Genomic DNA, 144,179 nt, shown 5'->3' on the forward strand with positions numbered 1-144,179 from the left:
TATCGTCAAAATATTTAACTTTTCACGAGTGTTTGGTTGCTCCAATTTTCATTTTGTGGAATAGTTATACTTTCCAGCAGCTGTTCCGTGATGTCATCGTAAACTAATCAAAATATGGGAAACTGGCTTTGGCACTTCAACAGATCATAATAGTATACTCCGGAAGAATGGAGGACAGATCCTATAGGATCTGTCCTCCATTTTTCCGGCGGATCCAAATTTTTTTGTCTATTTTCTATCTTTTTGTTGTCCTTTCTGCACATTTTTCCAAACTCTTGAAGGATGACTGTGGTATGCGACTGCGCGATTCAAAAGGAACATTTTTCGCTGATTTTGATAAATAAATGTTTTAGTATCACAGACGAAATTCATGTTAAAAAGCAAAGTTAACGTACCTACAGAGAAGGTGTAAAGTTCAAACGTAATACTTTTTAAGTCAACACTACTTCTAGTTATTTTAGCTGATCGTAGCGCCATTTTCACGTAATACCTAACTTACGTGATATGACTCCAACTACCGCATTCACTTGCTAATAACTGAATGAGTGATCCGCTGACGATTCTTAGTTTTATTTTTTAACGTTGCTCATAAGGCACAAGAACCATTGCGTCAGTTTTCGTCAAAATAGCATTTGTATAATTTGTCAGTAGGTACATGGCTTTTTTCCTATGCTCAGATACGTTCTGGCCCAAGACATTTTACACATATACGGATTATCAATACCCTAAAAAATAGCGCGGGAATTTTTTTATGACCCTCAGTTGATCAAAAGTACAGTCAAAATTTTTAAAATATTTTGAAACCTCCATAGGATCGAGGTTTTCGTTTTTTCACACTTTCCTCCTAGAAAGTAAAGCGAGAATGAAGAAAAGGTTACTTAAAGACTTTTGCCACGTTTGATCTTAATCCTTTTGCCTAATAGATTCATTCCCGTTTAAGGGTAATTCGGTTGTTGGAAGTTTCATTGTTGAACTGGTATCATCACTCTCTTCATTTTTTTCCCCTTTGAGCGCGCTCTTGATTTTTTTGATCAAAATATATTAAATTGGAGGCCACAGCTTTGAAAACTCGAAAAGATAATGAGTAAGATGTTTTCCCCGTTGGTAGGGTGGATGCTGAATTAGTCGTCCGTCTCTCTTTATTCGCCATTTTCTGTCCCGCACTTTTAATTCGTCGTTCAGCGCGTTCGCTCCTTTTGATCTCGTCCGAATGTTCAGGAGCGCCATGTGGTCCGACGCCGACGAGCAGAGCTCCACTCGCGCGTAGCGGCCGATTCAGGAAACAGTCCAGCCCTGCGGAACGCCCGCCGCTGCGCCTTTGTGCGCCCTCTCTCGTTTGCGTGTGTGTTTTGTCCTACCGTTTGACGACGAATCAATCTCTCGCCCACGTGCTCAGGCACAAACACTGTTCGGGCACGTCATGCTGGGCCCGTTTTTACTCTGTCCACGGTGGCGGCGCGGTGCGGCGGGAAGGTAAACTCGGATGCGTCCGTCCCTCTTTCACGTCAGTTGCGCCTCTAATTCTTGCTTTGGCTCCATGCTGCCCCCCTCCCCCCCGATCAGCATGTGTACGCGCGAGTCCAAAAGCATGAGCAAAAGAGCACTCAATTTGTGCGCACTTAATGTCCGACGATGGTTTCCACACCGACTTGTCATTATCGTTATATCGTGTATTTAAAATATGATTTAAACGGCTGGACCGATTCCTGTGAAATTTGGTGTGCATGTTCAATAGGACTGAGAATATGTTGTAAACTATTTTTAATTCTTCTCCAGGGCCTATGAGGCCCTGGAATGGGGCCCTAGTCATTTCCGTAAGAAATATATATAAAGTTCTTGTTTAATAACTGCAGATTTTTTTTCTTTTGCATTTTAAAATTTGTGATTATGGTCACATTAAGTTGAGACATTGGAAAGAGACCATTGGAAAGAGACCATTGGAAAGAGAAAGAAATGCACATTCTCATTATTGCAATCGATTTACGTTTTCCACTTGATTTACGGTGAATTTAGAAAAAAGCATCCAAAAAAGCTGATATTTCAGCGTTTTTGGCTTACTGTCCCCTTGACGACCGTCAGTATTGTTTGAAATCTCTTTCTATCACAATAAATTATGAATGGCAAATTCCAAAGAGATGATGTATTACTACCACGCATCCCTATTATTCCAACAGATGTACCATTTGACTTCAAACGGTTTCAGTTTCCTATTAGTTTGACATTAACAATGACAATAAATAAGCCTCAAGGCCGAACGATGTCTGTTTGTGGCTTAGATATGGACACACTGTGTTATTCAGTGTTTGTACACTCCATTGCACTTCGAGGCTAATAATTAATGTTCCTTTTTTTAATATATCAAAATAAGGGTCATTGTGTAAAGTCAGAGAGCGTGCGTTACCATTATCACCAGCTTTCTTCTCGGGCCAAGGAACCATTTTCATTTTCGTGACATACTCGGACTCCAATTATAGAAAACAATCTGAGCACCGACTCTGTAGCCCACTGCCGATCTACAATTGTTAAAGGCCTACTCTGTGTCAGAAAATAATTGTCCATCATTGAAACCCCTGAAATTTTGGGATTCCAACATTAGAACTTACTCAATTTTATCCTCGTAACTCTTGCTTATGTAAAGGGTGTTTTTTATTAATCAAAGACTTCCTATTTATTAAACATTACAAAGTGGAACAGGTCGGGAGTTAGGTGAGTTTAATTTGTTTTTGTTTCTTGTAAACTTAATGTTATATGGATTTCCTGTGATTAATTATAATTTCAGAGTACTTACCCCATTCCATTTTTCATCTTTATTGCCTCGAGTTCTCTATGTTTAGTACCATTATTATTTTTATTTTAGTTTTTGAGTTTACTATAATTTATTTTTGACCTATACTCCAAGAATTATTTTATCATTAAGTAATTAAATGAGGTCAAGATAAGAAGAAAAAATGTAATTATATTTAATACTTTCTCGCGGCAACGAATTCATATCATTGAATAGTAAATAATAATATTTATTAAAGTTGAGGATGAGTCATCTGTTGCTCGGACACCGGAACAATGTTCGTTTGTTTTTGAGCTCCCGTAGTCTATGGCATGCCAAGAATTCAACTTTTTGCAAACCTTTAATTAAAAATAAGCCTCTTCCGTGAATGCAGAAATTATCATGCTCAAATGCATTTACTCACACGCCACTGTAGGCTCACGAGATACCAGCGCGGTACCGGCCAACGGTGCTATTTCTTCCCTCTCATATTTACGGATATTTTCGCATGCTATGCCTTCGCTTTTCGAGACAGCTTTAGTCGTTTCGACGCAACTGCGTCGGCGTTCTTTTAGTTTAGACCAGGCGTCCCTTTCGTTACTTTGTTTTTCTTCTTTTTACTGTCTCCTCTAGTTCCTCTGCTAACGACGTTCATTCTGGCCTTAACGGAATATAGCGCACCTCATGTTTTGTATCGCCCCATTCGATTTTGGCCAATTTTCTCTCCATGCCCGCTTAACGACACGCTCTCTCTCGTTTTCCCGCCTTTTTTCCGTCTGCACGCACGTGGCGGTTCCGGCTATTCAGGGCAGCAGCGGCGGCGGCGATGAATTTTAAAGAGAAGCTCGCGTGATTTCCCCAAAGCGCGACCCGCGTTTTCCTCCTTTCGTATCCTCCACATTACCTTTTTTTTTCCTCCTTCACCCCATGAGCCTAATATTGTGTTTTTTTTTCTCTTTTGAACTTTTTTCAATGCTTCTTTAAAGGGACTACCACGCTGCTGCAAAAATGAAAAAAAATCGAGTTCCCTCGTTCGTAGAGCAAATGCCTAATCGAGAGATTAAAGGGAAATGTTAGCAGTGTTTCATTCCCTCTTTAAGTCCAAAAGGTTGATTCAAGAATTCGGTAATAGATCGAATTTTCATCGTCTTTGAGTCATCCTGGCTCCCACGAGTGTATTTAAATGTTTAAAAAAATTTCTTTTCAAATTATCTGACCCTATATTGACTTTATCGTTACTAATTATTATCCTTTTTCCTTCCATAAAGATGAGATTCGACGGATTTATGAGGCCACTTCAAAATATCGTGAAATTTAACTTGGCGTTCCTTTGTCAGATTATTTAGAAAAGTTCATCCCAAGAAATAGACATTCAATGGAGCAATATGCTTTAAGATTCCCGAAGGGGAAGAAAATGGCTGGTGGCCCTCCTGTCTGTAGTTAGGTATTCATTGCGACAACGTTAGATTGGGGATAAGTATGTGAGTATATATCTGCATCTGATGAAATTAGAGAAAATTGAGAGGCCATGACCGCTTAATAGGGAGTAGGAAATCTGTGAGATTAGGCCAAACTCTGAGTGACATATTGAAGCCCTGTGGACGGCCGTAATGGGCTAAATAATATATCTCTCCATCAAAAAATAATTAATAATTCGGAAGTTTTTTTAAGAATTTTATGAATAATTTATTCATTAAAATGGAAATTACTTTTGTACTTGTTTAAGCTGCATGGATTACATCCATATAATTATTAAATGGATTAAGTATTTTGAAAGTATGTTTTGACTTTGTGAAAATTTTTACTCCAAGTAATATGGGAACTTGACAGGTTTATTGTTTTTAATTATTTGAAAAACTCATATTCGCAAAATAAATACGCCCTATGTTATGTTATCCACCAAACATTTTCACCTTTTCATTTTTCGAAATGAAAGGTTATCGGGAAAATATGCCTTTACCGCGTAATTTACTTACCTGGATTTTATCTCCAGGTATGGTTCCTTTGCCTTGAAGGTGTGTATTTTATGAATACCAAACTCATGAGTTTGAGGGACGAATGTTTGAGCTGATTTCGAATGCTCGAACTTTGGTGGAAACCACAGACCTCGGATGGCAGACCAGTTGCTTTCTCCCACAACCGAAATGTTTGAAATACTTTCGTCATTGGCACATTCGAACGAGGTATAAAATTACACTTCTGCACAGCCGTGAAAATGTTGCGAGCTCTTTCCGCTAAAGTAAAAATGGAGATAAAAAAAAGTTGCTGTGATCTTGTCAAGTTGATGACGTAATTATAACATATTGTAATCTTTTTCTACCTTATAACGTAATTATGATTTATCTCATATCTTCTTCTCTCTTATATAATACCTTCTCGTACATTAATTAGTCATTACTTAGTGACTGCCCGATGCACTGCGTCCTTCTATCAATAATAATAATCATGATGGCATCAAAGAGTTTGTTTATGTCGTTAGGCATAGTAACCACTATAATAGCTCTATATCACGCTATAAAGGATAACTTTCGCACCAGCAAGGATACTCGATTAATTGCTTGGCTTGGTGTTTTGTGAATTGGCTTAAGAGGACGCATAACTCTCGCCAGAGAATTCTCGATCCTTCTCAGCTCTGAGCATATTAGGTTGGTAATTGAACGAAGCGTCGGAAGCTTTGGTGGATATTTTAACCCGGATTAAAACCCGCTGAGACTTTATGTGTGTCACCCGCTGGGTAAACCTGAAACACTGCGTCATATATCTACTTTATTTAGCCTGAAAATTACAAGTTGATGACGTGATTGGTATGCGAGTAATTAAGACACCAGAAAGACGACTAAATGCCCTATCCCTATGCCTTATCCATTGTCTGTCCCTATCACCACCTGTCCCTTCTTCCAGCGTTGTCTTCTGAATCGTCTCCTTTATTTCCTCTCCTCGGATGATCCTCAGTTGCGAAATCCTCTCCACCGCTCTTTCTTTCGTTCTTCCATTCACCTTTCACAATAATCATGAGGCTGCTGGGCGTGTGTATACCTCCCTGACGTATTCCCCACGCGATTAGGCTTTGGGACTGGCGCCATCTCTGATGAGGCACCGAAACACATCTAAAGGCATAAGCGGCGTCGCATTCAGAATCGGTGGAACTAAACCAACGAGCTCTGGTGGCGGGATTCGTAACGATGCTGGGGACCGCACACTCCATTACCGACTACAAGGAATATGTTAGTCTCCCCTACGGTTAATCCGCGGAGAGGCAGATAAAAAGAGCATGGACCCACCCTTTCATCAATGCTGCAGAGACCCGGCCAGACGAGTCTGCTAATGAACCCTTTCCTTTCCGTTTGAACATCTGCAACGAAAAACGTGGTTGTCTGTTAGCGTATTCACCAAAGCGCCTAACCTATGGAGGCTGTGATGTCACCCCCTTCTCCACCTGGCGGGACAAAGGAGTTGGCATTTGAACCTCGCGATTGCTTCTCTCGTAAAATTCGCGGTAACTTCTTCAGGCATTGTGGACTTGGCTAAATAGCCAACAAATTCAATCGCCGGGTAAAGCTTTCATCCGGCATATGTCTGGCTCAATTGTCGAGGCTGTGGTGTCCATGTCCATCATTCAAAAAATTAATTAAAATCTCTCCAATATTACTCATGACAGAATATGCTGTGTATTAGTGAACGTTGTTTATTCTCTTGCATAACTTTAATAGTATATGCAGCAAGTTTCAAAATCAGAGATTTCTCTCCACTTCTTCTAAAAATGTGGTAATGCATATGGTATATAATTCATCAGTCTCCAGTCCATTTTAATGAAATAATTTTAGAGATGCATTCAGTATGGCTCATCAAAGCGTCTCTACGTATTATTTGGAGAATGATTAAATTATAACAACATATATGTATAGTGTGAAGGGTAAAGAAGGATAATTCTGAGCAAGCGATCTCGCAGAGGAAGCATGTTAGCCTCACTGCCAGATGATAATGGCACAGGCTGTGGGTTTATTGGCTCCAATCTCGGGTGTAGCCTTTGGGCACCCAGAAAAAAGACAATTTCTCGAATCGCATTGCGCCCCAGGAATTCTACCTCGAAATAGTGATTATCAAGCACCTTTGGCTTAGTGTGGAGGAGCCCTATCCTCACCTATTCATGAAAACCTTCGGGTCGATTCACCTAATGAGAGAGGGTCTCTTACACACGAGTATACTTTTTTACTTTTTTCACTGAATAAATTTGAGAAAGACAAAGAAGTTATTCTATTGATGAAAAATTTCTCGGGATTCCCACCGGGTGTGGTATTGGGTTAATTCTCCCGACGTTTATATGGCTGAGTCTGCCATCGTCTTCAGGGGTTTACTCTTTATGGTACTTTTTTACGGTACTTATTTATTTAATTATTTATTCATATCCCTGGTTGCCGTTATTGTTGTGTGCGGAAAATAAATAAGTACTGTAAAAAAAGTACCATTAAGAGTAAACCCCTGAAGACGATGGCAGACTCAGCCATTGAAACGTTGGGAGAATTAACCCAATACCACACCCGGTGGGAATCCCGAGAAATTTTTCATCAATCTATACGCCGGGAAAACCTAAAATTTTACAAGTTATTCTATGTTTTTCGGAATTTAAGCGGGGCTTTTTTCGTATCATTCGGTGTGTGTTTGTGCATACTTCCCCCGCCTCCCGCGCGCATTTCTCAGATTCAAAGTGGCTTTCTGGTCCGTCCAGTTGGTCGTTGTAATTCGCTTCACACGGACTCCCACACTCGCCACAGGGATTTCCACCCACCCACCCTCCGACCCACCCTTTCCCAAACTTCCACGATCCTAAACCTTACGCCGACACCCTCCCTCGTCCGCAGCTTTGATTTTGTGTGTGCGGTGAGACGGGCCGCATCCTTGAACATCGCGCTGACTTCCACTCCCCACCCCCCATCCCCCCAGCCCATTCCCCAACCAACCAAAACTCTTCAACGTTTGGCAAACACGTGGCCAAAGGGTTGGGGGTAGGAGGTTCCCTTCTCTGGAGCTGCTGCCTGGCGACTACGTGTGTACGTTGTGTTGCTTGCGGGCGGCGAAATACTTCGGAGTTTCGAATTGGGCTCATTCCATCATGCTAATCCATTCGTCGAAGACCCCCCATGATAGTGGAGTTTAGCCGGTTGCGAATATCGGTAACACAAGCCTAAATCTTTGTTAATTTTATTTGGTATTATTTCACATCAGTTCCAACTCGCTATGGTGCTCGCGTAAAATAAATCTATCGAGCTTAAAAAATAGTTAATTTTTATATACAATACGGCAGCTCAGACTCATATCAAATGGCAAAAAACAAGCATACACCGCAATCAAACAAAATATAATTACATCTCTGAATGCATTTAACCGTGAGTAAATTTTTCAAAAATATAATCATTACAATTAAATTTCTCTTTCTTAATAATATTGCTATTGTAATGTGTTTGAAATCATTTGTACCCTAATCTCAATTAGAACAGTTATAAACATTTGAATAAGAAGTACAGTTTATATTCAATTCAAAGGCGTCGTGCCTTTAGAGAAGTGTATTAATGTAAACAAGGTCATTTTTAAAAACAGGAAACGTGATTATTCCCGCGTCACCAAAGATTTCACTGAGGCAGCAGAATAAGAGAATGATGTATACGAAAGAGAAAAACGTCATCTCATCTTCTTCACCTTTTTTCAAACCAGATTTTTACTATTGCTTGAGTCTCGCTTTATTTGAAAATGAATCTTATTTACTCGATTTTGTAGTAGAAAGCGAAGAGAGTGGAACATCAAAGTACTTAAGAGTGATATTTGGGGAAAGTGGAAGTATTAACCAGGAGACATTTATAGCAACAAAGTTGAGAAGGGATGAAATGTCATTGAAGCTCTAAGTTATATTCAATGGAATTAACATTTTAGTATAAAAATAAAATTATTTATTTAAAAAAATAGTTGAGAGTGTGATTACTTATGGAACGGAGGTATTGTGCACGAAGGAAAGTAAAATAAATGGTTTAATTACGACTGAGAAATATTTAATGGGAATGAGTTGCAGAAAAGGTAGATTGGACAAAGTTAGAAACGAAATAGTAATGAAGATGGTGGAATGGGAAAAGAAAATCGATTTACCCGACGAGGTAGATGGTTAAAATACAAATCTGGTTTGACCATGTTAATAGGATTGCTGGCGCCAGATAGCGTTGGGAGATATTGGACTTGATATCTCCGGAAAAACTGAAAGGAGGAAGAGTAAGAGGGAATCGGAGACATTGAACACGGAGGGCAGTGGGAAGATTGAGGGGAGATGAAGAGGATTGCCATGGAAACGGAGAGCAGTGGATCTGAGCGCGAGAAAACGACAACAGCCGTAATCAACCTGCAATATAAACATAAATATTTGAGTGGAGCTCTACATCAAACCAACAGTCTCATTGATTACTGCTTATATTGATCTTTGGTCATAAATGCTTGCTTTTTTAACGAACTTCTCACCGGAATATTAAAACACTCTGCACGGTGCTCATATTCGCCGTATTCGACCGCTCTCCGCTCGAAGTGGTCGAATTCCTTTTTTTTACCTTATTCTTCCGCTATCCTGCCTGTTAATCTGTGCAAGGTGCGTGTCCCATCGTCACCTTCGGCGTCCTTTCATTTCGGACCCCACCACTGCCCTATCTCTCCAAGGGGTCCCGACCCCCCCCTCCCAACACCCCCATCCCGCACCGTATCCCTTTTGTCGACCCACAATCCTTCCTCATCTCATTCCGTGGAATTGGTTTCGTTCTTTCCCATCGAGAGAGCCCGCACCTGCCTTTCATCAAACTCTCCCAATCCGCGCGGATGCAAATTCAGACGCAATCTCTTTCGAAGGTGGAAATTACGAGAATTAGCAGGCTAACCCCTTCAGTTTTTTTGTTTATTTATTTATTTATTCCTAACTCTGTGAATGCGGCGACTCGTTTGAAAGGAGTTCACGAGAGTGCACTCATCAACTACTTCACCTCGTGCACTCGTGGGAATTCTTTGATCCGCCCGTTGCCTCTCTCTAAAACCCCCTCTCCTTACACTCTTTGTGTGAAGTAAATATCTTGATCTCTATTTCACCGTATAATTTTATCGCTCGAACTTCTAGTATGGAGTCCGTCTAGGAATGAATTAAACCCATTCCTATCTGCATTCCTCTCATGGAGAGAGCATGGCGAAGGAAAAAAAATAAAAAAGGTATTTTGAGTACTTCCATTAACCATAGTGAACAAGATATTTATCAGCCCCAATTTTCTAAAATTTCTCTCGCTCCTGATAAACCTGATGGAGAAAAAAGCAGCCACGCAAACAAAGCAAGTACAACTCAATACAAGGCAAACATAATGATAATACTCCTATTTTCGTTCTGTGCTCTATATTCTGCTTCTTCTTCCAACTCTCCTTACAAGTTTAAATCTTTTTTACACAAAAATGTCACGTATAGTTGTTTATATTTTTTTTTTTGACATTTCACAAACAGTGTATATTGTATATTCTTGGTACTGTAAACGTTTGTCTAATATTTTATGATATGCTTGCATTGACGTTATCGAGGGGTTTGGTGGAAGAGGGGACTTTCCAGTCTCAACCTCGCCCGAATAAAGGCATTTTATTATTATTATTATTATTATTACAAGCAAGTCTATTCCATCTGGGAAGAGTTAGGATTGCTATAAATAATATGAATTTTAATTACGTCTTTAAGAAAAAGAGAGAGAACACGACTATTACCGCATTGACTGAAATTTTGGTTTACTATCATAATAACGCATTCGAGATGTGGGTATGGTGAAGAATGGAGAGGGTGAAATGGACGGAGAGGAAAAGGAACGACGAAGTGCTGGATGTGGTTGGCGAGGAGAGGCAGCTTTTGGGTGAGATGCGGAGGAGACAGAAGGTTTGGATGGAGTTAGTTCTTAGCGGGGAGGGGATGTTGAAAATGGTGTTAGAGGGTAGAATGTTAGGGAAACGAGGGAAGGGAGGGAAAAGAATAGGATTTTTAGATAGATTGAAAGGGAGTAGGCCTTACAGTGAATTGAAGAAGGCAGTGCTGGAAGGAAAGGGAGGCTTCCAGATCACTTCTTGAACACTCCATGGAAACCTACCTTAATCGGTAGAATACTATAATAATAATATTAATCATAATAACGCGTACAATGAATACGAAATGGAACAAATTAGCTCTATTTCTTAAGTTTTCGTCTGATCATATTTTAAATAATGCTTCTGTCTCAATTGAGTTACCAATAAATCTCTTTATTTAACTAAATTTCAGAGATAGAGTAGGTGAAGGGCGTAGCCTGTAGTGAAATCAGTATAGAAATTATAACCGTATGTATCATTCGAATTTGGTATTCGCCCTGGCAGCGTTGTCATTCCTACAGGTTCAGAGGCGTTCAATATTTTCCCCCCTGTTGTTCGAAACAACACGTAATAGAGACATATCTCCCTGGCGATTAAAAAATTACGATTGCAAAGCCATCAAAATTGGATCGTTTGCCGAATGTGTCGTCATCAATTTCCATTTCGTCAAATCAAGCGTCATTAATCTTCCTTTCGCGTCTCGTCAACCAATGCACTCTCCGGATGACATTTCCGTCGCTTTATCCGTCAGCCGCACATCACGAGCAATGTTTCACGGATATGCGGTTTCTTTTGGTCGTTTCACGTAATCACCTTCATATTCAGTATCTTGTTCCTTAAAAAAAAAGGAATCCAACAGTCTAATTTGTCACCAACAGTGAAACTCGTTTCGTTTATCATCGGAGGTGGTAGATTGCCACCAATTTAAGTACTATTGTTGAGAATGGTGCTTGTGATGTATCTTGAAATACATCATCTTCTTACGCTATTTTATTTTTTCATCTAATCAGTGGCAAATATGCAATAGTGACCCAGGGCAAAAAACAAATTTGAAGTATTATTGAAGTACTCTGCAAGTAAATTTATTTTACATGGAGTAATTTGCGAATCCTACTGCCTTCCAAAATTTTTTTCCATTTTCAATTCACAACAAGACTAATTCCGTATCATGCATTCGAAATAAATCCTGTTCTCTTCTACCCCCGATTGCCCAACATCCTTCACTCTAACCTGGATTTATAATCCCCTGCCTCGTCGATTTAAGCATCAATGCTCTCTCTCTTTAACTGCTGCTTTCAAATATTTTTATCCCGTCTGCTAGCTCTTCAAACTGCAAGAGGGGGAAAAAATACTGTTGAAAATAAAAGTCCCTCGTTTGAACAAAAAATTTGTTAGTTTTTAGGATATTTAAGATGCATTTTTAGCGATTTTGCGTTCATCGCCGCGATGCGGACATATTTGTAAGCCGGTCGAAATGGGCCCAAAGTGGCAACAGTAATTAATTAAGCTTGAGCGGGGCGGACTGATGACTCCTCTATGCACAACCTATGATCGTCTGCTTACTTTATTTTGCCATCAATCTATGAAAACTGTATTTTTAGGCCACTCGGTATCGTAACCCAGCAATTGATTCAATCTATTCTGAGAATAAAATTAATTTTTTTCCATTGCGTGCGATATAATTATCATGGAAAAAAGGAGTTAAACTGTCGTCAAATTTTGGCGCTCCTGGACTTGTAATCGGCTCAATAAATCACACTGCAGGATGATAAATGATCCCCTTTAGCAATGATGTCTATCTAAATCGTAGATGGAAAAAAATCCGGGAATCGGGGGAGTTTAGGGGTAGAAGGTACATTTCAGAGGGGGAGGTTAATTTGGAAAGGGAACTTTAAAGATGCTACATGCTGAGCATATTGGGAGAGGGTTTCAACCCCCCCAACTGTGTGCTCGCTACGGCCATGGTCTCTATACCATTTTATGCTCAAAATTGAGATCTAGACGTAAGTATGGGTTTTGGTTGAGGAGCATCCTCATAAAGTGGTGAAAGGGATTCCGAGCTATGCTCCCGAAAATGAAGGGAAAGGTCGGCGAATGAAGAAAGTTTTGTCACATCAAGAAGCATGGCGCGTCCCAGTCGCTCACTGTTTAACCTCGTTTTTTATGACGGAAGTGAACGTCATTACTCGTTGTTCCCGCTGACGGCCAATAAACAAGGAAGAATGCACCTCGGTTGAACAAGCGTGTTCGTGGAAAGCTTCACTTGCTTGGGACATCTTTTGAGTGCACAATAAAAGCTAAACGGGTGCGTAACGAACAAATATCGAAACTTTTCCCCTAACCGGGAGTAAATCGCTTCAAATCGTGCATAAAATCCCTTTCTCTTTCCTCGAAACTCAGCGCCAATCGTGTTTCTCCATCTTGTGCATTCCAAAGCATGACTTTTTATAGTGGATAGTAAACCGTTGTATTAGTTTAAAAGGATGTTTCTGGGAGTATAACGTCAGATAGTGAGATTGCACCAATTAGCTTAGGATAAAAGCATCAAGAGAGTCTTGTGGTGACTTGGTGTAGGTATGTGATTTCATGTGTACGTCCACCTCAGCTTAGATTCCAATTTCAACCCTCGCTGGCTTGGAAGATTTTGAAATATAATTTAAATAAAGAAAAACAGATTTTAAATTCACCTTTATTGTGTGTTCTTATGTGAACGTTTATGATGCTAACGATATCCCGCTCAGATAAACAATTTATTTTCTGAAAATAATTTCCTCTTTCAACTGAAATGAGGGTTTAAAAAGTCAGTAAAAGACGTAAGGGAAAACTGGTACAAATAAAAAATACCGACTTGTAAATGTAGTGGAATATGAAACGAATTTTGACGACATGGAGAAAAGTAAGTCGAAGGTAGAATTAAGAAAATGGCCATAGGGAACATACGCTTGAAAATGGATCAACTGATATTTATTACATTGCTTTTGCGTTTAAAAGCGATACTTGTCAAAATTGTCGTTTTTAATGGGACTATCATAAGGTCATTAGATATAGACTGGAAAGTATTTAAGCAAATTTTATTCACCGCAATATCGCAGATAAAGCTATAAATGTTTAATACATCGAAATTTTTAAAAACTGTTATACTAAAAGACCACTATCAAACAACTTGCTGAAATCCACATTACAAAGATTGAGGTAGTAGCCGCTGAAGTAACTACCGCAGAATTCGTAAATGAATAATGTACCTCCGAAGATGGTTCGAACCTAGGGCTATTCAAGGGTATGTGCATTTTTTAATTCAATTTCTATTTCTGATGAATTTTCCTGCATCTGAAAATTGAAGATTTCACCTCAGTATTTTATCATGTGTATTTTATAAATATTTGAGATGCAAGAAAATGTTTTTTTAAGTATATTCTTTGTACCAGGAGAATTGAAAAATAGATACCTGCGATTAAAATGAGCAATGCGTTGCCAAAAAAGGAGAGAGTAGATGAGGCGGAAAGGCATTGATCTCTGAATCCACTCGCCTAAAGTGCGACACCACGTCGTCAACCCGCCCCCTCTTCCCTCTTCCCAATCATCCTAATCATCCCTCCCCGCTATCACTTCGGAGAACAAGCAGTCAGCCATCTTCAAGTTAGCGAAACTCGGAGAACGTTCCCTTACCTTTAAAATCAGTGAAATTTTTCCAAGAAAGAATTAACCCTTTCTAACCCAGAGCTGCTTCCGGGAGAAATCAAATTTCAAGATTATTCATTCTGAAAACTTGAAAATTTTACATTCAATGATAATTATCCTGGCAGTTAAATATTTCGTCAATAAAATTTACCGGACGAAATAATATTTATTTCAGATATCTCCTAAATAGAGCTGAAAGTTTAAACATTTTTGATGTTGCTTAGAAGCAACATTGGGTTATAAAGGGTTAACAGTATAGGGCTCGACGATGTATTTTCAAATGCCTGAGAGACAGCCTATCATCGGTTAATTTATTTTTTCTATCCCTTAATCCCAAATTCCTATTCTCTTTACTTTTATTTATAAATTCAAATCTCTTCCTCGAAAATGCTTTTTTTAATACACGTAGCTAGCGTAACGTCCTGGTTGCATTCTAGGCTTCTCCCACTAGGGCCATCATGAACTCAACAGCATTACGGGTTGACAAATATATACTTTAGATGTCCTGAAAATTTCATGATGATAGCGAAAGTTCCAAATGAGTAATGCGTCACTTGTGAAAAGGCGATCACTTGCGAAGGGGGCGTGGCGGGTAAGCTCTGGACTTTCCTTCCGAAGTTCTCCTGTTGCCCCGTGGCAACCGTTGTGCACTGGTGACAAGAGAAATGGGATATTTCGGACTTGGGCCTGCCGCTGACGCTCTCACAACTCTCCGAGATTTTTTATTCATACAGCGCGCGAGGACAAACTTTTAAAGGATTCAAAAGCCTCCATTTTCTCCTCTCATTTCGATGAACTGACACCACTACTCCCACGATTTAATGGTCTTTTGGACATGTCAGCTTAGATGTCTTTGTGCCGAGAAAAAAGGGTTGAAATAAGTTTTTTTTGCCGTAAAAGGTACCATAAATAGGTAAACACCCGCGTAGAAAAGGTTTCGCATCTTTGTGTAGGCTGAGATTGTAGCTTCCCTGCTCTAGTCACAGTTATTTGTGTCTGGGTATATTTGCCATAAAACGACCCTGCGGGCGAAAGAGTTATATTATCGCAAACATTGATCTTCAGAGGAAGCTTACATTAGAGAAACATATCATGTGTGATTATAGTGCATGACCGTAAATGAATAGTTAGCTAATGGCTTGACGAGTGAGCCCACAGTGAAAATTGGACAGCGGCGGCGAGGCATGCGAGAGTAATTATTGTTGCGCTGACGACGCTGGTGGTCTCTCCGGCGTGAGTCGGTCCCTAGGTAACGATAAAAAATTGGGCACCAACAACAAATATGGGCAAAAAGACGTTTTAATTTAGAGTGTGCCTCTTAGTTCTGAGTATAGACTATCGTCTGAGAGATTCGCCGTATTCTCAGCAGGCTCGCCGGGCACAGAGGCGTGGATTATTTTTCGTAGTCGGCAACTACTGCTAATAGGTATTCGAAATACACTAGTGGAATGTAGTACCTGTTGAATTTCAACGGATAGTGAACGCAATATGGGCTTACCAATACTATCAAAGCAGTGTTTTTCTGTTGAGAGTATATTACGGTCAAATTAGTTTCGCTGTATTATGTGTTTTACACGCACGCAAGTTTACGCCCGACTTCTATGATTAATTTCTATTGCAGAATTGGAATAAAAGTGGATAGATTTGGATCAAAATGTACAATAATTAGGAGAGAACGAAGCTCATGGCAAATTTGAACTTCAGAATTAAATGAATTTTTTCTTTTTTCACAAAATATCTTGAGTGTAAGTAACTTAAAAAAGCAGGCCCAAGGGTGTAAACGAATTTCAATGCTTTTCCTTTGGAAGCTAAAAATTGAACATTAATTGGGTGAAAAATATCCCAAAAGTTATTTCTCGTAAATTTCCTTTCTTAATGAGGTTATGCATGATACTGTACTAAATATTCACCCTTGAGAAGAAGTTTGAGCTGTGAGTTAGTCAGTCAGGACATGCTGCTTTATTGTATAAGAGGTTTTTGATCGTAGGAGGCTCAACTGACATTTCCGAAGGTTTCGACCTGGATTTGAACCCGGACCAATTGATTCCACAACCCACATAGTACAAAATATCTTCTAGATGTCTACAAAATATCTAGAACGTCTTCAGCTAATGTCTGGAAAATATCTTGTAATATATTCTAGACATCCTCGAGATATTTTGTAGATATCTAGAAGATATTTTGTGCTATGTGGGAACCCACTAGACTATCTTGCTCCCTTTTAGGCAGCTAGTGACCCCTTGATCGAAAATACCTGCTGATGCATTGCGTCCAAAGACTACTGATTTCCCTCGCAAATATCTGAGTGTAATGGAAAAAATCGTCTCCCTCTTCAACCTTCATCTCTCCGTTTTCCGTGAGTATGGGGGAGCGAAATTCAGGGGCGAAGGACTTGAGTGACCCCTTCGAACCAACCTTTGGAAAACCTTGGGTCTCGTCGGGCACTCCAACGGAAGGAAGCGATTGGATTTTCTCATCATATTTATTCGATTCGAAGGGGTGAGTGAATATGAATGAAAGTGGTCGTGGTGTTTGTGAAGGAGAGTTTGCGAAGGCAAACATGTGACGCGGTTGGCGATTCATTTATTTATTTTCTTCAGCTCCTCTACGATACTGGTTACGAGTCCTATAAGTTTTCTTCCCCTTTAAATATATTTTCCCTCTCTTTGATACAAACGATTTAGAATGTAATGGAGCAGAATATCTTCGTTATCTGGAATCCACAAATCTTACGGAAAATTACGGACGTAAATAAATGCAGTTGCTGACCGCGTTTTCTTCTTCTTCAAACTTCACCGCGTTTCAAATCACTAGTAGTGAATATGTCAAAATGTGTCCATCTTCAATTTAGCCGACCGATTTTTGCTCATAAATGGGATTTCTTCATGCAGTATTGTGAATTCTCTTTCAATGCTTGAATATTTGCATGGACTAGAATAACGATTGATCTCTTTTTGTTATAACAATTTATATTACATCCAGAGATAAAACGTCGAATGGACAATAAAACTATGAGATGTGTAAAGTCGTAGTTTTTGTCTTTTTTTTTTTGTTGATATTATTTTCTATTGATCACATGGCTTCAAATAGAAAGTATATCTGAAAGTATATCATTCTCAAAGGAATTTTCGCCACTTATAATGAATAAAAAAGTGATATTCATGAATGGCAGTTGGCTCCATCTGAAAATACGCGCGTACGCACCCCACATTTCTTCCAGATTATTCGTGAATTTTGGGTGTTTATAAGGGTAAATTACTAGTGTTTTTACCCTTGCGTGTAACCACCGGTGTTTTTATCACCTTTTTTTCAAGTATCCATTGAGCAAAGCGTAATACTCATTTACAAATGCATTAACCCCAAAATATCTATTCTGAAATCGTCTTCGTGTCCACGGTGCAAAATCGCTTTAGAAATCCATATTTTTCAACAATTTTACTCCAAGATAACGATCGATAAAGTTCACTCATGGGAAGAATCTACTTTCAAAATCTTGTAAGTGGAAGGAAGTTTTCCTCCGCACGGAATCTTTCTTCCTTCTTCTCGGAGATAAAGGAAGGAATAAGAGAGTGGTACGAAATGATTTTCATCCGGTACACAGCCGCCTGTGAGGGACCCCTATCTAGTCAAACCTCGGAGTTTACTTCTTGAGGCTTCTGCTTTTATGGCTTGGAGGAGAGAGAGTCGGTGGATAGCGTGTTTATTCAGACAAGTGTATCCTCACTCCCTCCCTTTCAGCGCCATCTTGCTTGCTTGCACTTCGTGCGAATTCTTCCGATTCGTCGAGAGTTTTGGGGCGCGTGGGAAAAATTGGGAGAATAGTATTGAGGGAAAACTCCCAGGGTTATTTTTTGGATCATGATCTTGTCATAGTATTCATAATATCTGGAATTTCCGATTAAAATTATGTGTTCATTATTTTATAACTAACCGGTTTATGTCACTTTTTAATATATGCGGATATACTTTTTGTGAAAACGCGTAATAGGGAACGAAAATTCAGTTTTTACATTCCACTCTCTCTTTTTATCCCCGACGATGGCTTCGAAATTGCTAAATTAATACTGTACTGTCCTAACTATAAAATTAAATTTTGATGTGAAGTTTGCTAAGTTCATTTTCATATCTATTTGTTGTTGATTTTCCATTCCGAAAAAAAGGTTACGACTCAACATCCACCTTGTTATTTTTTATATCACCGGTATATTTCTGGTCGTATCCAGTAAAAGCATTTACACGATAATGGAGTGCTATGATAGGAAGCATGGTTTCTCTCTTTACCGACGTTTTACCATCTGCAATCGATATGAATATTATTCTACGAAGAACCTGGATGAATTTTTGTCGGCCTATTTTTATCTGAAGGTTATGCATTCGTAACAAATATTTTAGTAAATAGATTTGGTCCTAATCCTATCAGGTACGTTCAATTTTCCATTAAAACAAAGTCAACGTGGGTGTGTTTCATCTGTTCGTGATGCTGTTAAGACTCCACATTTCGATCAATTTTATTCAGTTACTTTACGAATCTTATTTTCTGAACTCATTTCCCGGCGTTACTAAAAGGTGAATGTTTTCTTACATTACTTCCGTTTTAAGATTTCACTTCCCATATTCCAAGCAAGAGTTTTCGCTCCTCAAAATGCAATGTCCCTGGTCAGGAGTTTTCATATTTTCCCATTCAAAATACATGGTAGTCGGTCGCTTTTGGATGTCCCGAACTGACTTATAAACCGCTCCCGTGCGCGCTGCATAGCGAACGATATTGCATTGTTTTGAGTGCATAGGAGCTCAATGATGTATTTATCGAATCTCGACGGCTAATATCTTCTATTGAACGTGATAGCTGAGTGTTAATCGTATGGCTTGTAATATTTGGAATTCTCCTAAGTCGATTGTAAATACCTTCCTTCTCCAAGAAAGGCTCCTCCCTCTCGTTCCCTGATATTCGTTTACTTCCGCCTCTTTTCCTCCTTTCTCTCTTTACCTCCGTCCCCTTACATCCGTTCACATTACCACAGCTCTTCATCTTCCCTTCCAATCCATCCCCATCAGCATCAGCAGTCAAATCGTCCTGGTAATTCCTCACGACAGCCGAAATCGCTCCCCTCCTTATTCTTTCTTCAGTTCCCCGAGGGCGTCCCGCAAGGTCCCAGCGTGGGCCCACCTCATTCACCACTTTCCCCTCCATCCCCTTCTTTATCTTTCGTTTTCTGTGTCCCTTTCTTTCCTTCCTCTCGTAACCATTCCATCCTGTATATTTTCTTTCTTTCTTAAAGAATTCTCGCCACTTTTTCGTATTTTTCCCTTTGTCCGCGGAAAAAAGTATTCGACAAATGTCACTGGTCTAATACCCTAATTTCCCAAAATTATAAAGACTTGCGGACTTCCGTGGTTGTTGCAATTTAAAAACTAGCCAAAACACGAGTCATTTGAAATCATTGAAAGGTACATCTCGTATTTCCTAGTTGATGCTGCCTTCTTACCTATTTACTTGAAAATAAATCTTATTCAGTCTTTTCCTGCGTATATTTACGGCATTCTGTCTCCCTTCTGTATTTATAGAGGGCATATAAGAGAATGATTCTTGTTTTAGGTTTCTCTTCAAGTCAAATCACTTTATACGAAAGGATACATTAAAAAAATGAAATACGTATTGTCGAAAACACATTTGAAACAAGACTCGTTTGACGATATTTAGTAATTTTAAAATAGCAGTTGAGTGTAAATTTTATTGATTTTGCGTATTTGTGAGATTTATGTAATAAACTCGCTTTGCTCGCTGGGGGGGCTCTGCCCCCCTAGGCACCCCCGAAAAAAGCCTACGGCCTGTTATGCTCACTGTGGGAGGTCTTACACTTTTTGTTTGCTACTTGTTACTTAAGGATCGTTTGCTTTTAAACTGGCTAGCTTAGGTATAAGCAATATTTCCACTTTCACATAAAACGAGCGCATGGTACGTAGGCTACAATATGAATGTAAATATTTATAAAGAGAAACGTTTTTCTGAGGGGCTAAAAAAAGTAAAATAAATGTCTACGAGTTTCTCTAACTTATTCAATTCAAATACAAAAAACGTTGAGACCACGTTCCACTGTAATACCCAATGCATACGTAATATCATAACATAACGACTTTGCGTATTACAATGAAAAACACGTTTATTAATTATTTTCCACAAAACTCAACCAAATTCTAAATATACGAATAAGATGTAACAGCTGTTCCACTTCGTAAGCGAATTACGTAGGGACTGAATATCAATATCTAGAACAAATGCGCCTTAGCATGAATTGGGGCTAGTATGACGAATTTTATCGAAATATAATTTATCCTGATCGCGAATGATTTCACTTCAGAAATACCTCTATTTAAAGTTTTAATGAATCGGGATACACAAATATCTCAGCTTTAATATCCAACGCAATGCGCAATAAATCTGGTGAGTGACGGATCACAGCCTTTGGTATACAAGACATTGTGAATGTCAAAATTTCGATAATTTTCACAGTTGAATAACTTAGTCACTCAAGGAAACGTGCTTTTCGCAAGACAACTAATTGAATTAGAAATACCTTTATTTGCACTTATCTTCCATATTGTATTATTCACTGCCTATTCACTCCTGCAGCTCACGGATAACATTGTACAATAAAAAGGACATTAACGGAAAAAAGAACGTAAAAAAATAAAAAGTTATCACCATCACAAAAAATGAAAATATAATCATTTTTACCTACCTATATTATGTAAGACTTGTTTAAAAGTCTTTCTTCTACAATCGTGTATCGCCAACAAGATACGAACTATAGTCAACAGCACGAATCATATTTCTAAAATGGCATTTAGTGCACTTGTTAACTTTGAAATTAATAACCACCACACTTTCGATGTAATATACCAAAAACAACAACTAATTTCCTACCTTATATTTCTCCGCTTTTCGTTTGAATGCGCTTTGATTGAAACAGACGTTTGTTCTTGCGGAAAGAAGACGCAAAGAAATAGACACTTAAAATATTATTTTCCTTATTTCCTTCCTTATATTTATCAGTTTTTCGTTTTAATTCCTTTATCTTCTTTCCCAATTTAGCTCCTCTTGTTTGCATAAACAAATATGTTGCTATGATTGTTCGTTTGTATGACTGCCGCGCCGCCACTGGAATTTGGTGGCCATTTTTTGAACTAATCCCCATGCTCAATTTCATATGATTAGACAGAGAAATAATCGGAAATTTATAGTTTTCATAATTTTTCCTGGGGTTTCAGACAATTTTAGAGGGGGTCTTCATAAGACTTTTTGTCGTATCTCGTCTCGTTCACCCCAAACATTTGTATGAGTGAGTGAATGAATGAATGAATGAGTGGTCGTTAGGGGACTTTATAGAGTATAGACTACTGTGTCCAAAGTAATTCCTTAATTGTAAATATTCAGAGCCATACATTTTCCCAGCCATTTTGCGCGCAGCTTTGTTATTTATCATTTTAACGCCCACAAACAGGGGAAATACCGCGATATTTTTCATAAGCAATATTATTGTTAAAAGATTTCCTCAAATAAATTGTATCTGTGTTTTCATTGTAAAATTTACAAGCTCAGAAATATATTTATGGTGTTGTGACGGTATATCATGTTGAAGATGGGAGTGAATGTTGTGAACCGTTGAATCTATGACTAATTGATGAATCCGCCGTCGTATCATTCAGCCTCGAAGTGATAAATCCTCTTCCTCCCATCGCAAATGGCTTGATCGACTTTTCCGGGGTAATTAATCATTCATTATTGTGACGTTTCCACCGATGCGGAAACGATGGATGCCTTCTCCGAAAATGCGAATGTGTTGGTTATTGACTTCTCGGAATATTCTGATTCTCCAAGGGGCACGGATGGGATTTGCGAACTAATCCATACTAGCTGAGAGAGCGTTCTCCATCGGATCTGTATTTGCTTTCCGTGAAAAGATTCCAGTCTTTCGGAAGAACATTAAACCTGGAGAGGCTGGAAGTAATGCTCGTACGAAAAGACTGGTGGCGTTCGGTACTATGTGGGCGTGAAGGAGAATCTGAAGGGGGAGAGGGGAGGTTAATGGATACGTAGGAGACAGAAGGTTAGGATGGAGCGAGTACTGAGCGGGGAGGGGATGTCAGAAGACGCTTTACAGGAAAGATTGTGAGGCAAATGGGGAAGGGGGAGAATGGGGAAGGAAGAAAATACGTTTTACCGATGGAATTGTGGAATGAATAAGACTTATTAGGAATAGGGTGGTTTTCTATTATTTTTTTATTGCCTAAATCGAAAGATTATTACTCCTGGAGTACGCATTTCAAGCTTTTAGATTTTTAAATGACGATATCAATTTATCGCGATTGAATGAAAAGTGAAAATTTTCAAGCGCGCGAAAACGCGACGGCTAAGTATGAATGCCGGGAAAAACCCCGTGTGACGTCGTTCTGGTTCCCGCTGCCGCCAATAAAGGTGACCTTGGAGCGAGGCTTTGAGCGCTGATACGACGCAGGACGCAGAGTACCCTGCTAGCAGGTAGCGCTTGGCTTAAATAAGGATTATTAATACCTTATCAAACGAAGGAAACTTTCCGACCTTAGGCAGTTTTAATAGGTGATTATTAAGACATGTTTCCCTGAGCTCTGTGCCTCATGCATGCATTGGTAATCTCAGACGATGTAAAACTCCTATCTACTCGTATAGAAACGAAGTCCCTGTGACGTCACGTGGAGTGGCATCGCATGGGCGCCAATCTGGCCTTTTTCAAATGAGGTTAAAATTGACCGTTAACATTCGTCTTAACTGTGATTTCTAAAACCAAATAATTTATATATCATGAATACACTAATGGTGGGTAACGAATCGCAATCAATACCTTTCGATTTCTTTGATGAAGGAGGAGATTCGACTTTCCTCTGCTATTGAAGAGGAAAGTCGAATTCAAGGGACAGTCGAGATTCGCAGATGAATACTGATGTAGTACATTCTTTCAAGAAGTCCCTTAGGTACGCTAATTCGGCTTGATGTTAACACTAAGCCCAATAATAGTGTAATGATGATAAACCCTCCCCTACTGAAGTCAAGAAAATGCGCTTCTTGCCATCTTGAAAATGACCTCTCGCATTGCGCTTCATTGCAATGCTTGGGAACTCATCCAACTGTGGATTTTCTTTACGGCTCACAAATCGGCTGAGACTGCGATTTGGGAGATGAATTTCCAGAATGCTAAGCGCCCGTTTTTGCCGTTCGATCCTCGCATTTGAATTTTGCGCAATTTCCCATTTGAAGTACACGGTGGTCGTTCATGTTCGGAAATCCTCGGCTGACTCAGCTTGCGCGGTGCGTAGCGATCATCCTTCTATCACTTAAGAGTTGAGTTGATATGATTAGGAATAAGTTGATGATTTATCTCGTAGGTGGCACCCTATGAAGACCTGGTTCGCTAGATTTTTTTTTGTTCTAACACACTCTAATTTCAAGTCGTTTATCCGATTCAGAAATGGTTTCCGCTTCGTAGAATGGGAAGTTGGCGAATGAAGGAAGGAGGGCGGTTGTTTTTTTCTTTAATCCACGGTCTTTTCACTTCCACCCGTGGCGCTAAGTGCATTGGAAATTTCCAGAAGTGGCTCTTCTCCCCTCCGCATCTCCAATTCCTAATTGAGATTGATTTCCGTCGATTGGGGCCGGTGTTCTTCGTAATGTGGGGAGGCCAGGGACCGATAGTTCCTGCTTCTAAAGGCTGCTGAAATTCCCCTAATCTACCTGAGAAATTTTTCCTCCTCTACTTCTTCTTCCGTTTGCGATGTGAGTTAATTAGAAAAATTTACCGAATACTAAATTTCCGTGCGGGAAATGTTTGATTTTTCCTCTCGATTACTTCGATCAGAATTCATATTCGGAGAACCGTCTGAATGGGTGCGCACGTTCATTTAATGGGAGAGGTTTTCAATTCAATTCAATTAATTTATTATCGTGGGCCTTTTGGCCCTTGAGATACTTTACAAGTGCACAACAATTAAGTAAAAATCATGTGACAAAGGTTCAAAGAAAAAAAACACTACAGCAAGACTCGGTAAATGCAAAAAATAGAAAAAAAAACTAGAAACAAAAACAAAATATAAATCTATTCAAGCATACTTATACGTACAATTGCATCCCGAATGCGGATACCCGGGATATCGCAATTAATAAAAATATTTTCATGTATTTTTCAGATGTCAATTCCCGGAAATTGAGAGAAATGCCGTCATTCTTTACGACTATTCAGTGCCTATATTTAGTGCTTATCCGGTCGGCGCGTTACTATTTTCGGACAAATAAACTTTTAAGCCACGGAATCACTGGCAGCTTCTCCAAAGATAAGAGATTTCTCCGCAAGCGTGATTCTTATCGATCTCAGTGTCAATAATTGTTGAAGAAGACAGCCTAAACTACACACAAGAAGACACCTAAACATACACTGCGATTCATCCCGCTTTTATTCTGTCATCATTTTCTGTGACCACGTTTCCATTTAATGCACTTCCCTTCATTTTAAAATGAAATTTGAAAAAGAAAAAACCGCCATGCTGTGTTGCTCTTTTTTTGACAAATTTTTAGAAGTTTTTAAACATAAATTAATCGTTAATGATTGCATTTTCCTGATTTATAATGCGAATGCTATAATCGATCATAATGACAATTATGATTGATTCTAGCATTACAATTAATGAAAAGTACTGGTGTACAAACTTTCCAAAATTTATGGAAAATTGCTGGTAAATTTTATTTTATAAATAGTATATCAGAATTCCACAGTTAAGTCTGAAAAATACGCTCCACGTCCTTTATGCTATCAATGTAGATCCGGTCAAACATTTTTAAGTATCAGAGGTAATTTAAGGGTAACTTCTTATTTACTGGCGTGGCCATACATTCAACATGGCTGTGATGGAAAGCGTTCATGGCCTCCCTGTAACATTTATACAACAACTTTCCGTCAAAATTGAACGAATGATGGAGTAGTTTTCTTCTTCTTCTCAATTGCAGAGCCAACGGCAGCCACGACGTGTCCCTCGGGTATGTTTCGCTGTCCAGAGGGCAAGTGCATCCCTTCGCTGTGGGTGTGCAACTACCTCAAAGACTGCGAGAAGGGAGAGGACGAGTTCCAAGCGTGCCGTAAGTACCTCGATGTCTCGACCTTTTCCATTATTATTTTGGGATTTTCGGACCTCGAAAGCATCTCATTAGCGGTCAACATTCCTTAGATTGTAGGATTTGCAGACAAGTTTCTCGGGTTTTCCACCGGTTGATATTTTCCACGTCTCCCGACGTTTCGAGCAGCGACTTGCTGCTCATCCTCAGGGGCAGTGGCGGAGCGAGGGGGGGGAGGGGGGTTTGCGGGGATAAACCCCCCACCCCAGAGCTCAGACATTTTTATAAGTTTAATCCATTTTACTTAATTGGATTAATATTACTTACAGAATTGTGTAAATATTAATATAATATCCCTCCGAAAGCCGTAAAACTCACCATTTTGAACCATTTATCTTGGCAATTTTCTGTAGGAGGACCCCCGCACCTCCCGCTTATCCTGGCGGGTATTCCACACCCCCAAACACCCCTAAGTATTAGTTGTGCCTAAACCCCTCCCCCCCCCCCCTTAGCCTTAATTCCTAGCTGCGCTCCTGCTCAGGGGATCTTCCGAATGCCGTTCTTTGACAAGTATAATAATATAATTTGTTTGATAAAATTACGTATTTCATTTTGATGTCTATATCATCTTTGTATTTATAACCATTTGCTCTTTTTTCTGATCGTTAGGCAAATAAAGATACTATCATTATTATATATACATCCCATCCAAGGTCAGGTGTAACCTGATTGGTTCACGCGTGTCGTGCTTTTCCCGCCATTTTTGTTGTATATCGTCACGGCATTTGAGAAGAAAAGCAAGACTGCATAGTAGTTTTGCCTTCTCCTTGTGTAGGTCCGAAAGTTTACGGACGCTACGATGTGTTTCCTTCCCGTAGAGGTGACTGATGTATGATCTTCGGTTTACATACTTGTCAAAGAACGGCAATCGGAAGATCCCCGTGAGGATGAACAGCAAGTCGCTGCTCGAAACGTCGGGAGACGTGGAAAACATCAACCGGTGGAAAACCCAATAAACTTTTCTGCAGCTGATACGCCGGGAAAACCTAATATCATACATTGTAAAATTTGTTTCTCTCCCAGCGAATGGTGGCTGTTTATGTCTCTCGGGCTTTACACCTGGTTGGGCCGTCGGGAATGGCGTGAACAACCAAATCTGGCTACTCCAATTAGATCTGGTCTCACCTGGCTCACCTTGTACGTAAGCCTTGTGACCTGAGCACTCGGCATCAAGCAACCCTGAGGACGATGAAAAAGTATTTCATCGAAACGTCGGCAGAAATGGAGAGCATAACCCGGTGGGAAGCCCGAGAGACATTCGCAGCCACCATTCGTCGGGAAAAAATCCAATCTTTCTTGGTTTTATCCAGTATTTGAAGTCGTTGCCCTTCGACTAATAGGCAAGTGCTCTACCAACTGGGCGACTTAATTTCATCGTCGTCATCATTATCACTGGTCCATAACAATCCTAAGATTGGTTTGAAGCAGCTCTTCACTCAATTCTCCCATCAGCTAATCATTACACACTTTTTGTATTTCTTTTCTTTCACATCCTTCTTTTTCCGTTCCATATCTTTCATTCGATGTCTTCCTTTTCAATGCTTGTCATTCACTTGTCCCTCGAGAATCGTCTTCATGAGGCTACTATGTCTCAAGATGTGGCCTTTAAACTTGTTCCGTCTTCTTCTTAAGGTTTTCATGAGGCTTCTCTTCTCTCCTACCTTCGTCACCATTTCGTCTTTATTTACTCGGTGGATCACTTTGATCCTTTATATTCTTCTGTCTTTTCAAGGGCGTACCCAGGATCAAAACGAGGGGGGGCAAGCCGTGGTTGTTCAAGTTGTAGGTAAGATTTAAGCATGGAAAATGTGAATGAAATCAACATTTTAAGGAAACTGTAACTTCTCTTTATTAGTTTTGAAAATTATGTGCTTGAAAAAATATTATTTTCCTTAAAGACATTTGCGATTTTTGCTTCCAGAGGGGGGGCAGCTGCCCCTTTCTTGCCCCTCGCTGGGTACGCCCTCGTGTTTCTCCACATTTCTAACACCTCCACCCTTGAATTCTCCGCTGCTGTCGACGTCGCAAAGGAACATGCTACACATACGTAGCATCTGATGAATTAATCATTTAATGACATCTGTGTTTAATGTTTCCGTTGTAAATGCATCTTTCTTTTTGTGGAATTCTCTTTCGTCAAAAGTTTCAGTTTTATAAACGTTGGGACATTACAGATATCGAATTACCTACATGTTCGGAGGGTTTTATTCGGAGTGCGTATAAAGTGGGAGAGTGCCGATTGAACCCCTTAAACGGCCATAGAAGAGATTATCCAACCTTGATAATCATTACGGATATCAAAACTCAGATCCGGCCGGAAGACAGAGCACGGTTTATGAAATTTTAAGAATGACGGAAGTTATGAAAACAGTTCAGTTACTCATCCCCCTGAATCTTTTTATGCAGAAAGCAGTATCTTGCATGCATTCATATGCATACATTCTGGAAACAGTCAACTTCATCCACAAAAACTCACATTCCATTGAAAACCATTCTCACTACCAAAGGTATATCATGAGAACAAATGATTCGATGAAATGCATCACATTCTGAACTGCCTCAAAACCTCAAAAAGACTCCAAAGTATCGCTCCCACTGCACATTTACACCATAATATTCCATTATCAATTAGATCCCTGAACGTAGGAAAAGGATCCAAGGTAAAAGATTTGCTTCCTGACAACTTGTTTTATAGCGCTAAAGAATTCATGGAGCGAATGTTGTGTATTAATCTTCGCCTACAGTGCTATGTTTCCAAGAAAGTTATGTGTTAAATGACTTGTACTGCATGTGCTGTATTCTATCTCGCAGTCGATATATCCCTCTTTTCCCGTTTTATGTTTTTCAATGTGGTTAATTTTTATTTATTTTTATGTGTTTTTAATGGCAGTTCAATATCAATGTATTTTCCAACGAACGATGAAGTTCGACACCTTACTCCTCGGTCAAGCACCAGTAGGTTTTCTTCGATCACTTTATGGCCATCCTCACGCAGTCATTGTAATGCTCCAAGAGGGATATGTTCTAATGACTCCTCCTACATTATTCTTGTGCGTTATCATTTCTTTGCGAGTCTTTTTCTTCTGTGGACTAAGTGTGTATTTTATTTCGCCAGCTCCGCCTGACTGTGAGCCGGGTCAGCTGTCCTGCGGTCAGTACGTGTGGAACAAGACGTACTGCATCCCCACGCATCACCGCTGCGACATGACGGTCGACTGCGTGGACGGAACGGACGAAGCAGACTGCAGTGAGTATTTGTAGAAGCAGGGGTCGCCTGGGGTGATTTGGGGCCCTCGGCTCTCGTTCATGATGTGGCCCCCCTCACCAGGGTATTCGGGGAAACATTTTAGGGAATTGCATGCCCGGATATGGATTTTGACGCTATTCTGGCTTTTCAAAAACTAGACAAAAGTGAATGATAAGCAGCAATTCCGTAAGAAACTATGAATAGTGATAATTTAACAGCTTATAAACTTTAGTAATGTTTTATGGTTCTATTGTCCATCTAGTGAATTTGTTCATTGTTACTGCTCTGAAATCTTCATGGCCTCTAAAGTAACATTTTTGAATGACCCTTTGAAAAAAGCATTAAGTTTTTCTTTATCTTTTGACACATTTACTGGATTTAATTTTACATAATCTTTCTACACTGCCTATGTTGTAAATAAAGTAACTATTGAAAACGTAGAAAAAACTTTGGTTCGAGTAATCTGTGTCATTTTTATTACACTTTTCATATTCTACGTACGTTTCACGATAGACAGGAGCGTTTTGAGATCCTCAACCAGCCGACCTGGGGCCGTATTCTGTAACTCCAAACCGATCGGTGCGGCACCGATTCGTCGGGTGCGACGTCACACCGACTCCCGGTAAGAAGTCGTGCGATTCTGTACGAACCCGGTCGGTGCGGCACCGACGAGAGGACGGGAGATCGTCGGTAGCCGTACCGACAGCAAAAAGGTGTCGGTACGGCCACCGACTAGTGGGTTTCATGAATCGTGGGTGCGCATTGTACGTTTTATTTTGTTTTTATCTCACCACCGAGTAAATAATGAGGTTTTCTGCAATGTTATCTTTTTCTGCCCCTTCGAATACGCCTCTATAATTCACTGTGTCATCATCTATATTAATTACCTTGACAGAAATATAAGATAATGGTTAATAAAAATGAGGTTTGCTAACATATAATGACTTTCTCTCATTTATGTTACCACTTTCACTCGCTTGTAATAGGCTTTATCTCTCTCTATCATCATTTATTTGCTCCTTTGACATAAAAAAGATATTTTTGATTAAATATGAGTTTTGCCGCAATGTTATCACTTTATATCACTCTGAATAGGCGACTGTTATTTCACTCAATCATCAATTTGGCGTTTCTCTCGGCATAGAAATAAGATCTTTTTATTTAAGTATGAAGTTTGCCACCACAGTATCAGTTTCTTTCATTTGTAAAAGGCAACTATATTTCATTTCATCGTCAACCATTGATTCCCTTGACGATAAAAGAAGATATTTGTTAATAAGTATGAGGTTTACCGCAATATTATCATTTTCTCTCACTTGGAATGCGCAACTTATATACATATGTATTTCACCCAATCACAATTTATTTACTTCCTCGTCATTACACTTCTTTTAATTACACCCAGCTCCATATTTTTATAACAATTTCCTAACTTGTTCCTCTAATATGACATTTACATTTGCATTTGAATCCTACGTTCACGTTCCATGGTGTGCTATTTTCGTCTGCTACGGGTAACCTTCCGTTGATAACATTTATTCGGAACTTACTTAATGACAACTATATTACCAAATCATGAATAAATAGCATTATACGGAACCAATATTTAAAAAAAGAAACTACGATCTCAAGGATAGTTTCAATAATTCATTCCAGCAACAACAATCTCCATCACATACAAACTTTATTGTGATGTTGTAATATTGTTTCCTTCGATTCTGTAGGTACAGCATTACTACCACACATTATATAAGCATTGTTAACAACTTATCCAATATCGTTTATCTTAATCTAGCAATAAGTCGTAATTTCCGCAAATAAAAAGATTGAGAATGACGACAACAAACTGTGCCAATGAGTCTTCTCTTGTTTTTACCCTTCTTTCATTGGTGGAGACACGTGAAACTTCGGATATATTCGGATTTTCTCTGTTTGGGAAGGAGAGGGAACCGTACCGACTGGTTTGAAACCGACGACCTTACAGAATCGCTGAAAGTGTCGTCGTCGGTGCGGAATCCGTTGTCGGTACGGTTTGATGTCCAGTCGGTGGGCTTGAAAGGGAAACCGACCGGTGCGGCACCGACGAAATACAGAATACGGCCCCTGGCCAGACCGCCACTGTAAATATGAGTAACAGACTTATTCACTCGTTGTAAGGCCTCACCATGGCCTCCTTTAATATTATTTGTTAATAATATTAAGGGAGGCCATGGCCTTACCATACGCATGCTACTCCGCAAGCCGCCTCAATGGTGTGTGGCGGGGGGTGCGAGGACACCAGAAATAAAGAAAAAGAAAATTGGATGTGCGCCCTGAGTACCTCATTTAGCATTTATTTTGTATATTATTTTTCGGGGGAAATAAGAATCCGCATTCCCATCTGTTCGGCAGAATATGTCTCTCTCTCTTAATTGATCGTTTCTAAAAGCACTGAGACGTATATGGTGCAGAGGTTCTAATGTGATGTTTACCATGTCGGCAGAATGTCTCCTAATTTTTCGTTTCTAATGGACCGAGACATGCAGTGAGGTTCAAATGTGATGTTAGGTAAGGAATTGCAATCAATGCATTTCGTTTTCTTTGATGAAGGAAACTACCCTATTCCCGCGCACCGTAATCGTTATCCGCTGAAAAGAATTCAGTACTTACCTTGTTATAAGGGAAAGGTAAATTTAGGCAAAAAATATATCATCCACGCTGGCCTTTCTCCTGTAAGGTTTAAGTAAAAAATGTGAATGTCGCCACCCATTTTACATGAGCTGATGGCGTCATTACAGTTACAGTTCTCTAGCGCTGCCTGGAAAAAATCGCTCACTGAGGGAAGATATTTAAACAACAACGAACTTGCGAATGAGTGACTGAATAACAGTACCTAGCGCGGCAGGAGTGCGTGAAGTCGTCAATTAAAATTAAGCCCTCGAATTTTCGCCGCAAAAATGGCTCAAGCAGCCTTCATTTTACAATAATTGTTTATTATTGTTAGTGAAAGCAAACGTAGCTTCTGTGATTTAATTAAGGCATAAAATACTTTTTAAAACGTCTTTATTGTGTATTTCATATTTTCCTATAAAATTCCGTTTTCTACAAACAGTGGCGCCGACTCCTTGGGGCCTGGGGGGGCCCGAGCCCCCTCAAAGATTCGTTAGGGGGGGGCAGAGCCCCCTCAATAATTCAAGAAAATAATTAAGTTATATTATGCTTTGTGAAATCGCAAAAATATATATTGGTATTTTCCCATGTTTGACGATATATAACTTTTAAAATATATTCAATAATGTGTTAAAACAAATAATTTTAAGGTAGTAAGCAGGTTAACTGAAAACAAGTGGTGTGAATTATGGTAGTGTTACGGTGCTGCGACACACTTTGAATTTAACCTCTTCCCGGGGTAAGACCCCCGATATGGCCCTCCCCCAATATGTTTTATAAGATCGGCACCCCTGTCTACAAAGACAGCTACCTCCCAATAAAAACCTCCAAAACACCAGTGAGTCAGCGTATGAAGGAATTCACCGCGACTATATTGAGATGTAGACAATGATTTGTACAATATAGACCCTTGAAAAAATTGGACGCATCCCAAGAATCATTCTTATTCAAATGAGAAATTGGTCCGCGAATTTAGTTCTCGCTATAAAATACTAATAGGTATATTGTTATGGAAAAAATGTTGGATACATTTATTCGCGTGCACTGCTGATCAAGGCGATACTTTTTGGGCTTTTAAGTTTTCGGACTGAACAGTTGCAGCAATGTTACGTATATCGAGACGACTTTGAGTGATAGCATTTTGCGTAATTGGAATACCACCTTTTTATCATCCACCAATCAGAGCTCACGGTCGGCCAGAAAGAAGGGAGCGAACGTTGCGTCACGGGTGGATTTCGATCAAACTAGCGAGGTAAACATCCAACACATTCAAATCTTTCAAATTTGTATGATTTGTATTTGTGATCGTGGTAATAATACGGAGATAGAAAACAAGAATGATCTTAATAATGGCCTTGCGATAGCATTAAATTTCGTTTCAGTGGTACCTGATAGCTGTAAGCTGTAAGGTAGACATTTCACATATTTTCATCCTTCTTTGCGTCGTATTTCTTTTGCATTAATAGCTGCGCATGTATGATTCTTGACTTTTCTATGGTGCGAAGCCCTATATATATCCTTTAAAAGATTCTTTCTGACAAATACTTCCAGTCTTGTTGATGGTTTGTCGTTGAGCTCTTATCATGACTGCGAAAACACGCATGTAAAATACATGGAAAAAGGGAGTGACAATGAGTGTTTCAATAGGATTGTTATCGGTGTTTAAAGAATTTAAACTTGAAGAAGTAATTCCTATTCTTCAAATTAATAGTGCCTTATCCTTTTGTTTCAGCATATCGAAAGTGTTTAGCGGATGACTTCCACTGTAGTCCCACTGGCCCGTGTCTGCCAAAGGAAAAGCGGTGCGATGGATATTATGACTGCCGAAACAAAAAAGATGAGGAGGGATGTGGGATGGGAGGTAATGCCAGACCCGGAGTTGCCTGCAGCCTCGACCAGTTCCACTGTGCCAACGGACAAAGGTGCATTGATGCGTCTCAGAAGTGCAATCATCGTAAGGACTGCAATGATGGAAGCGACGAAGAAAATTGCAGTAAGTGTCGGTGATTGACGGTACCTGAAAAATGCGTACTTAAATCTTTCATAGTCTTCTCAAATCCATTCAATTTTCAAGTTATTTTACTCATTACTTCCCTGAATCTTACTTAAGTATCTGTTGATCGGCACGCAATGAATGTTGCTTTAATTGGAGTGTCAATTGATGTTTGGCCTCCCATCTGTACTTATTTTTGTGTGATGTGCTGTTCGTTGTCGTAAAATCAAATTATTGCATTGCGCTCAGTGTTTTGGATCTTTGATAGTGATTCTTATCAGCATTGTCGGAGTGAATTTGTTTGGTCACTGTGATATTCTCTAATGTAACTAACGAGAGAATCCTAACAAATCTCATATTGGCATTCTGATTCCTGCAATATCCCTCACTAGCATTCGCTGATTGATTGTAAATGTTGTTTTTATGAAAGATTTGCATCAGTTTTCCCTGTTGAATTAATTGATAGTCGGTAGGTACTGTCGTTAACTGTAAGTAACTGCAGCCTGTTTGTTTTTTCTCCTCCTCTACAGATTTCCCTCCATGCCACGGTGGACAGTTCCGTTGTGCCAATGCCCTTTGTATTCCTGCCAGTTTTCACTGTGATGGTTATCGGGACTGTATGGATGGGAGCGACGAAGCCAACTGTACGGCAGTGGCTTGCCCTGAAAATAAGTTCCTTTGTCCGAAGGGTGGACCGGGAGGGAGTCCTCGTTGTATTAGTAGGTCTCAGCTCTGTGATGGCAAGCGTGATTGTGAAGACTCCGCCGATGAAGAAACTGCATGCTGTAAGTTTCCCCTTTCAGTGTACAGTGCTCAGGTTGACTGATGCCCTGATACTGTTCTCCCCATTCCTGGGACGGACGTTGGAAAATTAAGTCTCATGGGTTGTGTTTAATATGCAGTACTCAGGATGGGAATATGCATAGCCATATCTTTTCACAGTTTACTCCTTCAGAGAGGTCTGCTTTCTTTTTTTTACTTATTAGAAGTTCTGATTTGCAATTATTATTTTTTTATTATTCTAATTCAAGAGTCTGCATATTTTGTGTCTTTTATTGATTAGTTATTTCAGTGGGCACATACATACTATGTTAAATACAGCGTATAGTTTTTGTTGATTTTGCCCATTGTCTTATTTTTCTGTCACATTTTCAATATTTTTGTTTTGGTTCATGGGCATATTTTTCTTTCTCTTTAATTTTAATGGATTGATGTAAGTGCATTTAAGAAATGAATATAAATATCTACTGATTGTATGAATTGATTGATTCCAAACAGCAACCAGCAGTTGTCCCACACTGGGGTGTGAATATAAGTGCCAAGCGTCTCTAACAGGAGGGAGCTGTTATTGTCCAGAAGGGAGACAGGTAGCAAATGACAGTAGGACTTGTGTAGGTAAGATATGGCTCAGAGTTTGTATTCTATCATCCCAACGACTCCATTCAATGAATCAAGCCATTAACTCAGAGCTTAAATTGAAGTTCCAATCATGAATCTTGAGCTCTTTCGAAATAACAGTTTTCAACTCAAGAGCAATGAAATGGATTCATTCTTAACGTTTTCCAGTTGATTGCACATGCACTACCTAGTGCTGGTTGACCTCGCTAGGTTGATAAACTAAAATATTATCGCTTAGATTAAATTCTCCAAATTTTTCTTCTTCAAATGGTCTATATTTTAGCAACTGAATGCCATAATTAAGGTAATGCCTTAAAGTGATGGTGACTAAATATCCATTGTGTTGATTTTATCAAATTACTTTTTGGATCATGAATACACTTCTATCATGCGAGATAATGTGTCATAAAAACAGTAATCGGTTGAATCTCATATCCATGCATTAGATCAAATTCAATCACGAATTTATTCAAATCCTGCCCAATTGTTAGGGGGTGCCCATTTATTACATGAGATGATTTTCAACCCCTCCTACTCCATCAATGAGATGTCCTGAGATATGACTTGACCGCCATCCTCACATTCTTTTTTTTTCCAAAAATTTGGGGTGGATTTAAGTCTAGTATTCAGAACTACTGAGAATAAAGCCTAAGATCTGGGTGAGAAAAGTAAATGCTTCTTCTTCTTGCAATTTTAAATTACTTCTTGGGGTAATTGCATACATGATTTTATCTGTGACTGCCCATCTCCTATCCTCCTTCCTAAATGCTTCTTGTAATTTAAGGATGCCCTCCCTAATTAGAGCAATGGTGTTTTAAAACTCTACTCTCGAACCTTGAATCCATGGATGTGATAGAATTCCATCAAATGTTCAAATCCATGTCTCATCCCTGTTAATGAAAGTAAATTGACTTTGCAGATCGTAATGAATGCAATGAATGGGGATACTGCGACCAACTTTGCTCAAACACGATGGGAGGCTACAAGTGCTCCTGCCTCGCTGGCTATTCTTTGAATGCTGACGGGACCAGGTGCTCAGCGTCGACTGCCGAGGAGAAGCTCTTTTTTGCGCACGATCGTTCGATCTGGAGGATGGGGCCGGCAGGCGAGGGAGCGCGATTGGTGGCGAACGCAAGCGGTGGAACGGGTGGCTCCCAGAGCGTGCCGGTCACCGTGAGCACGGGAGGAATCGTATTCGGGTCCGGAGGCAGCTCGGGAGGCATCAGTGGTCTGGACTATCATGCGGCGCGAGGGCTGCTCTTCTGGTCTGACACCAAAACCAAGAGGGTCTACTCTCAAATTCTTCCCACTGAGACTACTACCTCCAGGTAATCCCTGTTTTTCAACACAAAATTTTCCAATGCCAAGATTGCACGTTCTTGCTAAGTTTTATTGTAGTGTATTTAGTGTATGTAAGAATTTTGATTTGTATACACTAGTTCAGTGCTGAAAATATTACAGTAAAACCTCTTTACATCGTAATGGAGGGGACCAAAATTTGGGCAATTTGATGTATGGAGGTTCACTGTAGAGAGATTTTAGTGCTTAGCACCAAGTTTTCATATCCTTTGGAAATGAAAGACACTACTGTCTTTTAAACCATTATATTTATGCATTTAAATAAACATACGTGCATTAGTGAACATATACTATTTATTATTTAATGATAACACAAAGTGAGCGCTATCGTGTGATTTTTACCATGATTCGAGAGAAAACGATGTGATTTCTCTTAATTCAACAGTCGCTTAAAATGATTAGGATGGTTGGATATCTTTTTTCTTATTTACTGTTTGGTATACTCTCATACAGAACAAAATGGCCATAACTAATCGTTAACGTAAAAATTACAGCATCTTAAAGGTGTAAAAGAAAAAAAATAAGCGTGAAACATTTATCACTCAAAATGTCATTCCATGTACGTAATCGCAGCTGCATTAATGGTCTCTAGTTGTCTTGGTACAATTTTCAGAGGTAGTTAGGCAGTCTCGGGGATGTCTCCTTGGTATGATAAGTGGAGGTTTTACAATATAAAGAGGTTCACTATAAAGAGCCTATAAATTGCCTATAAATTTACATGTAAATCTGACGGGATCATAGGGATAGTATGAAGTATGGAGGTTTATGAAGTAAAGAGGTTCATTACATAAGAGGTTTTACTGTACTTTTTAAAGCTCTAAGGCCCCTTAAAATCATCCAAAACATCTCTCTTTCACATTTAATAATTTTTATATCCTTATTTTTAAATCTTGCCAATAGTTTTTTATTGTGGTATTTTTAATGTTCCAGGACGGACATGAGTTCAACTTTGACGTCCAAAGTGGTGGATGTTGGCGTTCCCGCTGGGACGTGGTGGTCGCCTGTGTCTTTGGCAGTGGATTGGGTCGGAGACAAGTTATACGTTGCAGATTCCCTTGGAGAAAAGATTGATGTACTTGAACTCGATGGAAGGTGGCATGCAATAGTATTGGGCACAAATATCAGCTCTCCAGCTGATATTGCGCTGGATCCTACTGTTGGGTAAGACATTGCAGAAGAGGATTAAGATGTTCCATTTCTCCATACATACTTGATGTTCATATATCCCCACATGGGCATACTCAGAGGCAAAACTAGCTGTGGTCGTTCAAGTTGTAACTTTTTTGCACAGAAAAGGTTAATGAAGCCAAAATTTTAAGGAAATTATGACAGCAATTTATTAGTTTTTATAATTATATGCTTGGAAAAAAAATGATTTTCATCCTAGTTCCATGTCTTATTCTAATATCATTTTTCTTCAAAAGGAAAATTTGTTCATAACTTTATTTTGAACTAAACTTATTTTTGCTTCTGGGGGGGGGGGGCCATAGCCTGCCACCCAGTGGGTGTACCCAAGTATCCTCAGTGCAGTTGTAAAAGTATAATTTCCTATGGTTCTCTGATAGTGTGGTGTGATTCATTGCTAGACTATCTTCTATGTATTCATGTTCGTTGCCCTTGCTCACTGTTTTGACGTTTGAAGCTATCATTTTCATAACAAGTTTTTAATCCCTATGTATTACTTCTTCACATTGTGTCATTTTCTTATTTTAATCTTAATTCCATGTGCAATTCTTTGTTAGGTCCTTGTGTAGGCATGTTAATTCATCAATTTCATGGTAATATTTGTGTTCACCAAATTAAAAAAGCAATGGAACATTGCCATTCATAATGCTGGCATTAATGGCTGGCTGGCTGGAATTCATAATGCTGGCTATTTTAATCTTAATTCACTGTACAATGCTTTGTTAGATCCTTGTGTAGGCATGTTAATTCATCAATTTCATGGTAATATTTGTGTTCACCAAATTAAAAAAGCAATGGAACATTGCCATTCATAATGCTGGCATTAATGGCTGGCTGGCTGGAATTCATAATGCTGGCTATTTTAATCTTAATTCACTGTACAATGCTTTGTTAGATCCTTGTGTAGGCATATTAATTCATCAATTTCATGGTAATATTTGTGTTCACCAAATTAAAAAAGCAATGGAACATTGCCATTCATAATGCTGGCATTAATGGCTGGCTGGCTGGAATTCATAATGCTGGCTATTTTAATCTTAATTCACTGTACAATGCTTTGTTAGATCCTTGTGTAGGCATGTTAATTCATCAATTTCATGGTAATATTTGTGTTCACCAAATTAAAAAAGCAATGGAACATTGCCATTCATATCGCTGGCACCAATAAAATCTCCTGTGTATCCAGACTATGTGAAGAAGCACTCCATTTATCAATTTTAGGTACATGTTCATTGCCGATACCAGTCAGGTTGTGAGAGCCAACATGGATGGGACAGATGACAAAGCCATTGTCTCCGAGGCTGCGTACAAGGCTTCTGGTGTAACTGTTGACATCATAGCACGTCGAGTATTTTGGTGCGATTCATTGCTGGACTACATTGAAACAGTGGATTATGATGGAAATAATAGGATACTGGTTCTCAGAGGTAAGGACAGCATAGAATTTGGAATTTATGCGTAGTATCTTACGATAAGAGAATTCGTTTTAAAATATTTCTTGGAGTTTAGGTCAACGTATGTTATGCAAAAAAAAAGTTATAGCCAACGTTTCTGTTTATTTTAAACCATCACCAGGGCTTAACTTTGTACATATTTATTGATTTAGAATTTGTAACAGTAATCCAATTTCCTATATAATTTATTTTTTTGCCCTAAAATTTCCAAATGCCTCCAGCTGGTACATGAGGAAATGCTTTTTGATGGAAGTACCTTTTAGCTTTGACAAATAGTTATTCCAGTTGCCAATATTTAGCTGTCTCTAGGTGTATTAGTGATCTCTTAGTCTTATTGTTCCAGTCCTCAGAAAAATAGAATAATGTAGTTATTTTATTTTACTTTTAATAATTGCACATCAAAAATGTTTGAATTTGAAAAACACCTTATTCTTGGCATGATTAAACCTCATTTAAACTTCACTTACGGAAAACACATCTGATGGAAATATTCAACAGCTGAGAAATTTTAACTTCTCAGCTGTTGGAAGAAATGTTAATATGATTATTAAGGCAGATGTTTTGAAAGAAAAAGTGAAAATTAGTAGATTTTTAAATGTTATAATTTTCAACAATTTTCCTTGTAGGTCAATCTGTGCCATCCCCCTCTAGGCTGGCAGTATTCGAGAATAGGATTTACTGGTCGGACAGCACAAAACAGGGTATAATGAGTGTTGATAAATTTGAAGGGGCCAACTCCATCCAAGCTGTTTACAGGATGCGTGATGTTAGGGAACCCAAGGCTGTCAAAGTATATCATCCGTTAATACAGATAAAAGGTAAGATACGCTCATTTCCAGATCATATTTTTACAAGCAACTTGATCTTCTCTAGCTCTCTGAACTGCTTAGTGGGTGCTGTAATTTCTGTTTAACTCATTCATGCGAGAACTAGTTGTCTAGTTAGTTAGTATATGAAATTTAAATAAATCATTTGATACATTTCCCTGACATAATTAATGAAAGAATGAATTTTTAACTCAATGATTTTTGTTGAAATTTTAATCGATAAACTTATGTGATCACTTAAAACAAGCACTCAACCATTTTGGGAATTAAATTCTAATTTGTATCCATTTCTTAGGTTCTGCAACACATTTTTTTACTAACTTCTCAATAGTATCTAGGGATTATGAAAACATTTACTATTAGAGCTAAGAGGGATGACTAAGATTTCCAAAAATAAATGAATAGCCATTGATTTAGCCTGCTTACAGAATGCTTATAATGTAAAATGTTAAGTGATATGTAACACATCTTTTATCGCTGTCCTTGGTTTTAATGTTAATGTGATTTCCTGGAGTGAAGTAATTTGTAAATTATTTTTATAAATTTTCAAGTGTATGATTCCAACACTAACTCCACATTTTTCCCCAAAAATAAGCTTGCAAATTAATATTTTCCCAGAATCCATTGTACCATCAAGGAATTTAGGGTCTCCGGGACACATTTCGGAATGCTGCGTAGTGTAAGGCCTGTGGTTTATTTTTATACTTTTTCACGTGCACGATTCCATTTCAGCTTCCAACCCTTGTGGAAATAATAATGGACATTGTGCACAGATGTGCATTGTAACAGCATCTACGTCCGGCCCTCGGGGAAACCTTGGTTACCGCTGTGCTTGTAACATTGGTTGGAGACTTGCATCAGATGGAAAGAATTGCAACTGTAAGATATATTCTTCTCAATTTGTTGTTGTATGTAATCTAAAATATTGTGTGCTGTAACTTTTTTTGGTCCCTTCTACTATCATTTAAGTTCCTTCGTGATTTGACCACACCCTCAAGACCTTCACATTAGAGACTCTGGAACGTTAATAGGGAAATCATCAAACCTGAAATATTTATGTCTTTTACTTCATACATTTAGTCTTTCTATCCATACCTAAGTCTTGGTGGTCCTTAATTATCGTGGAAACTGTTTCATTTGTCATGTATCATCTCATGTTTTGAATTACATAGCTATTATTTTTCATAGCAAATTCATTCACACTGATTGAGCTCTATTTCTTCCAGTGGTTGAAGAATTTCTAATGTATTCTCAGCAGAGGTTTATCAAGGGAAGAGTTTTAGATTCAGCTACCAGAGGATTTTCCGATGCCATTGTTCCAGTTGTATCAAGACGAGCAAGATTTGTTGGACTTGATTTCGATTCCCATGATGAATACATTTATTACTCTGATGTTCTCCAAGATGTCATTTATAGGATACATCGTAATGGCACAGGTTTGTTTCCTTTTGCTTCTCATCTTTGGTGATGGCATATCATCCATGTTTCTGGATTTATTCCATGCTGTTAATTACATATTTTAGGTCATTCTGCTATGTTATCTTTGTAAAATTTGACTTTTTTGCTCTGCATAATGATGTTCATAGGGGTTGAGGGTAATGTTTCATTGGGTAATCAAAAAACCTTAATATTTTATTGGTGAAACACTGCCTGAAAATTGTGAATAAATGCTTTGTCTTAAAGCATCATTGCTAGAATCTTTCATGTTTTTGTAGATCCACATGAGCATTTGAAAATTTTTGTCAGTCGTGGCAGTACTTTCTTACTGTTACATGAAATTAAAAAGCAGTGAATTGATCTCATATGACTTTTTTTTACACAAATCACAATTCATAGGTTACATTGTAATTGTATGGCTTTTTATGAAAGTTCATGGATCTTCGAATTCTTAATTTATTGATCAAAATGCTCGTATTCATCATCAAACTTTTTCATGAAAATTAAATCAAGCTAAGATAGATGTAATCTTAGAATTTTAATGATAATTTATCTTTTATGAATCTTTGAATGAATGAATTTATTCTTTGTAGATATGCTGTTAGCTTGATGGCAGTATTTAAAAGTCTCCATTATCAAAATGTAATGATGATAAAATTTTGATCTTTTTCTTCAGGGCGAGAGATTGTTCTTGCATCTCAGAATGAAGGTGTTGAAGGATTGGCCGTGGATTGGGCTGCCAAAAATTTGTACTACATCGATAGCCGCAAAGGAACCCTTAATGTTCTCAGCACTCGTAATGTCACCTACCGTCGCACTTTGCTGAAAAATCTGAAAAGGCCAAGAGCAATTGTTGTTCATCCAAACAAAGGGTGAGCTTTTTTTGTTTTAAGTTCAAATCATAGTGTACACGTTTCCATCCACAGAATTCTCTGAATTGTGCTGCTTATTCATTTTTAAGATGTAAGAAATGACCACTCTATGTGCTCTTCCACTACAGGTTGCTTAGAGAGCGTTCATTTATTACATAAAACAGTGGCATGACTAGGAATATGATTTGGGGGGGGGGGATGGGGAGGGGCGACCTCCCACCCCCTCTTTTAGGAAAATTTTGGAAAAATGACATGCCAGCAAATAAATTCTAAATAATTTTGGCACTTAAAATTTGAGTTTCATTAAAAGATTGCGATGAAATTTACTATATGTCAAAACTAGACAATAGTTTTGAATATTATTTTTATTTCTCTGAGGCTTTGGGGTGGGATCTATCCCCCTCATCCCCCCCCTCCCCCCATAGTTACGCCGTTGACATAAAATGCATATTACATTGAGAAAATGGTCATATTGCAACCCTCCCCAGGTCTTGTAAGCAAAACTAAACAGTTGCTGAACCCCTCCCCTACTCAGCTATGCAAGATTTTTACATTTTTTGTATTTGCCTTCTATTAAGCTGACCAAATACATATTGTATACTATCTCTGGAGTGTTTCTTTAGCAGCATCCCATGAATACATTGTAAAAGCATCCAGTTAAGTGCTCCAGCAGTTTGCGTGCGTACTTGATATTATTGTTCAATATTTATTAATAGGTTATTGAAATGAAATTATATTGAGCTTAAAACTAACCAAATGCTCCTCTTCACCCCTACTTCTTTCCTTGATGAAAGATTAAGACCTTCATGTCTAATGTAAGCGAGTCTGTCTCCCCTACCTCACTCCTAAGTGTCAGCAAAAGTAAGCAAACTTACTCAACCACTCCCTATCCAACAAGTGCTCATATACTGCTATTGTTTAAATTCGCATTGTAAGACTTCTAGTATTATTGTTTAGTATTGTATTGGTGAAGGCAAGTTTACAGGAAGAATTTTGTGGACACACTTACCCCGCCATGCCTCCTCCAGCGATTCCTCCTCCTACTTCCTTCTTCGATTCCCAGCACAGCCTGTTGTTCCCTTTCATCATGCTGTAAGTCCTATATTCCACCTTCCTCTCCTAGTTGGTTACCCTAAAAGTCTCCCTTTTACGTTGGCTTTTATATTGTCCCCTCCCTGCTCAGTACTTGCTCTATCCAACCCTTGTGAGTAAGATCTCTAATACTTTTTATATTTTCAGATTCATCTTTTTCTCCGAGTGGGACAGACCCGCCAACATCAGTCGAGCCCGCACCGATGGGACAGGCCTCGTGGTCTTCCGTAATCTCACTCTCGGGTGGCCTAATGGGCTTTCAGTTGACTTTCTGGCCAATCGTCTCTACTGGTGTGATGCCCTCTTGGATCACGTCCAGCATTCCGATTTGGACGGCAAAGACGTGAGGACTGTGAGTGCCCGGCTCATACGTCACCCGTTCTCCATCGTTATCCACGGGGGTAAGTTTGCAAATGTTGAAAAGTAGGTGGGTGAAATGGAAAGTTTGTCTACTCTGCACAGACTTTGATAGATTTTGACTGGAGTGCAGTTTTCTAATTGTTTTTTAAATTTAGCTCAGCTTTTACTTCAGCCCCACCAGCCATGGTACAATTATCTAGATGAACGAGGCAGAATGCGCTTGACAAAACTTAAAATTAGAGCAAAAATCAAATCTAAATGAGAGGTTATGTATTAACAGTAGGCTGATATTAGAAAGTCATTTGCTTGGTAAATTCATTTTCAATATTTTCTAAGGCTTGCATTCACTTCTTTGGTACCCTGGTTTTGCCATTCATTGTACCCAATGGCAGTTAAAATAGTGAAATCTGTTGTCTAACAGAGCCATAATTTTCAAAAGGATAAAAGTTAATTAAATGTATGTCAGGGTTATCTTCATCGGCGTATGTGTTTAAAACCTCAATGTAAGATCTCTGCAAATATAATATAAACAAAACTCACGTCTGCAAGTGACTACTTGTGCTAATCACAGAAGAAAACTTGTTTAATCTGATGTTATCTTATTTGTAATTTAGGAAAATAATTTCACTTTTATATTAATAAATATTTACTTATTTGTTTACTAATGCATGAACAAGGGTGAAACTTAATCCACTACTTATCCAACATGCATGCACATAGAAGTACTTTAAAGCTTATTTAGATTCAAATGTTATCTTCCATCATCATTTTGTCTATCTTAGAAGACTTTCCAATTTATGTATGTTTTTTTTTAAGTACCGTATATGTCTGAATATAGTCCCCCCTTTTTTTCCAAAAATGCCTGTGGTAAAAGTAAAGGGGGGGACAATATTCAAACACATTATTTTAACTTTTCCCAAAACTGAAGCCTCAAAATTAGGGGGGGGGGAACTATAGTCAGCGGGGGATTATATTCAGAGAAATACGGTATATTGAGATGAGTGTCAATGCTTTACATGATGTTCACTTTTGCCTTTTTAACTGAAAAGCTTTATTAATACTTTAAAAAAATGAGTGTACTTTAATTTTTATGTATTTGTCTTTAAATAGACCGATAAATTATCTTCTTTCAGAATGGATGTACATTACGGATTGGCGTTTGGATGCCATTATCAAGTTAAACAAGTTGACTGGTGCTGGAGAGGAGGTTGTAATTAAAGAACCACCATCAAACAGGTTATATGGAGTAAAAGTCTTTAGTCAAGTTGTTCAAGCTATTGATCCACTTCAACCGTGTTCTATCAATAATGGAGGCTGTCAGAAAATGTGCTTTGCCATTCCTCGCAATGAAAATGCTTCCACTTCAACAACTTCCATGTCCAAATCTTCTCCGCCTACTGTGAGCACCTTGAAGGTAATACTGTGCATATAGTTATGTCACTGATCTTTGATCTAATGCTTCATCTTAAAACAATTGCTGTCTTTTATTTTTACAAGCACTTAAAAATCAATATACTGGGAAAAAAATATTGATAAGCCTTCTATTGCATGGATGGAGGAATACTTTTTCTCTGCTTTTTTAGTATTCTCTCCTTTTGTTGAGTGATGGCTTTATGAAAATAAACATGAATAAAAGGTTGTAATCATATATGTAGGTAGTTTCCCCTTTATAATTGGTAATTTCCCAAGTGCCAAGGGCAGATTGTGTGTAAGTTGAACTCTCCAAAAGAAATGCTATACAAAAATTCCTGTATTTTAGCAATATATTTATGAGATAACTATGTCTCTCATATCTAATCTCTAACGTCTGCGTAAGCATTTTGAATTAACCCATTTACGGCGAAAGGTGTGAAAACGAACCATTTTTTTAATTAGTATGTGAAAAAATATCTACTGCGTTTTTAAATAGTTTTTCCATGGTAAATTATTCATTAGATAATAAACTTATTTTTTAAATCATTTTCTTTTAAAATTTAGACGTGGTTATTTTGTTATGATTTTTCAAGTTTACTAACATTCTAATATGGTTGTTTTTATTTATCATTTTATGAAACTCAGTCACAATGGACTGTTTTTTTTTAAATTGGTGAGTGAGTGTCTTTCTATGCTTCCTTCCCTGTCCTTGGCTCATGGCTCAAATTGTCTTAGCTGCCATTGCCAAATGCATGTGTGCCAATGCCAGTCATAGTACAGGTGGAATGTTTTCCCCATATTTGTAGGCCCAGTGTGGATGTCCGTATGGTGAGCGTCTCGTGGAAGGGGAGGACAGCACGCAGTGCGCAGCGGACCCAGATGCCGAGCCGCCCCTTGCAGCGTGCCCCAATGCGTGGGACTTCACTTGCAGCAACCAGCGCTGCGTGCCCAAGGCGTGGGTTTGTGATGGAGACGACGATTGCCTTGACAACTCTGATGAGGAGCAGAATTGCACGAGTGAGACTTTCTTACCCTCTCCTTTGTTTTCCTCAACCCGTGGGCGTACCCAGCGAGGGGCATCTGCCCCCTCCCCCTAGAAGCTAAAATCGCTAAAGTCTTTAACCGCACCTTGCCACCCGCACGGATGTCTTTCATGAATGACACGGCCTTGGGTCTTTTCTCGTGCATTTTAACAGTACCACGCTCAGCACCTTAGGTTTGCCGCCACTACGCTGCTCTCTAGTTGGTTCCTAGCTTCTGTCTAGTGTGCTCCGTTTCTAGTTATGCCAATTTTTCTTTTTTCTACGGATTTTTTAATTTTGTTGTTTTTTTTACGAGACTTTTGGTGAACAAGTTTTTATTTGAAAGTGCTTTAGTCTTTTCTTTTTAGAATTGACGTCTTCTTGAAGAATATTTTCTTCTGTTCTGAAAAAATCATGGTTTTATAAATTTTTATTGTGGTTATATTGTAAGCTTCCCGGTATACCGATATTTCGAAAATCTATGGCAAGGGATCGTTTTCTCGGGATTTTAAGAGTGTTACATTTTGCAAGGAAACCCAATGAAAAGGAATCGGCGCGCCGGCTTGCAATCAGAGAGATGCTTTACAGCGACATACAGCCATGACGCCTAGTGATCGTATTTATAAAGTAAGACCTCTTTTTGCCAGTTTCAAGGAGACGATTGTAACTGCTGTCTTGCCGGGACAGGAACTTAGTATAGATGAGTCGATGGTATTGTGGAGAGGCCGTCTAATATTTTGGCAATATATCAGTGGCAGTAACAGATGGGGGGCCCAGGGGTCGCCCACCCCCCTTGTGTGGCTGCCCGTATTACCAAACATTGTAGAACCACAATTTTAACTTTTTTATATATCATAAGATGGCATGTCTTGTATTTTTACGTAATCACTTTAATTAAAGCTTCTTAAACTTTGCTTGTGACTTGATTATTTTTTATTAGGGTAAAAGTAAAGGTAAATCAAGGTATCTTTTGCGCCCCCCCTTGAATTTTTTCTGTATCCGCTACTGCAATACATGCAGAGAAAGAAGCACAAGCATGGTGTGAAGATGTACACACTTTGTGAGCCGCCTGGCTTAGTCCACCGATTGCTAATTTACACAGGCCCCTGGGACAATGAATTGGATGGACAGGCGATAAAGTCGTAAAAAAATAGTCGGATAATTTTGAAAATCATGGCCACAGTGTTTTCATGAACGATTATCACAACAACGTTGCATTGACTAGGGACCTTCTTTGTCAAAAAATTTTTATACCGGTACATTGAGACCAAATAGGAGGGACAATCCAAAAGTGATATTTGGTCACAAATTACCAAAAAGGAGAGGTTTATTCTCGGTGGAGTGAGGAGGGAATATGAATGTGTTTTCCACTGGAAAGACAAGCGGGACATATCAATGATCTCGTCGAAATTTGGAAGTGTCCTAGTGGCAACCACCAGACAAGGCAAGGAAAAACCAGAGGCCGTGGTTGCTTATAATAAAGTCATGGGTGGAGTTGATCATTGCGACCGGCTCCTTTTAGAAAAGTATGGAAATACACGGAAAATTTTTTCCAAATTTAAAATGTTTCGATGCTCAAACTCCCAAATTGCGATATAAATAAATAAAAATGCCATGTGAAAGGGAAGAGGGCAAAATGTGATGCATGTGTATGAAGCTGAGTGTATTGACCGCGGAAAACATAGAATTGGGAAGATTTTGGAATTTCCTTTGGTAAGCGCTGAAACAAGGAACTACAGGGGTGGGCCGGGATAGGGAGCAGGTAGGAATACCGAGAGGCAAACGAGAAGGGATCAGGGAAGAGTGCTTCTGTGGATGGACAATGGTGTGACGCACTTACCTACCCATAAAAATATAATGACCAGGGAGGGTGTAGGATCCTCGGGATAAGTGCAAGCTTATGAATGTCGGGAGGAAAGCCCACGCAGCAAATGGCCCTTTGGGAATAAAGGCCGAAAATATAAGTGACAACATGTCCTAGTGTGAAGGAATTGAAATAACGGTCATCAAATACAAAAGATATTTCCGACAGCCGAGTTACAACAGTAAAAAAAAAGTAAACATTTTGTCAGCAATACTGTTCATCCTGTTAAAAATTTCTAAAAACGACCAATGAGCCAGAGAAGAAAACACAAACCTATTATTCATTTGAAATAGAACTAGACAACAATGTTTAAAAAAAAAGAGAGGAGTGAAAGATATGTTATAGATAAAATAAATATAGATATTTATAAATATAATGCCGATTACTATTAGGTAATATCTTGCTCATTCCATATACAACGCACTAAAAGCTAATAAATTTCAATTACCAAAATTCAGACTTCAAAAAATTATATTTTCACAGAAGATTACGGAGAATTTTAGCAGCGAAAGAAAAAGAACTGCGGGCTGCATAACAATGCATTTTCAGCAGAGTAGATGTCATTCATGAAAGTTATTTTTTTTATTACAAAAAATGAGGTAAAACATACTAATTGATATTTTAAAATGGTTTATGGTAGCTCAAAACACAATTACAGATATGAAAACGCAAAAATTTGAATTCCAACACTGGGAAAGAAATATGCATATAGACCCTCATTGAATGGGTTAATCAAAATCACTACTGACTTGAAATGAAAGTATTCAACAAATTTTCTTTAAACCCGCGAAAAATGATATGTATTAGTATAAAGTATGTATGTAACTAAAATAAAACTATTTTTTCAAATGCCACAATTTGGCTTCCTTTCCCTGGGCTACAACCTTGTCGTGGTGGAAAGGCTTGCACGATCCCATGACCCCTAGAGCTGCACTGGCAGGATTAATTCTAAATTATCCCCGGTAGGGCTACCCATGCCAGATAGGTCGAAGGGTAGGAGCCAGACGAAATGTAGTCCACGTGATGGTGTTGCGCAAAAAACACTGTTGCAATGGAAGTGGGAAACCCTACCAAGTATCTCTTCCCTGAAAACATGGAGTGCAACCAAATGAGCCGCGGAATCTCATCGACCGGGACCCGTCCGCAAAGGGCGGGTGTCGGTCACGGCAGCGAGGTCGGCAAGATCCTCGGGGTCGTCAACATGCGAAATCCTTGCAGAGACTTATCATTACCACCAGCAGCAGCAGCAGCAGCAATGAAGAAGGAAGAAAAGAAGACCAAGAAGATGGAGAAGAAGAAGTCGGTTATAATTGTAGGGACGTGGAATGCAAGGACAATGATGAGGGCGGGGAAGTTAGAAAATATCAAAAGGGAAATGGATGAAGGGAGGATAGATATCTTAGGATTATGCGAGGTGAGGTGGAGGAATGGGGGGGACTATTGGAGTGATGGGTATAGGGTTACTTATATATAGTGGTGGGGAGGAAAGCCAACGAGGGGTAGCTTAAGTATTAAATGGTAAGATAGGTATGCGTGTGGTAGGTATAGACCAGGTAAGCGATAGGATTCTGGTGGTAGAAATTGAGGTGCGGCCCACCAACCTTGTGATGGTCCAAGCTTACATGCCCACTAGCAATCATAGGGAGGAAGAAGTAGATGAGGTGTATGAACAGCTAGAGGAAATAATTAGAGTAACTCCGGTTAAGAAAAATCTGGTAGTGATGGGGGACTGGAATGCTTCAGTCGGGGAAGGGAAGGATGGAAACGAAATAGGAGAATTTGGATTAGGAATTTGGAATGACAGGGGTGAGAAAGCAGCAGAATTTTGCAGGAGAATCAAGTTATTCATTACAAACACTTGGTTAAATCATCACAAAGGGTGAAGGTACGCATGGGAAAGTCCAGGTGATGTGGGGAGATACCAAATAGACTATATTATGGTAATGCGAAGGTTTAGGAATAGTGTGAAAAACTCATGCAGCTTCCATGCAGCATATGTGGATTCAGACCACAACCTAGTAGTTATGAAATGCAACGTAAGATTTAAAAGACTTATGAAAGTTAGGAAGGCAAAGAAATGGAAAATAGAAGCCCTGAAGGGGAGCATGAGGAGAGAATATCAGGAACTAGTGGACATTAGTATATGGGAGATTGAAAGTACGTAGACTGTTGAGGAAAGATGGGATAATATTAAAACTGGAATAGTCAAAGTGGCTGAGAAGTCAATTGGTTGCGTTGACAGTAGAAGGATAAAAAAGCCGTGGAAAACGGAGAACATGATGAGGGAAATGGAGGAGAGGAGGAAGTGGAAGAACGTGGACACAGAACAGGGGAAAAGAATGTATAGACAAATTAATAATCGATTACGGCGTGAAACTAAGAGAGCAAGGGAGGATTGGTGGGAAAGACAGTGTGAGGAAATGGAAAAGTTTCAGAAGGAAGGAGAGATAGGCACGTTATATGGCAAAGTTAAGTCATTATCGGGCGGCAAAAGAAGGCAAACCATGCCTAAAATTTAGGCTGAAGATGGGAGGATGCTAACTGAGCGAGAAGAGGTACAGAGTAGATGGAAGGAATACGTGGAGGATCTGTATGAAGGAAGGGTCAGGCCGGAGAGATTGACTTTAGAGGATGAAAGTGAAGTGTAGGAGGATAATCTTGGGCCGGGGATATTAGATTTGGAAATAGAGAAAGCACTTTGTGATATGAAGGCTAGAAAAGCAGTAGGCATGGACAATATCCCATGTGAGCTTCTGAAGAATTTAGGGAAGGATAGTTAGTAAAGGTTTTTCGAACTAGTACACAGGATCTATGAGGAGGGATGTTGGCCGGAGGATTTCGTGATGACAGTTTTAATGCCACTACCGAAAAAGATGAAAGTTGTGGAATGCGGAGATTACAGGACTATTAGCCTAATATCACAGGCGGCGAAAGTGTTACTAAGGATATTGAACAGACGAATGGAGGCGAGGGCAAACGAATATTTGGGCGATGATCAGTTTGGTTTTAGAAAAGGGAAGTCAACTCATGATGCAATTGCAATAATGAGGTCCCTGGTGGAAAGAACCTAGAATATGATCAGACGTGTATGCCTGCTGTGTGGAATTTGAAAAAGGGTTTGATAGGATGAACTGGGATGTTAATGGATATCCTCAAGAGAATAGGTGTAGATTGGAGGGATAGACGACTGATTCGTAATCTGTATATGGCCCAGACAGCGCAAGTAAGGGTAGCAGACAGAGAATCTGGGTGAGTAAGCATGGGCCAAGGAGTGAGGCAAGGCTGTCCTCTATCACCGCTGCTCTTTAACGTGTATGCTGAAGAGATGGTAAGGGAAGTGTGGGATGAGTTAGAAGCTGGAATAAAAGTGAATAGTTTGATCTGGAGTGTAACTCTACGGTGTGGAAATGTGGACTCTGAGGACAGAAGGCGAGAGAAGATTGGAGGCTTTTGAGATGTGGGTATGGAGAAGAATGGAGAGGGTGAAATGGACGGAGAGGTAAAGGAACGATGAAGTGCTGGATATGGTTGGCGAGGAGAGGCAGCTTTTAGATGAGGTACGGAGGAAACAGAATGTATGGATGGAGCGAATACTTAGCAGGGAGGGGATGTTGAAAATGGTGTTAGAGGGTAGAATGTTAGGGAAACGAGGGAGGGGAAGGAAAAGAATAGGATTTTTAGATAGATTGGAAGGGATTAGGCCTTACAGTGAATTGAAGAAGGTAGCGCTGGAAGGAAACGGAGGCTCCCAAATCACGTCTTTAGTACTCCATGGAAACCTACCTTAATCGGTTGAATACTATAATAATAACAACTTGGCTTACCCACCCACCCTCCTAGTTACGATCTTGGGTACGCCCTTGCCTGAACCGCTATTTAGGGCTTGCCTCAGCGCAGAAAATAAAGGTTGAAGAGGTAAAACTATAGAATTTGAATCCTTCAAAACTCTAGTTAATAAAGTATGAATTTTTTTTTTAAACTTTAGCCTTGAAAACTTTAAATTATGCTGGCATTTGGTATTTTGACTTTTGTCAATATCCAGCTAAATGCTGTATCCAAAATAATTCTAGTACAGTTTACCCTTGTTTTATGATGGGGTCAATATACAATGGATTCAGCGTACAATCTGAGTGGATCATGCTAGTGCTTTGATCAATCTGATGCTATTGATTTTTTCATTAAAACAAATAATTCATCAATTGTGTAATTCTATGCCGTCTTTTTCAATTAAATATTTTTTCAAAATAAATATACACCCACATATTTACATGCACTGTTGCTGTATAAGCTCATCCAGAGGTAATCCCAATTCAACATGCAATCGATTTTACGAGCCTCGGGAACAGATTAATGTTGTAAAGCGAGGGTTAGCTGGATATAATTAATGAATAATTTACAGTGTGACGTTGATGTTTCAGTGCATAATAATGCCTCAATTGTCCTCTTTTTTTTCAATACTTATAGAGCCAACATGCTCAGCTGAAGAATTCCAGTGTGGTTCTGGCCGTTGTATTCCATCATCCTACCGCTGTGACTCTGAAAATGATTGTGGTGACTACTCTGATGAGACAGGCTGTGTTAACGTCACTTGCGCTCCTTCTCAGTTTCTATGCGACAATGGACGTTGTGTGCCAACGACTTGGAAGTGTGACTCTGAAAACGACTGCGGAGATGGAAGCGATGAAGGAGAATTTTGTGCTGAGAAGACCTGTGCATACTTCCAGGTAAAGCTATTATGTATAAGTTTATGAAGAATAAACTGCTTTTGCTCATTTGATTTTGTAAACAGTATTCAGATTCATGTGGGAACCCATTGGTAGATCACACGGCAGGGAATTAAGGTTTTCGTTTTGATTGAAAGGATTCATGTTACACTAAAATCGTTTCCATACCTCATTTCAATGTGTTTAAACTGAAAGGTGTGTACAGTTATCGTTACATGTGTCTTTAATCCATGGGAAACTAAAAAAACATTTCTTCTATTGCCTCCATTTCTTAGTTCACTTGCCCAAGATCTGGTCACTGCATACCTCAGTCATGGGTGTGTGATGGAGACAATGACTGCTTTGACAACCAAGATGAAGAAGGCTGTCCACCGATTACTTGTTCTGCATCTCAGTTTAAATGTGCTGATCTCCGGCAATGTGTGCAAGAATCTTACAAATGCGACGGAATACCTGATTGCAATGATGGCAGTGATGAAGTTGGATGCCGTAAGTAACGATGAGATTATCCTATTATGTATATCCCATGCAATGCATTTTTTTAAATGTGCATGTTGAAAAATCATTTATGTTTCTTTGCACTCATTTTGTACGTATATAGTTTAAAAGGGTTTATTGTGTCCATATTGGAGATACTTGATGCACTGTATGTTGCTTGCTCATGCTTGTTTCAATGTAATATTATTTTAAACATATTGAATAGTATAACTTAGCAATGCATCGTTTACACTAACAGATTTTATCTAAAAATTTCAATTTTAATAATTAAAGCAATAAAAATCTCATATTCTGCTTGTCTACTTAGCAGGGGGGTTATGCATGCACGCGCAGTACGAGATGTGATCGTAATGTGTATTGAGTGATTAGCACGTAGTATCCATTCCTGATATTTCTGAATGCCCATTGTGCTCTGTGAGATTTGTTTGTGTGAATGGTGCCGAGACAACATGTCTTTCTAATCTCTGTATTTCATATCTATTCAGCTTCGTTGGCTCCAAATCAGTGTGATCGGGAGAAGCAGTTCCAATGTGTGGCATCGGGAATTTGCATCCCAAAGGCTTGGCACTGTGACGGCACTGCTGACTGTGATGACGAATCTGACGAGCCCTCTTCATGCGGACAGGTAGTGAGAAGGGGGTTGTCACCTCACGGAAATATAACAGGGAAAAAGGTTAAAAAAAGGAAACTACAAGGGTTAAACCAGAAAAAAAGATTCGCCACCCTCCGGCGAGTATTTAATATCGTAAATACAACGAAAGGATAAGTTGGCCGTGGTAGTGGTGATGTAGTTGGTACGAAAACAGGGGGAAGGTTAAGGATAGGTTCACACCGGGCGGTAGGGATGACTGGGCGACAGCAGGGCCGCGCTGCAACGACCGGCACAATCCAAGATCCGGAAAACAGTAGTCTCTCGTCCCCCGGGAAGGCTTTATATAAGCCCCCCAAATTGCCGGTTGAGTAGGTGGGGTGGGGAGGAAGCTGGCTCTACTGTCCTCGTCCAGGCACGAGCTTGTTTGACACCGCCCGCCCGGCCAGGCCCACCTCGAGCCATCATGCGCGGCTCATCCACAGCAGGCGTCGTCCAGTCACGTCCTGGTATGACTCTTCCGCGGCCGGGCAGGTCGACCGTGAGCCCGCAAGCACGGCTCATCCTCCCCTGCTGATCCCCCGGCATGACTCCGGTAAAAGGGGTCATAGTACATCGGCTCACTCGCTGTTTCCTTCGCCCAGCCACATTGCTAACCGACGAGAATAATTTTGTTTTTCTCCAAACCCAGTGAAGAGTGGTTGGGGGAGGGGAGGGAGAGAGAGAGAGAGGGGAAGGAGTTATACTTATTTTGGGGTATAGGCAGGGTAACAGGTCTACACCCCCACTACCACCACAAGTTACCTAGGCCGACATAAAAAATATACATAAATATATTAGGAAGTCATGACAATTACGATTAAAAAGAAATCGTTTTCAAAGAAAAAAAAATTAATAAGCATTATGATACAAAAAATTGTTCACACATTCCCGCCTAAAGGGGGGAGGAACAAAAATCCGTCCAGTCATTATGACGTAACTCGACGTCGCTTCTTCATCGACGAACAATGTTTTTTCTTGAATCGGCCCCCACGGACGCCAACCAAGGTAAAAGCCGTGCCAAGGAGAGTGAGGATGCCCGAGAGTAACTCTCCAACCAGTCTCGTCCTTCTTTCACCCAGCAGCAGGAGAGCCCCAAACTACGAGAAAAGGGGATGAGGAAAAGAAGGGGGGGGAAAAAAAAAGGTGGGAAGCAAGGGTGCAACCTCAAGGGCCGGAAGAGGATCCAAGAGGTTGTGACTGCTTCCGAAAATTTAGACAGAATATCGCCCCAAATATTTAGGGGTAGGAGAAAAAAAAAACGCGAGCAGCGGTAAAGGGGGCCTTACCGATTCCCCCAATCTACCCCACCGCCGAGGTGTCGGCGAGCAGGAAAGGCCATGAAGGGAATATGAGGGTAGGTGAGGAAGGAAAAAAAAAGTTAGTTGTCGCCTCCGTCATTTCCGCGAATGGTGACCCCACCTGGCATGTGGTAAGGTTTTAGTTGAGAAACATGACAACGACGTCTGAATTCCCCCGTTTTGGGATCCCCGAGTTCCACGGTCACCGGGCTGGTGAAACTGGTAATTTTTAAGGGGTCGGACCACCTTGGCAATAATTTTCCTGATATTTTGTCAGGGGCAGAGCTAGTGGGATGAAGCCTATGAACGACACACTGTCCCACCACATAGGGTTGCCCCGCGCGAGACAAATTGTATTTTGCCGCCACCGTCCTATTTGCTTTCCTCAACCTGACTAAAGCTTCCGCCCACCTTTCCCCCATATTCTTATCTTTTATGTCAGTCCCCATCTCCATGTCGATCCCCCATTGCATTCCCAAGGGATGGTTTAGTTCTCTTCCCAAAAAAATACTCGATGGCGAGCAACCCGTCGATTCGTGTAAGGCGGAGTTGAAGGCGATCATTAGCATCGGGCAGCCTTCGTCCCATCTATCTTGAGAATCGTGATGGTATATGGTTAAAGCGGCCTTCAAGTTCCTATTGAACCTCTCTACCAAGGAAGCCTGTGGGTAGTACGGCGATGTGGTTACGTGTTTTATTCCATAATTGAAACACATTGCCTTGAATTTGGCTGATAGGAAAGAGGGAGCGTTATCGGAGACAAGGGTTTCAGGAAACCCGAAATATGCGAAGACTCTCTTGATGAGATTTTGCACTGTGCTTTCAGCAGTCATATTTCTAACGGGTAGTATCACGACATACCTAGTGAAACCGTCAATGATCACCATGAGGGAGGTATTCCCCGAACGCGTACGAGTAATGGGACCCACATAATCAATATATATCCTTTGCCACGGTCGCTCGGTCACTTTTGCAGCATGGAAACCCACTCTGGTATTGTGCGCAGGTTTGACCCTCTGGCATAGTTCGCATTCCCTGACGTATTTTGACACCTCGGGGCGCATATTAGGCCAGTAAAATTCGCGTTCGATTCTATATCTAGTTTTATGAAAGCCTAAATGCGCGCCCAACATCGAATCGTGAAAGTATGAAATCACCATGCTACGCACGCTTTCAGGGACATATAGACGATTACGATTGCCCCGCTTCGAACGGTATACCAATAGGTCGCGAACTATTTTAAGGTTCCCCTTGTAACATCCTTCCCGGATCTTCGATCTTAATGCGCAACATTCGGGGTCAGTTTGTTGGTGGTCTCGCAGGGCTGTGAAGGATAACGGAGAATCTTGCAAAACGCAGACATTGGGCTCCAAGGGACTTGTATTTTCAGGACATCCGTCGTTAAACATTCTCGATAGGCAGTCAGCTACGATATTTTCGCTACCGCTAACGTGATTTACTTTGAATTTAAAAGGTGATAATCTAAGTACCCATCTCCCAATTTTTCCGAGCTGTTTGGGGTGTCGGAACATCCATGACAGGGCCTCATTGTCCGTGAATAATTCAAATTCTCTTCCTTGTAGGTACTTTTCGAACTTTTCCACGCCATACACCACTGCCAAACACTCAGCCTCATACACGGAGTACTTCCTCTCCGATTCGGTCAACGCGCGGCTAGCAAAAGCCACGGGGGCGAGGTGGCCCCCTCTAGACTGTGAGAGCACGGCCGCAACGGCGTTACTTGAGGCGTCAGTATGTAGGGTAAACGCTTGGGAAAAGTCCGGAATCTGGAGTACAGGTGGTGAAGAAATTCTCTCTTTCAATTGACGGAAAGACTTTTCCTGTTCCGCCCCCCATTTGAAAAGACAATTTTTTCTTTTTAAATTGTTGATGGGTGCCGCAATTTCGGAGAATGAAGGAATGAACCTGGAATAGAAACTGCACATCCCCAGAAACCTGCGCGCTCCCTTCAAATTCTTGGGTGGGGGGAAATCCTTTACTACTCTAGCCCTATCCGGGTCGATCTTAACTCCCCCGGAAGAGATTATGTGTCCTAAAAACTTAATTTCTCCGAGCGCAACAGACATCTTTTTCGGGTTGACCGTCAACCCAGCCTTCCGCAGCCGATGGAGAACTTCATGAATATGCTTAATATGTTCTCCGAAGGTGTCGCTATATATAACCAAGTCATCAAGATAATTGTAGGCGAATTTCATCTTAATACCATTCAACACACGCTCCATCAGTCGTGAAAGTATTTGTGCTCCGGTACATACGCCAAACGGAAGTTTTTGGTATTCATAGAGGCCAAAGGGTGTAATGAAGGCAGTGGCCTTTTTAGATTTATCGGTTAACGGAATTTGATGGTAGGCAGAATTCAAATCCAGAATAGTAAAATATTGAGCACTCCTAAAATGCCAAAACGCGTTTTCGATTGTCGGTAAGGGAAAGGCATCAAAGATTATTTTACTATTTAGCCGTCGGTAGTCAACCACCAGACGTGAATCCCCATCCTTCTTAGGAACGAGGAAAGCGGGACTGGCATAAGAAGAATCTGATTCTTTTATGACGCCTTTGTTTAAAAGATCTCTGATATGCCTTTCCATTTGAATTAATTTTGGTGGGGTACATTGGAACGGGGGTGATCTCACTGGTGCCGAATCCGATAACGTCAGATCATAGGTCACCAAATTAGTACACCCCAACCTGTCGGTGATTACGTCCTGGAATTCAGCAAAAAGATTCATTATCCTCGTCCTTTTATCTTCGGGTAGGTGACTTAACGTCGATCTAGTGCCGGTGTCCTCTTCCCTACCCCCTTCCTCGCATAATGAGCCCATGACGTTCGGCCGAAAATTAAAAGAATACGTGCACTCTACAAAGTCTAACTGCATTCCCGATCTCTTCATGAATTCCACTCCTAGAATTACGGGGAATGGGGGGTCTTCCAGAACCAAAAAATCGTGCTCCCAAGTCAAATCATCAATTTTTAACTGCAGAGATACCTTTTTCGTAGCGACCCAGTGCTTCAATTGAAAACCGCGACACATCATCGACACTTCTTTAATTTTTTTGCGGTTTACAACAAGACGAGCTAGTAAGGACGTCGCTACGCAGGAGCAAAAGGCCCCGGAGTCCAAAAGAGCCGTGGTACCAATCCCGTTCATTTTCACGGGCACCGTCGTGGCATTTTGAAAAAAATTCTGCTTCGGTCGACCCGATAAGGCTAAAATACGCCCGCTACGGCTTCGGGCCCTTAGAGCCTCGCGGGCATTGCGTTTCCCTGCTTGGAACGGCATTTACTTTGCACGTGCCCCAATTGACCACAGTGCCAGCACCTAAATGGTTTACGCGCTCCTAACCGCCCTTGTCGACCTTTGTCGTCCGAATCTTCCCATCCCTCTGTTGGTTGAGTACGCCCAACCACGGGCGAAGGGAACGGCCCTTGAGGTTGAGTACGCGAATGTCGCTCAGAATAGTCGAATTCAACATCTACCATCGTTTGAGCGCGTTCGGGGGGGATGTAATATCGGGCTAGATCCTTTCTCGCCTCAAAGTCTCGACCCCATTCCAACAATTCCTCAAACGTCCGCGGGGAAAATGATAATTGCTTCAGGCAGTTAGGGTGCAGGTTACTTCTCACTATATTAAATAATTCCCGTTCCTCGAAAGGCTCGGTTAGCCGTTTGTTCATTCTTTTCACCAGCGTAACGTATTCAGCGACCCTTTCCGATTCCCCTTGTGTCCGGTTTAGAATGTCTCTCTTCATACGAAATTGATAATTAGGGGGTGCGAAAGACAACTGAAAATCGGTCATAAACGAGGCAAAATCGGGAAAATTATTCGACCAAAACCACTCCCTCGCCTGTCCCGCTAGCAGTTCAGGCACGATCTTTAATTTATGCCCCGGCTCCAAATCATAGTGCTCAATTAACTTATCCAGCCTTTCTAGAAATCCCATTGCACTTTCTTCGGCACGCCCACTGAAACTAATCCCCCAACGAAGTGCTGCGGCTGCGGCGGCTTCACACTTTGAGCTTACCCCCGATAATATCTCTACATCACCGCGACCCGCCTCATCGCCATCCGCACCGGGCGTCGTGTCACTTACCGAGCGAACGAATTGCCTAATCCTCCTCCGGATTTCGTCCAGCGATCCCTCCGCACTCAGTCCGAATCTGTTACACAAGGCTGCTGCTTCCTTCTTCGGTATGCGGTTAACCCAACTAGTGGCTAAGGGTTGCTCCGCTGCCATGGTCCCCGAAACTCCGGCTACTGATGGGGCATCCTCCCCCGCTGGCAAATCGGACCTCGTAGCCATAGCCACGAAACACCAACACTAACGACACGTAAACCACGCTCTGCTACCAGTTGAGAAGGGGGTTGTCACCTCACGGAAATATAACAGGGAAAAAGGTTAAAAAAAGGAAACTACAAGGGTTAAACCAGAAAAAAAGATTCGCCACCCTCCGGCGAGTATTTAATATCGTAAATACAACGAAAGGATAAGTTGGCCGTGGTAGTGGTGATGTAGTTGGTACGAAAACAGGGGGAAGGTTAAGGATAGGTTCACACCGGGCGGTAGGGATGACTGGGCGACAGCAGGGCCGCGCTGCAACGACCGGCACAATCCAAGATCCGGAAAACAGTAGTCTCTCGTCCCCCGGGAAGGCTTTATATAAGCCCCCCAAATTGCCGGTTGAGTAGGTGGGGTGGGGAGGAAGCTGGCTCTACTGTCCTCGTCCAGGCACGAGCTTGTTTGACACCGCCCGCCCGGCCAGGCCCACCTCGAGCCATCATGCGCGGCTCATCCACAGCAGGCGTCGTCCAGTCACGTCCTGGTATGACTCTTCCGCGGCCGGGCAGGTCGACCGTGAGCCCGCAAGCACGGCTCAGTAGGATAAATTGTTAATCCTCCATTATCGTTGACAATTTGTACTTTTAATTCCATTACAGTCAAATTTCCGTTTAGAGGACATAAATACGACTGGACAAATTGTCTGCTCAGTTGATATACCTATGTGTTGCAGAAAAAATTTAAGAATATTAACACGTTGCGTACCGGGGTGTTTAAATTCCTAGGAACGCGGATTCTGGGTGGGATATTACAAGACCCACATTTTTCCTGCCCTTGCCCTTGAATTCTGCTAGTCTCCAAAGCAGGATGTACATGTTCGAACAAAGCATTTTTTAACCATGTGAAAGCTGCTTAATCATAGCAATTGAGTTATTAATTATCCCTCCTTATTTTCAGATTGACTGCCAGAATGGATATTTTAAGTGCAACAACTCGCATTGTGTTTTCAAAGCATACATTTGTGATGGTCGTGATGATTGTGGTGATGGCTCTGATGAAGACTTCCGGCATGCGTGTGGTCCCCCGCCATTTAGGTGAGTTTTGGTGCTGAAATCCAACGCTTGGTCCTCCTCTGCCTAAGGTTTCCAGCTGCCTAACATTTTTCTGACTTCCTTTGCCAGTATGAACCCTGTGGATATTGCATTGAAGGTGGCATCCTTTTCTGAAAAGATCTAAAATTAAACTTCATGAGGTTACATAATTCAAAATCGCCACACTTTCTGGAACCACAATACATACAAGGAAATAAAATTCACATTGCACACTTGACACAAATATTCACTAGCACTGGCCATGATTTTGGTTCTGTTATATCACCTTATACTACCTTGATAATGATAAAGCAGCATTCAAACCCCGGTTGGTGTCAATAAACATACATTGTGGGATGTACTAAGTGAATTTTATTCCTTGTTGCTTTCTACCTTGTGGCAAGGGGAGACTTTTAATTTTATGTACATGTTTCAATTTTTTTATTTCAATAGTTATTGTCAAATGTAGAACTTAGCATACATTTTTGGCAATTTTTAATTTTGAATGAGGCATTTTAAATATTGTTATTGTAACTTGCTACCAACACATTGTTTTCTAGATGTTGCATTTACTTTCTGTGCACTACCAAAATGCCTGAACCAAAAATACCATGAGAATGAGCACAGTTGCTATTATAAATGAACCATAGTTTCACTTGGGAATTGAATGTAATATGTTTTCATTATTTTTTAATGTGGAATGCAGTGTATTAAAAATGTTACTCAGAAAGAACCGTACAATAAGCTCCCATGCCTCAAGAAATTGTCGATGAGATTGATGAAACTTGACTGCATCTGTACTTGTGCCTGTAACTAGTTCTTTTCTAAAATTGTAGCGGATAAGAAATATTATTAAGTAAATGAAACATCGCCCAGTCACTGTCGTTGATTTTTTTATCTCTGGCTATTTTAAATTCATGATTTTCATTTGAATTCATGTTTATTTTGTTGTAGGTGTGGTGCTGGGGAATGGCTGTGTCCTGGAGTTTCTGGTCGCTGTGTGAACCTCACGTCTGTCTGTGACGGCCACCCTCATGACTGTCCTAATGGAGCCGACGAAGGCCCTGGATGTGATCTCAATGAATGTGGACACCAAGGAGGCCTTTGCTCCAATGGCTGCAAACAGACACCGAGTGTGAGTTATATCTTTTTCTTTTATGTGCTGTACGGTACATCAACGGTACATCAAACGGTACATGTGCAGTTTAAAGTAATTTCAATTTATCGCTCTTAATTTTTTAACCCAACTTGATTCAAAGCCAAAATTTAACAGATGGAATGCAGTCATAGTTAATTTCAAAATCAGCATCTTGCATACTCCCAGCTAAACTTGTTTTCCCCTCCATTTCTGCCTCTAAAGCATCCCAGAAGGCCATAGGTCAGACACTACAGTCGTTCTCACGCAGGAAGTCAGTGCTAGTACTCTCCTAGGAACACATAATTCTTTGCTTTTGCTGAAAGTACATCTAATTATTAATTCGTCAAGTTTATATATTTTTTATTACTACTCAATTGCATTTTTTTCATTTATTTTGCATATCTTTATTATCCATATCCATATCCAATGGTGAAGCATTTCTACCAGTATTCTTGAGTCATTAAAATTTTAATTTTTCAATTTTTTTTCGTGAGATGTTGAAGGAGCTATTGCATATTGAGATTTAACTTTTCGTTGTCAGGGTGCCATTTGTACATGTCCTGCTGGCGAAGCGTTGAGAGCTGATGATCCGACCAAATGTGATGACTTGGACGAATGCAATCCTCCCGGCCTCTGCTCGCAAATTTGTACCAACAACAAACGAAGCTACGCTTGCTCATGTGCTGATGGATATGCGATTGAGGGAGACAAGCATACCTGCAAAGCAATAAGTAAGTAAATAAACTCTCCTTGGTACCGCAAAGGAATGGAAGTTGTTATTTTTTAACCTACGTTGATTATTTTACAAGGAGTTTAGAGTTTGAGGTATTTATGTTCAAATTATTTTTTAAAAAATTACCCTCTCAACTATTTGTGTCCAAATTTAAATGGTAACTCACTAAAAACTACCCTGTACTTGTTTACAGATCACAGTTCAGCATTCCTGATTATTTCCAACCGACATTCTATCTTGGTGGCTGATTTGAATGAGCAAGGCCTGGAAAGGGTGCCAATTGTTGTGGAAAACGTGGTTGCAACGGCGTCTGACATGCACAAAGGGACAGTCTATTGGTCTGATATGAAGCTGAAGAAGATTTCAAAGCTTGACAAAGGAAGTGATCCAGTTGAGGTATAAATTTATTTCTTTAAGGTTCACCATTATCATCAGTGTTTGAAATTAGCTAGTTATTCTAAGTTCCACCCAATACTGTACCCTTAAATAACATTACAAATCAATTATTTTTGCGACTTCATTAGATGGCCAATTTCCTGTATAACTGATTTTAAATATAAAAATGTAAATTTTAAAATATTCATTGCCGTTTGAAAGAATCAGCTCAACTTACCATACTATCCATTTCTTTCTTATTTTCTAGCATTGTAAAATTATAATTTTTTGGGCTAGGTTGGTTGGTCAAAAACCTGCTAAACAATTCCATCTGACTAAAATGCTGTCTTTAAATGTATGGGCTGGTAAATGTTGTGCGTGAGAATTATTTTATTTGATGTGAAGAGTATCTTGCGATTTAGATTATTTTTTCAGGAGTCTACCTTTCTTCTTTTCTTTTGTGTGAAATATCATATTTTTCTATATTTTGTGGACCAAAAACAGTGGAGCCTTGATCTATCCGTTTTTTAAGGGGATGAACAAAAAAAACGTTGAACGAGGGAAAACGATCAATGCAGGAATGCTCGACTAGGTTGCCTATGTAGCAGGAAACAGGATTTCCGCGAGTAATTGTGATTTTCATCAAAGGATTCAAACAGGAATTTAGTTGATTAATGGAATACATATTTTAATTTTATGGAAACACTTTGGGCATATTGTGGATTCGACTCATACCTCTTTCAAAAATCCTAAGGGACTATCCGTATTGGACTTTATTTGGGACCAGGAGTGCCGAACAATGAATGCGGGAATGATAGATCGAGGTTTCACTGAATCATTCTTTAATTTCCAGAATGCTTTTCTTGATATTCCTCATATTCTAATCCTATTTTTCATAGGTTAATGAAACTGATTTTTATGTTATAGATTATATCCACTGGACTGGATCTTGTTGAAGGGCTTGCTTATGATTGGATTGGGAAAAATATATACTGGTTGGACTCTAGGTTGAACACAATTGAAGTTGCCAAGGAAAATGGTTCTAGTCGAATGGTGCTCCTCAAGGAAAATATAACCCAACCACGTGGAATGTCTCTTGATCCTAGCCCAGGGTGAGATGTTTTTTCCTTTTCCATGCTCGTGGCTGTAAAGAATACTGAATTGAGTTGTAGATTCCATTGAATTGTTCAAAGCATTTACTGTTGAGCAATGTCTTGGGTATAATTATGGGTGTGTTGGTCCCAACTTTTTTCTATTCCAATTCTGGAAAGCTCAAGAAGTGATGTGGGCTATGAACGGAATAACAGAATGGACATCATTCCCAAAAATGATTATTGACAATGTATTAATTTTACTGGTGAGACTTGATGGGGCTTGTTTTCCGTTCCAGTGCTCGTTGGCTCTTTTGGACCGACTGGGGCGAGAATCCAAGAATTGAGCGTGTTGGAATGGATGGAACTGAAAGAAAAGTTATCATAAACACAAAGATCTACTGGCCCAATGGACTAACTCTCGACATTGCCACCAAGAGGGTGTATTTTGCTGATTCTAAGCTTGACTTCATCGATTTCTGCTCGTACGATGGGTCTGGACGTTATCAGGTCCTCGCTGGATCACACTATCTCCTACACCCGCATTCTTTATCCCTGTTCGAGGACACCATCTACTGGACGGACAGGCAACTCAATAGAGTCCTGTCAGCCCACAAGTACCGTGGTAAAAATCAGACGGTTGTCTCCCACTTGATTTCCCAGCCTCTGTCCGTGCACGCCCATCACCCTGCCTTGCAGCCATTGTCCCCGAATCCTTGCGAGAATGCCTCTTGCTCTCACCTCTGCTTACTCTCACCCAGCTCAAAGACAGGGTACTCGTGTCGCTGTCGACCTGGCTACAGAATGGCTGATGATGGCAAGTGCATGGAAGGTATGTATCCTTGAAGTATTGTATTCTTTCTAGACTACAATAAGTTAGTCCCTCTGTATTTAGCACTAAATTTTGGAATGGGTCTGGGGCGTTTATCTTTAATCCTATGGGTGAGGGTTGCCCATGGTGCCTTTTATGAAATAAGGAAATTTTTAGCTGTTAAGCTGTCTTAACTGCCCACCAAGAGCTATCATAGTTCTTCCTATCTAGTATTATTTTACTTTCTTAATTCTTTTAGTTTCACATTGATTTTTTAACGCATGAATGTCATAGGGTGTTCTTATTTGAAGGTCTGTTCTCTATTGTTATTTATTCATCCTAAACATTGATCTCAAACTATTATCTTTCTGCAGAGGAAACAGCCTTCCTCATGGTTATGAAAGCCTCCCAGATAATCGACGTGAGCCTTAACCCAGGAGACAAGACGAGTGGTTTTCTCACCCCAGTTGTTGGTGTTGAGAATGGTATACAGATTGATTTTGATAGGAAAACTGAAACCGTTTACTGGGTCGAAGGAAAAGAGGGTGATGAAGATGATGAAAATGTAAGATATATTTAGCATCTACTGCTCAGTTTACCTATATATTGTATATTTTAATTGTTTTGGGAATGAGGGAGTGCTTTAATTCAAGTGATTTTTTTGCCCAACTTCTCTTTTTGTGCACCAAAGGATGAAGTTCACCATGAAAATATATTTTACTTTTTATTTATCACCGGGAATTCGAACCCAAATCTCCCAATTGTCAGTCAGTCGTGTTAGCCAGTTACAACGCCTTTTTCTCAAAGCAAACTTCGGAATGGGTTTTACTGAATAAGCCTCGATTCAAACCATCCGAGTTCGAATTCCTGCTAAGTCAAATATTTTTAATAATTGAGATGCCTGTATTTCTTGTAAAATATGTGTGTTAATTTTGTAACAAGTCACCCACCTCTATTATTGTGTGAAGTAAAAGATTGTAATGATTTAAATATGGTGCTGAATGCAATAGAATTAGGAAGGGATATCCTACACACGTAGAGTTGAAATTGATCGGATTGTTGTCCTTGCAGTGCACTATTTACACCACCAACTATGGAGGTGGTAACAAGACGGTTTTCCTTGGGGGAGGAGCAGGATCAGAAGGCTCTGTCGGTGGCATTGTTGGCGCTCCCTATGCCATTGCCTTTGATTGGCTGGGGAGAAACTTGTACATTGGCAACCGCCTGGCGTCAAACTTGGAGGTTGTAAAAGTTGATGGGAAAACAAAGCATCGTCTCATCATTTTAGCTAATGATGGAAATCGTACTTCAGTTGCAAAACCAAAAGCTCTCTGCTTGGATCCACCGGATGGGTAAGTTGTGTTGTGTCTTAAGGAGCAGATGATAGAATGATATTATAGTGCATTTTAGTGATGCCATTTGATGATTTGGTGTTTCTGTGTAATCTTTGAATTGTGTGTGTGCTTAAGCTATTTTTCAAATTCCACCTCCCGCAATTCCCATCCATGGAATATGTGGAGTTACTACTATTAACTAACTAGTTCTGGTGATGTGAAGGTATTATTTTTTCACCTTCCAATTTTTTTCTCATAAAGGAAACTATACTGGATTGATAATGGAGGCTATGGAGTTCCTGCCAAGGTTGCAAGAGTTAATATGGATGGCACAAATCCATTAGTTTTAGTGGAAGATGTAGAAAAACCAGAAGCCATTGCAATTGATTTGGATAAAAGGCAGTTGTATTTCAGTTCCCAGTATCCCACATTTGTAAGTTTCTCTTTCTCTTCTCTCCTCTATATCTGCTCTTTTTTTGCTATTGCAGCTTTTCTTAGTGTTCATTAATGTTAACATAAGAAAATGAGTGAGGCAAGGACACCAGAATGTTGAAAGAAAGCATTCAGCCTATGTTATAATGTATTGAATATCCTGTCTCTAGTCTTCGTGAAACAGCTTTTTCAAGCCATTGATTAATGATTCTCATTAACTGCTCTTAATTGTAATTTTTATTCAAAATCCTTTATGCCCATGTCTTGACGTATATATCAAATACATGCATACGCATTAAATTTTATCAATGACTGACTTGAATTTCATACAAATCACCTTGTCTCAAAGGAACAGTGTTGCATCATTATCAGTGACGTATGTACATGTTTTGATTGTACCCAAGTCTGTGACACAATAAGTTTTGCTATAAAAACAATGTAAGTGTTAATCTTTTGAACTTTTATTTCAGATTAAAGTGATGGACTTGGATGGCTCAAATGTGAGGACACTTCTGACTGAGATTAACAGCATTTCTCAACCTAAAGCTCTGGCAATACTTGATAGCAGATTGTACTATTTGGACCCTCTTTATGACAAAATTGAAAGGGTAGACCTTCCCCGAGCTGACAATCCAAAATTGTTGATGGACAACCAGGCTGACCTCAGAACATTCACCATTTTCAGGAAAAGACTGGGTAAGTGCTAAACTTCCATCATAATTTTTAACCATCGACTGGACCCCTGTTGTAACCGTGCTTTAAATTTAAGTGGTGAAGTTTTCCATTGCAAAAACTTATATAAAATCGAGAATATTTTAGGAAAAAAAACATTTTCCAAAATATCTCTGTAATTCCTTATTGTATTCCAATAAATATTATTCATCTCAATCACAAATGAAATATATTTACCCAATACAGCAGCAACCCATTATTGTGGATTCATATGTTTAAAATTTTTCAGTAGTCTCCGAAAGTATTCTGTGACTGGTTTAACATAAGGCTAGATAGCATTTGGTCACTCATATAAAAACTTTTTTTATTTAAAAATGCATATTTCTACAATTTTGGTTTAATCTGTCAATAAAGTGGTTTTTGAATCAATAGAATTGAAAGGGGGTGGTTAACTTGCCCCTAATATGAATTTCTACCTATATTCCTACCTACCAGTATTGTAATTGCTGTCGTTGACTTGAAATAGGTAACCACGAAAAAAAATTCTTGGCTTAAATCATCTTTAACATTTTTCACTTGATGTTAATGTATGAGCATTTGCTGAACTATGTAATAGAAATAAACTGTGTTATGATGTCGTGGTATTTAAAGTTATCCTTGAGTTATGGTGTGGTGGCTGGAGTATAATAATGGAATGGGTGCCGATTTAGAAGTTGATTAGAAGATACCATATTTTTCTTACTGTATTCCTCCCATTTTCACACAAAACCTTTGGAAAAAGGTAAAATGAAATGGCAATTTTAATGCAGTGTAACTCATGCAAATTAGACTCACCTGCCCTGTACGAATAATGATTTTAAGCATAAGGAGACCAGTTTTGTTTTCAGTAATCAAATTGGTATACATCATACATAATGGTTGTGCTCCTCAGTATGTCATGATGATTTAGTTTCCTGTATGCTACTATTTCAAGCACGTAGAAATCAATTTGATATTCAGTGATGAAATAAGTATGCATGATACAAAATGCCTCAACTCTTTTAAGTATCTCGTGATGATTTCTGTTTCTCCTGAGTAGCAGGCATACATCCATGCATGACAAACAATGGAGGCTGTGAACACATTTGCATTCCTGCTCCTGGAGGAACACGCGTCTGCGGCTGCTCTGTGGGATACAGGCGTGAGAATGAAGTTGGATGTGCCTTGTACCGATCATTCATTGTTGTTGCGCAGTTGGATGTCATCAGGGGGTACAGCATGCAAGACTCCTCAGAGGCTATGGTGCCTATCGGAGGACCAGGTAAATATGATTTTGTCTTTTGAAAATTTTTATGTCTAACAGATATTACAAATTTTCAATTTAAGCTGTGAATGCCTTAAAATTATTCTCTGTGATTTTCCCCTTTTTTTTTGGTGTTATTATTACCATCCATATGTTTTGTGAATGATGTGAACACGTTTTCTATTTCACTAAACCCAAAATCATCTTCTTCCTCACTGTATTTAAAGGCCATAGAGGAGCCCTTAGCCTAATTCAATTCCTCCTCCTTTGCTCTTTTTCCTCTTTACACTTTTGCGCTCCGCTTTATACTGAAAATTGGTTTGCATAGGTATGGGTGGATTGCATCCAGATCCAAGCATCAGGCATGTGAATTTCACACATTCAGGGTAGGGGATAAGTTCTTTTTGCATACCTGCTATGTAATTAATGCAGTGGTTTGCACTTTCAGCCGTGACAAACGCATTTGGTGTAATCGCAGACACTTTAGGTGCTTAATAAAAATTGGCTTTATACTTTTCACAGTTAAAGGTAATTTATTAGAAATGGAAAATCATTTGCATTCAAAATTACATAAATTTTGATCGCCTATGTACTATTCTTGCCCTTAACTAAAGAATAAAGTTTTGCAATGATTTTTGTTTTTGGTGTTGGAGGGCTTCTCTTGGATTTTTGAAAGTGGCACCTTTTCATCAATAGCACAATGCTGTACTACTCTTCCATACATCATAATCTTTTCAAAAATAAAATGGATACTTGTTATAAATGAAACATTGAGACTATGCATAGTGTTCAGGGAGACCTACCTATCGTTTTTCTGGTATTAATTGATAAGTTAATGATTTTACTTTTTCAGAAATAATTGCATAAGCTTAATCATTGTTTTAGGTCATCACATTCTGCATGTTGATGTGCACTATGCTTCAAACTGGATATACTGGGTGGAATTCAACCGAGGTGCATGGAATGGAATATTCCGAGCTCGTCCTAATGGAACAGAACTTCAGGGTGTTGTCAAAGATGGCATTGGGTCTAGTGGCATCCGAGGCTTGGCTGTTGACTGGATTGCTGGCAATCTTTATTTCACAAATGTGTTTCCTCATGAGAATTACCTTGAAGTGTGCTGGCTTGATGGAGCACACAGGAAGGTCCTAGTCCGAACAACCACTGATGCTCCAAGAGAGCTTGCTGTGAATCCAATAAAAAGGTAATGAACCTCATTTATACTAGGAATAGAGTTTCTAGCTGTTTGTATTTGTTCCACATAAAAGTTTTAGTCATGGGATAATAAATCCATATTGCTATAGAAGTTCTTATATATTTACACTTTTATTAAAACTGTCAATGTGAATATATATTACCCTCATTATACCAATTTGGTAATTTTTGCACATTTCACCAATAACTCATCATAAACATTGGAGTTAAAGAACTTTTGAATTTTTAAAGATATTATCCCTAATTTTAAATGTCTTACCTTATAATGCACTCATTCATGTTTCTTTTAATTCATGCTTATCATTTACGTAAAATAGTGAATCATTAATAGCATTAATTAAATGTTACATTTAGTAACTGTGGAAGAAATGGGCTAGGGTATTGAACTTAATACAGTGCAACCTCGATATAACGACACCCCACGGTGCACTAATAAACACTCGCTATAGGGAATTGTCGCTTTACCGGAGGTGGAACAAATAATAGCCAATATACCTGTTGCGAACAGATATACAGGAACAGGAGTGGTGCGGCGACAGATAAACATCTATCCGATAAACGTAAGCATAAATCCAGACGAAAGGCGATGTTTTTTTGTATCACTAAATTTCCTTACTCAAATAACGACTAACTATTCAAACAATTTATAAGCGCCGCACTGAATAATAATCATGCAAAGCATTGTTTTGTCAATCATTATATTTATCGAACGACAGTTTACCACATAAATGTGAGACTGAGCACTCCGTTAACTTCATTTCTAACAGATCGCTAGCAATAGGGAAGTACACTAGTGTTTCAAATGCACCAAAAACATTTTTTAAATCAGAGTTCAGAATAACATAATGTCGTAAAACCACAGTTTAAATCCTAATAGTGAATACTTGATTCGAGATAACCGTCCGAAATATGGAAAAATTCAAAGGCCGCTAAAACGGGTGTCCATGTTGAATATTGGCCGTGACGTCACAAGGCAGTAGCAGAAGGCAGCTTCTACGCCGTTTAGTTCTACCACTATTATTGAATAGAAAAATTACTGAATTTGAGGGTATCCGTTTTTTGCTATCATAAAATATCTTCAGAATATGTATGTGGCTGCTTCTCTTTTGAGTACATGACTTCATCATTGCGTAATATATTAATATTCATTTACGTGTCAACTTCAAGTTTGGAAAGAGTAGTGCGAATAGCACATTGAATTTTAAATAAATAGATGATGGTATTTATTTTTCGCTGGGTATATTTTGGCACAATGCCGTTTATCATGCCAAAACTTTTTTTGTAAGAACTGAGTCAAACTAATAAACCTAATTCAGATGTTTGCTGCAAGACTTATTCGTTGCGTATGTATTCACGCCGGCCGGAACGTTCGCCCTTTGCAACTAGAATCATGGGATGTTAGCCTTATTTCCGTGCTGGCTGGTTGTTGCAATGGTTCGCTGTCCAGGATGGGTTCAAGAAAAGTTAATCTTGGTTGGGAGAAGGAAAATTCCAACGATTTATAAATGGTATACCAAACTTTGATGTAATTATGGTCACTGAATTTTTGGAAAAGGAGGACAGGTTCAACGCTCCATAGAAATGCGAGGCGTTAAGGCTAACAAGGGGAGACCACGTACCCTGCTCCGTCTTTTCAATTAGGGCCTTAGTTAGGCTGTAATTAATTAATTTTCATGCGGTACTTTTCACAAGTCATATATAAATACAAAATATCTTCCATTTCCCTATGGTTCAGTTGGGGTAGTGGTAGCGTGTACGACTCCCACCCTGAGGATCTGGGTTCAAATCTTTGTCATAACAGTGTATTTTTTTGTCTTCATTGTGATTATACGGCGTCAAGTTTATCATTAATTTTAATTGCAGCAATCATAGACATGAGACAATTTTTTTATCATCATAATGGCGTTTAGGTATTTTAGCAGAGTCATTACAAACGCAGAGATACGACGACTACAAGGGTTGGTGTGCGCTAAAATGTTAATTTTTCTTTGCTTATACTTACCAACTTCCACATTAAAAATGAAAACCACTCTTGCAAGAGCACATACCATTAAAGGCTCGCAGCAAGCAACAATATGCGTACAGACATAATTAATAAGAACACAAAACGAATATAAAATGCCATATATCTCGAACACTTGTAACTCACATTACTTCAAAGGGAGTGTACTTACTCAGTACCTAGTACTCAGAACCTACCAGTTTACCTCAGTAGCAGTGCTAAAAGAACCATTCCGAAAGATAATTTCAATTAACAAATAGGATGAAATAAAAGTTGATAACCCTGGACCGGGTGCGCTGGCATATACTAAAATGCGTCAATCTTTGAAAACCAAGGATTTCAACATTGTACGTACATTCTGGGCTACAATGGTCTCGTGTATTCCTACAATGTACTTTGACTGCCTATATTGCGAGTTTTCAAAGTTCGAGGTATTGTAGCTAATTTTTTAGATCAGCAAGATGAACCCGTCACCAGTGGAGTATAAATTACGCCGCGCGACCTGCCGTGTACCTTCATATCAGTATCACCTATAAATGTACTAATTTCAACAAATAAAGATTAACGTTAACAAAAATTGTTTGTTATCATATATGCACATATCATGGGCAAAGTACGCATTTTGCCCGGTCGTGTAAAATAACAGTTGCGCCATAATTCTTTAACCAAACTACTTTCAGTTTATACATTACATAGGTCTATGAGGAAGATGCTATATTTTGACTCAACACACTTTCTGATATGACTGAGGTACTTATTAAGTAAATTATTATAATATAAATATCATTATGATCTTACAATACCTTCAAAACAGAATATCATCGATAGGTAAGAGTCAGGAGCAGCCTTGAACCATTTATTCCGTATGGCTGGTGCTTAAGGCACGGGAATGAATATCTTCTCCCGGCTTTTGTTTCGACGCCGAGATGAAATTTGGAGCAAAAAATCATTTATAATTCTTTTTTGAATCCATGTTTTCCGTACTAGCCGACATTTTTAGGAAGCAAACTCCACCGATTCCCGGAAACTCTCGCCGCGCTAAAGAAGGCGACGGAATACAGCTATACTCCACTGGTGACTACTGCCTTGTGACGTCACATTTCAATCAAGATGGAGGCACTGTGTTTCAGCGCAACATGAAATTTTCCGACTTTCAAAACGTTTTAAAGTGCATACCCCAGATGCAGGAAATAAAAGTGACTATACTAATGTTTCTTTTTTAGGCTAAACTTTCAAATTCAGCAATGAAAAAAAATTAGTGCACTTCCCTATTACAGAGGTTAAGGAGTCTTGATGAAAGTCTTCCGGCGGTGAAACCCTCGCTATGGCGAGAGCCAACACCGAAAGGGTCTCGTAAAAACGAATGTTTTAACACGTTTATTATAGGGTCAATTGACGGTGCATCGGCTATCTCTTGTAATAGCGGGGGTGTCGCTATAGCCCGTACTCGCTTTAACGAGGTTCCACTGTAATCTGTTCAGGAAGCGTTCTTGGCCAACTGTGCAGAAGCCATGCAGGAGCCGTGCACAAGGCGTTCTGTTCATGGGCCGTTCGTGGGTACCAGGTTAGAGCGTGCGAACAATTCCCAAACACTTCATGAACGGCCCAGGAAATTTGTCAATTTTAAGACAATATCTGATCCTAATTTTGATTAGAAAATTATGAACACAATGATGGTTGTTTTCCTTAATTCATGATTATATGTTAATGATCATCAATTATGTAAAATAGTGAATCATAGATGGCATGGATAAATTATTTCATTTAGTAACTGTGGAGGAGCTGTGCAGAACTAAAATATCTGTTCATGAAGTGTTCATGTCCAACTGTGCCGGAGCCGTGCACAAGGCGTTCCGTTCATGGGCCGTTTGTGGGTACCAGGTTAGAGTGTGCGAACAATTCCCAAACACGTCATGAACGGCCCAGGAAATCTGTGAACCATTTGTACAGTGTATGCACAGCTTACAAACAGTTCATTTTCACTAGGGCTAGTATGTGTATTTGTTGTTGCATTCATCGCCTTCATAATTACATGTCAATATTTCAGGCTTCTCTACTGGATTGACTATGGGCAGTACCCTCGAATTGGTAAGGCATACTTGGATGGATCGAATTGGACTCCCATTGTTACGTCTGGCATCAGCAATCCAAGGGATTTGACCGTCGATGTGGCGACGCACGATGTGTACTGGGTTGACTCAAAGTTGGACACCCTGCAGCGAGTGTCCTTCAGTGGTGGCAACAGAGTGGTTGTGCGGAGAAATCTGCCCAACCCAATGGGCGTTGCTGTCCTTCCCTCTCCTCCTGGACTTCTCTGGGTCGATAGAAACCTTGGCACCTTATTCAAGTAGGTTTCATTTATTCTGTTGGTGGTTTTGGACTTAAATTATCACATTCATTCACTCATTCGTCTCTCCCTCGCATTATTGCTATGTCTTGTGGCGCGGCTTTTCCACTGTGTCTTTCTCTCGACACCACAGCTCCCTTTCTTTTCCTGTTATACCTACTATTGCATACCTCCTCATTACTGTCCCTATCCACCCATGTGATCTTTAGCTCTCAAGCACCTGGTTTTGTAGGCTTCAAGTCTCTTCTGGTCAGCCCAGACCAATTTCTGAACCATTTAGTCATTTCTTCTTTATTATGTTATTCCGACACTCCAAGTTGGAATGATGTCAGATGATGCTGTGTGCATTCTCACTTCATAAAGTTATGTAAATAAAGATAACCGTGTGGATAGCCTTGAAATGAATGTTGTTTACAAGATGTGGTAATAATTCGATACCAGCATAATATGTAGATACGTAGTCTCTAAGATCTGTAAGTTTTAAGAACCAAACCCTTATCTTAGTTGAGATGTACATCAGTGTAGTGGGTGCTATTCTAAATTGCATGCTAATCATCCATTGTTTGAATTACCATTGTGAGGATTCTCTCAATACATATCTGTTTCTATGCCAATATCCAAAAGCCCTTTTCTTCACACTGTTTTTTATACTTAACGCAGTTCTACCCTTCACCTCTAGACAACATGAAGATCGATGGAAATTTTGCAAAGAACCCGAGAAATTATGGCATCAAAATTTAGCATAGAAGTAGTAAAAAAGTGAATCTAGCATTTTCAGTTATTCATTTTGCCTGTCTCCTCAATTACTGACAATAATTCACGCTCTAATGTTTATTCATTTTCTGCTGAATGGGAATGGTACACGTTATCCCTCTGAGTGCCAACCAATTTTTCTAGGTACATAGGTACTGTGCTTAAAGTGCTGAGGCATTTTTGCTGATTTTGCGGTAGGTTAGGAAAAAAAAAAATTAGGTCTCAAAAACAACTGGAGGTATGTATTGAAAAACTTCAGGAACTTTTTATTATATGTGGTTTCACCTTTTTAATGCATTATTTCACAAATTTTGAGAATGATTAGTGAACTATTATCATCTAAGAGTGACATTGCAGGAAGGGGTGCAGCTAGGAATTAAGGCTGGGGGGGGGTTTAGGTGCAACTAATACTGGGGTGTGTGGGGGTATGGAATACCCACCAGGATAAGCGGTAGGTGCGAGATTAATTAATTGTGAAATTTCAAGATGAATAGTTCAAAATGGTGATTTTTATGGCTTTCTGAGGGATATTTTATTAATCCTTGCACTATTCTATTAGTAATATCAATCCAATTAAGTAAAATGGATTTAACTTAAAAATTTCTCTGAGCTCTGGGGGGGGTTTATCTCCCAAAAACCCCCCCCCCCTCGCTTCACCACTGATTGCAGAGGAGGTGCTATTGCACTCTCAGCTCTTTTCGCGAGAGATAGGAGGAGCGCGATAGTGCTCCCCGACACTCCAAGGGTTAAAATGCAAAGTGTCATGTGGGCACCACATTTTGATGACAAAAATTCATCATCAGAATTGGGAAGAATTGTCTAAAGGATCCAAGTACAGTTGAAATTTAAAACTTGGGTACTCGAGTGACATGAAATGAAATTTGGGCCTCCTAACCACTTGTCTCGTCATTTTTGTGATGGTAATTTTTAGGGATGGTCGGATCGAATACCTCGGATCCAAATATCCGCAGATATTGGATCTCTTCCTCTCGTCCCTTCATCGGATACTTCGGATCCAAAGTCACGGAAGACATCGGATCTGGATCCAAAATTTTAAATAATAGCTTCAGTGAAGTCAACCCCCATGAAGCCCCATAAGGGTGGAAAGAGATCCGATTCTCTCTTTGAATGAGCCGTCGCATGCAATGCTTGTCCTACTCATGAACCGTTTTGTTTGAAAGCTCTTGCAGAGGTTACGTAGGAGAATTTCAGCCGTGGAAAATAAAAAAGGCAAAATATGGCTGGCAGATAGTGGTGTGACTCTTCCCAAGAGATTGAACAATCATTGGGGGAATCTCAGCGTCAGGAATTTGAAAATGCATTTGGATCTGAAAATATCCGATCCGAAAGATCCGGCTCCGAAAATAAAGGATCCGATCCGAATCCGGATCCGAAAAAAATCCTGAATCCGTCCATCCCTCGTAATTTTCTATCCAACTGAATTGCAGGTCCTCCAAAGCTCCAGCTGGTGCAGGTTCCATTGCATCAGACCCAAGTCTTCGCGCCGAAGCGCTGAGGACAGGCCTGCCACGGCTTCGTGATGTGGCTGTGTTTGATGTTGCCGCTCAGTCACCAGATGAGTCCAACCCTTGCCACAGACTCGGAAATGGTGGATGCGATCAGCTCTGCTTCTCCTATCCCCCTGACTACTACCGTTCGACCCCATCTCCCACAGCTGGTTCATCAACAACTACTGTGAGTATAATATACATAACCAGTTTTATTTAATTATTATTAAAGTATTATACTGTTTAAGGTAGTTTTACGTGCAGCATTTTGCTGATCTTCCCATCTTGTCTCCTACTCCCAACTTGGACTCCCCTCTTCAAATCAAAATAAGGCCAACTTTGTATTCTCTTCCTTCCTCCCTCTTGTTTACTCAACGTTCTACCATCTAACTCTGTTTTCCATATCTCCTCCTCCACACATACCCTTCCCGCTAAGTACTCCTTCCATCCATACCATCTGTCTGCTCCGTATCTCATTTAAAAGCTGCCTCTCCTCACCCACCATGTGCAGTACTTCATCATGCCCCCTATTCTCTGTCCACTTCACCTTCTCCATTCTTCTCCACTTCACCTTCTCCATTCTTCTCCATACCTGCATCTCACTCTGAAAGATATCTGCTCTTGATTGCTCAGGTTACCAAAGCCTAGTTAGTGAATATTGAGTATTATTTTTTGTGAGCCATTTTTTATTGAAGTAATTTTTGTGGGATTACATCTTCATATTACATACCACTGTACTGATAATTACCCAGTCTGATGTTTTATTTTCCCTTGTGGATTTCTGAAGTACAGTTAGTTCAACCTATATTTGGAGTGATGGGGAACATGCATGTAATTTGTTCATCCAGCTATAACATCCTCACATCCCCATGGCAACTTTCCTTTAAGTGTAGGCTGATGCCAACGCTGTTTCTCTCCTGCCTTTCCTCCCAACCCTTCCCCATGACGTAAGTTACCTCAGCTGATGATTTTCTCCTCCAAATGCAATGCTAGGAAATTTAACTTTTGAAGTTAGATACAGCTTGTATTTTAATGTGATGCCTAAAGGTTAATTTATACTTTTTGCAGTCATCTCCGCTGGCAGCCTTGCTACCTACTAGCCGCCCAAGCTACAGGTGTGATTGTGCAACGGGAGAGCTGGAAACTGGATCTGGAGGTGTTCGAACCAAGTGTGGTGCTGTTTCTGAGTACCTGGTGTTTGCAACAAGGACTGAAATACGAAGCGTTCATCTTGATCCAAGAGCTTCGGGTGTGCCTTTCAAACCATTGGTAATTTCATCTTAATACCTTTTTTTGTTGCTTCAAAATTAGGCTCAGACAAAATGTTTTGCTGAAAGTCAATGTTAATAATTCCCATCATGTAGTTCCTACCACATCGTTCATTTCAAGAGGAACAAGATTTGAAAAATTCTTATCTCATAAATTCCAAAATCATGCCAGTGCTACTGATCAATCATTGAAAATTTTGCTTGTATTCGTATATATACGGAACAGTGTCTCTTCCACGTCTGTTGTTGAATTTCAAATCATTCGGAATATCATATCTTGTTTCGAAAAATATATTTCGTGAAAGTACTCAGTGTGACTCATACTAGTGGTTATTGCTTCACTAATGTTATCCTAATATTGTTTTAAAATCATAATGAGATCAAACCTTAGAAATTTTTGTTGCAGTTTTTTTCCAAATCATATTTAAAGGGAGTAACTTCTTCAATACAGCTTAATTTTCATGAATGTCCAGCTTACCTGCATTACATCGTCTGATTTAGATCTCCTGTTTTGTGTGAGACGCTTTTTATACTATTCCTTTAAAAAAAAATCCATCTGTATTTTTCAACAGGGAAATATGACTAACGTTGTGGGAGTTGACTTTGATTATGCAGACAAGCGTCTGCTGTTCACTCAAATTCGTCCGTGGGCACGATTGGCCTGGACACCAAGTGACAACCCTGGTTCAGAAATACATGAGATCCTAACAAAGGGAGTTAACCCTGAGGGTGTTGCATATGATTGGACGCAACGCAAGATTTATTGGACAGACTCGACCAACTCCAGTATATACGCTGTTAACCTTGACGGCTCTGAACTTGTGATGATCGTTCGAGTTGAAAGACCTCGCGCTATTGTTGTGGATCCATGCAGTGGGCAAGTATTTTCAGTGCTTTTCATTTTGAAGATTTATTGTATTGTGATCTGTCACATTATCAAAAGTTTTTGCTGTCACTAAATGCAGACCAGGTGTGGTTTGAAATGTAAAAAAACAGCCCTGGGTTCCATAAGTTAGCAAATCTCTATAGCATGTTGACCTCGTTTATTGTGATAATAGCTGTGATTAAACATGAATTTAGTCCCTCCTTTTTTCCCTAAACTTTGTTCTTAACACATTGACTGCATCCATGGTGTTTTAGTTCTTATTTCCTGTGATGCCATCAGTGTTTTTTAATGAATTACGTATTATTGACTCATGTCATCTAGAAATGTCATTATAATGCATCTAGATGAATTTCATTCTATTTTGAGGTGATTTGCCAATAATGACCACTTCAGTCATGGTCCATGCCAACATAACCTCTCCCAGTGACCTTTGGAATGAGTAATGCCCTCAGATTTAGTTGCTTTGTGGCATGGCGAGGTGGGAAGTTGAAGGCATATTTTTTCAGTTTCGATGCAACTTCCTTTTCATTTAATCATCAAAAACTTAGGAAAATTTATTTTTTAAGCAAATAATTATACCTGGATTTCTTACCTATCCTTTTCTGAAAGATCAGAGCCGAAAAATATGTGTTCTAGCTCTTAAACCAAGGCATGTAGTTCATACGCAAGGGTACGCAGCGGATGAAAATCTTGAAAATCGTTTTTGGGTGTACTTCTGCCCCTGTAGACAGTTCCAGGTTCATTGCATTTTTATGACTCACAATTCAAACTTTCTCTCTCTCTCAAAACATTTATCATACTTAATTTTTGTATGGCATATGACTTCATTTGCAGGAGTGTGATTGTAATTAGAATTTATATTTCAGGTACTTGTACTACACCGACTGGGGACGATTCGGAACGTCAGGAAAAATATTCAGGACCACAATGGCTGGATCGTTTAAGAAGGCTATTATTGACCGTGATTTATCTCAGCCTAGCGGGCTTGCAATTGACTATGATGAGAAAATGCTGTACTGGACAGATGCTGTCAGAGAAAAGATTGAAAGGTCGACGTTGGACGGTGAAAATAGAGAGGCAAGTTTATTGGTTGCCTTCATTTGCCCAGTCTAGGCTTTGGTTACTTCATTGTATTATTTGAGTTACCGAGTCATAAATTATGAAGCTCAGTCTTGCAGACTTTCGATTCAATCTTAATGCTGCATGCTATTGTTGTCCATCCTCCTCAGTGTCTTTCTTTGTTTCTCCAATAACAATAATAATAATTTATATTGTCTAAAGATCTTACGAGAGAAGATATAAGACACATCATGAAAAAATACGATAGATTAATAAATAACTGCATGTTCACAGAGTAATAAGGACCTAAATGATTAGTTTGAGCAATCAGATAGGTGTTCGTTCACAGAATAATAATTCTTTTCCTGAAGAAAAGATTTTAACCTACTTTTAAATGACACTATAGAGTGAATTGCTCTCAACTGCATAGGGAGTTTATTATAAATTCTGAGGCCCAACTGGCATGGGCCCAACTTTGACCAATAATTAATGAGTCAAAACAATCTCTTATGGAAGGTACATTGGTACACATTTATATTTTCAGTCCTGCTGATCATACTTCACTACTCATTTTCTCCTGTACTACATCATTTTGTGTTGTGCTAAAAATGGTTATGAGTGCTCACGAATGTAGGTGTTATGGCATTTTTTTGGGAGTAATGTAAAAATTATTTTCTTGTTTGCTAAGAAATTTCTAAACAAATGGCCTGATTTACTCATTTTGCTCTGTAGCCTTAAAACAATTCAAAAATAATTTTATTTAATTTGTTTTTATGGTGTGAGATTTCTATTTTTCTTGCTTGGCCAAGAGATATTTTTCTCACTAAAATCATCTTTGTGAAACATAAATGTCAATACAAAAGATTGGCTTCTTCATTTACATCCAATAATTCATTTCACTTATATTGAACATTGAATTGTGAATAATCAGATTTTTTTCAAATTTTACAGGTGCTTGTGTCTGCTACAATATATCCATTTGCCATCACTGTGCATGAAAATCATATTTATTGGACAGATTTGCAACTGAGAGGAGTTTACAGGGCAGAGAAACACACTGGTGCCAACATGATTGAAATGGTCAAGCGACTAGAGGATTCACCGCGAGGGATACATGTTTTCTCGGCCAAAAGACAAGCGTGCGAAGCCAATCCATGCCATCTGAACAACGGGGGCTGTGCGCAGTCATGCCATCCTGGACCCAATTCAACGGTACACAATTTATTTATTTTATTTTATTCTCAAACCACTGGATACAGCTCTTAATGCCCATTTTATACCGGGGTATTCAACAAATGTGACAAGTAAATGTACACCAGCAACCATGCCCTGGACCAGGCAGGACTCGAACCCGCGTCCTCTTGTTCAGCAGGCGAGGACCTTACTCCGTCGGCACCAAGGCCGGCAAGGCAATGTAGCCCCTAAAGGCAATGGCAGACTTAGAAGTTGAAACGTTGGGAGAATTCACCCAATACCACACCCGGTGGGAAACACAAGAAATTTTTTATCAACCTATACACCGGGAAAACCTAAAATTTTACAATGTAGTTCTTAGTCTTTAATAGAATTTGAATCCTGGTGAAAGGTTTAATAAAATAAATTTTTTGACAAGTTGACAAGAAATGATGCAAGTATTAAATAATGACCTAAATTTTTCGAATTTCGGATATTTTCGAATACATTGCATTATTGAGAAATGGCATTGATTCATGTTTTAAATTAGACCTCACTGTGTCTTATTGTCCTATTCCTATATATGTATCTTATTCTGGCATTTTTGTTCCTCAAGTAGTATCAATCATGCACATGAGATCTCATGAAACCAATACGTTTTCATGAGTATGCCTCTAGTATCTGTCAATTGACTTCATGCATGGTATAATGTGACCAGTAATTTGGAGCAGTAATAGCATTAACCAACTATGTTGTGATTGCAGGCCGAGTGCAGGTGTGATGACAACTCGAAACTCGTCAATGAAGGCAGGATGTGTGTGGCCAAAAATCTCACTTGTGACAATGGAAAGTTTTACTGCCGCAATGGCAAGTGTATATCTCGTATGTGGGCTTGCGATGGAGATGATGACTGTGGAGATAACAGTGATGAAGACAAGAACTATTGCAGTAAGTTATTCTATTATGTACTTAGGTCTTTAATTTAAATGTATTTCACTAATATAGTTATAGTACATTTTAATGTATTTCAGCAATTTTTTTACTATTTAGGTCACTATTTACATGTTCCATGTTAACCTACCAGTTGAGGTAGGTTAACATGGAACATGTAGGTTTGAAGATTTTCGCGGCGTTGATTAGATGATCTCCATCTCTCCATTCTATTTGGGCTTTCACCGCGTCCGTTGTGTTTTAGCGACAACAGTTTTGCTGTCATTGCAGTCAGTCAGTCAGTCCTTTGACCTGAAGATGCTGACTGTAATGTCAGCAAAACTGTTGTCGCCAAAACACAATGGACGCGGTGAAAACCCGAATAGAATGGAGGGATCATCTAACATGGAACATTTTGAAAATCATCCTAGCCTGCCTCCCCATCCAAATTAGACTAAATCCTTCTTTGTTCAATTCTCAGTTAGCCCCTTTCAAGTGTTTAATTTTTATAAATCCTTTTCTCTTTTTTTTTCTTCTTCTTCTCCCTCGTTCACCCAACATTCTACCCTCTAGCACTGTTTTCAACATCCCCTTTTTCACCCTACACTCGCTCCATCCATACCTTCTCTCCCCTCCGTATCTCATCTAGAAGCTGCCTCTCCTCAACCAACATGTCTAGCACTTCATTGTTTCCCTACCTGTATGTCTGCTTTACATTCCACATTGTCCTCCACACTGACATCTTGAAAGCCTCCACTCTTTTCTTGTCCTTTATCATGATAAAGTGCCCAGGTTTCACAAATTATGTTATTAAAAATGTTAGCTAATTCAAAGTATCAATCATTATTCTCTTCTTTTCCAGCATATCATTCCTGTAGCCCCACTGAATTCAGGTGCAACAATGGCAGGTGTATATTCAAATCGTGGAAATGTGACCATGAGAATGACTGCAAAGATAATTCCGATGAAGAGGGCTGCACGTACCCACCTTGTGCTGATGGGGAGTTCACCTGTGCCAATCATCGCTGTATTCCCATGGCTCAGGTGAGAGAATGGAAATGTCTTTCATCCCTCCTTGACTTTTGTTATCCAGTCATTATTTGCATGCTAAAGATAAACATCCGTACACTTTGCATCTCATGTAGTACAGTGCAACCTCGATATAACGACACCCCACGGTGTACTAATAAACACTCGCTATAGCGAATTGTCGCTTTACCGGAGGTGGAGCAAATAATAGCCAATATACCTGTTGCGAACAGATATACAGGAACAGGAGTGGTGCGGCGACAGATAAACATCTATCCGATAAACGTAAGCATAAATCCAGGTGAAAGGCGATGTTTTTTTGCATCACTAAATTTCCTTACTCAAATAACGACTAACTATTCAAACAATTTATAAGCGCCACACTGAATAAAAATCATGCAAAGCATTGTTTCGTCAATCATTATATTTATCGAACGACAGTTTACCACATAAATTTGAGACTGAGCACTCCATTAACTTCATTTCTAACAGATCGCTGGCAATTACAGAGGTTAAGGAGTCTTGATGAAAGTCTTTCGGCGGTGAAACCCTCGCTATGGCGAGAGCCAACACCATAGGGTCTCGTAAAAACGAATTTTTTAACACGCTTATTATAGGGTCAATTGACGGTGCATCGGCTATCCCTCGTAATAGCGGGGGTGTCGCTATAGCCCGTACTCGCTTTAACGAGGTTCCACTGTATTAAATTTTCCATGGGTGTGCTAACAAAGAGTTAAGAATACTCAAGACTGCTTACTGCATAGTGAAATTGAGTTATTAGAAAATCGTGAAATATATGGAATATGAATGTATTTTTACTCTGTCTTTAGTTTTAATTCATATGTATTAATGTTCTTTCGGCTTCTTTATCTTACTGTATAAATACATTTTTTCAAGTGCTGACTAATTTTACAAAAATGGCTCGTTAAAGTATGAGTGTATTCATTCATGGAAATCAAGAACTTGTCACATTAATCTTACATGCTTATGATTAATGAGCTGAGATTACATATGGGTACTTAGTGATGCAATGTATTGAATTTTCATGTTAGTTTTGTGCTTATAATATTTGCATAAATTAGATCTACGGAATATCAAAAGTTATTGATAAATATTGATGACTTTTCTCATTTTCATGTCACTATTAAATTACTTAAGTCATTGGTAGTCTGAAACAGGCTTAGTCAATTACAAGGTTAAAGATAGACTTCAATAATAGCCTTGGAAAATCAAATATTTGCTTACTCTTTTTGTGTAAGGACTGCTTTAGGCAGCAACCACAAACCACACAATCTCTCCAAGCTATTGAGTGAAATGCATGCCTCGACACATTCCTTATCGTTTATTTTTTTGCTATATTCTTGCATTCTTGTTCTGAATAGTATATTTCATTCCACCATGTGCATTTTTAGGTTTGCAATGGAGTGAATGACTGCAAAGATAATGGTACCACAGATGAGACGCATGACAGGTGTCCGAGGAACACGACTTGCCCTACCAACCACTTGAAGTGCGAGAAAACTAACATCTGCGTTGAGCCATATTGGCTCTGTGACGGTGACAACGACTGTGGCGATAACTCTGATGAAGATAATCTGCATTGTGCCCAACGAACATGCCCCCAGAATAGTTTCAGGTAATGTCTAGATTGATACTGATGCATCACTTGTGGTGGAATTGACTTTCATGCCATTTCGTACCAATTTAACTTAATATTTATTTAATTTTTAAAAGTCTACCGGGACTAGCCACAGTGATAACTTATACGGGAGTCACCCGCAATGCACAATCGTGCGAAAGATCCACAGAGAAAAAATCATCCGCCTTGACCGGGATTCGAACCTGGATCCACCGATTTCCGGTCGAGTGCTTTAGCCATTTAAGCTACCGAGGTATAATTCTTCCCTGTGGATATTTTGGGACACTACCGGACAAGGTGTTGCTGGACTGCTGAGCATATGATGCCACAAACAGTCCATATTGTGTGCCCAGCACCACAGCCGGAGAGCTAGTGGCTAGTCCCGGTATACTTTAAACTAGTTAAGAGCAAACACCTCTGTGTGTTCTATGTCCGGGCCTGCTCTTCAGCTGTGGCGCTGTGTGCACGATTGGACTGCTTGTGTCATCATATGCTCTGCAGTCTAGCAACACCTTGTCCTGTAGTGTTCAAAAATATATCCACAGGGAAGAATGATGCCTCGGTATCTTAACTGGCTAAAGCACTCGACCTGAAATCGGGGATCCGGGTTCGAATCCCGGTCAAGGCGGATGTTTTTTCTCTGTGGATCTTTCACAATACTTAATTTTTATTTAAATGTTGTCACAATGTTGTTAAGGTTCATTAATAAGACATTCAATTATCCGATAATATTTGCCTTACAGCTACAAATAATACATTTTTTGTTTTATTCAATGAATCATGCTAATATACTCTGGTAGTTAGACTTAATTTTTTAATGGGTCTATTTAGAGATCCCTCACCTGGCCCTAATTTAGACCTATCAATGAGTTTGATCCCTTGAGAAAGAGACCAGAGCATCAGTTGGGAAACTTTGAGATCATCCAGGTTTTGAGGGAGCCATGAAACATAATACATAGTTTTAAATATCATCATGACTAGTGCCCATGCGAATCTAAGTGTCTAATTGTTTATTTGTTGCCGTAGGTGTCCAAACCATCGTTGCATCCCAGCCACTTGGTACTGTGATGGTGACGATGACTGTGGTGATGGTTCCGATGAGCCTCCTGAGTACTGCCGCTCCGAGGGAAGGACTTGCTTTGGCGACCTGTTCACTTGTGACAATGGCAACTGCATTCCAAGGATCTACATCTGCGATGGGGATAACGACTGCTTGGATGGCTCTGATGAAGACGATCGCCATCAGTGCAGTGAGTACACTTTTGATCACATTTCTTAAACCCTCAGAGTCCTGGAAAGCTGATTCTGTTCATCCAAGATGTATTATTTACAACGGAAATAAATTTGTATCCTGTGGTGAAGGTGAGTCAAGTTCTCTGAGAGGATTTAACCGAGGGAGAAATTTGCTGTAGAAAAATCATTTGGCTCAGCCAAGATATGAACCATGGTCTCCGAATTGCTGGTCAGGTGTACCATTAATGGAAGCTAACCTGACTGTCAATAGGTACATACAGGCTTAAATCCAAGCTAAGCCAAATGATTTTTAATAGCAAATTCCACCCTTGGTATAAAAAATTGCAAAGTAGATGCAAATGACTGGGTGGTACAAATTCACTTGTTTCATGCAGTACTTTCACAAATATTAGCTTATGAAAGTTCAAAATTATGATTCATGCTTCCAAACAATCAATCTGTACATTTTAATTATTATGAAGTATTTTAGTAACTGTCTTTGAAATTAAATAAGGGGAATAAAGTTTCTTGAATTCACTGGAGATAACTGAGAAATGTAACTGTTATGAGCAAAATATAATAACCACAAAGTTGAAAGCTATGAAGAAAAGTACCTAGTATGTTGATGTAATTGCTTGCAATTTCCCTTTTGAATGCATAGTTTCATCATTACTTTTCTCCTACCGCAATAGACGACCGTCGCTGTGATGAAGAGACTGAGTTTACTTGTACCGAGAACAAAATGTGGAGCCGTGCCCAGTGTATTCCCAAGAAGTGGCTCTGCGATGGAGATCCTGACTGTGTGGACGGTGCAGATGAGAACTCCACCATACATCATTGCTCATCTCCCGAACCGTGCTCGGACGACCAGTTCACTTGTGCTAATGGACGTTGCATCAACAAGGTAAGAATGGCATCTCCTGAAATTGAAATTTCATGCAGAAATTAAGTTCATCAATAGGGAAATGAATTTGTTGCCAAAAACATTCTTCTACACTCAGCCGCTTTTATTGACAAAGGAAGCTTCCACCCTTGCAGAAGGCTCATCAATTGGTCTGATCAATCGGAAATCTCTAACAGCTTGCTTGCTGAAAAGTAAGGGGAGTACTTACTTTTAAGTGAAATTTGAAGTGAATTTTAGGTTTTTTTTGTTAAAGAGGTGGAAATTGGAAGTAGCCAAAATATGTGAATTTGTGTGTGTGAATGTATTGTGAAAAATATTGATGTACACCTGGAATGCTAGGGCTAGTGATGGCTGTTTTATGTTATTGCCTTCATCACTTTCATTTGGTGGTATTATTGGATAATGAGAAGATGAGATATATGTATACTCTTTTATATAGATTATCCCTTTTTTACAGATCAAATAAATTCTCAAAAACTATTTTGAATTTGACTAACAATCAAGTGTGCTTGATGTATGCATATTTTTAATAGCCTGATCTATTCTAAACGTTATTTATATTTCCATTTACATTTGCATTGTACGATGTGTGTATATTTTTATCCTCAGGGTTGGCTTTGTGACCACGACAATGACTGCGGCGATGGTACAGATGAAGGAAAGTTCTGTAATACCCAGTACAAGGCTTGCACCTCTGCTGAATTCCAATGTCAGAACTCCAAGTGTGTCAGGAAGATGTACCACTGTGATGGTGAAGATGATTGTGGTGATGGCTCTGACGAAGCTGGCTGCAGTAAGTCTAGTTTAACACTAATTTTGATTTTTTATTATTATTTCCCTCCATATGCCACTTACGAGTATGAACTAGCATTCCTCTAATCTAAAAAACTTCATGAAAGTCAAGCAGATTTTTTGAGGGTAGTCAACAGATGAAATCCTTAAATGTTCCCTATTTGAAAATATTACAAGAGAAAAATATTTTTGAAATAATCAGTGTAGCTGTTACATAAATAATAATTCACCTGTATCGCCTATTGGGTGACAATAACTCCTTCAAAAAATTATAAATTGCTTAATGCTCATGGATTTCCAAGCAGGTGAGAGAGTTCATTATGTCCAATGTTTCTTCCAATGTCTTTCCCTGAAGACAAGGAATGTGACTGTATGTATACCACAAAGTGGATTGTCTCACTCTGTTGGAATTTCAAGAGCACTTAATTTAGTAAACGTACTGGGGAAGCACCAGAATTCATTCTTCATATAGTTTTTTGTACATGGTAAATCTTGGCATACAGCAAGGTTGTTAGCGAACTCTGTATTCAAGTATTCATAAAATCTTAAGTGAAAAATTTCAGTACATCTTTCAGACTAGTGCATCTTATTGGCTGGAAAATACAGTAACTCTAAACATATTCATAGTTTGTTAAATTGATCATTCTGCTGTATTAATTGTGCTTGATTTTAATTTTTTTCTTATTTTAATGCCATTTTTTCCTTGCAGAGAAAGAAACACCAACATGCCCTACTGGTCAGTTCCAGTGTGCAGACAATTCTTGCATCGACCATCGTCTGGTTTGCAACCGCGTCTCTGATTGCCCCGATGATTCTGATGAGCCAACTCACTGCAATGTGGACGAGTGCTCCAAAGTTGAAATCCATCAGTGCGGTCACAAGTGTGTGGACACTCCTACTGGTTACTACTGCGAGTGTAATGATGGATACAAGTAAGTTCTGATGTATTTCTACTCAAAATCTCAATTACTATTCAACTTTGTTTCTACTTATTGGCCATTATTAATGTGTTGAAGAAAATGGAGGTTTGTAAATGTTTTATAGAATATTTTTTATGAGTGTGTAAGTTTTACCGTGGAGAATTTCTTCCGAAGTATTAAATAAAAGAGGGAAATTATTTTGAGTTAACTAGGACTAGCCACGGTGATACCTTTAAGGAGTCTCCTGCAATGCACGAAATGTGCAAAAATTCCAAAAAATCATCAAATGATTCTTTCTCAGGGAAATTATGTTTAATTGTCGGTAGTGAGTATTAGTATAATATCCTTATTCATTTCAAAAATACATTTTGACCTACTCAATGTAGTGTCATTCACTATTGTTGTCAAAAAATTCTGCTCATGAATACATATCTTGATGAAGGTGACTCAATCGGTGATATTCAAGTTCACTGATGCCTTCCATCATGACAATTGAACTTGTCTGCACCATTTTCTGACACGAATTTTAAATAATGATCTGGTTAACCCTCTGGCGTGCTAAAAGTATAGTATCAGCCAAAAGTAATTCAAAGCATATGTTGGCATGGTTACTTTATCTGTTGCATTATTGACTATAAGGTTTTTTGCCATGAATCAGTGATTGATATGGGCACTTTTCATGTTTTTTAGGCTTCTGACTGATGGGAAGGCGTGTGCTGATATTGACGAATGCAAAGAGACCCCGGGAGTATGCTCGCAGAAGTGCTCCAACACTCCGGGATCGTACTACTGTAAATGCGCCGAAAGCTATTACGAAAGAGAACCTGATGAGCACACCTGCAAGAGGAAGGATCCGAAACCAGACCCATGGCTTGTGTTCACCAACAAGTACTATGTCCGCAACATGTCCCTTGACGGCGGCCTGTATTCCCTCATGCATCGCGACCTCACCAATGTGGTGGCTCTTGATTTTGACCTCACTGATGGCCGAGTCTATTACTGTGACGTCGGAGCCAAGACAATTTACAGAGCTTTCCTAAACGCAACCACCGGCGATGAGAAGAGGGAGCCAGTGATCAGACACGACAGCCATGGATTGGAAGGACTTGCTGTCGATTGGGTTGGGAGGAAGCTTTACTGGCTGGATCGTCACAGTCGTCACTTAGATGTCGCTGAACTGGATGGGAAGTGGAGGAAGACGTTGTTGGCTAACGTGTCAGATCCTCGTGCTCTGGCATTGCATCCTGGCACTGGCCATTTGTACTTCACCAGCTGGCAATTACAGGCAAGTTGCTGAAATTTTTCAAAGTTTCAGAATTATACTCGTTTCTATTGGTAGATCCAGAAAGACTCAGCATTATCTATTCAGCATGTTGATTAGCATAGCTGAAAAATCGGTGCCTGTGGCTGTAGGTATCTACCGCCATCAATTTCTTATTAAAATTTAAGATTTCTCAACCTTCTGAAGAAAACTGGAGTCATTCAAGTAACTTGTGTAGAAACAAAAAATTTCTGGTGAAAATAAACTGCCAGTTTTATTAATTGTAAGTTAATGTGATAATAATTAATTTGGTGGTGCTCCACTTGTCGTTGAAAGCTAGGTTATCCCAAATCCATGTAATCACGTGATTTTATTCAATGTTACACTCATTATTTTTAATTTCTTTTTCAGGCGTTTATTGGTAGACTGGGAATGGATGGATCAAATTTGACTCGCATTTTGAACTGGGACGACGGAGTTGCGTGGCCCAACGCCCTCACCATTGACTACTTCACTGACCGCATCTTCTGGGCTGATGCTCACTTGGACTACATTGCTTTTGCTGACTTGAATGGCAAGGGTGTGCGCAGAGTCATCACTGGAGCCAATGCCGTCCCTCACGTCTTCGCATTGACAGTGTTTGACGACACAATTTTCTGGACGGATTGGAATTTGAAGGCTATCTCCAGTGCTAACAAATTTACTGGAGAGAACGTGAAAGTGTTGAGAAACACCACTCACAGGCCATATGATATCCAGGTAATGCTTGCATCTGGTGATTATTACTTTTGTAGAAGTAAATGTTTGCAGTTTTAGCTCCTTCGCTGCATAAAATGAATATCTTCACCAAACCAGTTTTAGAGCTTGACTGTAGAAATCGGGTCAACCCCACATTTCTACAAATATCATTTTTTACTGTAATTTACAATGTAATGCATAGGTTTTCTCGTTGTGATATTAATCTGAAACCCTAGCTTCTTTGAAATATGAACTCAATGCCTTTACTATATTGGTAGAAATACGGTAATGATTGTAAATAACATTTTTATGATTTTAAATTTGTTATTGAAGAAGTCTTCTGAAATTTATCAAGAGTTTTTTTTTCTACCACTCATTGTCTTTTGCAATACTAGAGCAAACATCCAAATAAACTTGAAGCATTTCTTTTGCGCAAGTAAAGAAAATAAGAACATTTTATGAAGGGAACTCCTATGGAAAAAAATCCTTGCTTTAAAATACAATAATTCTGGTGTTTTTGCGTCCAATTTTATTTTTTCAAAAGATTATTGAAGGAGGATGAAACTGATGCAAAGATAATCAGGAGTTTTCTTTTATTGTATTACTCTATTCACTAATATTATGATCTGTGATTTTCAGTACTCAATAGAATGGTAAAAGCATTTCAAGTACATAATAATGATGCATTTTGGGTTCTAGGTATTCCACCCTCTTCGTCAACTGCCGTACAACAACCCCTGTGGCAGCAACAATGGTGGATGCTCCCACTTGTGCCTCATTGCCCCTGGTAACAGTGCGGTTGGAGTTGCCAGTGGTAGCCGATTGGAAGACGTCGGTGCCAGGGATGTGAGTTACACGTGTGCCTGCCCTAATCAATTCTACCTGCTCGCAGACAACAGGACTTGTGTGGCAAACTGCACTGACGGCCAGCATCATTGTGGTGCTCCAGACGAGAAGTGCATACCGTGGTTCTGGAAGTGAGTATTCATCTCATTTTTGCACTGTTGTAATCGCAGGTATTTGGAGCCTTGGCTGTCTATTAGGGAGGCAAACTTAACCTTGGAAAAAAAAACAAAATTTTAATGATAAAATGAATAGGGATGTCCTTTCTAACCCAAAATTGTAATTAAATTAATGCTTTGGTGGTATAATTAAAAAATAAATGTCAAATGAATGGAAGTCATTCTATTGTTAGCTGTGCATCCACAATCAAGAATCTTGCATAATATGGGGATGTTGTACTCCATTATAATTTTGCATCATCGTTAACCTCTTCCCTACGCAGGGCGTGATTTCACGGCCTGAATTTTCTGATGCTAAAGAAAGAAGGCCGGCTTTTCACGGCTGGAATTTTTCAAAGCAAAAGGCCAAAGGCCGTTTTTTCATGGTTTCGTGGTCAAGCATGCCAAGTGGGTCCCAACCGCCATTAGGGTCCCTCAGTGTGAGAGGTTCGACCCTTTCCTATTGTCTGCGTGGGGATTATCTCGGCCCATTCCGGCTCTCAGTGTCCCACTCAAGGAAGGTGCTCATGGGCACGTATTTGTTTATAAGGTGGAATAACTAAAAACGTAAATGTTGCATTTTTTTAAAATCAATGCGAGTAATTACATTTTGTATGTTCTGCTGATTGGTTCCAAATTTTAAACGGAATTCTAGCATTCATATTAACGGAGTTGATCATCACCTAGAAGAATTTTTGGAGACGCTAAGGTTAGATGTTTAATTGTTATTTTTATAACTTACTAGCAAGTTTATTGGAGCGATATTGTAATGATTTACATCTAAAAGTATACGTTACTCTGTTAGCTACATTCTAAGTGTACATTTGCGGTGAAATTTGATAGAATATCCGATTTAACTTCTATGAAAAAAAGCCCTCGTAATTTAATAAAATTTGATTCCCTCAGTTCTTTGTCGTGAGCCAAAATTACAGCGGCTATTTATAATAACCTCTTACCAACCTTTGAATACAAAGGTATTATAAACGAATTTCGCTATAAATACTGATTAATGCATATCCTAAAAATTCATAAATTTAATGTACCAATAGGGAATGTTTTACGTAGACACATGTTGTGAGAAGCACTCCATACCATTGCAGGAATAAGAACTGCTCTACCCAGGTAATTACTCTCATATTGTAAGTACTCTCATTGGTGTAAGTATTCTCATACTGATATATGTACGTGGAAGATGATAACCTCACTCTTCTCGGAAAAGCTCATTTGGCTATGATATAGTGCCGTTTTGCTGAAAACCCTAAAAATAACCGTAGAACTTCATTTAAAAGTTCTACAGGCATTGCAAAATGAAAGGAAAACATTGATGAACTGACATTTAATGCAACAGTAACAATTTGAAAAATTAAAATTGCACTGGCAACAATAAACTGACCGCAAAAGTACGCCGGGATGGGCTGCCTTCGGGGAAAATGGTCGAGGATTATATTTGCCCAGTTGCCGATGGACCCCGCTAGGAAAGGTCATTAAGGGGAGGAAGCGACTACCTGGTCAGTCCCAAGCCGAAAAAAAATTCCGTACGGGGCGAAAAAGAAAATCTCAAACCCTTTGTAGAGCCAAAAGCAACTTCCCGCTAAGGAGCTCGGCGCGAAAAGGTTAAAATAGTTGCGAACCCAAGTACGTAATGGCCTGAAAAGTGAAGGGGATGTTGCGCAGTTCCGTGATGATGGCATGAGAGAAGTCAGTGAATTGTTGACTAGGCAAAAGAAGGAAGCATCTATGTTGGCAATAGAACTGCCCAATGGTTTATTGGCGATTGGATATCCGATGCTGAATCCGATGATGCGAGAAGTCAGTGAATTGTTGACTAGGCAAAAGAAGGAAGCATCTATGTTGGCAATAGAACTGCCCAATGGTTTATTGGCGATTGGATATCCGATGCTGAAATTGATCATAGTACATACTTCCTCATGTTCAATAAAATATCTATTTCATACATGATATATACAATTGAGTGTGCTTATTTTTCATGGCGTGTATTAAGTCACCATATTGTTGCCTATATAATGCAACAGCATAGTTTACCAGATTTGGGATGCATTACTAAAATAGGATGCGTAGCTCAGAGGAGGACACCTAGCTAACGATTTGTATTCAAAATAATCCCTTGATTTTTATTACCAATATTGATGTTGGAAACGAGGCCTTATACTTAGCATTATTTTTGGTTTCACACTTAGCGTATGTATTACCTCTTTCATCTCCATTTGCTTACCATCTGATGTACCTTTCAGGTGTGATGGAGAGAAAGACTGTGGTGATGGGTCGGACGAGCCTTCCAGCTGCCCGGTGAGGCACTGCCGCCCTGGAATGCTGCAGTGTGCCAACGGAAACTGCACGGCTGCTGCCACCGTGTGTGATGGAGCTGATGACTGCGGCGATGGATCGGACGAGCAGAAGTGCGACCGTGAGTGCCCCGAGTTGGAATTCAAGTGCCGCAACAGCGGGAGGTGCGTGCTGGGAGCGTGGCGTTGTGACGGGGATGCTGACTGCCGTGATGGAAGCGACGAAGACCCTGCCATCTGTCGTAAGCATTCCTTTAACCCTCAGCCATAAGTGGTGGTGTGTCAGTGGCTTATTTAGTCATTATTATGTCTTTCTATGATTTGGCATGCTGAATACTTACGCCGTCAGAGCCATAAATTCAAGAAGATAAGCAACTTTGTCCTGCTCAATTCAGAATTAAAACCAATGTGTGACTGTGTGGTGTGAATATGTGAATTATGCAGTTAATTTTCTGGATGTGGCAGTGAAAAACTAATTTTCCCTCACCAGCCAGGAATGCTTATTTTTATTGATTGACCTGAACATCTCAAGTTTCAACTAGATGTTTTCCTAAAATATTTATCATTTTGTGTCAGGACTAAAACATGTTTGCATTTATTTTTATATAAATTGGTCATCTATTTAATTGCTAACATTTAATTTATAAGCTCTGCAATAGCATTTTAATGGCTAATGGAGTTTAGACATTTATTTAACTATGTCATCAACAATTTCAGATCATCGAGCTTGTGATCCCAACACTGAGTTTTCTTGCAAGAATGGACGTTGTATACCCAAACTATGGGTCTGCGACTTTGACAATGACTGCGGGGATGACTCTGATGAGCCAGCATACATGTGCAGGTAGAGTGAACATAATTTTCATTTTTCTAGTCTGTAAACATTGACTCCATCTTGTCTTCCTATCCTCTGACAAGTCATTATTAGGGACAAGGATTTATGGTGAATAACATCTTGTAATTTTGTTAAATCTGTCAATTGTGTAAGTATGCAATCCATGATGGCAATTTCTTCATAGTTGATCAATTCTGTTTTCAGGCAAAGGAACTGTACTAATGGCTGGCAGAGATGTCCTGGGCGCTCGAATTATCGATGCATTCCAAAATGGCTTTTCTGTGATGGAAAGGATGATTGTCGTGATGGGAGTGATGAACTACCTGATAATTGCCCAAAATGCCAAGAAGCTGGTGACTTCCAGTGTGGAAATAATCGATGCATCCCAAGGTACCTATTTTCTTTGACTATGTAGTAAATGCGTGTTGTTGTGATTTTGAATCTCTTAACATTAGACCTAGGTGGGGCACTTTCAGCTCCTATTTTTAGGTTGCTTTTGCAGTTGTCTGCTGCAGATTAATGCATAATCTTTTTCCTTATTATTATAATCCCTTAATTTTTAAAACCATTGGTGGTGATTAAGTATTTTGGTAAAACCAAATTGCACTCTTCCTCTTCCCTCTTTCTCAAGACATGTTACTACTTCAAAACATTTTGCATTTGATTGGGGAGGAATACTGTGGTTAACATTTAAAATTCCTGAGCTCTCATTTCACAGGTGCACTGAGAGTTTTGGCATTATTGTAATTTAGATACATAGTTTTCTGATATCAATATATATTTTTCAAATGGTTTAGGGTAAAATTGTCAAAGAAATTCTCTGATTTTTTAGGATGAATTTATGGCTACATTTCCATGGCTTAGTTGTAATCTTCTATATTTATCCTACTTCTGAAATTGGATATTAAGAATAACATTTGCGTGTAATTTCTTCTCCAGGCGTTGGCTGTGTGACTTTGAAAATGACTGTGGCGACAACAGCGATGAAGATGAAACCCTGTGCAAGGGCTCGTATCGAGATTGCTCCGAGTCTGAGTTCAGGTGTGGGAATGGCAAGTGCGTGCCAGGCAGGTGGAGATGCGACCACGACGACGACTGTGGAGACGGCTCCGATGAGGCTGACTGCGTTGGCTTCAAGTGTAAGGTGAGCTCATCGTTCACTCCATTCTTCAAGGTTGTAAAATCATTTTTAATAATTTAACAATAATTTTAATAACTGAATAATTTATTATAATATATTTTTAATGCATGTATTTATTCTATCATTTATGAGATTAATGCAAATTAATCAATTGCTCAACATGAAAGCCTCTTCATCATAGAACTGCATACATAAATTGATAAAGTGAAATGTACAAAAAATACAAGCTAAGTCCTAAGCCACTGGCTCATCATGAGGTGCTTGTGTGAACAACAAAAACAATAACGCTCAATGATAATAATTTCATTTGTCCAGAAGATCATATTTTATGCAGAAACATCAATGTAGGAAATTGAAGTTAGGCAAAAAAGGTATGCTCATCCATGCCTCACTTGGCGCAATGTTGATGTAGTGCAAATAAATTCCTCAGGGGAAACTTCCCAATGCTGCTTTGCCTAGTCAAATAACCTTAGCATTCTCTTGATAAAACATGAACCTGCACTACATACTCAAGATATTACTCTCATTTTACGCATTATTAACAGTGTTTTTTTTTCCTCAAATCTTATTCTTTGTTTATATATTCATCGAAATCCATTTCTGTGCAATGGCCAAAAACATAACTTGTCATTCAGTCTGAGTAGCCGACCTACAGAAGTAATTTATCTTGTCTCCTTTACTGAATAATATTACTTAAATAAATAAAAAATTGTAGCACTTTTTATTGCAGGCTGTTGAAATATATTTTCGCATTTATTATATTTTTGCCAGTGTTAAATTTTTGTGGGGGTTACAAATATTTGATCCCATTGCTGTAAGACATGGTAATCCTTTGTCGGTTTATCTTTCACTTTTAAAAATCATCATCAGTGATTATGTACTGGTAAAAAATTTATAATTTAATGAAGTTAAGCATAGGTGTGTCCACCAAATGGGAATAGAGTACATATTTGCAAATGGGTCAAAGTTATTGCAAAGGGTAAATAATATCATGAGAGAGTCAACTCTGGCAGAAAACTGATTTTGTTGCATATTGTACACAACCTAACCTATTAAGGTTGCAATTTTTTTCAAACTACATATATTGAAGGAGCAACAATCCACTCTAATGTAATGTGCTTGGGTTATGTCAGTTATCGACTTCATGTCAACAGCGACATCAAAGGTGTTACGACGAAACGTATTTTCTGGTTTCAACTATTTTAGCCCATAAAAAGCTCTTGAAATAAACTATCTGATGCATCCATCCCAGAAAATGCAACCAAAGATACTTAGAGGCTTCATCCAACAACCCACCTGTGGTTTATTGAGAGAATATATGTAGAAATGTCCAGAGCTCAGTGAGTCAGTTACCTCCCTTTTCTGTGGTTTGAAAGTCCACCTCACCCCAAATATGTATTTCCTGCAACCAATCACAAATTCCTTTTTGTTGTTTCCCTGCAATCCCTTCAAACATTTTCCTGTCTTTGCCTAAGCTAATGAAAAAAATACCGTTGCTGGTAAGTGAAAAAAACTTATTTCTATTTTTAAAGAGTAAACACCTGTATCCTGGAGTATTGATTATTAATTTCATGCTGGCTTTCAATCTAAAAGCTAGGTTTATTAGGGTGTTTACCTTTAAGTAGAGTATTTATTCAGTATCACCTATGAATTTCTCCTTTCTGGTTGTACCTGAGAATATCACAGAGTTGTTTTGCTAAGTGCTGGTATTTATTCTTTCAGAACGGAACATTTCAATGTGCTAGTGGGCATTGCATTGCCTCATATTTCCGTTGTGATGGAGATCGAGACTGCCGTGACCTCAGTGATGAGAAGGACTGTCCACCAAGGCATCCTGGTGGAAGGTATTGCCCAGAGAGCAAATTTGAATGCGACAATCATCTGTGTGTCAGCCAAGGAGACCTGTGTGATGGCACTGACGATTGCGGCGATAACTCTGATGAAAGGCCAGCACTCTGCAGTAAGTTATACCTCATCATCATTGATTAATGACCCTTGGTGAAAGTATACAGTAAAACCTCTTTACATCTTAATGGAGGAGACCAAAATTTGGGCAATTTGATGTATGAGGTTCACTAAAGAGAGGTTTTAGTGATATGCACCAATTTTTCATATCCTTTGGAAATGATAGGCACTACTGTCTTTTAAACCATTATTTTTATGCATTCAAATAAACATGCATGCATTAGTGAACATGCATTTATTATTTAATGTTAACACAAAGTGAGCGCTATCGTGTGATTTTTACCATGATTTGAGAGAAAACGATGTGATCTCTCTTAATTCAACAGTCACTTAAAATGATTAGGATAGTTGGATATCTTTTTTCTTATTTACTGTTAGGTTTACTCTCATGCAGAACAAAATGGCCATAACTAATGGTTAACGTGAAAATTACAACATAATTAAGGCTCTAATCTACACACTGCCTAGCCATAACTGTTGCCCACCATTAAAACCCCTTTTGATGCAACCATTTTTAACATTAAGCTGTGTGGTGAAAACATTCTACATTTTAACACAAAATCTGTTATTTTCACCACAGAAAACTTCAACTGTGATGCCCTTAAAAGGTTCCAGTGCGAGAATCACAAATGCATACCAAGGTACCAAGTTTGCGATGGCATTGATAACTGCGGGGATGGCAGCGATGAAAATAACATGACCCTGTGTGCAGCACGCATTAAACCTTGTGATTTATATGCTGAATATCAGTGCGCCAATAAGAAATGTGTTGATCGGAGCAGAGTGTGCGATTTTGCTGATGACTGTGGAGACTCTTCCGATGAACTTGGCTGTCGTAAGTTTTTATTTGATTTTTAGCTTCTAATTTATTTATTCATTGATGACCCTTCAAAGAAAGAATTTTTTTTTTAATTTTTCTTCCTTTAAAAAACAATTTATTTTTTACTCAGACCATTCCAAGACTTGCTCAGAATCAAATAAGGGAGGCTGTGAGCATCACTGCATGAATATCACCGATGGAGGCTACATTTGTGCCTGTTATTCTGGATTCATCATATCATCGACCAACCGAAAGAAGTGTGAAGGTGAGTGATGTCATCAAGTATTCATTAGTTTGCATCATCTGTGCGCCATTGAGTCCATGTTGGAGTCCTTAGCATTTTCATAATCAGCTTCTGAGACTTACGGCACATGTGGTTCACAGGAGTTTTAATCCCATTTGTTATTAGGAGTAACATTTCCATCTAATACCTAGGTTTGCAAGACTTTATTTAAATCTGATCTAAAGAGGAAATACTTAAAGTACTTAATACAGTAGATTCCGTGTAATGGGTCCACCGGTTACTTGGGGCAGATCTTGAAGAATAGAACCCAATAGAGGAATATGCCAGAGTATTATCCGCTTAATTGAGACAGCATGCCGCTTTATTGGGCCATGAGTCGGCGACATAGACTCTATACTCGTGACTAAATTAAAATTTTTTGTTTTCAGAATACGTACTATTTTTTATATTTTTCTCCTTTGATTTACTCTTATTTTTCACAAATACTCCTATTCTTGCCATATTTTGAAATCTCTTGTTGTTATACAATCCGCAAGAGGATAGGACTTTTCTATAATAGGACTTATTAAAAGACATTCATTCAGCGTCGCCCGAGTAAATTGTTATAATTCTTAAAAATTATAATTAATTAACTTAACTCGCTGATTTATTGATCAAACTAATAGTTTAATAAACTTATGTTGCATTACAAACATTCTTTAATCTTCCTTCCATCATTTCAACGTTTGTTTATGCCCATATATAGGATAGTTTGCCTAATTGGGGCAGCCGCTTAATTGGGGCAAAGTGAACAAGTCCTGATATGTCCTAATTAACCGGAATCTTCTGTAGTAATAATTTTGAGGGAGTTCGGATTGTGTATAAGAAATAATTGAATATTCTTATCATAATATGGCATTCTTTATTAGCTGTTGAGTAAGCGCTTCAGATGGAATTTCATTAGTTTTCTAGCTGTCCAAATGGGAATCCCATTTTTCATAAGCCATTGATAGTCTATCAAATTTCAATTGATAGTTTATGACTAAGATTTGAAATGTAATAGTGGATCTGATAATTGCTTTCTTAATGATTCATACATATCATGATTGAGATTATCCTGAATGAGTTGATGAAAAGGTATTATACTGATCATGTGTTTTTTTTAGAATCCACAAATCGTATTTTTATTTTCAAAACTTGATCCTATTGTCTAATTGTTATTTCTGCCTTCCTGGCCTAGAGTTTCAGATCAATCTATTGAATATCTTCTATTTAATGAAATCTATCTCTCTTAAAAGATCAAAATATCATGACATGGAGTTCTTTGAAACATTGCCTCAAGTAAAGCTTCCTTTATTTTGTGCGTTCTAGATGTTGATGAGTGTGCTTCATTCACTCATAAGTGTTCCCAGCAGTGCACGAATCTGAACGGCACCTACGCATGCTCTTGCCTCCCTGGATTTGAGCTGTCCGATCAGTTCAGTGGGGTTTGTAAGGCGAACAACCTGCCCTTCCAGCAACCCGTTGACGATGATGACGAGGCAGCCCAGCTGGCAATGGCGATGGCGCTCCTGTTCTCCAACGGACCAGAGATCAGGGAATTGGTGCCCTCGAGGAAGAGGGTGTCGGACGTCTTGTCTGGCGAGAAGAGGATTGAGGCCTTGGATTATGATCCCAAGCAGCAGGTTGTTTACTGGGCCGATTCCTATGATCGTGCCATTCGCCGTTCGTACCTGCCCGGTGCGAAAAATGGACAAGCTCGAACTGGCTACGCTCAAGATTTGAAAATGAAAGGTGAGGCTTCGGGAAGCTTGCGGACGTGCACTTCATGGTATTTGTCAAATTTGATGCAACGCACCTGTGCAATTCAAAAAACCAGTTCCTAATTTTTACACAGTTAAATACAAAGTCTACACATCCTAATACTGATGTTTGCACACATTTCTTTTTTGTAATTTTTTTGATGCCAGTCACAATGTCAATTATTTTTTATTTTTAGGCCACATTTTATTAGCAAAATAAAGACCCACGTACATGCATACCATGTTAGCATTAAATGATCGTTATCCTGGTTACCATTAATAACATCAAGTATTTTAATGCTAGAAAATGTTTCTAGCATATTGATTTGGTTTTTCCCCTGCCTGGATGGTTTGCAAATTTTTCAAAGGTGGTCATATGCCATATGGTCTCTATTACAATGTCATATCTTCACCTTATTGTCGTGAGAGTGGTGCTCCCATATCAAGCTTTATCAAATAATTTTTTCATGATTAGGGCATTGAATACTGATTGTGCACAAGATTTCATGCAGTGATATACAATTATTCTTCATCCAGATTTTTCAATCATTTGACACTTCAATTTCGCTTTCATAGTTATCATTATGATAAGTTTTTTTTATTATTGTAGTGCATTAGGCTAAAAAAATTCATTCATTTCTGCTTTTTATGACAATATGCTTTGATTTTGATAGGAAATTCAAAGCCGACAGCGCTAGCTGTGGACTGGGTTGGTGGAAATGTGTACTGGGCAGAAACGGATCGATCAGGTCAGAAGCCTCGCGGGAAAGTGGTGGTTGCAAAATCGGATGGTCGTTACCGCCGTTCTCTAGTTTCATCTGGACTGGAGCAGCCGACTGCCGTCGCAGTTGATCCAGCCCTTGGACGACTATACTGGTCGGATGCTGGTGCTGCTCCCAAGGTAATTGTTGTAGCAGGAAAAATATGTGTTGCGAGAAACAATCATCATTCAAATCCGTTTGCATTGATTATAGCCGAAAATCTCATCAGCCTACATGTAACTTTGGAATGTTGGGAGTGTATGTCTCTGAACTATCTTAAGTATGTAAGTAAGCTAATATTTTCAAGTCCTTTTTATTGATTGATATTTTTTGAGAGTAAAGGTTGTTTGGTAACCATATATGTATGCTGAAATTTCCTGCAATGGGGTAGTTTCCTTCATCAAAGAAAACGAAATGCATTGATTGCTATTCATTACCCATGATTAGGGTTTTCATAATATACAGATTATTTTGTTTTAGAAATCCCAGTTTAAACGAATGGCAATGGTCAATTTTATCCTCATTTGAAAAAGGCCAGATTGGCGCCCATGCGATGCCACTCCACGTGATGTCACAGGGACCTAGTTTCTATACGAGTAGATAGGAGTTTTACATCGTCTGAGATAACCAATGAATGAATGAGGCACGGAGCTCAGGGAAACATCTCTTGATAATCACTTAGTAAAACTGGCTAAGGTCGGAAATTTTCCTTCGTTTGATAAGGTATTAATAATCCTTATTTAAGCCAAGCGCTACCAGCTAGTACTGTAGTTCTACCTGCTAGTATCCTGCGTTGTATCAGGGCTCAAAGCCTCGCCCCAAGGTCACCTCACTTGTGGCAGCAGGAACCAGAACGATGTCACACGGAGTTTTCCCAGCATTCATACTTAGCCGTCGCGTTATCATGCGCTTCAAAATTTTCACTTTTCATTTAATCGCGAAAAATATATATCGTCATTTAAAAATCTAAAATCGTGAAACACATACTCCAGGAGTAAATCTTTCGATTTAGGCAATAAAAAAATAATAGGAAACCACCCTATCATAGGGCTGGTACTGGACCATTCTCAGTCTCATATCTTACAAAAATCACAGTCCTATAGATTAATGTTGGCTTTAAATTCTTAAGCTTAATATTGCCATCATATTTATTTTTTCCAACAGTATGTATACCCTATTTATTCCTGTGAGCCATTCCCTCGTGTATACCACGTAACCCCATTTTTCGGCTGGCTCGTGAGCAAAAAACTTCTTAGTGCTTATTTGGGTGCTGTCTAGTATATGAACTCGTGATTTATTGGTGAATCGATAAATTTAAGTTTCGATACCATGATTATTAGAGTTATTAAATCAGAAATGTACTTCCTGCAAAGGTTTTCACGATGAGTGCAGTTATAATATGTAGGACTCGTGTAAGCTGCACACCCCTTTTTTTTTCACTGACATTTCTGGAAAAAAGGTGTGCTGCTTCTACAAGTATATATGGTATTTTTTAAGCATGGGATAGAAAACACCTTTTAATAATGGCAGCCTTCATGAGAAAAAAATGAGCTTCTCTGGCAAATAATAGCTATGAATTGTTCTCATGCTTGCCAGTGGTTAAGACAGGTAAAGGCAGCCAATTTTCTTACCGGCTGGAAAGTCGTAAAAAAATTAGATAAATATTCATTGTTTTATTTTTTTCTCTAAATGGCCTTTATGTCGTCAGGGGTGCAGCATGAAGATAATGCTCCCGTAATCAGCAGCCCAAATAATGAGTTCAGGAATAATCAGTAACTTTCTTTATTTCTAAATCCATTCAAGAAATCAGCAGAAAGCCGTGCAAATATCTTAACCATGCATTTTTGCCTCCTGAAATGAATAATTTTTATTCGTTTTCATTTAATAGATTGAAGTATCGTGGATGGATGGGTCCAGACGGCGGCTTCTGGTTGCAGACGGACTGAGGCATCCTACTGGTCTGGCCGTTGACCACGCCATGGGACATGCCATATACTGGGCTGATGCCAAACTCAATACCATTGAAGTGATGAAGCCTGATGGTAAAAACCGCGTCGTCGTTCTCAGAGGAGGTATGTTCTGACCACTAAGCATGTTGCAGTACCAGATGGTAGACTATCGATTAACTAAAATTTTGTGGCCATATCCATATTTCCTACAGTTTCTGAAAGATTTGTGTCTATTAACATAAATTGAAGGACGTAGTACCAAAAATTTTTCCTTCACCTAAGACATTTTAGGTATCCACAGCCGTTCGAAAATGTAGAAATTTTGGTAGATCCAAAAAAAGAAAAATTTTTGGTGCAGATGTTATGATTTTATTAACTCTGCATTATTGCATCAATTATATGAAAAAAATTTATTCTAAATCTCAATTTTGAACATAAATTAAAAGATAGCTTTCAAATGAAGCAACAATTGTTGATATTGACCTAATCTTTGGGAACTAATGACGCTAAACATTTTGCTGGGAATAGGACTTGGCACTTTCACTACTTATATGCTTTGGCTGGAAGTGCACGGTAGAGTAATTAATGTGGATTGTGGAATGCTCCACTTTCTATGCCATATGTCTTATTTGCTGTTTATAAATTATGGCCATAGTCTATGATAAATTTTAGCCTGTTCCTCATGATGAATTTCCTTTTTCAGAGAATTTGAAACACCCCATATCTCTGGATGTATTTGAGAGCAGTATTTACTGGATCACAAGAGATACTGGAGAACTGATCAGGCAAGATAAATTTGGAAGGGGAGTACCTGTCGTTATGGCGAAAGACTTGGTTAATCCATCTTCAATCAAAGGTATGTGAGCTAAGAGTAAATTAGTATTTGAGTTTGAACCTACCGTTAGATTTAGCATTCAAATAGCTCATCATTTTTTTTGGGATTCATTTTGTCAATCTCACTCACTTATGCTTGTTAGAGAGCCAATTGAAGTCTTAGGTAGCATTAACAGTCTCAGTGATCTTAAGCCACATCCATAGAGGGGCATATACGGGACGGAGTAAAATCACTGCACTTTGCAGTGGTGAATTTCAATGGAGTGTTGTTGTTGTCGTGTATACAAGTTCAAATGGGAAATGAATTATTAATGACAATGAATACATACCTATAGTGAATAATACACTACAGGAGGAGATAATAAATTTTCAAAGTCAGTCGTTGTGGCTCCATTCACTCAATTGGGAAACATTTTTGTGACACATTCATGTGACTATCACAGTTTGGCTCACTGGGATTGGAGAGTACGCACCTGTCTTAATCAAATTAATTCAATTTTATGATGAAATTCATTCAGAACATTATGATAGCATTTCCTAACGCTGATAATGTGTTGAAAGATATCATTAGTTTGCCAGAGAAGATAAAATTTATAATGATCTCCACATGAAAATAGGTGACCGGCAACGATTAAAACTGTTCAAGTCAAATGAAAGCTTGTCAGAACGATCAATTATTTTCATTTTCACTGCGTTTTATTTAGAATAATTTTTCTTGGAGTTAAAAATTTGTTTGTATTGATTAACTCTATTTGTTAGAAGCTTCATTTTCTCTTTATTTTAAAATGTCACAATCAAAAACCAATGGGGTGCTCTCATAAAATTGAAAAGGTAATTTTTTTTACTTGTCTATATAAGTAAGTTAAAGTTATTAACTTATGCAAAATATGACTTCGTAATTCTCAATAATCTTGTTGCTACAGAGCTTCAAAGTTTGCAAAAATTACTAAAATATTTCGTGCAACAAGATCGCCCAGTGACGTCAAAATGTGAGTAAGCAGATTTGCTCCATGGCAATAACAAAATAATAACAACAATAACAAACATCTATGATGGTACTGATTCATAACTTGAAGGGGGTGTCAAAAACAGTTGTGAATAGTTTTAAAGTTTTTGCGGTGCGTGTATTGCGCAGTGGCTGACTCCTACTTCGTAAAGACGAATTTTGGGAACATTCTGAAGGCAGATTAATTCATGGTCGCTTATTTATTTTTCAGTAATGAGGATTTCTCGGTGCGGAGTTGAGAAGCCGCAAAATTGAAATGTAGCATAAATTAAATCAACAATCTCGTTCGCTAGTAATCTAAAGCTTGGTTTGTATTTCATTCAACTACTGTCAATTACTCATTGCTTTTAATATGTACATACTTGGTGCAATATTGGAATACGTGAAGTTAACGTTTTGGAGAAATATAACGGATCATATGTTATGCCGATTTACTTAGCATTCCTAAGATCTGGAAGAGAGACATACGGTGTTTCAGCAGTTTATTAGGTTCAAGTGTTAATAAATTTGAGTGTTTGCACTGTTGGGGCTAAGGTGACACCAGAACTTCAAGTGAGAACAATAATCTTATACTGTGGAAATCGCGGTAGATGAGGAGGATGAAAAAGTTATAAGCGCTATTTGTCAAGACTGTGCTGCATTTTCCAGTATGTATGCATGCATTCTTTAAACCTGTCAAGTATTCAGGATAATTATTTCACATGACTGATGATTAAATTAACATAGAATGCTATGCAAAAAGTATATTGTATTCAGAGATACATAGGTTTTTCTAAAACCGGGACAAATAGTCAACTAGCACCACGTAAACGTTTTGTCAACTGGACTCTGACGTCACTCTCAGCCAACATGGCGATGGGTCGTTTCGAGGGCAAGATTAATTTACAATTTTCAAACAGGAATTTTACGAATAACACGCAGGTTAGAGAAGAACTGCTTTAATTGTAATTTTCAGAACGAAAGATTTTTTTTATCGCATAATCATCCATTTTCAGTGGAATTCCCCATTGCAACTTTAGGGGTCAGGATCTCAGCTCTTAAAAAACCCCAATCACTACGCCATATAGCCAACAGTGATTGAATCATTCCACTCTCGTTTTCTTTTTCCAGTTTACCACCCGTTCCGTTACAATCAGACGTTGCAAGACCCATGCGCCAAAAACCCTTGCTCGCACCTGTGTCTCATTGTGCCCGGAGGCCATCGATGCATCTGCCCCGATAACGCAGGCATCCGCACGGGCATTGCTGGCGGCATCCCTGGAGGCAGTGAAGTATTGTGTGACGCAGCATCGGAGAGGCCCCGACCTGAGCCACGAGTTTGCCCCTGCCGCAACGGAGGCATTTGCAAGGAAGCGGATCCTATAGTCGCCGGCGAAGAGAACAGTCTGGTCTGTGAGTGCCCCCCGGACTTCCAAGGACGTCTGTGCGACTCATTTACCCAGAGGAATCGCGGCCCAGGAGGCAGTGGAACCAGAACCGGGTCCAGCGCCACTGCCATTGTTGTTCCCATCATTGTTGTGTTGCTCATCCTGGCTGCTGTAACTGCAGTTTATTTCTTCCTCCGGAAAAGGCCATTGTAAGTGTACATTCAGACCAATCATCTCTCTTGCCTTAGTCTAGCAATACATAGTATGTAGTTTATACATAGGCTTAGGATATACATATTTTGATGTAGTTTTACCCAAGATGTTTTATTTATGCCGAAATCATGTTTGGTTGAGCAATTCATCAGGTAAGGAATAACAAATCCAAAACAAAAGTCAATGTATTTTTTTGTCAATTTAAACTCTATGAGTGAAAGGTCAGTTTTTGTTAGTGCTGGTCAGCGATTAAGTGAGGGATGACGATGGCCAGGTAGGGTTTGCAGAAAGGGACAGTCTGATGATTGTGAATGATGAAATAGATCATGTTATCTCAGTGGAATGGTGTATTAAGTGGCAGCCTAAAGGGAAGGAATCTTTGAGCTATAATTACTTATTCAATTAATTGATCACCTATTTATAAAGTTGTGTTATAGTTTGAAAAATAGGGAGATGCATATTTTTCCACTCTTTGATCCATCGTCTTCATATTGAGCTATTTTCAATGAAAAATTGACAGCTTCAACACGTTCATAAATGAGTTGATGATGTCATCAACTCGTGTTGAGCAGGTTGCCTCTTCCCAGCTACTCCTTGTGCGTGTGAATTGGCCTCACTCTATCACTTCAATCATCGAAGGAAAATTCGCACTCTGAAAAAAATGTATGCCAGATTTTGGTACCTTTTGTTGTGTCTGCACAAATTTTATCAACTATTTATGATTAAAAATTGAGAGATTTTTGTTCATTATGCAGTATATATATAGATGCAAAATTTAATGTTTATCTACCTGCTCTCAATTTAGAAATTTTCAATTTAAATAGAATATGTCTTATAGCTTTACCATGCTTGACAATAATTTTTTTTCTTGTTCTAGTGGCAAAATGTCTGGACTTGGAAGTTTAACCAATTCCCAAAGTGTGTCATTCCGTCAGGGAACAAACGTCGAGTTTGGATCTCCGACCTTCACAACAAACGGTCCTCCAGTCAGAGGGGTAAGTCAAATTGGTTGTGCTGCTCTTAGCAGTGCGTCAAGTTCAGATGAATGAGATGAGACAATAATAGTGATTAGTTTTGTTGTAACATTGTTCTAAATATGTTATATACAGGCGGTCCCCGACTTTCGTACACAATGCGTTCCTGAAAACTTGTACGAAAGTCGAATTGTACGAAAGTCGAACCATTGAGTTCCATACTAATTAGGGGTTACGTTCCAAAAGAGCGAAATATACATGCTAAAACCTCAATTTATACACAGATTTCACTTTAATACATTAATTTTAATAATGAATTAATACCGTTCCTCACAGTATGCAATTTCTTTTTAAAAATACGCAGAAAAGTGTAAATAGAAGTTTAAAAAAACAGGAATTCCGTTGATTGCCGAAACTTCCTCTCGGTGATTAAGTTGACATTCCACAAATAATTTTCTCTATGACTAAAACAAAACATTCCAAGAAGAAAACAAAATGCAATTTTGAACTCTGACTTTCATTGATACCTTTAAATTTTTACGTCAAAATTCTTCTGCTGGTAACACCTCGTCGCAGCACATCTCGTGATCACGACAATAAAGACAAAAGACATACGGAATTCGGATGATATTTCGTCCAACATCATTGCTGCAAGTGTTAATCTCGTACATGAATTAAACAGCACATAGCGAAAAATCACCATCGGAAAGAATCACTTTTATATATTAATTGTATTTAAATCTGTTTATAACAATGTTAATGTCTTTATAATAAATGTCTAGTCAACATTTTTAAAAAATCTATGCAATGAAGGCTGAACTACAGCCTTCTTTTTCTCTTGATATAAAAGCCTATAGCAAGCAGTGTCTCTCTCGACGGCTCTTCGGACCTGTGAACTTCTCTCCGTGTTTGGATCACATTCCTCCATTATTTCAAAAAATTTCTCAAGATGAGTGAATGCTTCACTCATTTTCTTCGCCGTCAAAGTTTGGGCTGGTTGACTCTGACCATCTTCTGGTTGTTCATCATCATCATCCTCTTTTTCTTTTCCCTCCTCCGCTCGGATGGTGATAAGGTCTTCGTTTGACATTGTCTGTCCATGAGAATCTATCAACTCATCTACGTCCTCCGTGTTTACGTCTAGGCCCAGTTGATTCATTAGCTCAACAACTTCCTCCGTGGCCACTTCAGGTGTCTCGTCGAAGCCTTTAAAATTTGGTGTAAACTCAGGACATAACTTATTCCAGCAGCCTATCATAGTAGATTCCTTGATTTCTGCCCAAGATTCGTCAATATTATTAATTGCGTTCCAGATGCTATAACCTTTCCAGAATTCTTTTAAGGTAGGTCCATCTTCCTTTTCAGTCGTTCGGATAGCCTGGCTGATGGTTCTCCTGATGTAGTACCGCTTGAAAGTGGCGATAACTGTTTGATCCATGGGCTGGATTTCGCTCGTGGTGTTCGGAGGCAGGAACATTATTTTAATTTCGGGGTAAAGATCTTGCAATGATTTTGGATGTCCCGGAGCATTATCCAAAATTAGCAGTATTTTGAAAGGTAAACCATTTTTTTGGCAATACTGCCTGACTGTTGCTACAAAATAACTGGTAAACCAATCTTGAAAAATCGTTCCGGTCACCCATGCATTTGAATTCGACTTCCAAATTACTGGCAGCAATCCCTTGTTCTTCCCCTTCAGTGCTCTCGGGTTTTCCGAATGATAGACAACCATCGGCTTTAACTTCATGTCTCCGGATGCATTGCCTCCAAGAAGCAATGTGAGCCTGTCCTTGGATGCCTTATGCCCGGGAGCAACTTTTTCTTCTTTCGCTAAATAAGTTCTATCAGGCATTTTCTTCCAAAATAATCCCGTTTCGTCAACATTAAAAATTTGATGAGCCGAATAGCCTTCTTCTTCGACAATTTCGGAAAAAACTTTAACAAATTCTGTTGCTGCTTCTTTATTAGCACTTGCAGATTCACCAGTGAATTTTACATTGTGCAAGCACGCCCTTTTCTTGAAGCGGTCGAACCACCCTTTGCTCGCCTGAAATTCGGGTGTAGCAGCATCTTCTTCTCTCAATTGCAGCGTCCAATCCTCATAGAGACTGCGAGCCTTTGCTTGAATTACTGCAAGGCTAAGAGGTACATTTTTTTGATGTTGATCTTCGATCCAAACTTTCAGCGATTTTTCCGTCTCTTCCATCACTACACCTCGCCGCCTGCTGACAATGGTCGACGAAATGTTCCCCGCATTTCGAACGTGTTCTCTAATTTTTTCTTTCTCCTTCACAATCGAGCACACTGTGGAACGGCTTATTTTCAACGAACGTCCGATTGCAGCAAAAGATTCCCCACTTTCGGCACGAGAAATAATGTTTAACTTTTGCTCGATGGTGTTCAGTTTATGCGCCCTTCGCTTACTTCCACTGGTGTCTACTTCCTCAGTCTTACGTTTTTCACTCATTTTTCATCACCTCAAATACAGAAATTGAGGAGATACAAAAAAATCGCCTTAAGTAAATCCAACACTTCCCACGTTCGTATTATCCGCATATACTGCTTTACGAAACATTTGAATGTTGATATGCGCAGTAAACATCGCGGGAATTTGAAAATTTGCTTGTAGACAAACGTCCGAAAGTCCGAATTTACGGTACGAAAGTCGAGTAAAAGGTGTCAATTTGGAATGTACGAAAGTGCGAATTGTACGAAAGTCGAGTGTACGAAAGTCGAGGACCGCCTGTACACTATATATGCATATGTATTATACGTCTTGCCATTAATTGATTTTGATGACCCCTTCTTAATACTTGTCTTGATCATAATTACCCCCTACATACACACTTCCATTATGAGCATCCACTTTTGTATGACATATTCTTTTTTACTTTTTGTATGTTATTGCATTCATTATTAGTGTGAACGTAAGCTATCCTAATTCTTCCTTAATATCAAGTATTCAAAATATTTATCTCTTTGTTAATATTTCCATTTTTGGAAGAATTTTTTTCACCATTTCCATGGAAAAATTGTGTTTGTGACTATATTTTGAATAAAATGTGTTCCCAACGTAAGGGAAATTGATCCCAAAATTTTCCCAAATCAAAATTAGGAAACTGATTTTGATTTGGGAAAATTCAGCTGCAATCAAAATCAATTTGTAATCTGCATCCTTATTGAAACTGCTTTTTGTTAATTATAAGTATTTTAATTTTTTGCTTTATATAACATTTGTAGAATGTTTATTATTCAAATCCTGCTGCTAAATACGGACCTACCTCATACTATAATAATCATTACTTAATGTCTAATATTTATTAAGCTGAAACTAAAAGGAATCTCCTACACCTAAATCATTGTTGTTTACAGGAGCCACTCAATGTCGAGTACAGTATGGGCGACATAAGCTCCAAAACAAGAGACTTCAGCAACCCCATGTACGACGCGGTCGTCAGTGGTGCAGCGGATGGCAGTGAGGTGAATCCCACGTCGTCCACCCCTCCCCCACCGACGTACGAGGTCCCGGCTGACGTCATCGCCAGCAAGAAAGCCCCGTCGTCGGTGGCTGTCCTGCCGCCATCGAGCATCATCCAACGCTCCTCCCCCCCTCAGCTGCGCCGTCGCGAGCTCGACCCCACGACAACGGACTCGGGGAAGGACACCCAGAAGTTGGTGGAGGAAGACAAATCCGAGTGCTAGCAGAGGGCCAGGCCCAAGCGTCTGGGCTCTCTGCTCAAGAGGACTGCTTGTGTGAGTGGGTGCTCTGTGGTGGCCCCGAAAGGCGGTTTCCTTCTCTCCACCCTGGGCGTCAGCTATCCAGCCAGGTTGTGGGTGGAAAGACTGAGACCAGGCTTATCATTCAGTGTCCCCAAGGAAACAGATCAGGAATTGGCTCGCAAGCAACGCGCTGAACACTTGTCCAAAACTACATCGCTGAATGAGAACTGGGAATCTTAAAAAAAAAAAGTATGTCTGAATAGGAAACTTGTCTATTTTTTATCCAGGTGAGTGTGCTGTGAGATTGCGGCTGTTTTATCAGCTATGAATGGTGGCACATGAGGGAACGGTATTTATTTCTACCATCTCGAGTGAAGAATAGCGTGAATGCGACATTCCTGCATTCCTATTTTATAGCTGCGAATTCCTTATTTCTCCCTACTCTCACGTCCACTCTTACCCTCTGACTAGAAGCCGAGTTGAGTGCTTGCTCTATTTCACCCATTGACGATTTTGTTATCAATCAGAATTACGTACATCCCTTAGTTCAAATTTTCAGGAAATAGTATCTGTTATTATGGTGGCTAGTTCAGTGAGAAATTTTAATTTTGTAAAATTGTCTCAAAGAACAGTTCTACAACCTACATGTAGTCAACTTGGTGAGTATTGATTAACATTCCATAGTTTTAAATCGATTACAGACGATATTATCGGGAGAGTTGAGATTTCATATTTTAAGGTAGGAAATGCGAGAGTTTGTCATGGATACAATCGTATTTTCTAGTACCATTCATGAAAAGCTTTTAATGACACTGAAATGACACGTTTGATTTTGTTGATAGCGACATTTAAGATTGCCCGTTTGTGTTAATCGAATGGTAAGCCTATTCCAATTGATTGATATTACCTTTAAATTATTGATTTTTTTCATGTGGCTTTGTATAGATGTTAAATGAATTGTGATTCACAGATGGTAAATTATTTTGAAATTGACCGTGAATATTTTAACCCTGCAGTGACTGTATATGAAATATGAAAAATTAGTGCCGATGCTACATCGTAATAATTTTCATCAAGAGCTTGGAAAACACTATGCTGTTTGATAGTACATGTACGTACTCTTAGAATTGATTGGGCTCTTTCTTTAAGGTTTGTTTTCTGTTAAAATGGATTGGATGATGCATTCACTTTGTTTTTATCATCCCAATGCGACCAGTGTGTGATTCGGTAAGCCTGCTTATATATATATAAAGATGAATGAATGTGAATGAAAGCCCAGGATATAGCCCTAACCTTTATTTGAATTGTGAGAAATCCCAAAAAAAAGTTTATATAAATCTATTGAAAGAGGTTGCTCTCAGAGAAAGAGAATATGAATGATGACTTCAATGTGGTTACGATCGTTTTTTACTGATACTATTCTCATTGAGACATCCCAGCCTATTTTAATGGCATTTTTATACATAATATGACAGGTTGTGTAAAATATGTGGAGATAGATACAGATATTAGAGTTATTTTTATATTGGTTGGGAGTCTAAAAGGAGAGATGTTGAAAATAATTTGCAGATTTTCCAATGTAAATATTGTGTGTAAAAAATGTTTTTATGAGATGCTCGCTCAGACAAGAATGTTGAGATGCTTTGTGAGTAAATTTGGTTTATATATTTATCTGCTGCTACTGTTCAAGAAATGCATTTTGTATGAGTATTATTTGCTAATAATTGTGAGGAATAATTCTGCAAATGTTAGGATTGCTTAGCATGATACAAATTAACATTGTTTTGCTCAGAAGTCATTCAGCACAAAATGTGTGGTTTAAACTGAAAAACCTTTTGATTGTGCATGAAGTCTGCTCGAGAAACTTGTATGATTTATCATCAGTTTGATCCTGTATGATTGATTTCTCTGTAGAAATCTATCTCTTAATGCAGCTGTTTTATAAATATGTCTCCATAGGTTTTTGTTTTGCAATGAGGTTACAAGTTTGTTACTCTTATAGTGAAAGACTAAAGTTGAATGTGCATACAACATTGCTTGAAAAAAAAACCACTGTACTATGTGAAAAATATATCAAAATGATACCGTCCATCTATACCATCACATTCCATATAAACTTCTGAATATGGAATAAAATTCATAAGTTTTTTGTTGAGAATTTTCTTCTATGATATTGCACAGGAAATGGAGGCAGGCTTATCGGTAAGTTGAATAACCTGCCCATGGGATTTAGTTAGATCCTTCAAATAGAAACAGAAAACTAAGCTCATCCCTACTAACATTATTTTTGTGCTAGAAGATTCTGTTTCCTTTTTCAATGTTTGTACATTTTCATCTGAGCACAACCAAATATATAATTGTTAAGTTTGTCTGCATTGTGTACTTAGTGGTCTAACTAAAAGCCCAGGAAAACCACATCAATTTTCCTTGTACAATTTCATTGTATCAAGGAAACAGTTTTTAAATCAATAAATTTATTTGAATCTCAGTTAATTTTTACCAAGTTATTGAGTAATTTCTCTCCACCCTGAGAACAGATCTGCAATTTGCAAACAAAAGGGAAGTATCTGATTATACTTTGTGACCAAGTCAGTGGTGTCATGGAGCCGGAACGCCGTTCTGGCACTGGTTAACAAAAGATGCAATAGTCACAAATAGCAATTTTATCAATTTTGCTGTCTCAAAATTTCTCATAGAGTTGAGGACCTCCAATCCAGATTCCAGATGCGAGGAAAACCAGAAGGACAGAACGTTTGAAAATTCCACTGCATAGTGTTTCGACTTGCCACCTGGTGGCACCACTTTCCGAGCCTTGTTCTGGGACGAGTAGGAAGTTATTACATGCTATGAACATATGCTAACAACCTAGGCAGGGACCTCAAATGTCACGCACAAGAGCCTGAATGCATTTGTAATTTAATGAATTATAACAGAATATAGAAGCATTTGCAAAGATTTACTGTCCGACTAAGGAAGGTATCGATAGATATCGCAATGTCTGCTAGCGAATGCTATCAACAAAAGCTATTGAGCATGAAGAAAAAGATGTATTTATTGCTTATTCTCATCCATTATATAGTTTATATAGACCACATAAAGTTTATTCTGCGGAAGCTACGGTCGTGATTCTATTACTTATTCGGCAAGTTTTTGGCCTCCTTCAATACATGTGTACTTGAATCCATCGAAGGCAATGAATGTTATTGTAGGGGTTGTTTGACATACCATCCACTCATTCACATGTAGTTGGACCTCTGCCCCTTTTACGCAGCGGACAGGATTGAGACTGTATACTTGCTTTCCATTGGTTGCATACTTCACTTGCGAGGTGTACAGGGAATATTTCACAATTTATGGCTGACACACGGCAGCATACACATGTCAGAATGATAAGAGGAGATAAGTGATATAGAGGAGGAAAACATTGTTGGGGAAGAAGTTTTCATCCAAAAGTGCATAATTTTAACTGAAGAATTGATGAAGGGTTGGGAACAAAACATTTTTATAACTGAGCAGCATATAACGGGGCTATATAAAATTATATAAGTTTTGCAGATGAGCTTAAAGCCACCGAGTGCGTCCACCGGGTTGCGGATGGTGGGTCAACCTTTAGATATAGAGGTTAGCTGCGAGATAAGCGAGTTCTCTCGTCGAATAAGCAGTCGTGGACAAAAAGCGGCGGTATTCTGAGGGGGTATTGGGCTACCCTTGGGTAAGGTAGGCCATTTAAAAGATACCAAAACCTGTGAAGATACCGTGACTTGGCGACTGGGGTCCACCAACAATTACGCCTCTCATCACCCGGGGGGGAGAGGGCAGCAGCTCTTCTTCACATGTGCGAAGGTGGAGACCATACTGGTCGGTACAGCGACACACATTCCACTACGGGCGTGGTAACATTTACTTTAACGGCTGTAGTACTGCTATGTGGAAGGCAAGGGGAAACCACCACATTATCATCCTGAGGAGTCACAGCTACTCCACTCAATTTATATAATGACATGTTGTGAAAAGATTAGCTGATAGGAGAATAGAGTGGAGAGCTGCGTCAAACCAATCCTATAGGATTGTTGACCAGTGATGATGATGATGATAAGTTTTGCATAAAAACAAAAATAGCCATATGAAGCAATTAACTTTGTTTGATATTTTCATTAGAAATAGCATGTCTGATGACCTAAGTAATGAATCTGGGGCCTGTTGCTCAAAATCCAGATACATAATGTTTTGAATTGTATGAGTATTAAATCACTTACTACTTTTTCTTTAATCATTTTAAAGCAAACTTATATATGGAAAAAAATATATACTTTGGAATGACTAGGAAATAGTGTCCTTAACCCCTAGACTGCAGGAACGTTTTTATACATTTTCTACACTGACGGTGGAATAACATTTTTAAACATTCAACTACCCTCTTCAGTTTCCCAAAATTTTAATGCTGCCCGGGTAGCACTCTCCCCCATTGTATGGATCGCTAATTAATGCGGCTTGACCCACCCGAGCTATCCCAGAAAACAAAACGTTTGAAAACATTCCTGCAGTCTGAGGGTTGATGCAAATACCATGCTCTGACCCAATCCAAAACCCAACCTACCCCATCATTAACTGATCTGCTAGCATCAAAATTTTGCTTGGATTTTATGGAATTTAGGAGGACCAATGATTGTATAAAATAATGTTCGTTATCATCTGTTAGGGGAGCCAATGTACCATTCCCTCATTAAGATAAACATCATGCAATCAATTAATTTAATTGTTATTGCAGCATTTCATTAAAAAATTGGCCATTTCATAAAACAAGACCCTTACTTAGCTATGATAACACTTCGTGACGTCCATCTTATCATAATAGGGTAGTTTCCTTCATTGATTGCAATTCGTTATCCACCATTAGTGGATTCATAATAAACAAATTATTTGGTTTTAGAAATCCCAGTTTAGACGAATGTTAATGGTCAATTTTAACCTTATTTGAAAAAGGCCAGATTGGCGCCCATGCAATGCCACTCCACGTGACGTCACAGTTGACCTAGATTCTATACGAGTATAGTCAGGAGTATTACATCGTCTGAGATTACCAATGCATGCATGTGACACAGAGCTTAGGGAAACAACGACCTATTAAAATTGCCTATGGTTGGAAAGTTTCCTTCGTTTTTATATGGTAATAATGATCCTAATTTAAGCCAAGCGCTACCTGCTAGCAGCCTGTATTGTAGTGGCGCTCATAGCCTCGCACCAAGGTGGCCTCACATGGCATCAGCCAGAACCACAATGACGTCAGATGGGCATTTCCCAGAATTCATACTTAACTGTGTACTGTTTTCGCATGCTGGAAAATTTTCACTTTTCATTTAATCGCAAAAAATAGATATAGTCATTTTAAAATCTTAAAGCATGAAGTATGTAATCCAGGAGTAATCGTTCGAGGTAAGCAATAAAAAAATAATAGGAAACCACCCTATTGCTATAATGGAGCCCTTCCACCACGTTCTAGCTTCTAGTTTGGATTTAATCCCCTGTTGGAATTATTCAATTCCGCACAATTGAAAAGTAACAAATTTCAATTGAATTTACATATATTCAATTGATTTTCCATGTATACAATTGTAATTTGTCACTACAATTGAACGAAATATTGAATATTTCTAATAGTGTCAAGACTCATACAGAAAATCTGGTACTATAATGTAGACGCCACTGTTCTTCCTTTCTCCCTTGGAAATATTTAGTAATTTCGTTTGACAGATTTATAAAAAGGTGAAGAAAAATATAAGCACTTGCAAACTTAAATATTTTGCAAAAAAATTTATCACTCTACTATTTATTACTGCAGTTGGCATCCACAAATTGCTCAATTATTGGATACTAGACTGTTTTCGGCACTTATATCGCGGTAAATATGAAAAGCAGTCGGAAATCAAATTGATATCCTATACGAGCTAAAAATTTGATCATTCTCAATTTACTGAACAAGCGCAGTTCATATAAAAAAATTAAATTATCCTTAAAGTTACCCAGACCAAACATCTTGTTCCAATGAACTGTACATCGTGTGCAGCAGTGAAAATATTTTCACGTCTATGCCCATATGTAAACTCTATGTCTATGCCATTAACATTTTCATTTACGCGGTTTTATTGAGTTTACTGCTTCCTTGCGGTTGGTTCGTGAAACTTGTGTTTTATTAAAAAATTGACTGTGCTCGTCCGAAGTTGTGTTGCTTAGGTTGTTTTTGAGTGAATATTAGAAGGATGGTTATTAATTAATAGTTAGTTCGAGGGTGTGTAGTTCTTTGAGAAACATCCGAAATAATACGGATTCCGAAACTGTTAAGTGTTATTTTTCCTTAAAATCAAACTGTTGTGACTATTTTGTTAGCTTCTAGTCTTTTCCAGTTAATATTTAATAACTCATGTGTGCTGTCATATACTTGAACCTTGTTATAGGTTCCACTGGTTGTTATTTTGACTTATCGTAACGTCGGCTATAGCCGACTATTCGAAGTTCAATTATGCTCCCTGGTATCGGAGTATTTGGGACTGGGAATGTTGTGAAAGTGATTGTCCCATTTCTGAGAGCCAAGGGGTTCAAAGTGGAAGCAATATGGGGAAGAACTCTGAGCACAGCAGAAGATGCTGCTAAGGAACTGAACATTCCGTTTTACACTAATAAGATTGACGATGTTTTGTTGAGGAAGGATGTCGATTTGATATTTATAATATGTTCTCCGAATCTTCACGCTCAAATTGCTGTGAAAGCTCTTGGAATTGGTAAGCATGTACTCTGTGATAAGCCGGCAGGGCTTTGTCAAAGCGAATCCCTGAAAATGGTGCATGCTTCTCAGTATTATCCTTCCTTGATATCTATTTTGAATCACAGTTTACGTTTCTTACCCGCTTTCATGCAAATGCGACGAGCGATCAAGGATGGGTATGTCGGCGCCGTTAATATTTTAGATGCTCGTGTACAGACGGGCAGCCTACTCTCTGATTCTTACGACTGGCGTTGTGACGATGCAATGGGCGGAGGTATTCTCACTCTCGTCGGTAGCCACGTAATCGATTTGGCAGCTCATTTAACCGGTCAGAGGGCTGTGAGGGTGCACGCAGTGTTGAGAACCTTTTCTCCTGCTACCGATAGGGTCCAGGGTATTCGCCGTATATCTGCGTCAGACTTTGCTGCTTTTCAAATGGAGCTGGACGGTGGAGCACTTGTCACTGCGAACCTTTGCAGCAGTTCCCATCTTCCGGGTTCCTTCTCCCAGGAAGTCATCGTGAGCGGTGAGAAAGGTCAGCTGACTGTCAGAGGAGGTGATCTTCATGGTCGGCGAAGAGTTCCGGACAGTGAGGGAGGCAAGTGCAATCCCCACGTGAAGGAAGAGGTATTGTATTGTGACGTTGAAGATCTGAACCAAGAAGGCCAAGCGCCAACTGGTGCACCGTTGCTGCCTCGACCGTATTTGAAAGGCCTCTTCAAGATGGTTGGGGCCCTTAGGGAAGCATTCCAGAGCGTGGAAGACAGGAAGGGCTGGGTGAAGGAGCCGGTGGCCTTAGCAGCAACCTTTGAAGACGGGCAGTATGTCCAGGCAGTGATCGATGCCTTGCGGCGTTCAAGTCGTAACCGTGAGTGGGTAAAGGTGAATATTGTCACGGAGGAGCCAGACCCGAATCCTCTCCTTAGTGCAGCTGTCAGGAGGAGTGCCATCTCAATGTGATATGCTTCTTTAGATCGCTTATGTTTCGTCTTCGCTGCTACTAACTTTAGTGGTGCTGTCTAAACATTTACTAATTTATATGCTGCTTAGTGATGGTTGTATTTTCAGCGACGTGCATTTTGGAGCATGGAATTAATGATTTTAATTAGCTCGGGAGTTTTTTTATCCCATGTTCAGTGACAGAAAATACGAGTTTTCACCCCATGTACATGGTTGTGACGAATTTTATGTTTTTTACTACATATATAGATATAAATTTTTGATGGTATTTTAACTTTTCTCCATTGCTTTAAGTAAGTTGGTTGTTCAACACCCTTTTTATAGCTAAAAGTTCTTGGCATTTATTTTGATTTCATTTTGATACGGTGGTGGAGAGCTAAGTATTCTGATAGTATTAATGGTGGTTGTTTTTTATTTAAAACATTGGCATTCAATTAAATCCCCAAGTATTATTATTCATTCTATGGTCACTAAGAAATAATGAAGTTATTGAGGTTGATTAGAATAGTAGAAAAGTGGTGCCTTTGTGTTGAAGGCATTATATTGTTATGTTTTGTAAATGTATCTAGTCATGGAAAATATAATTTAGACTATAATCTGAGCTTTCTTTTGTTACTTAATGTTGATGCAAATGCTGGTGTGTTATTTTTCAAATGTTAAATGCCATACATAGCATGTAAAAATTGCTTCTTAACTCGGCCACCAAAAAACTTACTAACAGGGTGATTTTTTTGCATTTATGTTTCAAATGTAAAGGCCTGTCCATAAAAAATCTTAAATTTGAATATGAAATTCTAATTTTTGCTCTAAAGAATTATGATCTGGCTTTAGTACTTCTTATCAGTACTCGGGAAATTGTTGATAGAATCTGCTGTTGATTTTTTCTCTTGTTTGTTACTGCATACTTTCTTTGATACTGAAATCTTAGAGACTGAAGCGTATAAGGTTATGTACGAGTTGTTGACCTCCCAGTATTGCTTAATTTTGTGATAAAATTATTTATGACTTAACTTTTTTGTGAAATCGTGCATCCAAATGTGCATAATTTTCTATTATCTGTAATGTGATGGAAGCACTCCTTCATTACAGGTTTCATATCCAATATGGTGAAACATTTCCAGAGAGACCTTGCTGTTACTTTATTTTTTAAATAAAGTGTTTGAGCTTCATAAGTGTATTTCAGTTTTATTAGACTCTCCTGACTTTCCTGCTGTTTTTTGAGCAATACAAGCTGTTCTTGTTTGAAACCTTACCTCAAATCTATTTTAGATGCAGTGAAACTTTCCTGAGCACAGCTTCCTATACTGAAGATGCTGATTTATCTTGCTCCAAGATCAATATCTTTATCGGCAGTATGATGCTTCTGATATTCTTTTTGTCTTAACCTTTCCAGAGATGACGACCTTTAATGTATACCTCTCTGTGGGAAGGAAAAAGGAGGATAATTTTTGGTGGGTATATCTATCCGTGTATGCCTTAAACACTGTATTTTAATGCATATATATGTACATGTTGGAAAGAAAAAAAGGAGAATAGTCTTTGGTGGGTAGGCTGGAGCAATTTCTTCTACTTTATGTAAGTACAACTGTACTCACAACCCATTCAAGTCTGTGGACAACTCGGCCTAAAATTATATCAAATAGGGATCACACGCACCTTATACTTTACCCCCTGTCAATTGTTAACTCCTTGTCAGTGCCTTGTTCATAGCCAATTCTGAAGAGGCTTTGGTGGAGCAGTTGTGTTGAAAATATGTGGTGTATTGTTATTTCTGTGGGTATCCTATGGTTAAGGTGGGTTTTGCGTGATACGGTTATGAATCACCTTTCCTAGTGATGTCAATCTTCTTGAAAACCTGGAAGTTGTTTAACCTCTGTCTAAGTGGCAAAAATGTCTGTTGTAAAATTCAGTGGAGGAGTTTCTCCCATTCTTCTGAATATGGGAATATCTTTGATATTGGAGCATCCCATTCTCAGCATGTCTTTCTGAAGGTTTTCCATCTGTGCTCATACTTTTGCTTCATTTTTTTGTTCATATATTTCACTGCATGCTACCATATTTACATCACCTATAGAGATGAATGCTTGGTGAACTATATGTTATGAAACTCTGGAAATATAGTGCGGGAAATTCATCTTGATTTTAGAGCAATAGCCCTGATAATCCTCTTCATCACACATTAAACCTATCATCCTCATTCAAATCACGAGTCTTATTCTCCTCCTCACACTCCAATCATTCACTCTGACGCATCCTTGTTTCCTCTTAAGACATTTTCTTCCCTTCCCAACTACACCTAGAGCTGTCTCGTTTGTGTTTATCTCTGTCCATTACATATATATTCCATCCTCCCCCACGCCCTCAAAAATAGCTTAATTAATACACAGGTGTTCAATTGGACACATGGGTGTATCCAGGGAGGGGTTTGCTTCTGGGGGGGGGGGGGGGAACTGCACTCCCCCCCCTCTCCGCCAGAAGCAAAAATCGCAAATGTCTTAAAGGCAAATAATATTTCTTCAAGCAAATAATTTTAAAAACTAATCAAGTGCTCTTACATTTTCCTTAACATACAGATTTTTTTCACCTTTTCCACGCTTAAATCTTACCTACAACTTGAAAAACCATGGCTTGCCCCCCCCCCCCCCCTCCCAGTTCTCACTCAACCGTGAAAACCTTAAAACTGTGAATAAGCCGTGAATTTTTTTCTACCGTGAAAAAAAAAAAACCTGGAAAAAGCCGTGAATGTTGTCATTTAACCTTAAAAATCTGTCCTGACCGTGCCCACAAGAGGTGTCTACAGGTGTCATAAGAATATTTTAAACCTCTCCTTATTTTAAACCTGTCCTGGTATTCTCATTGCTTGGATTTAGGGCTCAACTCAACAGGGCACCCAACCATTACCCAGGCCACTGGAATATGGAATAGACCCTCTGATCTATCTTAGCATGAGTACTTATTTAGCTTATTGTGTTACCAGTGTTTATGAAATCAAATATTCATTCAGATTTCTCAATAATTTACACTTCTAAAAGAGTGACTAACATTTTTTTAAGAATTGTGGAGATTTCTAGTGTTGATAATAATGAAGTTAGTGAGCACAAGATACTAAGAATCTAAATCCAGAACTCCCTTCTTATTAGAAGTGCTACAATTTCGTTTAGAAATCACTTATGCAGAGAATTCATGTGAAAGTGTACCTCAGCGGTCACTTTTCTTCCCTTACGACAGCCATATCCGACATCTGGTCGTTTGCATTGAAAACTCCATGCCCCCCATACCCGACATCAGGTCTTCTGCGTAAGAAAATACCCATCACCACCACCTGAGATTCAGTTCAAAATGGTTAAGAATTTACAACACACCACTAAGTTGTAGGGGGTCATTGCTAGCTCGGCATTTAACTGTATTCGTTATGACTCTTCCTTGTAGGGAAATCTTTCTGTTCTGTAGAAACAGTAAGTCATGGTTTCGCTGGTAGTGTGCCACGTGGGATTCCTCATCCCCTCCCTTCCGTCTCTATCCTCTCCATGGAAGCATCGTCAGGCACTCTCATCCTTTTTCCTTCCTCGCCCTCCCCCTTCCGAGGAGCAGGAGTGAATAGCTAAGACCCTTCTCCAGGAGTGGAACCCTGTGAGCCTGCCTTGGTGTCTCGTCCCACCTTTATTTTTTATGGCCCAGCACTTAATCACGGTGACTCTGTGGCGGCTGGTCGTTATGTATCCAGGTGGTCCCATTTATCTTGACCACCCGAAATAACTCTTTGTCCAGATGCAAATTCGAAAATGTGTCAAACAAATGTCCATTAGCCATCAGGGGGACATTAATCAGTATGATTGCCTTCCTTGTAGCTTTGTTATTTACTATAATAATGATGATATGGACAGCGGTATTTCTTCTTTAAATGACACCCTATATTTTTTATTCGGCAATTCGTTTCCTCCATTTAAAAAAGACATACCGCTGTTCATATCTTTGTAAATAACAAAGCTACAAGGAAGGCAGTCATGCTGATTAATGTCCCCCTGACGGCTTATGAACATTTGCTTGACACTCATTTTTGAATTTGCATCTGGACATAAAGTTACTTTGGGTGGTCAAGATAAATGGGACACCCTGCATATCCAGGGTGTGCGTTAGAGAACATATACGATGATGAAAAAGGGCATGAAGTTCAAATGAATGCTGCTAAATGGCACTGAATGCATTGACGGACTAGGATCCTGAGCGCAGGTAGTGTAGGTGGCAGCCACACCGCTACACTACCTGAGAGTTACTCACCAAATATGCGTGTGCGCACTCGCGTTGTGTTGAGTCTGCTCCAAACACCCATTTGAACATTGCATCCCCCCCCCCCCCCCCACTTACCTCCTCCCGCCTGAGCACCCTCAAGCGATCACGTAGACCAAATATGTGGCCGTCACGATGCCACGGGATCGCACACTAGTAGAGCGGTGAATTCGCCAAGGAGATGGCAATATCGTTTGGAGCTGCATATCCCATCTCCGTGTGGACAGGAATTTTATCTTTCCCTTTGCAAAGGAATACATAGTTTTCTTTTATAATTCATTCATCTTTGGGTGTGCAGTTGCTAACATGCGTATATGTACACGCCGCCACTTCTGCGACTGTGATCCAGAATGATGAATCTCTGCGTGATAGTGTGTTCAGGGGGGAGGCGGAATATTAAGTGGGGGTACTGGGTGTCCAGTGATCGGGCGATGATGAATAATGTGTGAAATTCTAGTCCTGCAATTATGCATGAATTTTTCTGCCAACCTGGAATTTTCAAAACATTTTATTTAAATTCATTTCACATAAAATTTTGTCAGTCCAACACCCATTTTCTAGCCTATTTCGTGTAGATGTAAGCTTCACACCGTACCTATTGATTACGTCTCTTAATTGCCTTTCATTTAAACATATGTCTTTCTATCTATACAGCTCTTTAAATTATGGCGAATGTCTTGAGGTTGCCTAGCGAGACATTCATAAATTAAGTGTAAAATTTCTATCATAGGCGGATCCAGGGGGGGGGCACGGGGGCACGTGCCCCCCCCAGACCCTTAAAAATATGCTAGATTTTTAATACGGTCCCATTGTCATTTCGTTTGTTTTGTATAACAAGGTATCCTTGTGCCCCCCCCTGAACAAAATCCTGGATACGGCCTTGCTTGTGCCCCTCCCAGGAAGAAATCCTGGATCCACCCCTGATTTCTATAACCAAGTATAAGACTTTAAATTATGTAAGGTATTCTGGGGTAAGTGGAACCCCATATTTATGTAGATGATATTTCGTCAGATACTGTGCATTGAATTGACATTCAATTTTATTAATATTCTATATGATCTAACGTCAAGTGAATTATACTGCACACATATTTCAATGGTTTCCTTTCTCGAACAAAGAACATGAATTACAGTCAGCATTTACACTTGCCCTGATGATTGGCATCTTTGAGGTAGTTAGAAATAATTCAGTGGCATTCAATACAAATAGAAATGTAATTTATTGTTACTTTTCATACATTTAATCTATATTATAGGAATTAAATGTGATGTCAAATTTGAATGAGCCTCACTTCTCAAATGCTGGAGGCAGAAGAAACTGAAAGTTTTCTTCATTAAGGTTAATTAAATGGTTGAATTATGCTTTTGTCCTCAATGTTGGGCCAATGAAATGTTAAATGGATTCTTTGAGCAAATTTCACTGTCAGAGATGCATCCTTTTCACTCAACAGTCCAACAAACATTTTTTTCTTCTCATGACAAAATTTTGCAACAATCCTGTCACCTACCTGCACTGTTGATAAATCTCTCAGCATTGGACTCGTGAAATAATCTTCTACAATTCTTTGATCTCGTTCTCTAGTTCATAATAATCCAAGTCATTTAAGCAATCCTCAGCATTATCTCCATCACTACGTTCTTTCCTCATGCTACATTACTGACTTTTTTATTTTTTTCATCTGCTTTTCAGATTTTCTTCTTTCAGTTTTAGAAATGCCTCCTCTGAGGTGATAACTTCTGCCCCTCCACTTATTCTTTTTCTTCCACGCATAGCCCTTGCGTTAAGTGTTATACATACTTGCTCCAGATGTAACTCTTCAAACGAGATGCTACGCGTGGTCGATGTTGGGACAGCAAGGTCGTTTGAATCAGCAATGACATTGGAATTAGATGTTGACGGCAGAGCTAGTTGAGGTTTTTCATGCGATACAGCTAATGGTAGAGCTTGGGGAGTTTCTATACTAGTCTCCCTTCTGATGGTTGAGATGGAAGAGCTCGATGGAAGGGCCGCTGCTGATGAGTGATGAATGATTTTGTTTTGGCTTTGTTGCAAATTTAACCATCTCCTATATACATGTGGTTCATAACTTTCCACAGGAATTACCCCCGTGGAAAAAGGAAATATCCCAACCTTTACTGAAACAAATTATTACATATATTTGATGGGGTATGTGGAAACTATAAATGGGTCACACTTACCCAAGTGACAATATAATCGGGGGCAAAAGGAACCTATAGGTACTAATTTCAATCATGGTGACATAATTTTATCTACCACACTATAAAATCATGTTAAGATATTATTTAATCTCTATTTACTGATTTAATCTCAATGTAATCTCTAAATTTCTTGGTGAGGTAATCGTAAAATGATATGCTGCACCTGGTCACTATATGAACAGATAAGATGCACTTACAATTAATAGTGTGTTTCAGCACCTTTACTGAGAGTTTTGGGTGGGCAGCGATTCCTGCGCATTATCAAAAGTAGAGTAATGAAACTCTCGCTAGGAGCGCCACTTTGACCCTTTTACCAACTGCCCGTTTCAGGTGGGATGTACGAAGACTGCCAAGGCTATTTTCTGGAATTAGCAACATTTCCCATTTAAAAAATTTTCAGCTACTCAATTTCATTTAATATGTCTAGATTTTTTTCCCCCAATTCTTAAGATATATTTACATCTTATAGCCATAGATAGATTATGGGGGTTTGCATAAATTACAGCCGATGAAAAGACCACAATCACGAAAAAATGTGAAATAAATCGGCCCCTGGCAGTTTTCACTCAACCAGCGAGGGCCGGTATATCGGCCTGGTAACAATAAAAGGGTTAAGCATATTATTCATGCGCAATAGGCATAGGTTCCACTTCTCCCAAATTTACACTTACCAGGGTGTACCTTACATAAAATAGTGCATAAATGTAATATTATTTAAAAATAATGAAGAAATTTTGGATGTTTTAAAATTTTCATGCATTGCAGTAATTGTTTAAGATTAACGTGGAATTTTAATCACAGGGAGAGAAGATGTTCTCATTGCGAGCATATAACATCTCAGAATGATAGTCCTAATCCATGTGACAAAATTTATGTGGTCAATTTGGCTTAATAATCTTTATTATTCAGTGTCTTCTTGGGGGCCTCTACTGGGCCAGTTTAACTGCTCTCGCTAAAGTTAAAATGATGAAAGGCTTGGGATGACTTTACCTCATCAAATATGCAGGAGTACCAAATCCTTCCTCTTGGTACTTCATTACATATAGTGTAATTCAAAAACTTAGGAGTGGGACACTATAAGCTCTCTTATTTGAATCAAAATCCATATTATTTACAGGAATGTGCAATCCGTTGTTTGATTGACATCTCCTGCATGTACAAGCATTGTTTTCAAATTTATTTCAGTTCAATGAGTGAAATTCATTGATTACCTGTTTTCGATTTTTAAAGAAAATTGTAAGTATTGTAATATGTATTTTGATTCCATAATCTACTTAGTACATTTGTCCCTCGAAACTACACTGAAGCTAAAAATATTTTGAAATAATCCTTTCAAAAATGTATCTTTATCTCCCGACACCTTTAATTTAATATTTTTTATATAATATTTTTACATTGAGTAAGTTGTAAATAAAGGATTCAATGAAAACGTACAATTTAATAATTGCATTAAAAAACTTTGATTCAGGCAATAATTTGAACCTTTTTTTGTAACACCATTCATATGCGCGATAGTCACGAGAGTTGTTATCTTACAATTAGTCGTAGGGCCATGGGACCTTCGGCGATCGTCGCCCTGGCCAGACCTCCCGAGTCCCCATTTTAAAATTCCCTCTCCTCTTCCTTGGGTGCAATCCGGTCGTCTTTTGATTATTTTTGACATTCTAATGTCTCGAATTTATTCGTCTGCTCGGAATATACCCGTCTAATGCGAAGGAGGGACAGCTCAGTGTGTGTGTAGTATAATCTTTCGTGTGCGCAGTACGCCATCGCTGGGCAATCAGCCGCTGGCTTCAGACGAGCGCGTGCCGGCTTCGCAACGGAACCAAGGTAAGCGCCTGTTTCGTCATCCACCCTTACTCCCGTCAAGATTTTTGCTCTTCCCGGTTTCTTGTATTTTGACCTTTTCCAAAGATATGTAGACACCCGCGACAGTGGCGCAGCGAGGGGGGGGGTTTGGGGGATAAACCCCTCCCCCCTCCCAGAGCTTAAAAAAAATGAAGTTCAATATATTTTAACTAGATTGATACTACTAATAGGATAGTGTATGGATGAATAAAATATCCCTCAGAAAGCCGTAAAACTCACAATTTTGAACCATTTATCTTATAATTCCGCAATTTACTGATCTCGCACCTACCGCTTATCCTGGTGGGTATTCCATACCCCCACACACCCTGGTATTAGTTGCACCTAAACCTCCCCCAGCCTTAATTCCTGGCTGCGCCCCAGACCCGCGAGTCCCAGTTAACTGATGAGGGCGGATCGGTGAAAACTTGGAAGGTTGGCACACGAAGTCCTTCGCCTTTATATGAAGGAGGTTGGGTTATCTATTGGGGCTAGAAATATTGGAGTTAAACTCCCGGGGCAAAAGTGCCATCGTATGGAATGATGCACTGAGGAAACTCACGTCCACGCACACGTTGAGCTGTCGGGTGTTTCTTTTGGGATCTGAGGCGAAGTTTTTCCTCTCTTTAGATTCGTGTTTTGACTCGCCGTATATGACATGCGAAGACGTGAATCCGTTGCTGAATAGTAGGGCGGATCGGAAAAATTCATTTTATTTCAAATCCATCTGGCCCAATGAAAATAAGTTGTGGGACTGATGAAAAATAAGGCCTGAACAATTTGAGACCTTTAGGTGAACCCCTGACCCTCGTTCAAATGCAATTTTGGGGGGAGGTTCAAAAATTCGAAAAATTATATATTTGACGATCATTCCCTACCGATTTTTCCGAGTTACATGTCTATCAGGACAAAAATGTCGTGCATTTTGACGTATCTGTCGCCGTTTAGCCACAAAATGCCAACTTTGAGTCCTCGTCCGCGAAGAAAATATTCCAACGCCCACGCAGCGTCGCGGGTACAAGAGTGGCAGGCCCATCCCGTCCCATCACCGCTCGCTTCTCCCCCTCCCACGCCTAGAATACAGCAAAATTCATCCCGCGTATGCTGCTAGGAGGGCGTTCATCTTTGATAATATAAATCGAGCTATGGTAGACTGTAAAAAAAAGGATGCGTAGCGAGACGACTTGTCCCTTATTTGGCGCCTCGTCGGCGTTAAACAAATCGATGCTACTAACTTTTAGAGAAGTGATGAAATATGTTTAGATCCGAGAACGCAGGAAAGGAGCCTACGGTCTATGAAGAGGCCTCTCGAGTGGCTATGAAGGTGTGCGAACTGTGGTGACGCGCTTCTCTTCTATTATGTGTGTGTATGAAGTGTATTTGGTTAGATAGCGAGAATTGTAGTTCCTATGAGTAGGAATTTTAATAAACGGTGATTTGACCGTGATAAGCCGTAAGGACACCAAGATACAACCACTGCCACCACCCCCGCTTATTTACTCTTATTTACTTTAAGATCTTAACAGATTAATTCACGGAGAGTAAATAATAATAAATAATAAGAATAAATAATTAGAATTAAACGTTTTCGTATGAGGTTTTCACAGCTTCTTTTATCAATGTTGGTGGTTGTTTTCGGGAATTGCTACGTAGGTAATATTATCTGCTCGACGTTTCACTCCTCCTACTGGGAGCGTTATCAAGAGAGAATGGGAGGGAAACCGTTCTCGTCCCGAGCTTATACTATAGGTTTCGTTAACCCACTGTTGACTCGATTTTGAATTTTCGCGGAAGGCGATAGCCGTTGGTCATTAGATTGGGCCAGAAACCCTCTCCATATGCGGCTGAGGTTATATCCTCCTCCTCCCTATTGAAATTGTTTGGCCTTTTCGCTATCTCGACGGATTCACGTATAAGACGCGGATGATATTCTTCCGTCTTCGCCAATACCCGTGTAGCGTTAAATATTATTTTATGCCCAGGGCTGGAGGCATAATGTTCAACGACCGCTGATGCTAATCTGGGTTTTCAGGTCCCAGTAGGAGGAGAGAAACATTGAGTGTAACAATGTTGCAATTCCCGAAAACAACCACCAACATAGAATTAAAGGTGTTGACAGAGGTGGAGTCATCATTTTAACAACTTAAATCGTTTTAAGAATTTATCATTAAATTTTTCTTTAGTCTGCCACATTAATATTTTGATGCTTAGAATGCCTCTTTTTAAAAAATGAAAATTAATATGATATCTTCGGGCTCTAATTCTCCCCCATAACTTCACCAAAATTACTGCGCCCAGACTAGAGCTACTCGGCTACGGAACCGCGTCTTTACAATGGTGCGTCCAAATTTGAATCTAAGGAGAAGAATACGTCACCACTGAGGCCGAAAGATAATATTGCGACGGCCCAACGAGAGCGTGGATGTGGGTTGCCTCAGTGCATTCCATTTGCTAATCTCTATTCTGATATCACCTTAGCTACTGAAGTTTGACTACAGTAGGCTTGCCTACAATAGGGTGGTTTCCTATAATTTTTTTATGGGCTAAATCGAAAGATTATTACTCCTGGAGTACGTATTTCACGCTTTTAGATTTTTAAATGGCTATATCTATTTTTCGCGATTAAATAAAAATTGAAAATTTTCAAGCGCGCGAAAAAGCGACGGCAAAGTAGGAATGATGGGAAAAGTCCGTGTGACGTATTTCAGGTTACAGCTTTTGGTGTGTGAGGTGACCTTGGGGCGAGGCTTTGAGCCCTGATACAACGCAGGATACTAGCAGGTAGAACTACACTACTAGCAGGTAGCGCTTGGCTTAAATAACGATTATTAATACCTTATCAAACGAAGGAAAATTTCCGACCTTAGGCAGTTTTGATAGGTAATTATTAAGATATGTTTCCCTGAGCTCTGTGCCTCATGCATGCATTGGTAATCTCAGACGATATAAAACTCCTATCTACTCGTATAGAAACTAGGTCCCTATGACGTCGCGTGGAGTGGCATCGCATGGGCGCCAATCTGGCCTTTTTCAAATGAGGATAAAATTGACCATTGCCATTCGTCTGATCTGTGGTTTATAAAACAAAATAATTTGTATATTATGAATACAGTAATGCTGGGTAACGAATCGCAATAAATGCCTATGGTTTTCTTTGATGAAGGATAGTACCCTATTTGTTATTTCTCGAGGAATTTGATATGCTTTTGTGTAATATTTTTTTGCCATCATAATTACTCAACTTTGTAATCGGCCAACACTTGATACTTTCTACAAAATTGTTTTAATTCAGTATTGACACAATATGAAGGCTTAAGTCGCGTCTCCAAGTTTCGTCGTGTATCGATGAAAATAATACCTACTGCCTTTTAGCTGCGATCTTTTTTTGTCAAATGTCATACAGCGAGCGTATGGGATCCCGTGCAGAAAGACTTTATCCCCGAACTGAGTTAAGTACAAAGGAAGGCTGCGCGTTTCATCAAAAACTGCTACGGGCGTACAGACAGTGTTACCCAGATGTTAAGCGAATTAGGCTGGGAGCCGCTGGAGACTCGGAGGCTGCGCGCTGGGCTTACATTGCTTGAACAATTGAGAATGGATATCTTTAAGATCGACACAGAGAACATAATATTAGAGCCACACTTTATTTCCACGTTCGATAGAAGCGATAAATTAAGAGAGATGTTTTGCCGAACGGATAGATATGGGAATTCGTTTTTCCCCCAACCATAAAGGACTTTAATAAACGCTGGTCCCAACATTGTTAGAGCAGGGGGCAGCGAAGAATAAAGGCTAGGGAGGGTTTTAGGCACAAATAATGCCGAGGCGTGTGGGAGTGTTGCATACCCGCCAGGGTAAGCAGGAGTTACGGGGGAAAACCTTACCTTCTTTAGAAAATTTTTAAGAATGATAGTTCAAAATTGCGAATTTTACGGCTATCTGATGGATATTTGATTAGACATTACACTACTCTATAAGTAATACTAATCCAAATAAGTAAAATGGATTAAACTTAAAAATTTCTCTGAGCTCTCGGGGGGGGGGGGGGGGGGGGGGAGTTACCACCCAAACCCCCCCCTCGCTGCGCCACTGCATTAGAGCACTTAATTTTTTTTAGCTGTAAACGGCTGGTGTCCTAACACCCCCTGCCACACGCCTTCTAGGCGGCTTGCGGGGTATTATGTAGATGTAGATGACATTCTCCCTGAGGGTTTGACACTTTTTCAGTGTCGTTGTCTACTGTATAAGATTAGCATTACCCCAGAACATTTATCAGGCTATCTCATGTCAAAACATTACTTGCATCATCTGTAAAAATTTCAAGGTTGTTTGCGCCATTATACGTATTTAAACTATTTGCTTGTGTCACTGTTTGAATGGCTCCAACGTTTCCCGACAGACAGCGGTCGCTTTTATTTTAAGAGAATCTTGAAAGGCAGGACTTTTTCATTCATGCTCATAGTTTGTGTTCGTCAGGTGGTAATGGGAGGTCTTTTGGAGAGTATAAAGTTAATTCACAATGTCCGGCGATATCTGGTAGAAATGTTTTATATCTATGAGAATAAACTAAAATAGTAACCTTCAACACAATTTTATTTACTAAAATAAAATTGGTTACCATTTTAGTTTATTCTCAAGAGTTAGAAGTTGTTTCCAGGATTTTTGATTGCCACGCGTGACTTACGTTGAGGCCGTTATCAATGTTAATATTAGTGTTGTCTTCCTCTTTTATATATATATCGCTATTATGATAAGTTTGTCTATAAAAAATTTTACTTTCGCGAAGGTTGCCATTTCGTTAACTCGATATGTGGATATATGTACCTTTGAAATAACTGTAGAATTTGTCTAGTTTCTCCTCTCCATGGATCCAATGGTGATCGGGATAAAGGAGTGGAGAAGGTCTTCCTCCCCGTAATACGTGCATAAACTGAAAACTTATCGTAATCTGTCAAATTGAAGTCCTTTTATTTTATCCCCTAAACGACGAATCATCAGAATAGTCCAAGCGAAGAGGACATTCGTCAAAAAGAAGACTCACGTTACAACTGAAAATATAATGGTCCAATTTAGGAGGAAATTTATTTTGACGTACCAACACATGGAGCACGGGTGTTTATGGTAGTGAGGCATAGAATATGATGTATTAGGTGAAATCAAGGCTAGAAGCTATCGAAATGTGGTATGACAGAATAATAATAGAGATCGAATTGGTAAATCGTGTGAGTATTGCGGAATTCATGGGAAGAGAAGGAGAGAAGAAGCGTATTTTAAAACCTTCGGTAGGATAGAAGACAATTCAATCTGCATCATCATGAGACAATTTGGAAATATGGAAATTATCATCGAAGGACATGTGATAGGGTAGGCTAGGTAGAGATGGTAAACATAGGGTGAGATTCGTAGATCAGGTGATGAAGAATGTACAGCTGAAGAACTATGAAGGTTTTGAATGATTAGCCGACAAGGGCACTGTTTCGAATCGATCTTAAAATTGACGAATTTTGATGATTATGAATGGAAAAATGTTTAAAAAGGATTAACTGATATCTAAAATCCTCTTTTCTCCGCATATCAGACCCCTCACGAAATATTAATGTACAGTATTGCAATCCACTAAGGCGCGGCAGAAATATTTTAACTCCAACCGTAATTACGACCTTAGTCCGCCCCTGATGTATCTCATCCCCATTTTCCTTTCGTATGAGGCATTTTGTATTCTCCAGGATTTTCATAGATATGCTGACTTTTTCTCGGGGCGGTGGAGTTTTCATTTCTGTTCCTGATGTTAAAAATGTTTTTTCACCGGAGGGAGAAACTCGTAAGGCAAATGCTCAGCGATATTTTATCCAACCTGTCTTTAACAATCTTTACTACTTAAACGAAATAAATATTGGTTAAGAGATAAAGTAATTGTGTGGTAGACTAGAATTAATATTTAGGAAAACAAAACGGTTCACGCTTGCGAGTTTAACTAACCAAACAAGTCATCCATTCGGGTAATAGGGTGGATTCCTTATATTTTTTTATTGCCTAAATCGAAATATTATTGCTCCTGGAGTACGCATTTCACGCTTTTAGATTTTTAAATAACGACATCTATTAATGAAAATTATTAAATTTAAAGAAAAGTTTAAATGAAAATTGAAAAATTTCAAGCACGCGAAAACGCGACGGCTAAGTATGAATGCAGGGAAAAGCCCGTGTGATGGCATTCGGGTTCCGACTCCAGGCCGTAAGATTTCAGTTTTATTATTAACTTTCCGTGGGGTACTTTATCGAATGCTTTTTTGAAATCAAGAAAAATAGTGTCAACTAGAATGTTGTCCTCTCGGGAGACTAAAATATCGTGGGCGAAAAGGGCTAACTGGGTTTCGCACGATCTGCTTTTCCTGAATCCATGTTGAGTTCCCATTAATAAGTTTTGCGCGTCTAGGTGTTTCATTACCGAGCTGACTACGATAAGTTCAAGGACTTAGCATAAGAAGGACGTTAGAGATATCGGCCTGTAATTAGATGGCTGTTCCTTGTCTTCACTTTAAATATATTGGCGTTACGTGAGCAAATTTCCAGTCATTTGGTACTTCATGTTGCTTGATGGATTTACTGAACATTACCTGCATGAATGGGGCAATTTCTGAGGCTAGTTCTTTATTTGGCAGGACGGGATTTCGTCTGGACCAGGTGACTTATTTGGATTGGCCGATTTCAATATATTTTCCATTCCGTGCGCACTAATGTCAATACGCGGCATCTTTCGTGAGCAGATATTGTCAACCTCTGACAACTACCTCGGATGAGTTCTCGGAAGGCTCGGGGAACACGCTCTTGAACTAGGAATTTATAAATTGGCTTTATGGCAACTGTATTTTAACACATCCTCATGACCGTTTCTCAGCGAACATATGGCAGATCTTTCACCTAGAGCTTCCCGAGCATAAGATCAAAATGCCTTTGGGTTATCCCGTAACTGCTCCACTAGTGTTTTTCTTTTAAAATTCGTGAATGCATTCCTGAACGCTTCCTTCGTGGCGGTTTTAGACAACTTATATTTTTTAATTATTGACTCGCGTTCAATAGCGGATGAATCCGTGCTGACTTTTTTCATTTTAGCATGGCACGCTCTCTGTCGCCTCAATGATTTTCTCACTTCCGCGTCATACCATCTCCATTGGCTAGCTTCTTTTATGTTTTACTAGGGATGTAGCTATTTATTCCCGAAGTTACGAACGAAAGAAAAGCTTTCCAAACACCCTCTACATTTAATTTCATTATTGATTCCTGAAACGCGGGGAAAGCATTTTTCAGATGACTCTTAAACCTATCAAAATCAGCCCTTTTAAAAATGAAACTTTTACCTTCTTTTTTTGCAACCGTATTTGCAGATAACATTGCAGTTACTAACCTATGGTCATTTACTCCTTCGGCGGTGTTCACGTTTATTACCTTATGAGGTACATTTGTCACTAATAAATCAAGAATACTTTTTCCTCTGTTAAGTACGGATGCCATTTGAAACAATGAATTTCATACAAAACTGTTTGATAACGCTTCGCAAATCAATTTATCACTCCCAACAGGAATGAAGCTATAGACTGCCAGTCTATAGAAGGTACTTACGTTGAAATTACTACCTGCAATGAAGTTTCCTTCAGGATACTTGGATGCTATGTGTTTTTTTTGGGATTCAAAATCCAACATTGATGTTATATCTGAGTTGGGAGGTGTGTGATACGAACAAACTAATATTGTTTTGGATTTTGGGCATTTAATTGAGCACCACACAGATTCAACGCTAATCTCAGTTACGGTTACCGCTTGTTTGACGATTGAATTCTTTACAGCTATAAATACTCCGCCTCCAGCTCGATTAATTCTATCTTTCCGATAAACGGTGAACGATTTTGGGAGAATCTCATTGTCTGAATCATCATCTAATAGCCAACTTTCAGTACCAATAATTACGTAACACTTCGTACAATAAACTAAATGATGAAAATCAGGAATGTTATATCTTAAAATACGGCAATTAGCCACAGCCACAATTATTTCTTCGGAATTATCATTTTAGCGATTCGGGACTATTTCTGATTAGGTATTTCTTCTCGATTAAGCTATTTTTAAGCTCTATTCCCCTGATAAATGTACCTACAGATTTAAATGTCTCACCATTAAAATGACCTGAATCTCGACCGCCTTTGAAATTATGATTCAACTGACGTTTCGCATGCTTTAGGTTACTACCTATATATTTGTTAATAGGTAATGCTGATTCTGAAGCGCTGGTTTTTCTTTCTATTGCTCGATCACTAACACTAAAACGCTAACAATCACTAACTCGATTAACCCAACAACAACAGGGCCTATTTAAATGCCAATCACTCATTCGATAAAACAATATACGCAAAAGAAGTCAACTGGTCACCAAAACAAGTTATTCTGAAACACTGCAACACCAACATTATACGACAGCCGGGCGGCGCGGCCGCGGCGATGTCAACCCACTAGATACTTTGCTCTGCGCATGCTCGGGCGGCGTCCCAAGACTTCCATAAGGCACAACCTTAGACGCGTAATAACACCAAGAGCCCCAACCACTACCACTCTTCATGTAACTGCATGGTGATGGATTGGGACGTTCTGGCCAGCGCCCCACGTCTATAAATACGAAATTCTCGCGCTATTTTTGCGTGTTTTTCCTACATTTGCGATGTATTCAATCGAAAAAAATACTTTGAATGATTACACGCAAGTGTTCAGTTATGGCAATTTCAATGGAAAAAATGACGGAAATAGGGCCTGTGATCACTCCTGCCATCTCTGAAAATGATTACGCGGGAGAGTCCTAATTTGAGCCGTCATGTTCACCATCCCTGAACAAGTACGTGGATATTGGTCTAGGTTGTTGACAGTGGCGGCTCGTGAGTCAAATGCTAGGGGGGGCGCACTCCACCGGGGGGTCATAATTTTTTCATATTTCGCGTATTTTATTAAGTTTTTACGGCAATCTAGGAATTAAATTTTGTGATGCCATATGTTCCGTTTTTTTCAACAAAAGTACGTAGTTTTCCTAATAAAGCTTGATTAATAAATACTAAATGCAGTAGACTCTCGGTCATACGGATCGGCTCAGTCCGGACTCTCGATTACACTGATCAATGATCTTGAAGAATAGAAATATATTTGCTACGATATTTTGCAAATACAAACGAAAATACGTAACTTTAGGTTTTAGCGCCTACATTCTTCGTGCGGATATGCCCGCAATACACTTATGTTGTTCGTTTTGCAATCATAATGCGTTATTTGTCAAATCTATACAACATTTGCAATGATTCAGGTAGCAATGACACTTGTAACACCTGAGGAGGGAGGGGAGTGTCACTGACTTCCACTGGGCAACAAACACTACTAGAATGCGCGCGCTTTGCTATTGCAGATGTAAACTTTGATTGCGGTGTTCGCGTTACTTCTTGAATACAGTATGATTTAAAATCAATAATTAAACATTTCTCACACAGTTTTAACAAAATCTGTAATACTCACATGCCTTTAGTTAAATTGCAGAAGTCCATCCTTCTTTCCTTTTGTCCAGCAAAGTGATCAATTACACGTTCGTTGAAATCAGTGCCGGACAACAATTTCTTTCCGATTGAACACATGGCAAGGGCACTGGTCTATAAATAAACAAGGGACGACACAAAATGGGCCGACGAAAAATACGACCAAAAAGAACAAGGTGCCTGGACTCAGAATTGGGGACAATTTTTCCCTATATTTCCCTAAAACATAAACGAGCACTGTTGATTAATTCAAAATTGTCTTCTTGAATGTACACACAGCACTAAGAAACTTCTTAATAGGCAATTACGCACAGTTAACTCCTCGAAAATGATGTCTGAACTCATTTCACTCCGTTCTTTCTGAGAGTCTTGCCTGGTCTTGCCGTTACATTAAGGACGACTCAAGGGAGATAGAAGTCTTGGTCCACAAATGCTGATTCAGCTGAGGGACGAATTTAAGGTCAGCAAAGGCATTCAAGTAAACAAAAACGTCACGGAGCAACGCCTTGAGTCTAAGATTTAGAGGTGGGATTTTCGGTTCATTTCCGTGATTCGATTCATTGGGTTCTATTCATGTGAATGAACTGTTCTTTCATGTCGTTCATAAAGAATCACATGAACCGAATGAACAACGTGAACTAAATGAACTCTGCGAGCTAAACGAACAATGTGAATCAAATGATTGCAATGAAGCGAAATAATCCAGAGTTCACCGAAAACAATTTAAGGCTGTACGCATGAACTTACATAATTATGTATGTAATTATTAGTAAGAATATCTTCATGTTACACCATAAAGAAATTTTCCCTTAAAACAGACAGAGTTATCGGGAGCAAAGTGGTCATGAAATTATTCCGGGTAACTCACGCAACACCTCTGACAGCGGTGTTAGCAATATTGTTAGGCATCATGGCGCACGCGACCCCTACAACATACGGGTAAAACGGCATAACATTTGTCATATTAACGATATTACCTCTAGGAAAAGTGTGATTTTATGAAAAATTCAGCGACGAACCTTAAGCTACTCAAAGAAAGAATTAAAGCCCGAGCCACCTGGCATTATGCGTCAGTCTCTCAGAGGGCTTTTAACCTTTTAGCATCAAAAGAGAATGATCATGATGCTACCGCAATGAAATCAATTATGCTACAAAAAATTAGTAAATGAAACCGTAGTGACATAGAAAATAAAATAAATGTTTCATAGGTTCCATATAATAAGCGAGAAATTCATGGAATATTCACTCTCAACCAGTGCAGGTGGATTCAAAATTGTGACAAGAAGGGGGCTAGGTACCTGGGGTAACGTAGGCAACGTGGGGGGGGGGGGGGGAATGGGAGTAAACCTTCCCCGACAACTGAACAAAATTATTATTTTCTTTAACTCTAAATATAATGGTGCATTAAAAAACTCAAGATATAATGGTAATATTTAGAGGCTCTCTGGATCCCCCACTGCTCTTAAATGACTAGAAAGACCTACTGTCATCCGCGGCCCGCGAAGTAATTCAAGACCTTTATATTTCTACTACTCCGACGATTGTTCAAATGATTCTTCGATTCTTACACGATTCTTCAATTCTTATGATTCTTCGGTTCTTAAACGAATCTGCGATTCTTAAATGATTCTTCGATTCTAAATGATTCTTCGATTCTAAATGATTCTTCGATTCTTCATGAACCACACGATTCTTTATGAACCCTTTGAACGAGGAGCGTATTTCGATTCATTCGGTTCATGCCAATGAACCGTTCAAAATGAACGATTCATTCATGAACGACACAGCTCTACTAAGATTCATATGTGGTAAACACACGAAACGCCAACGGGTCGCACTTGGAATAACCATGTCTTCGAAATCATTGCCATGATATAATAGAATATAAATTCTAGATCGTTACAGACTCTGAACCACAGATAGGAGCTTTAAGGATCTCCGCACTGATATGAACTCTTCGAAGCCACTTAAATCAGACCCAAGAGACATTTTCCGTCAGACAGCTACCGCTCTGCCGCTGAGGAATTAGGTGAACATGAACTAATAGAACAAGGACGGCTAGAAAAATGATGAACCTACACACAAAAGGTACATTGTACGCGGAACTTCTTGACATTCATTGAATGACTCTATTTAAAGTCACGTTTACGGGTTAGATCATGTTTAATCCTTCACACTATCACGCACGCACCTATTTCTTAAATTATAAATCAGTGGGGAATGTTAACTGATTTTTCCCAAAACTGCAGGTCTTTTGATGAATTTATCTGAAAAATAGGTACCGCATTTCTAATCATTGGGAAGATATGAATACATTGTTAAGGCCTAAATATTTTAATATTAGTTTCCCCAAGGTTCTTGAAATTCGTAATCATAACAGAACTGTGGCAAATACTCGAGAATAGTTTTCCTACGTCAATACAGCCTTTAACTAGTTGAATTTTATGTGTTCCGGAATTCAAACACCAAAAAACGCTAGCATAATGGGATAATTTATTTTCTGTAGCAATACCTACCAGTAATTAAAAATAAAATCGTATAACTACACCCAGTACAATGACCATTCTGATCCCGTACGTCCCTTATCTGTGGCGGGGAAGTGAGTGGGATGAGGGAGCGTGACGTCACGGTTGGGACTGCCGACGATATTCCGTATGCGCGCTTGAGATATTTTAACGCTCATCCGCTGCAAAGTCGCTGAAAAGTGACGATATTGGGCACGCAAAATGATTATACACTTAATAAATATATTTTTACGATGAACTAAGGCATATTATAGCCTTGACTGTGCGCAAAAAGCTAAATAAATCAAGATAAAACGAGAAGCAATCGTATTAAATAAATTGATTAAGAATGTCATATGTAAACATGGGCGTACCCGGCGAAGGTCAGGGGGAGCAGCTGTACCCCTAGAAGCAAAAATCGCAAAAGTCTTTAAGCAAAATCAGTACTGAATTGAAACGAAAGTATTCAACAAATTTTCTTCGAACCAACGAAAAATGATATGTGTTAGTATAAGATAAGTAACTGAAATAAAACTATTTTTTCAAGGAAATAATATCATAAACTAATAAAGCGCTGCTATAATTTTCTTATAATGTTGGTTTCATTCATCTTTTCCATGCTAAAATGTCACAACTTGGCTTGCCCCCCCCCCCCCCCTCCTAGATCATGGCTTTCCCCCCTTGACCATGGCTTCACTCCCTCTAGGTAAAAAGAAGGGGTCCTTGCAAGTATCACGTAATTTTTTCCGCAAAAACCAGTTTATCGCGATCTCGGCAATCTTCAATAAAAATAATTAAACAAATCGTTTTATTTATAAACCCAACACAATGAAGTCTAGATTAACGTAGTTACACTGAAAATACGCATTTTGAAAAATCCGACGTGAGATTAGAAAGAAGGCGTGGAGCAAAATCCCACGATATCTCACAAAGGATGAAGGGAGGGGTCCATAAAAAGGCAAAATTATTTTAGAAATATTACTTATTACTAGTAGATTAACCTAACGGTGACATTATTAGAAAATGAATATTAAGACCGTTCCAACGGTCGTGTGTCATTTTTAACCCGTAATTTTAGTAACTTTTCATCGAGCAATATTCATGAAAATTGGCACACTTATGGGGAAAGGTACTAAGTTTTGTTGAGTGTAAGCAAAATTTTACAATTTTGACCTTTTGACCTCACAATGTGGGTCCATACAAAAAAATTTAATTTGCCTTATGTGGTTTTAATGTAAAAAAAACCGAGATAGAAAAAAGTCTACATTTCATTGACCAAGATTCTCAGGTCTTCGAACCCGAGAAACCCGAAAATAACACTTTCATTTACGAAAATTCAACCGTTGACCCAGTAAGGTCACCGTCAAGGTCATAAGGGAGGGAAAAAGAATAGCAAATATGATGCATTAAAAATTAAGTTTAGTATAATTTTTTCTTTGGCATATTTCTTATATTTGAGTGATTTTTTTCTTCATTTCTTTTGCGGAAAAGGACGTGAAATTTTTCACACGAATTTGTTTAGTTATATTTCACACATTGAATTGCTTTTCTGATGCACACACTTCATTGACAGTAGAAAAAACGCGTTCAGTCGCAGCAATTGCTTGTGGTAAGGGCAAAAAATATTCCTTACAAGTGACAAGAATATAAAAAATTAAATTATGTCGTAAATTGTTTTTAAAAAATTAATTGAAAACTCTGTAAGTACATACGTACAACATTACATGAAAATATTTAATAAGTTATTCAATATATTAAATATAATTGATTGTTATAAAGTAAATTTATTTTTAAAATTATTTTAATCCAATCCTCTCTTTCTTTCTAATTATAAATATGTTAATAGGTATTATTTATTCCCAGAATTTTCCGTAGCGTACTTAAATCGTAGGTGTCACCTGCAAAGCCGGCGCTAGACCTTTTTCCACCATCGCAAAATATGAATAACACGAGAGCTGTCTGCTAAGTAAAAAAATATGCATTTATGAAATAACTAAATTACTTACCTAAATCATATGAATGCTGATTTGTTGACATCCCTTTTTAGTAGCACTAGCGCGCAGTTCAATATGCATCGCATAATTGACCGTTTAAAAATTTATATGCGAAGGCGTTGCCGCGTTACTTCGTGGACGACCGGCAAATTCTTTACACCATGACCCTTTTCCTCTCCAAAATTCCCCCCGTTTACAACTTTTGTGCAAGATTTCATGTTTTTATAACGATGTTCCGAATGATGCTAGATCGCTAACGAGATAAGAAAAAAATCTGCGGAAGTTTAGTCGGAAGAAGGGCTTTGTCTTCATTTTACTGCCACAATATTTTTTCGTCGCTGCCAATGCCGAAAAATGCCACTGTTCATTAATTGTAAGTTCACCAATCCAACCATGGCTGAGAGAATACTTCTCGTACAGAACGCAATAAATATTAGTACTTTTAATTGAAAAATCGCGAAGAAAATTGTCAAAATACCGCAGTGATACAGTGAATCCCCATTCGTAGCCATGCGCTACGACGATGAGCGTCCCAACCGTTACGTCACGCCGCTTTAACCCTAGAACGACGGACTGGGTCCAATGGACCCAGTTTGTAGTTTTGAAAGTTTATAATTATGTCAAAAATGCACGAAACTTATTTTGACGCCGTGACTTTTCCTAAATGTATATCCTCTAAAACATAGCAAGAAATAACGAAAATTGGCTCATTACATTTTATAGTATACTACAAAGTTACGTAGTGGACGGACTGGGTCCAATGGACCCAGTCGACTATTTTCAATGCTACGGGTAATTCATTTCAACTTATCAGCAATTTTCTTATTTACTTTGTAGTTTTGGGAGATTCAATGCTTATGTTGTTATAAACAAAGTCGTGGGCGATACTTATAACCAATTATTGGGCAATTTTTATGGATTTGCTTGAAGCCTTTCATATGCTCTTACAATGTCACATTTAGAGTGATACGGTCAGAAACATGTATCCACATCGTTTCGTAATGGGTAGTTTTTGCAACTTACTCTGGTTTGATGCATACACAGTGTGAATTATCTACATTCAGTCCCATAATCTGTCAGTTTTATATGTGAAACCGCTCTAGAATCTAGCGTCTGAGGTGCTTTCGTGGTGGTCAGTCAGAAGTTACGCTCGCAAGCTGGAGTGGTCTTGTTGCCTGCCGACTTTTGCTTTTATTCCAACTATCTAACTGAAGACATTGAAGAATTGGAATTCCAGGATTATATTTTGATACCGTACATGGTAAGTAAAAAACTTTATGGATTATATAAAAGATGATAATCTTTCATTCTAATGTACTACTTCAGTATTTACCACATTTACCAAATCGTTTACTCTTCAGATGGATTAGTTAGATGAAGATTTATTTTCATCTACTATGATATACATCAAATTCATTATTCCTATCTTTACAGGATGCTTAGTGGTACCAAATTTTGTGTTGTGTGGTATTGATGTGACTGAATTCATCGAGTGACTATTGATACACTGTGTAGTTGAGGAGTTAAGAAATCGGCGTCGCCCTTTGGATATTTTAGTCAAAATAACTATCAAGATATTTTTGAGGTAATAATAAAAAGCATTGTTTATAATTATTGTAAAAATTAGCTGTTCCAGTAAAATAATTGAGCTCTAGAATTGCTTGATGATATCAGAAACATAATATGAGACAGTGCTTCGCTAATTTTTTCCTCAATTCACAACAAAGGAGTAGCAAAAAACAATGTTATATTCCATTCATATCTAAGTAAAGTTTGGAAGTAAAAATTGATAAATGTCATTGTCACTTTATTCACAGGCTTACTTATAGTGGCACACATTTAGATTGCATTCATCGAAAGATTGTAGAAGGACGTGTTAGGCATCTAAACATACAGCGCTGACAGGAAGAGGGTAGAAGTGACTCCGGTGGAGGTGAAGCCTAAAATGTTGAGTAAGAATGGAGAGGAACTGAACCTTGAGCGATTTTTTCTTCATCTTGCTGAGAAGATGATAGAAATATGAAAATGGGGAATTCCTATCGGGAGAAATTTTTTATTTCATGCAATCTGAAAGAGGTGTGATAAACAAAACCTCATGCCACTAAAAAGGGTAGAATGCGGAGGCGTAATATTTTGCGTCATATCCTGTGTGCCGTGCGGAGTTTTTATTCTGTCTTCTGCTCTTTTGCTTTTTGCGTCCAAAAATCTTTGATGCTGTTAGAAAATGGACCACCAAAGACACACAGTTTTTTCAAGCTTTGTAGAAGGAAGAAAATGACTCTGAAATAAATAAGATTCTGGGACAACTAGTATTTATCATTTTTACAAGTCAAAAATGAAAATGTTTCACAACTTTTGAGTAAACTAAACGGGCGACCAATATTCAACAGTATTATAGAATCAAAATAATACTGCGGGTTATTCGATTTGATAATGCGACAGAAATGAGGAAAAGCAGAGGCGAAGATAAGTTGCAGACTATTAGAGAGATATTTGATGGTCGAAATGAATATTTGAAATATGCATCCGTGCCAAGGTTCTGCATGACTGTTGACGAACAGTTGTTGATGTTCTGTGGGCGCTGTACCTTTAGAGAGTTTGTATCATCAAAACGAGGAAAGCATGGAATTAAAATTTTGAATAAAATTCAAATTTTGGCTGCAAGTGGTATTAGTGATATAAGTGGTATTAGTGACAAGTGGAATATCCAAGTATACAAGCAGAGACTCTAATAAAAGTCAAGAGGTCAATCAAGGGAAAATATTAGTTACAGGCATGGTTGTGGGACTAATCAGCCAGAAACATAATATGTGAAAGTAGACCGCCTACTATACAAAGGTTTAGCGTTTGTAGAGATCATAAGGTAAAATAAACGAGGGATTCCACCCGAGCTCACGTCTGTAAATGCCATACAGCCTACAGGGTTTCCTAACAAAGTAGTATCTCATGAATCTCATGGAATCCAAAATAAAACCAAATATAGGAAGAATTTACATCGTGAAAAAGAAAATATGACACAGTCCTTGACAACCTTAGCAACCTAGGAGAATAAGTGTCGTAAGTGAAACTACAAAAAAGATAGAAATACATGAGCATCCTCTTCACGATGTGCACAAAAAATATGCCAAGAACATTCTGAAATTTTATGCAATCAGTGCTTGTAGTACCATAACAGTTTTTAATAATATTTGTAAATGCATCATACTTTTGTTTCATTCAATTTGTTCCATGACTTATTTATCATTGACAAATAATCCATTTTGTAATTTGTGTAAATGTAATTGTGCTAATGAACATACATGAAAATGGTAAGAGTGGAGTGATATTTCTGGTAGAAGGAATAATGTTATGCTTCGCTGCA

At 39.1% G+C, this 144,179-nt stretch overlaps 2 protein-coding genes across 3 annotated transcripts; both read left to right on the plus strand.

Moving 5' to 3' along the window:
* Nucleotides 1–13,543: 13,543 nt before the first annotated feature.
* On the plus strand, nucleotides 13,544–113,170 carry LOC124163739 (low-density lipoprotein receptor-related protein 2). Its single transcript, XM_046540813.1, has 61 exons — nucleotides 13,544–13,553; nucleotides 25,368–25,496; nucleotides 28,648–28,779; nucleotides 33,161–33,421; nucleotides 33,952–34,206; nucleotides 34,700–34,816; nucleotides 35,739–36,147; nucleotides 37,109–37,339; nucleotides 38,585–38,790; nucleotides 39,444–39,635; nucleotides 40,377–40,523; nucleotides 40,871–41,080; nucleotides 41,758–41,953; nucleotides 43,193–43,446; nucleotides 44,539–44,819; nucleotides 45,625–45,835; nucleotides 52,169–52,428; nucleotides 52,704–52,917; nucleotides 53,412–53,551; nucleotides 60,110–60,246; nucleotides 61,198–61,378; nucleotides 61,923–62,112; nucleotides 62,308–62,510; nucleotides 63,417–63,601; nucleotides 63,880–64,412; nucleotides 64,766–64,956; nucleotides 65,463–65,743; nucleotides 65,987–66,158; nucleotides 66,628–66,853; nucleotides 67,908–68,129; nucleotides 68,997–69,315; nucleotides 73,376–73,675; nucleotides 75,877–76,123; nucleotides 77,005–77,205; nucleotides 77,777–78,081; nucleotides 78,957–79,167; nucleotides 80,101–80,361; nucleotides 81,087–81,270; nucleotides 82,115–82,296; nucleotides 83,694–83,917; nucleotides 84,947–85,170; nucleotides 85,846–86,057; nucleotides 86,667–86,850; nucleotides 87,559–87,781; nucleotides 88,460–89,054; nucleotides 89,442–89,789; nucleotides 90,468–90,745; nucleotides 93,022–93,314; nucleotides 93,790–93,916; nucleotides 94,112–94,297; nucleotides 94,847–95,051; nucleotides 96,771–97,008; nucleotides 97,594–97,848; nucleotides 97,964–98,098; nucleotides 99,428–99,850; nucleotides 100,533–100,759; nucleotides 102,508–102,691; nucleotides 103,272–103,424; nucleotides 105,519–105,984; nucleotides 106,866–106,983; nucleotides 110,335–113,170. The coding sequence occupies exons 1-61, from the start codon at nucleotides 13,544–13,546 to the stop codon at nucleotides 110,662–110,664; spliced, it is 14,214 nt and encodes a 4,737-aa protein (XP_046396769.1). The 3' UTR covers nucleotides 110,665–113,170.
* A 3,725-nt stretch (nucleotides 113,171–116,895) lies between these two features.
* LOC124163708 (glucose-fructose oxidoreductase domain-containing protein 2) lies at nucleotides 116,896–119,574 on the plus strand. 2 transcript variants are annotated; one of them, XM_046540775.1, is made up of 2 exons: nucleotides 116,896–118,324; nucleotides 119,492–119,574. In XM_046540775.1, the coding sequence occupies exons 1-2, from the start codon at nucleotides 117,200–117,202 to the stop codon at nucleotides 119,510–119,512; spliced, it is 1,146 nt and encodes a 381-aa protein (XP_046396731.1). In that variant the 5' UTR covers nucleotides 116,896–117,199; the 3' UTR covers nucleotides 119,513–119,574. The 2 variants fall into 2 exon arrangements, with proteins under 2 accessions (XP_046396731.1, XP_046396730.1); XM_046540774.1 differs by having other exon boundaries at nucleotides 116,896–117,016; nucleotides 117,135–119,574.
* The last annotated feature ends 24,605 nt before the right edge of the window (nucleotides 119,575–144,179 follow it).

This window comes from Ischnura elegans, chromosome 8 (genome assembly GCF_921293095.1).
Source record: "Ischnura elegans chromosome 8, ioIscEleg1.1, whole genome shotgun sequence".
NCBI lineage: Eukaryota > Metazoa > Arthropoda > Insecta > Odonata > Coenagrionidae > Ischnura > Ischnura elegans.

Excerpts from the sequence above, each read along its gene's own strand:
- LOC124163739 (XM_046540813.1), top strand. Across the intron at positions 64,413-64,765 it reads TGATGGCAAGTGCATGGAAG|AGGAAACAGCCTTCCTCATG; the intron begins GTATGTATCCTT and ends ATCTTTCTGCAG. Across the intron at positions 95,052-96,770 it reads GCGTTGGCTTCAAGTGTAAG|AACGGAACATTTCAATGTGC; the intron begins GTGAGCTCATCG and ends TTATTCTTTCAG.
- LOC124163708 (XM_046540774.1), top strand. The coding sequence starts at position 117,200 with ATGCTCCCTGGTATCGGAGTATTTGGGACTGGGAATGTTGTGAAAGTG.